Source organism: Coregonus lavaretus (assembly GCF_964263955.1).
Source record: "Coregonus lavaretus genome assembly, chromosome: 1".
NCBI classification, from domain to species: domain Eukaryota; kingdom Metazoa; phylum Chordata; class Actinopteri; order Salmoniformes; family Salmonidae; genus Coregonus; species Coregonus lavaretus.
The window spans coordinates 22,496,108-22,640,286 of record NC_139988.1 but is presented as its reverse complement, the minus strand read 5'-3'; the positions used below and the strand labels follow the sequence as shown (position 1 = coordinate 22,640,286).

General features: G+C 43.2%; 2 protein-coding genes across 4 annotated transcripts in view; both read right to left on the bottom strand.

The window, feature by feature from the left end:
- The window catches only part of LOC311149894 (hormone-sensitive lipase-like), a 10,230-nt gene extending 7,170 nt beyond the window's left edge, over nt 1-3,060 (bottom strand). Inside the window, exons 1-5 of one of the 2 annotated variants that reach the window (XM_084187128.1) lie at nt 2,974-3,043; nt 1,085-1,163; nt 723-812; nt 339-588; nt 1-135 (exon numbers count right to left, since the gene is read on the bottom strand). The exon at nt 1-135 is cut by the window's left edge and continues 150 nt beyond it. In XM_084187128.1, the coding sequence (XP_084043254.1) occupies nt 1-135; nt 339-578 (375 nt within the window). In that variant the 5' untranslated portion in view covers nt 579-588; nt 723-812; nt 1,085-1,163; nt 2,974-3,043. Of the gene's footprint in view, nt 136-338; nt 589-722; nt 813-1,084; nt 1,164-2,973 lie in introns of both variants that reach the window. The other variant, XM_084187127.1, reaches the window with a different exon arrangement.
- A 31,344-nt stretch (nt 3,061-34,404) lies between these two features.
- On the bottom strand, nt 34,405-128,608 carry LOC311130156 (cholesterol transporter ABCA5-like). Of its 2 annotated transcripts, XM_084162844.1 has the most exons (37): nt 128,508-128,608; nt 118,003-118,184; nt 110,300-110,489; nt 109,800-109,973; nt 109,375-109,472; nt 103,675-103,904; nt 103,111-103,252; nt 86,957-87,145; nt 86,335-86,482; nt 85,995-86,172; nt 85,221-85,279; nt 84,692-84,978; nt 84,253-84,372; nt 82,986-83,124; nt 82,722-82,812; nt 82,400-82,539; nt 82,063-82,182; nt 75,115-75,316; nt 74,475-74,641; nt 73,937-74,064; nt 73,270-73,407; nt 72,924-73,037; nt 72,464-72,634; nt 72,241-72,354; nt 71,516-71,722; nt 71,221-71,312; nt 61,712-61,835; nt 61,366-61,483; nt 55,334-55,425; nt 52,367-52,542; nt 44,829-44,904; nt 43,393-43,487; nt 40,253-40,372; nt 39,660-39,812; nt 39,510-39,589; nt 39,318-39,373; nt 34,405-39,186 (listed from the first exon to the last, which is right to left on the bottom strand). In XM_084162844.1, exons 1-37 carry the CDS (start codon nt 128,518-128,520, stop codon nt 39,046-39,048), a joined length of 5,064 nt encoding a protein of 1,687 aa, XP_084018970.1. In that variant the 5' UTR covers nt 128,521-128,608; the 3' UTR covers nt 34,405-39,045. The 2 variants fall into 2 exon arrangements, with proteins under 2 accessions (XP_084018970.1, XP_084018971.1); XM_084162845.1 differs by lacking the exons at nt 34,405-39,186; nt 39,318-39,373; nt 39,510-39,589; nt 39,660-39,812; nt 55,334-55,425 and having other exon boundaries at nt 40,285-40,372.
- Nucleotides 128,609-144,179: the final 15,571 nt, after the last annotated feature.

The following is a 144,179-nucleotide window of genomic DNA, read 5'->3' as shown; positions in this document are numbered from 1 at the left end:
CCGTAGCTGACACAGGACACTGCCATAGGCTTCCATCTCTGAGGCGTTGTGGTCGGCCCTGAAGAAGGCCCCGTGGCAGTTAGAGGCAATGTAGCGTCCCTTGTGGATGATGTGCAGAAGGCAAGACTGCAAAACCTGAGAGATGAGATTATACTCCGAAATATGAATACAAAGTTGTAAAATATACATTTGTTTTTTTGTTTTCACACCACCTTAATAAATCAAAGGAGCTCCATCACTCCCTCCTATTTTCCCTCTGTGGCTAGCTAGCTCAGTCTTTTGACTGTGTGATTGTCAAGAGAATGAGAAGCAATAACAGAGTGATAATTCTACCCTACCTTGACCAGTGTGCGATACCCATTCCCAGGGGTATCGGAGTCAAAGTCATAGTGGTGGTAGACTGCAGTGATGCCAGAAACCACCGGTTCCAGGGCACGACCATGGTCCTGAATCTTTCTCATGCATGTCACCAAGCGCCTGGACGCGTCACCATATGGCAAGTCGGGAGGCCCAGACAGAGCAGTAATGTTTTCCTCACACACCGCCTCCAAGGATGTGAACACAGCTATCCAGTCCATACCTGAGACACTAGAGAACAAAAATACATAAATATAAACCAAACCTAGACCAAAAACATGATTTTTATTTCTGAATAACCATACTATATCTTAGCTTTGAAAGATTAAATAAGGAGATCAAATTCTTTTTTATATCTGACTAACCTCTTTAATGACAGGTTTGGTTGTGTGTGCCAAAGGTCAAAGATTAAAAGATGCAACTAGCCCAGGACTCTTCTAACAAACTGACTTGATCTAACATGGCAAAAAAAACATAGCTTGTTGACAGCATTTATCAAAATGTACACTAATATTGTCCTAAATCCTAAATGTATAGGCCTAGTCAAGGCAGACGTAGGCTACTCAGAATCAACAAATCAAACCAACCTAGCTCCGGTAGACATGACTTATAAGTTATGTAGGCTATATGCTTGCTACAGTTTGTACGCCAGATATGTGATAACCATGTTTCCATTACAGGTTAACGTTAGTTTATACAACACGTTGCCATTGATTTTTCAACTAACCTGCCCTTGGCGATACCGTCTTCGTTCTCGATTCGGGGAAAGGTATCTTATAAATGTCCGTGTCCAGTTGCAGAGGGTTCTACAAAAAACAAAGAAAATTCAGAAAAATATTAAATCCATGTTTTGTACCTCACGAGGAGGTTCCTAGCCATTTTAGGGTGTGTTCGTAAATTCAATCTGGAATGCCGGATTGCGCTCAGAGTACGTCAATTCAGAGCGTTGTCAGATTGTCCGTTCGTAAATTCAGAGCATTTCGCTCTCCGGGCGTTCAGCGCGCACACTGGACGCTCTGGCTGAGGAGTACGGTAAATGTCAAGCACACAAGCTAAGTGGCTAACGTTGGCTAGCTACTTCCAGACACAAACGAGATAACACCTCACTGACAATTTTACTCGCCCTAGCAGAGCTGGTTAGCTGTTTTCATGTTATCCAGAGCGTTGGTGACTGTAACTGTGCTGCTGCCAACAATTTAATTACGCTTTTTTGCCGACGTTTACCGATACCGGCCATATTCAACGGGTGTTGAGCGTTCGTAAATTCATCAGTTATTCTGTGCTCTGGCACACTCAAACGAGAATGCCGGAGTGAATTTACGAACTGCCCCAAATCTAGCATTTTCCAGCATCTTTGCAGGAACTAGTCGTTTCTATGCGACGCGGCCACGTGTAGACGTAGTTGACAGCGCGTCACACAGTGCGACCAAAACAAAGATCTACACACATGCAAAAGGTATGTCACTCGATAAAAAAATGGATTTCATATAAAAAGTGTCACACAAGCATGATGATATTGTGCTGAGGGAGAGGGGCGTTCATGCAGGAACCCCGGAATTGCGGGCTGCAGTTGAACACTGTTGCATCTAACAGGGGTCTGGAGAACGGAAAAGCCATCATCGGTCCGTCCTTGACCCGCTCAAACAACCCAATTCCCGGAGTACTGATCCTAGCCCAAGTTCATAGGATTTCACCCCGATCATGAAAATGTGTGCATGCCCGGCATATTCCTAAACTCCATCGGTATCGGGAAACTGGGCCCTGTTCAATGTCCATTACGGCATTCTTAAACTCCTTTCGTCCCCTCCACAACAAGTCACCTTTCATCTAATTACTCAAGACACCCCAGCTCTCAAAACGACAACACCCATCTGAATCTAAACAGCTGATTGATTACGTCACCACAAATCGACAAATAAACAACTCTACTCTAAACTGACCAAATCCACTCCTCCCAAAATATCAACTTTAACTGGAACACTGGTAGCCGCGATATCACCTTTCCCGACGGTAACCACATGTAAATCCATATAGTAAAAAAAAAAAGAGTACTTAAAAACACGACATAGAACTTAGTATAACCTACCCAAACGCGCTTCAGCCCTGCCCAGTTTAAACAAAAAAGGGAATCAGCAGGTACTTGACTGAGGAACTTCACTTGAAAGTCCCCCAAAAATTAATTACCCCCAGGACACTTCAACTGATGACTATCCAAGAGAATTAAAAACAAGGAGCAATCGGTTGCGGCGTATATCTGATCGACTTATTTACGGGACAAACAAACTTCATCAGAGGCTCTGATTAAGGCGATTCATGCCGAAACGTAAGCCTATATTGTTTGATTGTCCCGTCAAGAAAACTGTCAGATTTACGCAAAAACAGTGTTCTTTTTTATTTGTTTCTCCCGGATAGTCACCAGTTGTAGTGTCCTGGTGTAAGTAATGTTTTTTCTACGACATTGACCGCCCAAGACTGGCAGAAATTGTGAAGGACGAACGAAAACTAACAAGCGACTTCGACACTTGAAATAAACGTGCGACCTATGTTTACGAGAAAAGTTAGTGTACAGTATTATCAAATATGGAAAGCCTTTTCCTTTACAGCCTACAAACTTACCAACACGCATCCTCTATTCTTTAGTTGACAGTTTCTGTTTCGCCCACCGATTGGGGTGCGTTCAGTTCGCTTACATTGTATTTATTTGGCGTCAAAAGTTTATTCTTCTTCTATGTTATAATGGCGGCAGCAAACACGTTTAAGGTACATGCCTGCCGCCACCTACTGTGCTGGAGTGTGCTATCGATCATGGTTTGCCAAATTCTGTACTACAAAAAACAAACAAAAATCCATACTAACTTCTAACAAACCCTCCCGTCCCCAAAACACATCGAACCAATTCAATCTTTTCCTCTATAATGTTGAGACAATCCATCCTTAGGATTACTCAGCATTTCAAAAATCATGTGGACAGTAACATCAAATCAAATCTTATTTGCCACATGTGCCAAATACAACAGGTGTGTAGACATTACAGTGTAATGCTTACTTACAAGCCCTTAACCAACAATTAATTTTTTATTTTATTTTTTAAAGTGTTAAGTAAAAAAAATAAAAGCAAATAACTAAAGAGCAGCAGTAAAATAAAATAACAGTAGGGAGGCTATATACAGGGGTGTACCGGTGCAGAGTCAATGTGCGGGGGCACCGGCTAGTCGAGGTAATTGAGGTAATATGTACAGTGAGGGAAAAAAGTATTTGATCCCCTGTTGATTTTGTACGTTTCCCACTGACAAAGAAATGATCAGTCTATAATTTTAATGGTAGGTTTATTTGAACAGTGAGAGACAGAATAACAACAAAAAAATCCAGAAAAACGCATGTCAAAAATGTTTTAAATTGATTTGCATTTTAATGAGGGAAATAAGTATTTGACCCCTCTGCAAAACATGACTTAGTACTTGGTGGCAAAACCCTTGTTGGCAATCACAGAGGTCAGACGTTTCTTGTAGTTGGCCACCAGGTTTGCACACATCTCAGGAGGGATTTTGTCCCACTCCTCTTTGCAGATCTTCTCCAAGTCATTAAGGTTTTGAGGCTGACGTTTGGCAACTCAAACCTTCAGCTCCCTCCACAGATTTTCAATGGGATTAAGGTCTGGAGACTGGCTAGGCCACTCCAGGACCTTAATGTGCTTCTTCTTGAGCCACTCCTTTGTTGCCTTGGCCGTGTGTTTTGGGTCATTGTCATGCTGGAATACCCATCCACGACCCATTTTCAATGCCCTGGCTGAGGGAAGGAGGTTCTCACCCAAGATTTGACAGTACATGGCCCCGTCCATCGTCCCTTTGATGCGGTGAAGTTGTCATGTCCCCTTAGCAGAAAAACACCCCCAAAGCATAATGTTTCCACCTCCATGTTTGACGGTGGGGATGGTGTTCTTGGGGTCATAGGCAGCATTCCTCCTCCTCCAAACACAGTGAGTTGAGTTGATGCCAAAGAGCTCGATTTTGGTCTCCTCTGACCACAACACTTTTACCCAGTTCTCCTCTGAATCATTCAGATGTTAATTGGCAAACTTCAGACGGCCCTGTGTATGTGCTTTCTTGAGCAGGGGGACCTTGCGGGCGCTGCAGGATTTCAGTCCTTCACGGCGTAGTGTGTTACCAATTGTTTTCTTGGTGACTATGGTCCCAGCTGCCTTGAGATCATTGACAAGTTCCTCCCATGTAGTTCTGGGCTGATTCCTCACCGTTCTCATGATCATTGCAACTCCACGAGGTGAGATCTTTTATGGAGCCCCAGGCCGAGGGAGATTGACAGTTATTTTGTGTTTCTTCCATTTGCGAATAATCGCACCAACTGTTGTCACCTTCTCACCAAGCTGCTTGGCGATGGTCTTGTAGCCCATTCCTGCCTTGTGTAGGTCTACAATCTTGTCCCTGACATCCTTGGAGAGCTCTTTGGTCTTGGCGGAGAGTTTGGCATCTGATTGATTGATTGCTTCTGTGAACAGGTGTCTTTTATACAGGTAACAAACTGAGATCAGGAGCACTCCCTTTAAGAGTGTGCTCCTATTCTCAGCTCATTACCTGTATAAAAGACACCTGGGAGCCAGAAATCTTTCTGATTGAGAGGGGGTCAAATACTTATTTCCCTCATTAAAATGCAAATCAATTTATAACATTTTTGACATAAGTTTTTCTGGATTTTTTTTTTGTTATTCTGTCTCTCACTGTTCAAATAAACCTACCATTAAAATTATAGACTGATAATTTCTTTGTCAGTGGGCAAACATACAAAATCAGCAGGGGATCAAATACTTTTTTCCCTCACTGTAGATGTGGGTAGAGTTAAAGTGACTATGCATAAATAATAGACAGAGTAGCAGCAGCGTAAAAGAGTGCAAATAGTCCGGGTAGCAATGATTAGCTGTTCAGGAGTCTTATGGCTTGGGGGTGGAAGCTGTTGAGAAGCCTTTTGGACCTAGACTTGGCGCTCCAGTACCGCTTGCCGTGCGGTAGCAGAGAGAACAGTCTATGACTAGGGTGGCTGGAGTCTTTGACAATTTTGAGGGCCTTTCTCTGACACCGCCTGGTATAGAGGTCCTGCATGGCAGGAAGCTTGGCCCCAGTGATGTACTGGGCCGTACGCACTACCCTCTGTAGTGCCTTGCGGTCGGAGGCAGAGCAGTTGCCATACCAGGCGGTGATGCAACCAGTCAGGATGCTCTCGATGGTGCAGCTGTATAACTTTTTGAGGATCTGAGGACCCATGCCAAATCTTTTCAGTCTCCTGAGGGGGAATAGGCCTTGTCATGCCCTCTTCACAACTGTCTTGGTGTGTTTGGACCATGATAGTTTGTTGATGATGTGGACACCAAGGAACTTGAAGCTCTCAACCTGTTCCACTACAGCCCTGTCGATGAGAATGGGGGCGTGCTCAGTCCTCTTTTTTTTCCCTGAAGTCCACAATCATCTCCTTTGTCTTGATCACGTTGAGGGAGAGGTTGTTATGCTGGCACCACACGGCCAGGTCTCGGACCTCCTCCCTATAGGCTGTCTCATCGTTGTCGGTGATCAGGCCTACCACTGTTGTGTCGTCGGCAAACTTAATGATGGTGTTGGAGTCGTGCCTGGCCATGCAGTTATGGGTGAACAGGGAGTACAGGAGGGGACTGAGCACACAACCCTGAGGGGCCCCCGTGGTGAGGATCAGCGTGGCAGATGTGTTGTTACCTACCCTTACCACCTGGGGGCGGCCCGTCAGGAAGTCCAGGATCCAGTTGCAGAGGGAGGTGTTTAGTCCCAGGATCCTTAGCTTAGTGATGAGCTTTGAGGGCACTATAGTGTTGAACGCTGAGCTGTAGTCAATGAACAGCATTCTCACGTAGGTGTTCCTCTTGTCCAGGTGGGAAAGGGCAGTGTGGATTGCAATAGAGATTGCATCATCTGTGGATTTGTTGGGGCGGTATGCAAATTGGAGTGGGTCTAGGGTTTCTGGGATAAGGGTGTTGATGTGAGCCATGACCAGCATTTCAAAGCACTTCATGGCTACAGACGTGAGTGCTACGGGTCGGTAGTCATTTAGGCAGGTTATCTTAGTGTCCTTGGGCACAGGGACTATGGTGGTCTGCTTGAAACATGTTGGTAGTACAGACTCAGTCAGGGACATGTTGAAAATGTCAGTGAAGACACTTGCCAGTTGGTCAGCACATGCTCGGAGTACACGTCCTGGTAATCCGTCTGGCCCTGCGGCCTTGTGAATGTTGACCTGCTTAAAAGTCTTACTCACATCAGCTACGGAGAGCGTGATCACATAGTCATCCGGAACAGCTGGTGCTCTCATGCATGCTTCAGTGTTGCTTGCCTCGAAGCGAGCATAGAAGTGATTTAGCTCGTCTGGTAGGCTTGTGTCACTGGGCAGCTCGCGGCTGTGCTTCCTTTTGTAATCTGTAATAGTTTTCAAGCCCTGCCACATCCGACGAGTGTCAGAGCCGGTGTAGTACGATTCAATCTTAGTCCGGTATTGACTCTTTGCCTGTTTGATGGTTAGTCGGAGGGCATAGCGGGATTTCTTATAAGCGTCCGGGTTAGAGTCCCGCTCCTTGAATGCGGCAGCTCTACCCTTTAGCTCAGTGCGGATGTTGCCTGTAATCCATGGCTTCTGGTTGGGGTATGTCCGTACGGTCACTGTGGGGACGACGTCATCGATGCACTTATTGATGAAGCCAGTGACTGATGTGGTGTACTCCTCAATGCTATCTGAAGAATCCCGGAACATATTCCAGTCTGTGCTAGCAAAACAGTCCTTTAGCTTAGCATCTGCAACATCTGACCACTTTTTTATTAACCGAGTAACTAGTGCTTTCTGCTTTAGTTTTTGCTTATAAGCAGGAATCAGGAGGATAGGGTTATGGTCAGATTTGCCAAATGGAGGGCGAGGGAGAGCTTTGTATGCGTGTCTGTGTGTGGAGTATTTAAAAAACAAAACAATTAATGAATAAACAAAAAAATATATATAATATATATATATATATATATATATATATATAACCAATGAAAATTAAGAATATACAAAAAATATACAGTGGGGAAAAAAAGTATTTAGTCAGCCACCAATTGTGCAAGTTCTCCCACTTAAAAAGATGAGAGAGGCCTGTAATTTTCATCATAGGTACACGTCAACTATGACAGACAAAATGAGAAAAAAAAATCCAGAAAATCACATTGTAGGATTTTTAATGAATTTATTTGCAAATTATGGTGGAAAATAAGTATTTGGTCAATAACAAAAGTTTCTCAATACTTTGTTATATACCCTTTGTTGGCAATGACACAGGTCAAACGTTTTCTGTAAGTCTTCACAAGGTTTTCACACACTGTTGCTGGTATTTTGGCCCATTCCTCCATGCAGATCTCCTCTAGAGCAGTGATGTTTTGGGGCTGTCGCTGGGCAACACAGACTTTCAACTCCCTCCAAAGATTTTCTATGGGGTTGAGATCAGGAGACTGGCTAGGCCACTCCAGGACCTTGAAATGCTTCTTACGAAGCCACTCCTTCATTGCCCGGGCGGTGTGTTTGGGATCATTGTCATGCTGAAAGACCCAGCCACGTTTCATCTTCAATGCCCTTGTTGATGGAAGGAGGTTTTCACTCAAAATCTCACGATACATGGCCCCATTCATTCGTTCCTTTACACGGATCAGTCGTCCTGGTCCCTTTGCAGAAAAACAGCCCCAAAGCATGATGTTTCCACCCCCATACTTCACAGTAGGTATGGTGTTCTTTGGATGCAACTCAGCATTCTTTGTCCTCCAAACACGACGAGTTGAGTTTTTACCAAAAAGTTCTATTTTGGTTTCATCTGACCATATGACATTCTCCCAATCCTCTTCTGGATCATCCAAATGCACTCTAGCAAACTTCAGACAGGCCTGGACATTTACTGGCTTAAGCAGGCGGACACGTCTGGCACTGCAGGATTTGAGTCCCTGGCGGCGTAGTGTGTTACTGATGGTAGGCTTTGTTACTTTGGTCCCAGCTCTCTGCAGGTAATTCACTAGGTCCCCCCGTGTGGTTCTGGGATTTTTGCTCACCGTTCTTGTGATCATTTTGACCTTACAGGGTGAGATCTTGCGTGGAGCCCCAGATCGAGGGAGATTATCAGTGGTCTTGTATGTCTTCCATTTCCTAATAATTGCTCCCACAGTTGATTTCTTCAAACCAAGCTGCTTACCTATTGCAGATTCAGTCTTCCCAGCCTGGTGCAGGTCTACAATTTTGTTTCTGGTGTCCTTTGTCAGCTCTTTGGTCTTGGCCATAGTGGAGTTTGGAGTGTGACTGTTTGAGGTTGTGGACAGGTGTCTTTTATACTGATAACAAGTTCAAACAGATGCCATTAATACAGGTAACTAGTGGAGGACAGAGGAGCCTCTTAAAGAAGAAGTTACAGGTCTGTGAGAGCCAGAAATCTTGCTTCTTTGTAGGTGACCAAATACTTATTTTCCACCATAATTTGCAAATAAATTCATAAAAAATCCTACAATGTGATTTTCTGGATTTTTTTTTCTCAATTTGTCTTTCATAGTTGACGTGTACCAATGATGAAAATTACAGGCCTCTCTCATCTTTTTAAGTGGGAGAACTTGCACAAATAGTGGCTGACTAAATACTTTTTTGCCCCACTGTATATATAATAATAAAAAAATAAAAAAAATAAAATTATATATATATATATATATATATATATATATATATAAACTAAAAAACAACTGTAAAGTAGTTGTCCCACTGGCTATCATAAGGTGAATGCACCAATTTGTAAGTCGCTCTGGATAAGAGCGTCTGCTAAATGACGTAAATGTAAAATGTAAATGAGTAAAGGTGGTCTAGAGTTTTTTTCCTCTGGTTGCACATTTAACATGCTGGTAGAAATGAGGTAGAACGGATTTAAGTTTCCCTGCATTAAAGTCCCCGGCCACTAGTAGCGCTGCCTCTGGATGAGCGTTTTCCTGTTTACTTATGGCCTTATACAGCTCATTGAGTGCAATCTTAATACCAGCATCAGTTTGTGGTGGTAGATAGACAGCCACGAAAAATATACATGAAAAGTATCTTGGTAAATAGTGTGGTCTACAGCTTATCATGAGATACTCTACCTCAGGCGAGTAAAACCTAGAGACTTCCTTAATATTAGATTTTGTGCACCAACTGTTGTTTACAAATATACACAGACCGCCACCCCTTGTCTTACCGGAGTCAGCTGTTCTATCCTGCCGATGTAGCGTATATCCCGTCAGCTGTATGTTGTCCATGTTGTCGTTCAGCCACGACTCGGTGAAAGATATTACAGTTTTGAATGTCCCGTTGGTAGGATAACCTTAATCTTAGGTCGTCCAATTTGTTCTCAAATGATTGAACATTGGCTAATAGGATTGATGGAAGAGGCTGTTTACTCGCTCACCGTCGGATCCTTACAAGGCAAACCGACCTACGTCCACGATATCTCTGTCTCTTTCTCATGCGAATGACAGGGATTTGGGCCTTGTCGGGTGTCTGTAGGATATCCTTCGCGTCCGGCTCGTTGAAGAAACAATCTTTGTCCATGTTACATGTTTCCTGAGTTGTGTGTTTGTGGGTTCTGGGCATTACAGGTGTGCTGAGTTGCGGCTGACGATGGTGGGCGTGGCTTCGGTCCGGAGTCCTGGCAGCTGTAGCTGATTGACAAGAGTATAAACTGTTTGCCGTGTGAGCTCGAGGGGGGGAGAGGACACTTGTTGTTTGGCTGTTTGGTTATTGGTTGTTTTAATTTATCTTTGTTTGTGTTCCAGCCTGTCCTCCTGATGTACTCCACCCTACATAGGTCCGGGAGAAGGGAAAAGGTAGATCTGCCCATGGGTGTACATTCACACGTAGATAACCCATTGTTTTACACACTAGGTTAGCTGGGCGGGTGTCACCCCTGTATTTTTGGTAAACAGGTAGGAAAGTGGATTAGGGTTTAGAGTGTGATAGGAAGGATTAGGTGTGTAGAAGAGAAGGGACCTTTTGTTTATTTTCATTACTTGGACCCCGTTCCCAAATATTCCCTTCTCTTACCTTCCCTGGTTTGTTTGATTGATTTTTTTGTTTTCTTACTGTTTCTTTATGGGTGTTGTATATTTTGTTTAAGTACCTTACTAAACGTCCCCAGAAGGCTAACATTGAGATCTGGTTGTTGTGTCTGGTTATTTTAGTTAATTACACCCCACATTTCTTTCCCATCCATCTAGTTTACCTTGTGTGCGTAGGCACAGGCATTTACGTTTCCTCCTCAGACGAACTACACCCGAGGGGAGAACATAACAGTCCAATAAGAGGTGAGTAATCGCTGTCCTGATATCCAGAAGCTCTTTTTGGTCGTAAGAGACGGTGGCAGAACCATTATGTACAGAATCAATTACAAATAATGCAAAAAACACACATAATAGTACAATTGGTTAGAGGGCTGTAAAACGGCAGCCATCTTCTCCGGCGCCACCCCTAATAACTCTGTTGCCATATCCACAATAATCTTCAACCTGTCATTTCTGCTTTTCACAATCTGAGTCATGTTGATAACCTTTCCAATGAAAGCTATGAAGTCAATTTTATTTACTGTCAAAGTGTCCTTTGACCAGACCCGGCGCCAGGATAAAGTGACTAAGGGGGCGACAGTATAAAGTGAGGGAACAGTTGAAATCGGCAAGGGGGCACCATTTTTTTGGGGTTCTTGCGTTGGAATTATATTGAATTCTGCTTTTATCATGCTATATCACAATAAACAATGTTCAAATGCCGAGACTGAGATCATTGAGTGCTTTTGAAGTGACAGTCAGGTTGGCACGAAATATGTAGCCCATCTCTGCTGCACTGTATCAGCACAATGGACAGCGCCCTACACATTAAAGCAAGGCCGTTTTGGTAATGAATATAGGCTACAAGATATAGTAGATAGGTGAATTATCTTATTACAAACAGTCTATTTGAATTCAGCCTAACACACAGCTGTCTTGCCAAAATAATGCAAACTAAAAGCTGGAAGTAGTTTGGCTTAGAATACCGAATGCGAACGAATGAATGCGAACAGAACAAAACAGCGGTACCAAGTAGTAGGCCTAGTAAACAAAATATAAGGCATAACACAATCTATATGTAGGCTAGTTATATTAACAGTAATCAGACACAGTAAACAAAAGGCTAATGGAGATCCAAATAACCAAAACATAGCCTAAAGCCTACTACAGGGCGATGCAGCCATGCACAGCTGTCTTGCCAAATAAATATTCCTATGGCAAATTGTGATATGGCACAATAAACTTCTGTGAATCAAAATCGACCCATGTAATCAATTAAGCAATGCCAACCTACCTTAAACACGTTTCCAATATGTACAGCTCCATTTACAACCACGAAAACCAATAGGCTACCAAGAAAACCAAAATAGAATGCATCTATTTCTATGATGAAATTTACCGATATGTACTGTAGCTATACCCAGGGGTGTCATTTGGGTTCTTGCATTGGAATTATATTGAATTCTGCTTATATCAAGCTATACCACAATAAACATAAAAGTTCAAATTATTTTGACCAAAAAGTAACAGGTTGGCGTGAACAGTTGCAGCTTTCAGAACAGTTGCAGCCTCCTTGATGCTCTGTGGAACTTCCTGAGTAATCGATCATTCCAATCTCCTCAAAATCATCTTGTAAGAACCCCCTCAAATGCCAGTTGGATTAGTTTAGCTTTTCTCGGGTGTAGCATGCTTCTTCTGTGCTGACTGAACATGTTTGTCAAAGTGGAAAATGAGTTCTCGCATGTAGCTTCCTCAGTGACAATCTCACTCATGAGCCCTATGATTTCATTTTGAATATTGTGTGACGTGTATGTGGCATTCTGGGTTATGGTGCTAAACACCTTGGCAAGTTCCTTGTCTTTTTGGAGAGTATATTCCATCATAGACAGAAAAAGTCCACTACCCACCTTCCCCCTTGACTCTATCGCGTCCAATGTCCCCCTCAGTGGTTGCTGGTTTGTAACAAGTAACTCAATAATGTCCACAATCGCTGACACATACATGCGATTTCTTGCCAGCTGCCCATCATTGAAAAGTGTTTCGACATGGAGCATTTGCAGTAACCGAGTATTCCAGACACTCTCTTCCTATGAACCAATTGCTATTAAATGAATGTTTTTGGACAGGAAACCTGGGACTAGGGTAGGATTCTAGAGGCTGGCTCCTCTGTTCCAAGATCGTAAGGAACAGCCAAAGGTGGAGGGGGCTGTGCAGCCATTATCCTGGTGGCACTTGTGGAAGAGAGGGAAGGCTCTGCATGCGGAGCTAGCTGGAGCACAGCAGCATCATTGCTGCTGGGCTTGGTGACAGCCTCGGTGGTTTGATGCTGCTGCTGCTCAATGCTCTCCTTCGTCTTTATTTGGGTACTTTGGCGAGGCCAATTTCTGATATCCATCATGGCAGTGGTAGATTAGCTGGTTTGAGCTAGCTAAATAGGCTAAGGCTAATGACACTAACACTTTTTACAGCTAGCTAAGAAGCTAACTGTAGTAGTGTGGGGCGTGAGGCAGAGTTGAGTGAAGCAGCTCTAATGGTAAAATTGACCCCGCCAAAAATAAAATATTACAACCCAAAATCAAATATTACAGGCAGAGGTGTATGAAGTTATTCACTTAGCCTACCACAGATGAGAATAGTTTTTTACCGCTTTTTATGGAAGACCAAAGGAGTCATACCTAACAGCCCCAGTGGCTTTCCAAAGCCCCCCCTTCACATACTGTGGCACGCTCTGTCCATTGTTGTCACGACTTCCTCCGAAGCTGCCTCCTCTCCTTGTTCGGGCAGGCTTCGGCGTTCATCGTCACCGGCCTTCTAGCCACTGCCGCTCCTCATCACTATTCCATTTGTTTTGTCTTGTTTATTACACACACCTGGTTCATATCCCCTCATCAGTACATGTATAAGTGTTCCCTCTGCCCCCTTGTCTTTGTGTGTGATTGTTTATTGTGAGGTTAGAGAAGCTCGGTGGAGCTCCTAGTATTTTGTATTGCCGGGTTCTGTCCCCATGTGCCTTGTTGTTTTTATGCATTACTGCGTAACTGTGTTCCGGAATAAATCCTGTTATTCTGTGATTTACCCTCCTGCGCCTGACTCCTTCGAAATCACTCATCACAGAATCACACACCAAGACATGTAGTCAGCAGGAGAGGAGCACATGCCTGGAGTCGTGGCGCGGGTCCGGGAGCATTCGACGATGCTAGCCAGCTTGGGAGAAGCGATGGATCTTTCGGAACCAGCTGAGCGACCGGATCCAGCCACCCACACCCCAGCACCCAGAGGGATTAATATATCCCGACCAAGGGATTTTGATGGGACAGCTGCCCTCTGCCAGGGATTCCTCCTGCAACTGGATCTATACTTCTCAAACATTAGCCCGGCTCCATCAAAGCGGGAGAAGGTGTCCGCCCTCGTCTCCTGCCTCTTGGGGAAAGCCCTGGAGTGGGCCAACGCGGTCTGGAGTGAAGGAGGAGCCACGTTGGACACCTACGGGGAGTTCGCTCACCTCTTTCGGGCCATCTTCGATCACCCGCCCGAAGGTAGAGAGGCGGGTGAGCGGCTGGTCCACCTGAGGCAGGGGACGAGGACCGCGCAGGACTTTACCCTGGAGTTTCGTACTCTAGAGGCTGGGTCCGGTTGGAATGAGCGGGCCCTCATCGACCACTTCTTGTGCCACCTACGAGAGGACGTCTGAAGGGAGCTAGCCTGCTGGGACACCACGTTGTCCTTCAATCAACTGGTGGACATGGCCATCCAGTTGGACAACCTGCTGGCTTTTAGAGTACGTCCTGGAAGGGGCCTGCCCCCCACCCGGATCACGAGATGATGGAGCTGGGTGGAACGGTGATCTGAGAGAGCGGAGGACGACAGCACCAGTGTCACTCTTGTGGCACGAGAGGACATTCTACTGCACGCTGTCGTCAGTATTCTTTTCGGTCTGGAGGCGGCAGGCAGGGCACTCTCGCGTCACCCCAGGTATCGAACACCCACACTCGTTCAGAGCCCTCTGCTGCGGACTGTACCCTACACATCCACTTTCCTTGTTTTACACGGTAGTTCCCCAGTGTAAGGCGCTGGTCGATTCAGGCGCGGCTGGGAACTTTATGGACAGGTCGTTAGCACATAGTCTAGGTATTACATTGGTTACCCTATCCATTCTACTCCCCATCAGAGCACTTGACAGTTGACCATTAGGGTCCGGGTTCGTTAGGGAAGTTACAGCACTAGTTACTATGGTTAGGCACGAGACCCATAAAGAGCAAGTCACCTTTTTTATTATTGAGTCTCCTGATTTCCCTGTTGTGTTAGGTCTTCCCTGGTTAGCACTACACAACCCCACCTTTTCATGGCCGCAGAGGGTTCTCACGGGGTGGTCGCGAGAGTGTCAGGGTACGTTTCCATTGGTGCAACCACGGTGGAAAGTCCAGACACTACCTCCACCGTGCACATTCCCCCTGAATACCTCGATGTGGCGCACATGTTTTCCAAAACGCAGGCGACCAAATAACCACCTCATCGGGCGGGGGATTGCGCAATAAACCTCCGGGTAGACGCTATGCCTTCCAGGAGTCATGCGTATCCCCTGTCGCAAGCTGAAATGGAGGCGATGGAGACATACGTCTCCGAGTCCCTGCGCCAGGGGTTCATACGTCCCTCCACTTCGCCGTTCTCCTCGAGTTAATTTTTTGTGAAGAAGAAAGACTGAGGTCTGCGCCCTTGCATTGATTACCGAGCACTTAACAAGGGGACAATACGTTATAGTTATCCTCTACCCCTCATTCCATCTGTGATCGAGTCAATGCATGGGGCGCGCTTCACAAAATTAGATCTCCGGAGTGCGTACAACCTGGTGCGTGTTCGAGAGGGGGACGAGTGGAAGACAGCATTCAGCACAACTACGGGGCATTTCGAATACCTGGTGATGCCGTACGGTTTGATGAATGATCCATCCGTCTTCCAGTCCTTTGTGAACGAGGTGTTTCGGGACATGCTTGGTCGCAGTGTAGTGGTCTACATCGATGACATTCTGGTGTATTCCGCAACGCGCTCCGAGCATGTGTCCCTGGTTCGCAAAGTGCTGCGCCGACTGTTGGAGAATGACATTCATGCCAAGGCAGAAAAGTGTCTGTTTTTCCAACAGTCCGTCTCCTTCCTCAGATACCGCATTACCACCTCAGGTGTGGAGATGGAGGGAGATCGCATTTCAGCCGTGCGTAATTGGCTGACTCCAACCATGGTTAAGGAGGTGCAGCGCTTTATTGGCATTGCCAACTACTATCGGAGGTTTATCCCGGGCTTTGGCAAGGTCGCAGCTCCCATCACCTCTCTGTTGAAGGGTGGGCCGTCCCGGCTCCGCTGGTCTGCTGAGGCTGACAGGGCCTTCAGTAACCTGAGGTACTGGCCCATCCCGATCCATCACCACCGTTCGTAGTGGAGGTGGATGCGTCCGAGGTAGGGATAGGCGCTGTCCTATCTCAACGCTCGGGCACGCCACCCAAGCTCCGCCCCTACGACGTTAGTGATCGGGAGCTGTTGGCTGTAGTCCGAGCCCTGACCGTGTGGAGGCACTGGCTCGAGGGGGCGAAACACCCTTTCCTCGTCTGGACAGACCCCTGTAACCTGGAGTACATCCGGGCAGCGAGAAGGCTGAACCCTCGCCAGGCCAGGTGGGCCCTATTCTTCACCCGGTTTGATTTTACACTATCTTACATCCCGGGTACGAAGAACATGAAGGCAGACGCATTGTCACGGCTGTACGACACAGAGGAGAGGCCCATAGACACCCCCATACTCCCGGACTCCTGCATTGTGGTGCCGGTAGTTGTGGGCGATGGACGCGGGCGTTACGCACAGAGCCATCTCCACCTCAGCGCCCAGCTTGGCTGCAGTACGTGCAGTCTCTTGTCCATGACCGTCTGATCTATTGGGCACTACGGGGTGCCAGAGGACATAGTGTCTGACTGGGGTACCCAGTTTACATCCAGGGTCTGGAAGGCGTTCATGGAACGTCTGGGGGTCTCGGTCAGCCTGACCTCTGGGTTTCACCCCGAGAGTAATGGGCAGGTGGAACGGGTGAATCAGGATGTGGGTAGGTTCCTGCGCTCCTACTGCCAGGACAGGCCGGGGGAGTGGTCTGTGTTCTTGCCATGGGCAGAATATGCCCAGAACTCTCTCCGCCACTCCTCCACTAACCTATCGCCCTTTCAATGTGTTTTAGGGTATCAGCTGGTTCTGGCACCGTGGCATCAGAGCCAGACCGAAGCTCCTGAGGTGGATGACTGGTTTCGGCACGCGGAGGAGATGTGGAACGCTGCTCACGTCCACCTTCAGCGTGCCGTGCATCGCCAGAAAGCCAATGCTTACTGCCACCGCAGTGAGGCCCAGGTCTTGGTACCGGGTGATCGGGTCTGGCTCTCGACCTGGAATCTGCCCCTCCGCCTGCCCTGCCGGAAGCTAGGCGTGGTTTGTGGGGCCGTTCAAGTTCTGAGGAGGATAAACAAGGTTACATGTAAGTTATTACTACCTCCAGATTACCGTATTACCCCCTTGTTCCATGTGTCTCTCCTCAGGCCGGTGGTGGCTGGTCCGCTCCAGGAGTCTGAGGTGCGGGAGGTTCCTCCGCCCCCTCTGGACATCGAGGGGGCCCCGGCATACTCCGTCCGGTCCATCCTGGATTCAAGGCATCGGGTGGGGGGCCTTCAGTACCTCGTGGAGTGGGAGGGGTACGGTCTGGAGGAGCGGTGCTGGGTTCCGGTGAGGGATATTCTCGATCCCTCCCTATTGCGGGATTTCCACCGTCGCCATCCGGCTCGCCCTGCTCCGCGTCCTCCTGGCCGTCCCCGAGGCCAGTGTTGGCGAGCTGCTGGAGCTGCGCGTCAAGGGGGGGGTATTATCACGACTTCCTCCGAAGCTGCCTCCTCTCCTTGTTCGGGCAGGTGTCGGCGTTCGTCGTCATCGACCTTCTAGCCACTGCCGCTCCTCATCTCATCTCATCATTCCATTAGTTTTGTCTTGTTTATTATACACACCTGGTTCATATCTCCTCATCAGTACCTGTATAAGTGTTCCCTCTGCCCATTTGTCTTTGTGTGTGATTGTTTATTGTGAGGTTAGAGAAGCTCGATGGAGTTCCTAGTATTTTGTATCACCAGGTTATTTCCCTGTGTTGCCTGTTTTGCGCACTGGAGTGTTTTGACGCATTACTGCGTAACTGTGTTCCGGAATAAATCCTGTTATTCTGTGATTTACCCTCCTGCGCCTGACTCCTTCGAAATCACTCATCACAATTGTGCTAACACAGCGCAACAGAGATACAGATTTTGCGCCAACCTGTCACTCAAAAATGTTGTACTTTTTTGCTATTTTTATATAGGAACATACAACTAAAACTAAGGGGGCACAAGTTTCAAGTTAGGGGGCAAAGCAAATAGTTTGAGGGCCTTCCTCTGACACCGCCTGGTATAGAGGTCCTGGATGGCAGGAAGCTTGGCCCCAGTGATGTACTGGGCCGTACGCACTACCCTCTGTAGTGCCTTGCGGTCGGAGGCCGAGCAGTTGCCATACCAGGCGGTGATGCAACCAGTCAGGATGCTCTCGATGGTGCAGCTGTATAATTTTTGGAAGATCTGAGGACCCATGCCAAATCTTTTCAGTCTCCTGAGGGGGAATAGGCTTTGTCGTGCCCTCTTCATGACTGTCTTGGTGTGTTTGGACCATGATAGTTCGTTGGTGATGTGGACACCAAGGAACTTGAAGCTCTCAACCTGTTCCACTACAGCCACGTCGATGAGAATGCCTTACAAGGCACCCTGACCTACGTCCACGATATCTCCGTCTCTTTCTCATGCGAATGACGGGGATTTGGGCCTTGTCGGGTGTCTGTTGGATATCCTTCGCGTCCGACTTGTTGAAGAAAAAATATTCGGCCAATACGAGGTGAGTAATCGCTGTCCTGATATCCAGAAGCTCTTTTTGGTTATAAGAGACAATGGCACAACATTATGTACAGAATAAATTACATAACGCGGAAAAACACACATAATAGTACAATTGGTTAGAGGGCTGTAAAACGGCAGCCATCTTCTCTGGCGCCATTGAAAGGACAAAACCATGTCAGGACTAGTAGAAGTATCATTATCCTAGCAGAAGGGGCCTCATTTATAAATCGTGCATAAGTACAAAATAGACCCCAAAACATGAATGCACCAGTTTTCACGCAAAAGTGGGCATTTATAAAAACTTTGAAAATGTGCTCACATTCCTGCAAACTTTAGACCATGTGTACGCACACTTTCTAGTGGTTGAAGTATTGCATTGCAAGCAGGCAAGTATATTAGTATTTTGTGCAAATGGGGGATATGATGGACAAGCTTATTCATAACAATAAACAGATTAATAACTAGATGCAATCTTTATTTTTTCTGCCCCTTATTTTACTAGGTACGTTGACTGAGAACACATTCTCATTTACAGCAACGACCTGGGGAATAGTTACAGGGGAGAGGTGGGGGGATTAATGGGCCAATTGGAAGCTGGGGATGATTAGGTGGCTATGATAGTATGAGGGCCAGATTGGGAATTTCACCAGGACACCGGGGTTAACACCCCTACTCTTACGATAAGTGCCATGGGATCTTTTAGTGACCACAGAGAGTCAGGACACCTGTTTAACATCCCGTCCGAAAGACGGCACTCTATACAGGGCAATGTCCCCAATCACTGCCCTGGGGCATTAGAATCTTTTTTTTTTGACCAGAGGAAAGAGTGCCTGCTAATGGCCCTCAAACACCACTTCCAGCAGCATCTGGTCTCCCATCCAGGGATGACCTGGACCGACCCTGCTTAGCTTCATTGGCAAGTCAGCAGTGGGATAGGTGGTATGCTGCTGGCAGGGTGGTATGCTGTTGGCATTTGCCATTAGTGATAAGAGAACATCTACAGTGAGGGAAAAAAGTATTTGATCCCCTGCTGATTTTGTACGTTTGCCCACTGACAAAGAAATGATCAGTCTATAATTTTAATGGTAGGTTTATTTGAACAGTGAGAGACAGAATAACAACAACCAAATCCAGAAAAACACGTCCATTTTTTTTTATTGATTTGCATTTTAATGAGGGAAATAAGTATTTGAACCCTCTGCAGCGACTGGGTATGTCGAGTTTTTGCACCTAATGGTGCTACGATGTTCCGAGATGTAGATCCTTTAAACACTCCCAAACAGGGAAACAGATCCCAATCAAAGGTGTTATTACGTGCTCCACTAAGGCAGTTATTTATCTTATAACTTGTCCTTGTGGTAAACATTATGTGTGTAAAACAAAGCGCCAATTAAAAGTACGAATCTCGGAACATCGTAGCACCATTAGGTGCAAAAACTCGACATACCCAGTCTCTGCCCACCTTTTGGAAGCGAACCACTCGATTTCGTCCCTACGTTATATCGGCATCGAACATGTCACCCTCCCTAGGAGAGGGGGTGACCTCGACAACTTATTGTTAAAATGAGAGGCTGCCTGGATCTTTAATTTAAAGACCCTTGCTCCCTTCGGTCTCAACATAGACTTTGATTTGAAGCCATTCTTGTGATTATTGTGATTTTGCTATTCATTGTAAATGTTTGTGGGCCTATGTAGCCAAGTTGTATCTATGATCGTATGCTATCCATGTTTTCTGTTTATCTGTGAATTAACCAATGCTATTAGGCCACACCCGGCCATGATTACAGACACCTGCGTGTGTCCTTTGACACTATATAAACTAGTGACCCGCAGTGTTTGTCATTATACCCTGATGAAGACAGCTTGTCGGTCGAAACGTTGGTTATTAGGTTATTAAATTATTGCATCTGAGCTACTTGAGTGTGTGGCTTTCCTTTTCTTTTTCAAATTCAATTGATTGACAGGATTTGGAAAGGCACACACCTGTCTATATAAGGTCCCACAGTTGACAGTGCATGTCAGAGCAAAAACCAAGCCATGAGGTGGAAGGAATTGTCCGTAGAGCTCCGTGACAGGATTGTGTCGAGGCACAGATCTGGGGAAGGGTACCAAAACATGTCTGCAGCATTGAAGGTCCCCAAGAACACAGTGGCCTCCATCATTCTTAAATGGAAAAAGTTTGGAACCACCAAGACTCTTCCTAGAGCTGGCCGCCCGGCCAAACTGAGCAATCGGGGGAGAAGGGCCTTGGTCAGGGAGGTGACCAAGAACCCGATGGTCACTCTGACAGAGCTCCAGTTCCTCTGTGGAGATGGGAGAACCTTCCAGAAGGACAACCATCTCTGCAGCACTCCACCATACAGGCCTTTATGGTAGAGTGGCCAGACGGAAGCCACTCCTCAGTAAAAGGCACATGACAGCCCGCTTGGAGTTTGCCAAAAGGCACCTAAAGGACTCTCAGACCATGAGAAACAAGATTGTCTGGTCTGATGAAACCAACTCTTTGGCCTGAACGCCAAGCATCACGTCTGGATAAAACCTGGAACCATCCCTACGGTGAAGCATGGTGGTGGCAGCATCATGCTGTGGGGATGTTTTTCAGCGGCAGGGACTGGGAGACTAGTCAGGATTGAGGGAAAGATGAACGGAGCAAAGTACAGAGAGATCCTTGATGAAATCCTGCTCCAGAGCGCTCAGGACCTCAGACTGGGGCGAAGGTTCACCTTCCAACAGGACAACGCACACAGCCAAGTCAACACAGTGGCTTCGGGACAAGTCTCTAAATGTCCTTGATTGGCCCAGCCAGAGCCTGGACTTGAACCCGATCTAACATCTCTGGAGAGACCTGAAAATAGCTGTGCAGCGACGCTCCCCATCCAACCTGACAGAGCTTGAGAGGATCTGCAGAGAAGAATGGGAGAAACTCCCCAAATACAGGTGTGCCAAGCTTGTAGCGTCATACCCAAGAAGACTCAAGGCTGTAATCGCTGCCAAAGGTGCTTCAACAAGGTACTGAGTAAAGTGTCTGAATACTTATGTAAATGTGTTATTTCAGTTTTTTATTTTTAATAAATGTGCAATAATTAATTAAAACCTGTTTTAGCTTTGTCATTATGGGGTATTGTGTGTAGATTGGTGAGGAAAAAAACAATTAATCCATTTAAAAATAAGGCTGTAACGTAAAAAAGTCAAGGGGTCTGAATACTTTCCGAATGCACTGTAGATAAGCTATTTCAAGTATTTTGCTCTATGCTGTCCGATCCGGAGCACAGTTTATTAACAGTGGAACAGATGGTTGTAGGTTACCGTATTTTCCGCACTATAAGGCGCACTTAAAAGCCTTTAATTTTCTCAAAAAACGACAGTGCGCCTTATAATCCGGAGCGCCTTATATATGGATCAATTGGTTAATTGGTTGATCCATACTGGTTGTACACGGCGCTCTGTCAAAATGTTTCAGTATGAAAAACCAATAAAAACTATTTAATAATAATGAAATGTTTCAGTACGACTGGTAAACTACAAAGCCGCACCCCTTGCAGCATTACGGCTACCGTAGTCAGTACACACCGGTACTGTGCTTACTCACAGTCCCACACCACTTGTGTGTGTATAAAGACCCCAAAATGGCACCTTTCAAGAGACACGCTTACGACGCAGAGTTCAAGCTCAAGGCTGTCGGTCATGCAGTAGAATATGGGAATAGAGCAGCAGCGAGAGAATTCAACATTAATGAATCAATGGTACGGAAGTGGAGGAAGCAAGAAGATGACCTGCGCCAAGTAAAGAAGACTAAACAGAGTTTCCGAGGGAACAAAGCGAGATGGCCACAGTTAGAGGACAAACTCGAACAGTGGGTTGTTGAACAGAGAGCAGCAAGTAGAAGCGTCTCTACAGTCACTATTCGAATGAAGGCAACAGCGCTAGCACGGGACATGACAATCGATGAATTTCGAGGCGGTCCTTCTTGGTGCTTTCGTTTTATGAAAAGACGTAATCTCTCCATCCGCACACGAACTACCGTCTCGCAGCAACTGCCAAAAGATTACCAAGAAAAGCTGGTCACTTTCCACGCATACTGCAAAAAGAAGATCACTGAAAAGAAGATCCGGCCAGAGCACATCACCAACATGGACGAGGTTCCACTCACCTTTGATATTCCAGTGAACCGCACTGTGGAAAAAACGAGGACCAGTACAGTGTCTGTACGCACCACAGGGAATGAGAAGTCATCCTTCACTGTAGTTCTCGCCTGCCAGGCTAATGGCCAGAAACTTCCACTAATGATTATTTTCAAGAGGAAGACCTTGCCAAAAGAAAACTTTCCAGCCGGCGTCGTCATCAAAGCTAGCCCGAAGGGATGGATGGATGAGGAAAAGATGAGTGAGTGGCTGAGAGAAATTGACGTCAAGAGACCGGGTGGCTTTTTCCACACTGCTCCGTCCCTATTGATCTACGACTCAATGCGCGCCCATATCACCGATGCTGTCAAAAAACAAGTGACGCAAACTAATTCGGAGCTTGCCGTCATTCCGGGTGGATTAACTAAAGAACTCCAGCCGCTAGATATTGGTGTCAACAGGGCGTTCAAAGCTAGACTGCGAGCTGCGTGGGAGCAGTGGATGACAGAAGGCGAACACACGTTCACCAAGACGGGGAGACAGCGCCGGGCGACTTACGCCACGATCTGCCAATGGATCGTGGATGCCTGGGCTGATATATCGGTCTCAACTGTGGTCAAAGCTTTCACGAAGGCAGGAATAATCTCTGAACTGCCAGGCAACAGCAGTGACACTGACTCGGATAATGACGAGAGGGAGCCGGGCAGGTTGGATGCCGTAGTCGCCCAACTGTTCAATTCGGACACTGAAGAAGAAGAATTCGAGGGGTTCGTGGACGGGGAATGAACTGAAAAAGTGAGCTTTACGTGTTATATGTAACTGAACAATGTTGAGTTATGCACTAACGTTTGATTTAGTGGTATCAGACTGTTTCTTTTACTACGTGTTTACTGAATCAGGGAAAGGTTCCCCTCCACGTTTGGGAGAAGAGTGAGCAAGGCTGGGAGATATTGTTAATATGCACATTAACGTTTGAACAATGTTACCATGGGAGTGAACGGAGTTGTCAGAACGCTTAATACAGTTTGACTTTATCTGACTGTTTTGTTGACATTCCTTTTAGCACAGCTCCATCTAGTGGATGCATAACGCAACCCCAGTCAAACGTTTGACTACAGTATCTTCTATTCTATGCGCTTTATAATCCGGTGCGCCCTATATATGAAAACAGTTCTAAAATAGGCCATTCATTGAAGGTGCGCCTTATAATCCGGTGCGCCTTATAGTGTGGAAAATACGGTACTTCTGTAGCTTATGTCTGAATACTGAATTCAAATTTCTTGAATAGACAATATTGAATTTATACACATAATAGCCTACATTTTTTCATAACCTTTGCAGCATAAATGTTTCATATTTTCTGGCCATGATGGGTTCATATTCCCGAAGTAGACATAGCCAACAACATATTACCATGCACATCTTTCATTTATTTGGGCCTATTAGATACGCTGTTATTTCAAGTATTTTGCTCTATGCATCAGAAAGGAAGCGTGGTTTTTAACATATAGTATAATTTAACAGGTGAACAGACAGTTGATCTGTTGCATTGAAGTGTGTATGGCTACCACTGTTTGTAGACAATGTTTCAGAATTCAGGCAGTGCAGCAGAGGTTCGAGGAAAAGTAAATGCAAAACATTAGATGCTATTAAATTCAAACGGTCTGTTTACAGGTACACAGCAATTTGTAATTGTTGTCTTTCATAAACTTTTTGTCTGTCAGATAGCCTAGGCCTACAGAAAATGTCATTGCAAAAGTTTAACATTCTGCCCTCACTTACAAAGACATTTGATCAAGTTCGCTATTGCTATTTCCTTTAGAAAACTTTCTCGGTCTAATTCGAATACTTCCAGTTTACAGTAAGGGCGTTATTGTCACCATAAAATGTGAAGGCAGAGTTTTAATGTTCGTAAACGCGTGCACAGTTTCAGGACGAGTCTGATTTACAACGGGAAACATGCGTATGTATGGCATGCGCAAAGTTTAGAAATCTCAATATTTTTGTACATGCACAGTCTTTTCAGAAATGGCGCACGTAGAGAAATGGCGCACGCAGATATTTAGTTTGACGGTTATAAATGAGGCCCCAGGATACTATGCTGGCAGCCCGATCGCGGATTTAATGATTTTCTTCAAAATAAGAGTCCCCTACAAAGACATGCTAAACTTTGGGAATATCGAGAAAATAAATTGACATAAATGTATTTTTTTACATTGTATTATTTATACTAGCATTTTTTTTTGTAAGTTTACACCAATATTGGTATTTTGAAAGCTACTGTGTAGGCTATATGTATTGAAATACACTTTTAACCCCTTTATATATATTGATATACAGTATATTACCAATATACAGTATATACATTGATCCCTCATACTGTTAAGTGACGTCGTTATCTGCTCTCAAAGGGGACAACAGAGTTGAATAAAGAACAGAAATTACCCAATTTACTAGGGAGGTGGTGAGCCAGAAAGAAGCCATATGATTACCGCCCCACATAATTTTCCTTCCTCATGATGCCACACCTTTTCCCCCTCAAATATTTGGCATGGGTCCCCAGATCCTCAAAAAGTTCTACAACTGCACCATCGAGAGCATCCTGACCGGTTGCATCACCGCCTGGTATGGCAACTGCTCGGCATCTGACCGTAAGGCGCTACAGAGGGTAGTGCGTATGGCTCAGTACATCACTGGGGCCAAGCTTCCTGCCACCCAGGACCTACAGTTGAAGTCGGAAGTTTACATACACTTGGAGTTGGAGTCATTAAAACTTGTTTTTCAACCACTCCACAAATTTCTTGTTAACAAATTATAGTTTTGGCAAGTCGGTTAGGACATCTACTTTGTGCATGACACAGTAAAACGAGTCCTATATCGACATAACCTGAAAGGCTGCTCAGCAAGGAAGAAGCCACTGCTCCAAAACTGCCATAAAAAAGCAAGACTACGGTTTGCAACTGCACATGGGGACAAAGATCTATTGTTTGTACAGATGAACGTGGTACCTTCAGGTGTTTGGAAATTGCTCCCAAGGATGAACCAGACTTGTGGAGGTCTTGGTTGATTTCTTTTGATTTTCCCATGATGTCAAGCAAAGAGGCACTGAGTTTGAAGGTAGGCCTTGAAATACATCCCCAGGTACACCTCCAATTGACTCAAATTATGTCAATTAGCCTATCAGAAGCTTCTAAAGTCATGACATCATTTTCTGGAATTTTCCAAGCTGTTTAAAGGCACAGTCAACTTAGTGTATGTAAACTTCAAGTTTCAACTTCAAGTAAGTTAAATAATCTGTCTGTAAACAAATGTTGGGAAAATTACTTGTGTCATGCACAAAGTAGATGTCCTAACCGACTTGCCAAAACTATAGTTTGTTAACAAAACATTTGTGGAGTGGTTGAAAAACGAGTTTTAATGACTCCAACCTAAGTGTATGTAAACTTCCGACTTCAACTGTACATTTATTATTTTCTTTAAGAAAGGGAAACTATTATACACTTTTTTTATGAGTGACTTTGTGTACTCCTTTTGGAGCAAGTACTTATCTTTTATTTATTTAATAAGACCTATGTATTTACAAAGCAAGATGAAATATGTTATTATTCTGATGGAAAAAAATATTCTTTATTCTCTCTGGTAAATTCTTTATACACAAAAATAAAAACTTTATATATGAGCCTAAATCCAATATATATTATTTTTTGAATATTTTATAAAATCTCTAGAATGAGTAAATGACAGGAAAAACGATATATTCTTACAACATTATAATAGGTTTATACAATTGTAACCGCTTCTTGGAGAAACCTTTGTTCGTGTATTGTAGTGATTTTTCTTTCTCAGTTTATTTGTATACGGGACTATCCAAATAAAGTGTGACCATTTCATTTTATGTCTCATATATTGTAAAGCAGGATTGGGTAGGTTACTTTCTAAATGTAATCCATTACAGTTACCTGTCCATTGTAATCAGTAACCTCACTTTCTGATTACCCAAACTCAGGAACGTAATCTGATTACTTTCAGTAACTTTTTGATTACTTTCCTCTTAAGAGGTATTAGAAGAAGACAAAACGAGATTTTCCAAAGGCTGGAGCGTTGCCTGCTCACTCCAGTTGTGCTCACTTCACGTTTCTTCATATAGAAACTGATCAAACACACAGGTGGTAAATCAAGGTGACTTACAAAGATGAGGACCAAGAGCAAGAGAGGGAGTGCGGTGATGTAGTGTCCACAACTAAATAATAATTGTGGAATCTGAAAATACACATATCCCGAAAGCATGATGGTGTACTTACTACGTGCACATGCTAACAGAAAGGAACAAGGTGGGTAGCTAACTAAGTGTGTCATTGTAGCAAAATATTTTTTGTTCTATTATCTATACAATAGGCCATAATTGATTTTGGCCCAATAGGCCTGGCATATTCCAACTTCCGTTTTGATTGGGTTATTTTGCCTAAAAACCTTTAGGCCTACCTATATACAGTATCAGTCAAAAGTTTGGACACTCCTACTCATTCAAGGGTTTTTGTTTATTTTCACTATTTTCTACATTGTAGTATAAAAGTGAAGACATCAAAACTATGAAATAACACATATGGAATCATGTAGTAACGAAAAAAGTGTTAAACAAATCAAAATATATTTTATATTCTTCAAAGTAGCCACCCTTTGCGTTGATGACAGCTTTGCACACTCTTGGCATTCTCTCAACCAGCTTCACCTGGAATGCTTTTCCAACAGTCTTGAAGGAGTTCCCACATATGCTTAGCACTTGTTGGCTGCTTTTCCTTCACTCTGCGGTCTGACTCATCCCAAACCATCTCAATTGGGTTGAGGTCGGGTGATTGTGGAGGCCAGGTCATTTCATGCAGCACTCCATCACTCTCCTTCTTGGTCAAATAGCCTTTACACAGCCTGGAGATGTGTTATGGGTCATTGTCCTCTTGAAAAACAAATGATAGTCCCACTAAGCGCAAATCAGATGGGATGGCGTATCGCTGCAGAATGCTGGTTAAGTGTGCCTTGTATTCTAAATAAATCACAGACAGAGTCACCAGCAAAGCACCCCCACACCATCACACGTCCTCTTCCATGCTTCACGGTGGGAACCACAAATGCAGAGATCCTCCGTTCACCTATGCTGCGACTCACTAAGATACTGCAGTTCGAACCAAAAATCTCACATTTGGACTCATCAGACCAAAGGACAAATTTCAACCGATCTAATGTCCATTGCTCGTGTTTCTTGGCCCAAGTAAGTCTCTTCTTCTTATTGGTGTCCTTTAGTAGTGGTTTCTTTGCAGGAATTTGACCAAGGCCTGATTCACGCAGTCTCCTCTGAACAATGATGTTGAGATGTGTCTGTTACTTGAACTCTGTGAAGCATTTATTTGGGCTGCAATCTGAGGTGCAGTTAACGCTAATTAACTTATCATCTGCAGCAGAGGTAACTCTGGATCTTCCTTTCCTGTGGCGGTCCTCATGAGAGCCAGTTTCAGCATAGTGCTTGATGGTTTTTGCGACTGCACTTGAAGAAGCTTTCAAAGTTCTTGAAATTTTCAAGATTGACTGACCTTTATGTCTTAAAGTAATGATGGACTGTCATTTCTCTTTGATTATTTGAGCTGTTCTTGCCATAATATGGATTTGGTCTTTTACCAAATAGGGCTATTCTCTGTATACCACCCCTACCTTGTCACAACACAACTGATTGGCTCAAACGCATTAAGAAGGAAAGAAATTACACAAATTAACTTTTAACAAGGCACACCTGTTAATTGAAATGCATTCCAGGTGACTACCTCATGAAGCTGGTTGAGAGAATGCCAAGAGTGTGCAAAGCTGTCATCAAGGCAAAGGGTGGCTACTTTGAAGAATTTCCAAAAATAAAATATATTTTGATTTGTTTAACACTTTTTTGGTTACTACATGATTCCATATGTGTTATTTCAGAGTTTTGATGTCTTCAATATTCTACAATGTAGAAAATAGTAAAAAATTAAGAAAATCCCTGGAATGAGTAGGTGTGTCCAAACTTTTGACTGGTACTGTATATACACTACCGTTCAAAAGTTTGGGGTCACTTAGAAATGTCCTTGTTTTCGAAAGAAAATATTTTTTTTGTCCATTAAAATAACATAAAAATGATCAGAAATACAGTGTAGACATTGTTAATGTTGTAAATGGCTATTGTAGCTGGAAACGGCTGATTTTTAATGGAATATCTACATAGGCGTACAGAGGCCCATTATCAGCAACCATCAGTCCTGTGTTCCAATGGCACGTTGTGTTTGCTAATCCAAGTTTATCATTTTAAAAGGCTAATTGATCATTAGAAAACCCTTTTGCAATTATGTTAGCACAGCTGAAAACTGTTGTGCTGATTAAAGAAGCAATACAACTGGCCTTTTTGAGACAAGTTGAGTATCTGGATCATCAGCAATTGTGGGTTCGATTACAGGCTCAAAATGGCCAGAAACAAATAACTTTCTTCTGAAACTAGTCAGTCTATTCTTGTTCTGAGAAATGAAGGCTATTCCATGTGAGAAATTGCCAAGAAATGGAAGATCTCGTACAATGCTGTGTACTACTCCCTTCACAGAACAGCGCAAACTGGCTCTAACCAGAATAGAAAGAGGAGTGGGAGGCCCCGGTGCACAACTGAGCAAGAGGACAAATACATTAGTGTCTAGTTTGAGAAACAGACGCCTCACAGGTCCTCAACTGGCAGCTTCATTAAATAGTACCCGCAAAACACCAGTCTCAACGTCAACAGTGAAGAGGCGACTCCGGGATTCTGACCTTCTAGGCAGAGTTGCAAAGAAAAAGCCATATCTGAGACTGGCCAATAAAAAGAAAATAATAAGATAGGCAAAAGAACACAGACACTGGACAGAGGAAGATTGGAAACAAGTGTTATGGACAGACGAATCGAAGTTTGAGGTGTTCGGATCACAAAGAAGAACATTTGTGAGACGCAGACCAAATGAAAAGATGCTGGAGGAGTGCTTGATGCCATCTGTCAAGCATGGTGGAGGCAATGTGATGGTCTGGGGGGTGCTTTGGTGGTGGTAAAGTGGGAGATTTGTACAGGGTAAAAGGGATCTTGAAGAAGGAAGGCTATCAATCCATTTTGCAACGCCATGCTATACCCTGTGGACGGCGCTTGATTGGAGCCAATTTCCTCCTACAACAGGACAATGACCCAAAGCACAGCTCCAAACTATGCAATAACTATTTAGGGAAGAAGCAGTCAGCTGGTATTCTGTCTATAATGGAGTGGCCAGCACTGTCACCGGATCTCAACCCTATTGAGCTGTTGTGGGAGCAGCTTGACCGTATGGTACGTAAGAAGTGCCCATCAAGTCAATCCAGCTTGTGGGAGGTGCTTCAGGAAGCATGGGGTGAAATCTCTTCAGATTACCTCAACAAATTGACAACAAGAATGTCAAAGGTCTGCAAGGCTGTAATTGCTGCAAATGGAGGATTCTTTGATGAAAGCAAAGTTTGAAGGGCACAATTATTATTTCAATTAAAAATCATTATTTCTAACCTTGTCAATGACTACATTTCCTATGCATTTTGCTATATTTCCTATTCAAAGTTATTTTGTGTATGTTTTCATGGAAAACAAGGACATTTCTAAGTGACCCCAAACTTTTGAATGGTAGTGTATAGTTGAAGTCAGAAGTTTACATACAGTGGGGAAAAAAAGTATTCAGTCAGCCACCAATTGTGCAAGTTCTCCCACTTAAAAAGATGAGAGAGGCCTGTAATTTTCATCATAGGTACACGTCAACTATGACAGACAAAATGAGAGAAAAAAATCCAGAAAATCACATTGTAGGATTTATAATTAATTTATTTGCAAATTATGGTGGAAAATAAGTATTTGGTCAATAACAAAAGTTTCTCAATACTTTGTTATATACCCTTTGTTGGCAATGACACAGGTCAAACGTTTTCTGTAAGTCTTCACAAGGTTTTCACACACTGTTGCTGGTATTTTGGCCCATTCCTCCATGCAGGTCTCCTCTAGAGCAGTGATGTTTTGGGGCTGTCGCTGGGCAACACGGACTTTCAACTCCCTCCAAAGATTTTCTATGGGGTTGAGATCTGGAGACTGGCTAGGCCACTCCAGGACCTTGAAATGCTTCTTACGAAGCCACTCCTTCGTTGCCCGGGCGGTGTGTTTGGGATCATTGTCATGCTGAAAGACCCAGCCACGTTTCATCTTCAATGCCCTTGCTGATGGAAGGAGGTTTTCACTCAAAATCTCACGATACATGGCCCCATTCATTCTTTCCTTTACACGGATCAGTCGTCCTGGTCCCTTTGCAGAAAAACAGCCCCAAAGCATGATGTTTCCACCCCCATGCTTCACAGTAGGTATGGTGTTCTTTGGATGCAACTCAGCATTCTTTGTCCTCTAAACACGACGAGTTGAGTTTTTACCAAAAAGTTCTATTTTGGTTTCATCTGACCATATGACATTCTCCCAATCCTCTTCTGGATCATCCAAATGCACTCTAGCAAACTTCAGACGGGCCTGGACGTGTACTGGCTTAAGCAGGGGGACACGTCTGGCACTGCAGTATTTGAGTCCCTGGCGGCGTAGTGTGTTACTGATAGTAGGCTTTGTTACTTTGGTCCCAGCTCTCTGCAGGTCATTCACTAGGTCCCCCCGTATGGTTCTGGGATTTTTGCTCACCGTTCTTGTGATCATTTTGACCCCACGGGGTGAGATCTTGCGTGGAGCCCCAGATCGAGGGAGATTATCAGTGGTCTTGTATGTCTTCCATTTCCTAATAATTGCTCCCACAGTTGATTTCTTCAAACCAAGCTGCTTACCTATTGCAGATTCAGTCTTCCCAGCCTGGTGCAGGTCTACAATTTTGTTTCTGGCGTCCTTTGACAGCTCTTTGGTCTTGGCCATAGTGGAGTTTGGAGTGTGACTGTTTGAGGTTGTGGACAGGTGTCTTTTATACTGATAACAAGTTCAAACAGGTGCCATTAATACAGGTAACGAGTGGAGGACAGAGGAGCCTCTTAAAGAAGAAGTTACAGGTCTGTGAGAGCCAGAAATATTGCTTGTTTGTAGGTGACCAAATACTTATTTTCCACCATAATTTGCAAATAAATTCATAAAAAATCCTACAATGTGATTTTCTGGAATTTTTTTCCTCATTTTGTCTGTCATAGTTGACGTGTACCTATGATGAAAATTACAGGCCTCTCTCATCTTTTTAAGTGGGAGAACTTGCACAATTGGTGGCTGACTAAATACTTTTTTCCCCCACTGTACACCTTAGCCAAATACATTTAAACTCAGTTTTTCACAATTCCTGACATTTAATCCTAGTAAAAATTCCCTGTTTTAGGTCAATTATTTATTTTATTTTTTATTTCACCTTTATTTAACCAGGTAAGCCAGTTGAGAACAAGTTCTCATTTACAACTGTGACCTGGCCAAGATAAAGCAAAGCAGTGCTTAGGATCACTACTTCATTTTAAGAATGTGAAATGTCAGAATAATAGGAGAGAGAATGATTTATTTGAGCTTGTATTTCTTTCATCACATTCCCAGTGGGTCAGAAGTTTACATACACCCAATTAGTATTTGGTAGCATTGCCTTAAGTTGGATGAATTCTGGCCCATTCCTCCTGACAGAGCAGGTGTAACTGAGTCAGGTTTGTAGGCCTCCTTGCTCGCACACGCTTTTTCAGTTCTGCCCACACATTTTCTATAGGATTGAGGTCAGGTCTTTGTGATGGCCACTCCAATACCTTGACTTTGTTGTCCTTAAGCCATTTTGCCACAACTTTGGAAGTATCCTTGGGGTTATTGTCCATTTGGAAGAGCCATTTGCGACCAAGCTTTAACTTCCTGAGATGTTGCTTCAATATATCCACATAATTTTCCTTCCTCATGATGCCATCTATTTTGTGAAGTGCACCAGTCCCTCCTGCAGCAAAGCACCCCCACAGCATGATGCTGCCACCCCCGTGCTTCACGGTTGGGATGGTGATCTTCGGCTTGCAAGCAACCCCTTTTATCCTCCAAACATAACAATGGTCATTATGGCAAAACAGTTCTATTTTTGTTTCATCAGACCAGAGAACATTTCTCCAAAAAGTACGATCTTTGTCCCCTTGTGCAGTTGCAAACCGTAGTCTGGCTTTTTTATGGCGGTTTTGGAGCAGTGGCTTCTTCCTTGCTGAGCGGCCTTTCAGGTTATGTCGATATGGGACTTGTTTTTATGTGGATATAGATACTTTTGTACCTGTTTCCTCCAGCATCGTCACAAGGTCCTTTGCTGTTGTTCTGGGATTGATTTGCACTTTTCGCACCAAAGTACGTTTATCTCTAGGAGACAGAACGCATCTCCTTCCTGAGCGGTATGACGGCTGCATGGTCCCATGGTGTTTATACATGCGTACTATTGTTTGTACATATGAACGTGGTACCTTCAGTTGTTTGGAAATTGCTCCCAAGGATGAACCAGACTTGTGGAGGTCTACAATTGATTTTGATTTTCCCATGATGTCAAGCAAAGAGGCACTGAGTTTGAAGGTAGGCCTTGAAATACATCCACAGGTACACCTCCAATTGACTCAAATTATGTCAATTAGCCTATCAGAAGCTTCTAAAGCCATGATATCATTTTCTGGAATTTTCCAAGCTGTTTAAAGGCACAGTCAACTTAGTGTATGTAAACTTCTGACCCACTGGAATTGTGATACAGTGAATTATAAGTGAAATAATCTGTCTGTAAAGAATTGTTGGAAAAATGATTTGTGTCATGCACAAAGTAGATGTCCTAACCGACTTGCCAAAACTATAGTTTGTTAACAAGAAATGTGTGAAGTGGTTGAAAAATGAGTTTTAATGACACCAACCTAAGTGTATGTAAACTTCCGACTTCAAATGTATATATAAAAAAACTCTGCATCTCTGCCCAGCCTGGCAAGAGTGGCCCTACGGGTGTTTAGCATCCCCAGTGGCTCAGCAAGAAAGGAGAGGATATTCTCTGCTGCTGACCGGCTCTCCAGGCACCACCGCATGAGCCTGAAGCCACAGACTCTGGCCAAACTAGTGTTTCTAAAAATGAATTCAAAGGCACTGAGCCTAATAAGGCATTTTTAATTTAAATGTGTATTTAATTATAATTAAGTCACAGCCTTTATGCGCAATTTATAGACTATAATGATTTAATACAAGTAAATGTTGTTTAAATGCTGAGCGTTTTATGTCCCTACCAGCCTAGTGTTGCACTCGTTAATGCTTCACAATGTATTCCTTTGTAGGCTGTAGGCTCCCTGTCTTGCTCCTGACCTATTTAGAGTGTTTAAATGCCGTTTAATACGACATGTAGCCTAATGGAAATGATGAGCGCTTCTTACCTTAACCTTTTCATGTTTATGAAAACACTTTTCGTTCAAATCATGTGGTTTGGTTTCAATACTTCAAAACCAAATGGTAGGTCTAGGTAGTCACAAAAATAGATTGGTGTTGGTTAAATTGTGAGCGGCAGTTTTATTATCTGCAAGCAAAACAAACCGCAAATGCATCCAATAAGTTTGTAGAGTCACAAGCTTGATGTAGTCATTGTGTGCAAGGAATATGGGACCAAATACTTAACGTTTGACTACTTTGATACACTAAGTGAATTTGTCCAAATACTTATGACTTCTTCAAATGTGGGGACTAGATACATTAAGTTATTTAATGTCTAAATGGTAAAACAGATATGTATGAAACTACCCTCAAATAAAATGCTGGAGTATAGAGCCAAATAATTTTTTTTAGCTTTGCTGTGCAAATACATATGGAAGGGAATAAAAAGAAAATGGGAATGGGCACCAAAAAAGAGAAAAAGGAAAGCAATCTAATGGTATTAATATTTTACTGCAAGTGACACTCAAGTCCACAGAATAAAGGATACATTGATATTTCAGTTAACCATGATAGCCTTTATAATAGAACGCTTGTGACAACACAAATCTAAATATTGCACTTGGGAAAAACGTCTTAAAGTAACTGCCAAGTGAAAATCTCACTTAAAAGTTTATATTCTGTTAACTAGTATCCAACTAATGTTGACTCGTCCTATACTCGTATGTGGCAGAAGCAAACATTTGAGAAAAACACACTTCAAAAACCCCACCCCTAGAGGAGGCTGAGCTGGCCTATCAGCGGTCTACTTGCAATAATATTTTGACCGGTATATGCCCACACCATTCTGTTGTTGGTGTTAGCCCACACCATTCCAAAAAGCTGCTTTTAACGTAATTAATCCCCCCCAAATTGGAAGGAAAACTATTTCACTCATATTGTAAGTAATTATAGGTCATACTTCATAGAAATCTGGAACCACTGGGCAGTTACTTTAAAATAGATAAGAATTCTGTGAATGTAGTCCATCTCACCCCATACACAACTCATACAGAATGAAACAGAAGACATTATATTTTCGCTCTGTTATAGTGGCGACAATAGTCACCACTATAGTAGGCATTGATCAAGTGCACAAGGCTACGTGTGCAAAAATAATGTTCACCGAGTTAAAAAGAAAAACGCTCTCCCACTCACACGATAGTGTTAGAGTATGTCAACACAACAAAGCAATATCTTTAAGCATACACAGTCAGTGGGGTATTCTAGAAAGAAGGATTATCAGACAACAAACGCAGCCTGTGAGAGGTTGTAATAATAATAATATGCCATTTAGCAGACGCTTTTATCCAAAGCGACTTACAGTCATGTGTGCATACATTTTTATGTATGGGTGGTCCCGGGGATCGAACCCACTACCCTGGCGTTACAAGTGCCATAATCTACCAATTGAGCTACAGAGGACCACCAGGTTGTACTGTATCATCATAGAAATACCAGGAATCACAGAACCATACACTGATTTTTCACCAACAATGCTCAGTAGCAAATACCCTTCTTGAGAGTGAGACAGTAAAGTAGAAAACATGCGTTACAAATTTAAAATAAAACCGATTTTAATTAATTTCAGAGGGCAAGTTAACAGAAACCCAACAGACCTGTCCTATACCAACATACATTTTCAGAACACTTTCTTTAAAAAATATATGAATAGAAAACATAAAACATATTCCATCAAATTAAGGTCAATGGTGGCAAAACAGGCCTCTGAGATGCTACTGTGTCCTATTTCTTGGGCTTCAACCTCTTCATTAGTATTTTCATCAGTTTATATGACAACACAATAAGCATAATGATCAACTAAACCACACATGACATGGTAGAGACAAAGGAAGCTATGAACAACCACTTCAAGTAACTTGCTCCAACACCTCAATAACCCAAACACCACATTACAAAACAAATATTCACACAGCTCCCCATTAAAATAAACAATGTTATAATAAACAAACTCCCTTAAAAAGGAGATGACGACTATAAAGCTTCTGCATCCCAGGTTGGAGAGATGAGACGTGAGAAAATATCTAGTTCACAGAGAGGGAGGGAGGTGGATTTATGTTAGAAGGCAAAAAGGGACAAGAGGCATTTTGCTCAATGATTATCACTGCCCAAAATAGGCGCTACACTCATAGAAATATAATCGCTAGAAGGGACAAAGCCCCTCAGACCTTGGTCTTTTGACCATCTGGAACAGTATATTTCTATGGCCACACCACCCGTAAACAATAAGTGAAGGCCTCCTGTTCTCTGTGAATGTTTCTTAATTCAGACTCATGGCCAACAGACTGATATTAAGTCTCAGTATCAGAGAGGCTGGCAAGACATCAACACATCTGACTCACTGTCATATTCTCTACTATGACACGTCTTCTACGGCAGGATGATATTCTCTACTACGACACGTCTTCTACGGCAGGATGATATTCTCTACTACGACACGTCTTCTACGGCAGGATGATATTCTCTACTATGACATGTCTTCTACGGCAGGATGATATTCTCTACTATGACACATGTTCTACGGCAGGATGATATTCTCTACTATGACACATGTTCTACGGCAGGATGATATTCTCTACTATGACATGTCTTCTACGGCAGGATGATATTCTCTACTATGACAAGTCTTCTACTGAACAATGAGGAACACACACTTCTGTAGAAAATACAAGCACTCGTGATTTATGCTACAGGTAAATATATCAAATTAGACATAGTATTATGCCTAGTTTCACACTGTACAATATATTTATCTTTAGTGAGACACAGACAGTTAGGTACTGTAGACACTTTTTAGGGCATCCCGAAATTGTGTTTGCATCTTTATAAGTATGTGATGCAACTTCATCAAGCAAGAGGCCAGAGGGATCATGCGTTTCAAGCAATCAAGAATCTACCATGCCGAGCATACGCCTGCATCACAAAAAGTCAAACCATCTGAAAACTATAGTTCAAGTCCATGGACTCTCAATTTGGAAACCAATACATCTTCTCTCAGTCTCACCATCCTCACATACTAATAATTCTCTTTTAAACTCCCTTCTGTTCATCTCTCATCCGCTCTTTCAAAGCTCAACTGAATGTCACGAGAAAAAGTTACAATTTTTACAGTTGTTTAAGTATTGCACCAACACTTAGTGTGCTTCCTTGGAGAGGGTTATATTAGTACTGTAGCAGTACCCAAACATGAGTCGCACACACACACACACACAAAATACAATACAAATAATAAAATATATCTGTGGTTAAAAGTGGCACCAGAGTGACACAGAGTGAAAACTGAGCTCCTTACAGTCCAACAGAACATAAAAAACTCATAATCACCTAGATAAAATAAGAAGCCTCTTTTTGGAGACATGATTTCATACATTCAAAATTCAACATTGTCACAAAATACCCATTTGAGCACACCTGGCCAAGATAAAAGAACAAAAAGCTATCATAATAATAAAATAAAAACAAGACATACTCTTCCAAACCATATTCTTCCAATTGATTGATTCTCTAGGTTGGTGACTTGGTTCCCATACCAAATGTTTGATGAAGCCAGAGTGCTACATATACTGATGTGCATTTAAGATACTACATTGCCAAGCTATCCTTCCTATTCAGACACTAAAGTATTGTAGGAGTGGAAGGCCACTGGGTCCACCCTAAACCCTCCATACTAAACCCTACACTTGTGCCTTTTATGCATCATTACAATACAAGACTGACCATCTTCCCCTTATTTATCCATACTTCTTCCTCTCAGACAAGCATGTTAAGTCATTCAAAAGGAGGCCTCTTTCTCCTTGTCTATGAGAACTGGGGAGAGCTGTGGTTATAGTATACAATGGGCCTGAACAACACTGAAATGCATGCTGGTGTATAGAGGAGACACAGTACTCACAGTGCCCCACAGAAACACAGAGGCTGTGTCAGAAATGGTACCCTACTTTTGACCAGAGCAAGTAGTGAATATTGTGCCATTTCAGATGCAGCCAGAGAGTAACAGCAGCAAACCCTTAGTGCAGAAGAGGCAGAGCCAGAGTGAGGTGTGATTTTCTTCACACCCACCAGAGGGCGATGCATGGGAGGAGAGGGACTGGAGCTCCAGTTCTGCTGGGTTTCCTCTTTTGCAACGAAAAAAGGCCACTCCATCTGCCAGTAACTCTGTCTGTACTGGAGATCTGTCAGTTGATCTGTACTGGAGATCTGTCAGTTGATCTGTCAGTAGTTTATCTGTACTCACACGTACAGAACAAGCAACCTACACAACTACGACACAAATATAGTCCACATCATGCTACAGACGCTAAAAGCACCTTAGTGTCAACGTGTTAGGTTAGGAGTGTGTGAGTGAATAGGGATGTGCTGCTTTGGTTCTAGTGGATCTAGAGCCAGAACTGGACTGGTGTTGTTATAAAACACACATATAGTTTCACAAACACAGTGGAAGACACGAGCAAACACACTTACTGCACTGATTCCCCATGGATAATCTTGTTCACTAGACATTTCCAATTTGCCTAGGTACGAGGTTAGCCCAGGTAGGGAAATGGATGGAAAATAAAAGGAATCAATAAATACTCCATATATACCAACTCCCTGTGAATTCAGATTTAAAAAAAACTAAAACCTATTGAAAAACCGGAGTAGGTCGTATCAGTGCGTCATCAGAGGAGGGAGATTCTGGTTGGGTGGAGCGGAGCGGAGCAGGCCCCTTGGTTAGTCAGTGCAAAGGTCAGAAAACACACAGTAGTTCGGACAACTCACACACCTCAGCCCCAGAGAGACCTCCCATCCCACACAGACACACACAGTTCCGGTGTGAGTGTATGGTTGCTAGCCCTCCAGGGCCATGTCCATAGGGGCGTCCGTCCGTACTGTGACGCCCATCTTGTCCTATTAGTTTGGGCTGGTGGTGGGTGGTGGTGTGAGCCGGTGAGGTGAGGGGTGAGTGCACTGCCAGGGCTGGCATAGCCTGTGCCATAGTAATCTCGATCCCAGCCTCTTTAGCCTGGGGACGAGGTTAGTGCCATGTAGGCAGGGAGAATGGGAGCCAGCCACAGACAGCCTCCCCATAGTGGAGCTCACAGCTGGTGCACGATGCTGTCTGGGTGGTTGACAGGCACAGGGCCATCCTGGCGGAGCCGCTGCCACTGGAACGTGGTGCTGAGGGAACCCACCTCCTCCTCCTCGTTCTCCTGCTCCTTAGCAAACTCCATGAAGACCTGAGAGAGGGGGTGAGAGTGAGAGAGAGACTAGTTCAGACAAATGGTCAGGAAGTGGATGGGGTTTGCATTGCAGTTGATGTAACATCATCACATGATATTCAAGGTAAGGTTCACAAATGAGTACTTACCTGCTCTAAGGTAGATTGTGAAAAGTTGTACTCTTCAAAGTTGAAGGCTTGCTTAGCTGGAGGCAAGGGAGAGTAGAGGACATTAGAACAAAATGCATTTTGACTAAATTGTAACTGATCAATGAAACATGAGGCAGATGTTCAGAGAGTGATCACACACACACACACACACACACACACACACACTCTCACCACTCTCTAGCTGAGAGAAGGACTTGGCCAGTGACTTGACATCCTCCATGGGGATCTTGTAAACCATCAGCGTGGCAAAGCTGCAAGACAGAGGCAGCGGGATTTAGCATTTCATTACACACACACACACACACCTCTGCTCTGACTCACCTCTCCTGTCTTGCAGCGTGAGGAAAGATTCGTCGGATCTCCTTGTGGAGCAGTGCCACCTGCTGGAGCCCCGTCAGCTCCTCTCTCAGCTTCACTTCCAGGCTGTAGCCACGCCCATACTTCCCCTTCAGGTGCTGGATAGACCCAATACACCTTAGAGACAGAGATATATCCTCATCATCACCATAATCACAACTAGATAGACCCAATACACCTGAGAGAGATATAACACATCCTCATTATCATCGCCATCATCCTCATCACAACCACCACAAATCAACTCCCCAATAGACCACCTGATCTCAACACCAAACAAAACATCTAAACACTAAAAAATACCTCAATACAGTATGACAAAAAGACAAAGTACTTGTAACAAAGTTATTACAACGAAATAACTTATAACCTAGTTACTGCGACATAGATTATTAGCTATAGCAATGTAATGGCAACATATTACACCTTTTCCCCAATGCCAGAGCTCATTGAGTTGGATAGAGGGCACACCACAAACGGCATTGTGGCAAGTGCACCCTCTATCCAACTCTATGTTCCACCCATCTTCACCTCTACTCTGATACCCCAACACTCACCTGAGCTGCCCTGACACCATGATGGCCACGCGGTCACACACAGCCTCAGCCTCCTCCATGTAGTGAGTGGTCAGAATGGCCCCACGCTGGCGGTTCTTAAACGCTGCCCGGATAGCCCTCCTGGAGACAGGATGAAACAGAGCGACAGGACCACCACAGCCGTAGCTCTTTACTGGCTACTTTACAGAGTATAACAATTACATCTAAAACTAAAAGACAAACTGAAAACCTTTGAAGCTGAAGTTGACATATACTACATAACCAAAAGTATGTGGACACCTGCTCATCAAACATCTCATTCCAAACTCATGGGCATTAATATGGAGCTCGTCCCCCCTTTACTGCTATAACAGCCTCCACTCTTCTGGGAAGGCTTTCCACTAGATGTTGGAACATTGCTGCAGGGACTTGCTTCCATTCAGCCACAAGAGCATTAGTAATGTTGGGCGATTAGGCCTGGCTCGCAGTCAGTGTTCCAATTCATCCCAAAGTTGTTCTATGGGGTTGAGGTCAGGTTCTACCACACCGATCTCGACAAACCATTTCTGTATGGACCTCGCTTTGTGCACGGGGGCACTGTCATGCTGAAACAGGAAAGGGCCTTCCCCAAACTGTTGCCACAAAGTTGGAAGCACAGAATCATCTAGAATGTCATTGTATACTGTAGTGTTAAGATTTCCCTTCACTGGAACTAAGGGACCTAGCCCGAACCATGAAAAACAGCCCCAGACCATTATTCCTCCACCAAACTTTACAGTTGGCAATATGCATTCGGGCAGGTAGTGTCCTCCTGGCATCCGCCAAACCCAGATTTGTCCGTTGGACTGCCAGATGGTGAAGCGTGATTCATCACTCCAGTGAACGCGTTTTCACTGCTCCAGAGACCAATGGCAGCGAGCTTTACACCCCTCCAGCCGACACTTCGCATGGTGATCTTAGGCTTGTGTGCGGCTGCTCGGCCATGGAAACCCATTTCATGAAGCTCCCGACGAACAGTTATTGTGCTGATGTTGCTTCCAGAGGCAGTTTGGAACTTGGTAGTGAGTGTTGCAACCGAGGACAGACTATTTTAATCCGCTACACGCTTCAGCACATCGGCAGTCCCGTTCTGTGAGCTTGTGTGGCCTACCACTTTGCAGCTGAGCCGTTGTTTGCTCCTAGACGTTTCCACTTCACAATAACAGCACTTACAGTTGACCGGGGCTCTAGCAAGGCAGATATTTGACAAACTGACTTGTTAGAAAGGTGGCATCCTATGACGGTGCCACGTTGAAAGTCACAGCTCTTCAGTAAGGCCGTTCTACTGCCAATGTTTGTCTATGGAGATTGCATGGCTGTATGCTCGATTTTATATACCTGTCAGTAACGGTTGTGGCTGAAATAGCTGAATCCACTAATTTGAAGGTGTGTCCACATGCATTTGGAAAGTATTCAGACCCATTTACCTTTTCCACATTTTGTTACGTTACAGCCTTATTCTGAAATGGATGAAATTATTTTCCCCCCCTCATCAATCTACACACAATACCCCATAATGACAAAGCAAAAACAGGTTTTTAGAAATCTTTGCAATTGTATTAAAAATATCACATTTACATAAGTATTCAGACCCTTTACTCAGTACTTTGTTGAAGCACCTTTGGCAGCGATTACAGCCTCGAGTCTTCTTGGGTATGATGCTTCAAGCTTGGCACACCTGTATTTGGGGAGTTTATCCCATTCTTCTCTGCAGATCCTCTTAAGCGCTGTCAGGTTGGATGGGGAGCGTCACTGCACAGCTATTTCCAGGTCTCTCCAGAGATGTTCGATTGGGTTCAAGGCTGGGCCACTCAAGGACATTCACAGACTTCTCCCGAAGACACTCCTGCATTGTCTTGGCTGTTTGCTTAGGGTCGTTGTCCTGTTGGAAGGTGAACTGTCTAAGATCCTGAGTGCTCTGGAGCAGGTTTTCATCAAGGATCTCTCTGTACTTTGCTCCGTTCATCTTTCCCATCGATCCTGACTAGTCTCCCAGTCCCCACAGCATGATGCTGGCACCACCATGCTTCACCGTAGAGATGGTGCCATGTTTCCTCCAGACGTGACGCTTGGCATTCAGGTCAAAGAGTTCAATCTTTGTTTCATCAGACCAGATAATTTTGTTTCTCATGGTCTGAGTCCTTCAGGTGCCTTTTGGCAAACTCCAAGCGGGCTGTCATGTGCATTTTACTGAGGAGTGGCTTCTGTCTGGCCACTCTACCATAAAGGCCTGATTGGTGGAGTGCTGCAGAGATGGTTGTCCTTCTAGAAGGTTTTCCCATCTCCATAGAGGAACTCTGGAGCTCTGTCAGAGTGACCATCGGGTTCTTGGTCACCTCCATGACCAAGTCCCTTCTCCCCCGATTGCTCAGTTTGGCCGGGCGGCCAGCTCTAGGAAGAGTCTTGGTGGTTCCAAACGTCTTCCATTTAAGAATGATGGAGGCCACTTTGTTCTTGGGGACCTTCAATGCTGCAGAAATCTTTGGGTACCCTTCCCCAGATCTGTGCCTTGACACAATCCTGTCTCGGCGCTCTACGGACAATTCCTTCGACCTTATGGCTTGGTTTTTGCTCTGACATGCACTGTCAACTGTGGAACCTTATATAGACAGGTGTGTCTTTCCAAATCATGTCCAATCAATTGAATTATTCCACAGGTGGACTCCAATCAAGTTGTAGAAACATCTCAAGGATGATCAATGGAAACAGGATGCACCTGAGCTTAATTTCGAGTCTCATAGCAAAATGGTTTGAATACTTATGTAAATAAGGTATTTCCGTTTTTTATTTGTTATACATTTGCAAATATTTCTACAAACCTCTTTTCGCTTTGTCATTATGGGGTATTGTGTGTAGATTGATGAGGAAAAATATTAATTTAATCAATTTTAGAATAAGGCTGTAACATAACAAAATGTGGAAAAAGTGAACGGTCAGAATACTTTCCGAATGCATTGTATAGTGTACATATAAAAATTACATGACACACGATACATTCTGGTTTCTATTGACTGTGTGCTTTTGCTGTAATTTCTCAGCCTTGTACCGCACAACCATTTCTTGTCAACAACATTGTTTTGGTCTGATTGTGCCTATCCCAGAGAGAGGAGCATGGATCTCACCACATGCGTTGTTTGGACTTGGGGTCCATCCCTGTAGAAGGCTCATCCAGCAGAACTATCTGAGGGTTCCCCAACATGCTGAGAGCAAAGCACAACTGAAACACACAAACAGGAAACACAAACAAATACAGTCAACAAAGTGTGGCACAGGTATTATTAGGCTACAAATGAAACAGGCAAGTAAGAATTAGTGAGGGCAAAAGGATTTGAATGTTTGGGCTAGGCTGAAACACACAAATCAAATGTATGTATAAAGCTCTTTATATATCAGCAGATGTCACAAAGTGCTTATACAGAAACCCAGCCTAAAACCCCAAACCATAAGACTCCTGAACAGCTAATCATGGCTACCCGGACTATTTGCACTGCCCCCCCACCCCATCCTTTTTACGCTGCTGCTACTCTGTTAAGTATTTATGCATAGTCACTTTAACTCTACCCACATGTACATATTACCTCAACTAGCCGGTGCCCCCGCACATTGACTATGCAACGGTACCCCCCTGTATATATAGCCTCCCTACTGTCACTTTATTCTATTGTATATATAGCCTCCCTACTGTCACTTTATTTTTTACTTCTGCTCTTTTTTTCTCAACACTTTTTTGTTGTTGTTTTATTCTTACTTTTTTGTTTAAAATAAATGCACTGTTGGTTAAGGGCTGTAAGTAAGCATTTCACTGTAATGTCTGCACCTGTTGTATTCGGCGCATGTGACCAATAAAATTTGATTTGATTTGATTTGATTTGAAACAGCAAGCAATGCAGATGTAGAAGCAAGGTGGCTAGGAAAAATTCCCTAGAAAGACAGGAAGAAACCTAGAGAGGAACCAGGCTCTGAGGGGTGTCCAGTCCTATTCTGTCTTTCCCGGGTTGAGATTATAAGATTACATGGCCATTACGGCCAGATCGTTCTTCAAGATGTTCTAACGTTCATAAATGACCAGCAGGGTCAAATAATAATCACAGTGGTTGTAGGGGGTGCAACAGGTCAGCACCTCAGGAGTAAATGTCAGTTGGCTTTTCATAGCCGGGCATTCAGAGGTCGAGACAGCAGTCAACATACTGTGACATAGATGTACAAATGAAACAAGTGAGCAAAGTAAGGGGTTATGATTTGGTGAATGTTGATGGGCTAAGCTTGGTGGTTATTTTACACACTGATTCCCAGCTAACATTGTAGGGTTGTTTGAGCTGGAGGGAGGAAATACTCACCTTATTTACTCTCTCTATTACCAAACATCACATGAAATGATGGATGGCACTGCTAGGCCGCAACTGAGTCTATGGAGCAACCCCATTTCAGCTCTCCAAATGTCTCCCTGACAGGCAGTTTAGAACTAAAAGTCTCCCTTTGCACACTGTTATGTAAAGGTGTGTAGAGAGTAGACAGAGTGTAAAGTGGAAGTGGTGCTCTCTCTCTCTCTCACTCTCACCTTCCTCTTGATCCCAGCTGATAGGTTCTTTGCCTGCTTGTGGAGGTGGTCCTTCAGCTCCAGAGCATTCACCACACTGATAGGAACACAGAGAGAGAGATACACAGAGTTCACACAAAGTCCATTCCACAGGAGACTACAGCAAAAAGGTACATAACAGAAAAATCAAGAGGGCCAAGTCTAAAAGTTAGGTTAGATAAGATAATATACAAACGTTAGATACATTATTCATTTTTTAGGATTAAAATTAACTCCAGATAAACAATCACCCTGCATCAATGCTTAGTTGTCGACAGCACATCGCTGAATACAACAGGCACTACCTGTTCCTACCACAAGACAGTTGTCATAAGGGTATTTGTATTTATTAGGGATCCCCATTAGCTGCTGCCAAGGCAGCAGCTACTCTTCCTGGGGACCAAACACATTAAAGCACTTACATTACATATACGAAAAAAGATAAAACAGTACATAATAACATTATTACACCACTACATATCTACAGTTTTACATTTTTGTCATTTAGCAGACGCTCTTATCCAGAGTGACTTACAGTTAGTGAGTGCATACATTATTTTATTTTTCATACTGGCCCCCCGTGGGAATCGAACCCACAACCCTGGCGTTGCAAACGCCATGCTCTACCAACTAAGCTACATCCCTGCCGGCCATTCCCTCCCCTACCCTGGACGACGCTGGGCCAATTGTGAGCCGCCCCATGGGTCTCCCGGTCGCGGCCGGCTACGACAGAGCCTGGATTCGAACCAGGATCTCTAGTGGTACAGCTAGCACTGCGATGCAGTGCCTTAGACCACTGCGCCACTCAGGAGTATCTACAATACAAAATGTACAATGCAAAATGTATAATACCGCCACACAACAATATTGCAATGTACGTGTGTGTAGAGTGCGTGTGCTAGCGCTTGTGTGCATATGCGTGTGTCTGTACCGCTTGTGTGTGTCTCTTCACAGTCCCCGCTGTTCCATAAGGTGTATTTTTACCTGTTTTTTAAAATCTGATTCTACTGCTTGCATCAGTTACCCGATGTGGAATAGAGTTCCATGTAGTCATGGCTCTATGTAGTACTGTGCGCCTCTCATAGTCTGTTCTGGACTTGGGGATTGTGAAGAGACCTCTGGTGGCATGTCTTGTGGGGTATGCATGGGTGTCCGAGCTGTGTGCTAGTAGTTTAAACGGACACCTCGGTACATTCAGCTTGTCAACACTTCTTACAAAAACAAGTAGCGATGAAGTCAATCTCTCTTCCACTTTGAGCCATGAGAGATTGACATGCATATCATTAATGTTAGCTCTGCGTGTACTTTTAAGGGCCAGCTGTGCTGCCCTGTTCTGAGCCAATTGTAATTTTCCTAAGTCCCTCTTTGTGGCACAGTGGGAGAGAGGGTTAACATCTATTTTCTGAGTATATAACCAGCTTCTCAGGCGCCAAGACAGTAGTCATAAGGGTACAGTGGGAGAGAGGGTTAACATCTCTTTTCTGAGTTTACTGTATATAACCAGCTTCTCAGGCTCCATTTCAGTGTGCTTCATTCTATAGCTAGAGGACTCCTGATATCTCCAGGAGTGATAAGTACAGTGGGGAGAACAAGTATTTGATACACTGCCGATTTTGTAGGTTTTCCTACTTACAAAGCATGTATAGGTCTGTAATGTCCAGAAAATCACATTGTATGGTTTTTAAGTAATGAATTTGCATTTTATTGCATGACATAAGTATTTGATACATCAGAAAAGCAGAACTTAATATTTGGTACAGAAACCTTTGTTTGCAATTACAGAGATCATACGTTTCCTGTAGGTCTTGACCAGGTTTGCACACACTGCAGCAGGGATTTTGGCCCACTCATCCATACAGACCTTCTCCAGATCCTTCAGGTTTCGGGGATGTCGCTGGGCAATACGGACTTTCAGCTCCCTCCAAAGATTTTCTATTGGGTTCAGGTCTGGAGACTGGCTAGGCCACTCCAAGACCTTGAGATGCTTCTTACGGAGCCACTCCTTAGTTGCCCTGGCTGTGTGTTTTCGGGTCGTTGTCATGCTGGAAGACCCAGCCACGACCCATCTTCAATGCTCTTACTGAGGGAAGGAGGTTGTTGGCCAAGATCTCACGATACATGGCCCCATCCATCCTCCCCTCAATACGGTGCAGTCGTCCTGTCCCCTTTGCAGAAAAGCATCCCCAAAGAATGATGTTTCCACCTCCATGCTTCATGGTTGTGATGGTGTTCTTGGGGTTGTACTCATCCTTCTTCTTCCTCCAAACACGGCGAGTGGAGTTTAGACCAAAAAGCTCTATTTTTGTCTCATCAGACCACATGACCTTCTCCCATTCCTCCTCTGGATCATCCAGATGATTGACCGTCATCTTGAACTTCTTCCATTTTCTAATAATTGCGCCAACAGTTGTTGCCTTCTCACCAAGCTGCTTGCCTATTGTCCTGTAGCCCATCCCAGCCTTGTGCAGGTCTACAATTTTATCCCTGATGTCCTTACACAGCTCTCTGGTCTTGGCCATTGTGGAGAGGTTGGAGTCTGTTTGATTGAGTGTGTGGACAGGTGTCTTTTATACAGGTAATGAGTTCAAACAGGTGCAGTTAATACAGGTAATGAGTGGAGAACAGGAGGGCTTCTTAAAGAAAAACTAACAGGTCTGTGAGACCCGGAATTCTTACTGGTTGGTAGGTGATCAAATACTTATGTCATGCAATAAAATGCAAATTAATTACAAAAAAAATCATACAATGTGATTTTCTGGATTTTTGTTTCACAGTTGAAGTGTACCTATGATAAACATTACAGACCTCTACATGCTTTGTAAGTAGGAAAACCTGCAAAATCGGCAGTGTATCAAATACTTGTTCTCCCCACTGTATATAATTTTTTTTGTCTTTATCTGTTGTGGTCTAGTACTGTCTTTTTGCTAGCTAGGGCCATCTACTTTAAGTGCTGACTGTCTTCACAGTGGCCTACCTGCTGTGTGAACTGCTGACTGCTCATAATTTGCAGATAGTTGTTGACACATCAACCAGGATCAAGGTACAGGGCAATTTGTGACTTGTTTTCGTAATCAGTGGCTGTATTGGAGGGGGAGTGGTTTCACCACTCCTGGGCAATCAGCAATTAGTACAGGGAGGTGTGCTCTCCACCTTCGCTAGGCAATTAGCAATTAGTGTTAGTTCTTCAGTCTCTCCTGGTTTCTCAGCAGCAGCTGTAAGCGGCGGTCGTGTCAGTTTGTCTCAAAACTAAGACCATCGCCGAAACAAAGACGGTTCTGTGGAGTTGTTGGAGGAAGGAAGGAGAGGAGGGCTCCACACCACTCTCTCACTTGTGTATATCTTACCTAGTTATTTACAGATTCTGATTTTGCTCTTTTGTAGCTTTGTCAACTCTGTGTATTTTCTATACCTGTTCGCACCTCTCCCTGTAGTCTTTACAGACGTTCCCCACCCCTTGGCTGCAACCCTTCTAATTTAGTGTACCCTGCGTGCACAACCCATGTGGAATTCCGGGTCTCTGGCAGCGTTTGGAACTGCCGCTCTGCGGTCAAGAACGCCTAGTTCATCTCAGCCTATGCTGCCCTTCAGTACGTCGACTTTTTGGCCCTGACGGAGACATGGATCACCCCAGAGAACACTGCTACTCCAGCTGCTCTTTCGTCATCTATGTTTTCTCTCATAGTCCAAGAGCATCTGGTCTTCGCGGTGGTGGCACAGGTGGAGATATTCTCTTTTCTCCCTCTCTCACCTGTCCATCTCCTCATATGAATTCCACGCTGTCATTTGTCCACTCAAGCTTCACATTATTGTCATCTATCGCCCACCAGGTGCCCTTGGAGAGTTCCTCAATGAGATTGACACCTTGATAAGCTAATTTCCTGAAGATGGCTCACCGCTCTTCGTACTGGTGACTTCAACCTCCTGACGTCTGCCTTGGATTCATTTCTTTCCAACTCTCTCTTTCCCCTCCTTGCCTTTTGACCTCACCCAATCCCCTCCAACTCACAAGGCAGGCAATACGCTTGACCTCATCTTTACTAGAGGCTGCTCGCCTACTAATCTCACTGAAACCCCCCTCCAGGTGTAAGGGAAAAAATTATGTATTTACCTTTGTTGACTATAGCTGTATGAATATTGATAGTTAACAACTATGTGCTTGGCAATAGTAAGAGACCTTTTACCATTGGTGGAGGATCTCTTACTATTGATGGGTTCGGATTTCTAAACTTTAAATATTGTTAATCATCAGTTATACTAGAGACATGAGGAGTGCCATAGTCTGGTTTATACAACAGAGGTTAATGGTCATCTGTAGGAGGAATGTATATGGTGGGGTCAATGAAGGTTGGATAGGAGCCAGGGGGCTTTGGAATGTACTGAGTAGAGGAGAGGCAATCACATGATTGCCGTCGCTGATACGGGTGGAGAGCTTTGGATTAGAGAGGAATGGGGTTGAGGTCACATCACTTAACTTCCTGCCTAGCAATGAAGATGTAATGTTTATAGGGAAGGAGGAGTTCACCTAAATTGGAGTATAAATATCTGTGTTGGTTGGAACCTGTTTTTTGTCTTATACAGCTGTGGGACCCAATGGGTGAATCAACTTGGTTGAGCTTTACTAATCGTCTGAGTTTTACTCTGGTTATTTAGAACCTAACACTATTAATGCTGCACTTCTGCAAAAGGATGCTTCCCCTTAGCTGGTCTGGGCTTATAGTCAAGGACATGGTGTGACTCAGGATAGAGAGAGCTTTAACAGAACAGTACTGTTATTGTTTCAAGTCATCTTTGCTTATGAGAACTAAATGGGGGGGTAAACAACACTCGATACACATAACCACAAGATGAACACAAGGTAGCTTATGATGCCCTGATCTACCGGGGAGGGGTGAAACCAGCCATGACTAAGCATTTTCTAGGTCTACTATTTAAGACCTCTACATTTTTTTGTATTAAGCTCTCTGTCCTACACTCGAGTGTGGGGTCGACAAGCTTCATTTTTGCAATTCTTATTAAATAAAGATGATTGTTTGAAGAAATGACAGTCTCTCCTTCCTGGTTAGAATTTCTACGACACAGGTCTCTGGTCACTACTTTGTTTCCATTTCTGTCTCCCTTTACTCCAACCCTAACCACTCAGCCCATACCCAGATGGTCATGCGCCGTCGTAGTCTTCGCTCTCTCGCTCTCCTCTTCTATCCAATCATCTCTCCCTTTTGCTAAATCCTTTTCCCTCCTGTCTCCTGACTCTGCCTCTTCGACCCTACTCACCTCCCTTTTCGCATCCTATGACTCGTACTGTCCCCTTTCCCCCCGGCCGGCCGGCTTGGCCCTCCCCTTCTGCTCCGTGGCTGAGTGACTCATTGCGAGCTTACAGAACAGGGCTGCGGGCAGCTGAGCAAAAAATTTAGGAAAACTAAACTTCCGGAGAACCTATCATCCTTTCACTCCCTCGTTACCTTCTCTTCCTCTGTATCCGCTGCTAAAGCCACTTTCTACCACTACATTTCAAGCTTCTGCCTCTAACCCTAGGAAACTATTTTCCACCTTCTCCTCCCTCCTTAATCCTCCACCCCCTCCTCCTCCTCCCTCTCTGCGGACGACTTTGTCAACCACTTTAGAAAAAAAGGTTGACGACATCCGCTACTCATTCACTCAGCCTATTGAGTCCACTGGTCTCACTCACAGAGAACTACAATACTGCTACTCTGTTAATTATTTATGCATAGTCACTTTAACTCTACCCACATGTACATATTACCTCAACTACCTCAACTAGCTGGTGCCCCCGCACATTGACTCTGCAACGGTACCCCCCTGTATATATAGCCTCCCTACTGTCACTTTATTTTACTTCTGCTCTTTTTTTTTTCTCAACACTTTTTTTGTTGTTGTTTTATTTTTACTTTTTTTGTTTAAAATAAATGCACTGTTGGTTAAGGGCTGTAAGTAAACATTTCACTGTAATGTCTGCACCTGTTGTATTCGGCGCATGTGACCAATACAATTTGATTTGATTTGATTTGAATACGCCTTGACCTCTTTCTCCCCTCTCTCTCCAGATGACATCCTGCGACTAGTGAGGTCTGGCCACTCGACAACCTGCCTGCTCGACCCCATCCCCTCCTCCAGAACATCTCTGGAGACTTTCTCCCATTCCTCACTTCCCCCATAAACTCATCCCTGACCACTGGCTGCGTCCCCTCTGACTTCAAAATGGCCCGAGTTGCTCCCCTCCTAAAGAAACCAACACTCGACTCATCTGACGTCAAACTATAGACCTGTATCCCTTCTTTATTTTCTTTCCAAAACACTTCAGCGTGATGTCTATGATCAACTTTCTCATTATCTCTCTCAGAACCATCTTCTTGACCCTAACCAGTCAGGCTTCAAGACTGGTCACTCAACCAAGACTGCTCTTCTCTGTGTCACTGAGACTCTCCACACTGCCAAAGCTGACTCTCGCTCCTCTGTTCTCATCCTCCTAGAGCTATCCGCTGCCTTCGACAACATGAACCATCAGATCCTCCTCTCAACCCTCTCAGGGCTGGGCATCTCAGGCTCTGCACACTCTTGGATTGCATCCTACCTGAAAGGCCGCTCCTACCAGGTGACGTGGAGAGGATTTGTGTCCACGTGCACCACATGGACACAGATCTACTGGTGTCCCCCAGGGCTCGGTTCTAGGCCCTCTTCTCTCTATACACCAAGTCACTCGGCTCCATCATATCCTCACATGGTCTCTCCTATTATTGCTATGTGGATGACACTCAACTACTTTTCTCTTTCCCCCTTCTGACACCCAGGTGGTGACACGCATCTCTGCGTGCCTGGCAGATATCTCAACTTGGATGTCGGCCCACCACCTTAAGCTAAACTCGACAAGACGGAACTGCTCTTCCTCCCGGGGAAGGCCTGCCCGCTCAAAGACCTCTCCATCACGGTTGACAACTCCAGTGTCGCCCTCCCAGAGTGCAAAGAACCTTGGCATGACACTGGACAACACCCTGTCGTTCTCTGCAAACATCAAAGCAGTGACCCGCTCCTGCAGGTTCATGCTCTACAACATCCGTAGAGTATGACCCTACCTGACACAGGAAGCGGTGCAGGTCCTAATCCAGGCAGCTGTTGGCTGGGCTCCCTGCTTGTGCCATCAAACCCCTGCAACTTATCCAGAACGCTGCTGCCTGCCTGGTTTTCAATCTTCCCAAGTTCTCTCATGTCACCCCACTCCTCCGCACGCTCTGCTGGCTTCCAGTCGAAGTTCGCATCCACTACAAGACCATGGTGCTTACCTACGGAACAGCAAGAGGAACTGCCCCTCCCTACCTACACCACCTTCTAGCTCTGACTCTACTGATAGCTATGTTAGATAAAACATTGTACTTTCTATGCCTGTGATATGTGGTTGTCCCACCTAGCAATCTTAAGATGAATGCACTAACTGTAAGTCGCTCTGGATAAGAGCGTCTGCTAGATGACTTAAATGTTAACTGTTTTATGATAGAGGAGATAGTTACCGTGTGATGATGCCAGGGACGTCCTGTCCGCGGAGGCCCTTGATGGCAGCGTAGATCTCCAGGTGTTCCTCCAGGGTGATTCGGGGCCACAGAGGGCTGACCTGGGGACAGTAGCCTATATGCTCCAGGGGGTTGTCTACTGGACGGAACTCTGTACTGTAGTCCCCCATCAGGACCTGAGGAGGCAAGAGCAACAGACTGTCAAATGTAATCATATAGGATCAGATTGGACCTGAAATGCAGCTGGTTTTTGTCTCAATATTAAACAATCTCTGGGCAATAATTAAGTACCTTACTGTGACTGTTTATTTTTTTACCATTTTGATTGAAAACAAATAGCTTCTTAGCAAAGATACATTTCTCAAGAAATAATTTTGTTAATACTGTCTGGGAGTGGTCTGAGTGTGGAGGGGACAACTGAAAACTAGCTGTTTTATTGGCAGAGAGGATTGGAACTCTTTCTTATTGGTCTATTAACTAATTTATTGCCTGGTGATGTCAACAGGCAGGCTAAAACTTCATCCCACCAAAACAGGTTGAAATTTCAGGTGGTATTTTCAAACAGCTCATACACTAAAAGGGCATACATTTTTCACAATTTCACAGTATTATTCCAACCTCAGTGTGGAAACATACAGTGCATTCAGAATTTATTCAGACCCCTTGACCTTATTTACATAAGTATTCAGACCCTTTGCTATGAGACTCGAAATTGAGCACAGGTGCATCCTGTTTCCATTGATCATCCTTGAGATGTTTCTACAACTTGATTGGAGTCCACCTGTGGTAAATTCACTTGATTGGACATGATTTAGAAAGGCACTATATAAGGTCCCACAGTTGACAGTGCATGTCAGCGCAAAAACCAAGCCATGAGGTTGAAGGAATTGTCCGTAGAGCCCCGAGACAGGATTGTGTCAAGGCACAGATCTGGGGAAGGGTACCAAAAAATGTCTGCTACATTGAAGGCCCCCAAGAACACAGTGGCCTCCATCATTCTTCAATGGAAGAAGTTTGGAACCACCAAGACTCTTGCTAGAGCTGGCCGCCCAGCCAAACTGAGCAATCGGGGGAGAAGGGCCAAGGTCAGGGAGGTGACCAAGGACCCAATGGTCACTCTGACAGAGCTCCAGAGTTCCTCTGTGGAGATGGGAGAACCTTCCAGAAAGACAACCATCTCTGCAGCACTCCACCAATCAGGCCTTTATGGTAGAGTGGCCAGACGGAAGCCACTTCTCAGTAAAAGGCACTGAAGGACTCAGACCATGAGAAACAAGATTCTCTGGTCTGATGAAACCAAGATTGAACTCTTTGGCCTGAATGCTAAGCGTCACGTCTGGAGGAAACCTGGCACCATCCCTATGGTGAAGCATGGTGGTGGCAGCATCATGCTGTGGGGATGTTTTTCAGCGGCAGGGACTGGGAGACTAGTTAGGATTGAGGGAAAGATGAACAGCGCAAAGTACAGTGAGATCCTTGATAAACCTGCTCCAGAGCGCTCAGGACCTCAGACCGGGACGAAGGTTCACCTTCCAACAGGACAACGACCCTAAGCACACAGCCAAGACAACGCAGGAGTGGCTTCGGGACAAGTCTCTGAATGTCCTTGAGTGGCCCAGCCAGAGCCCGGACTTGAACCTGATCGAACATCTTTGGAGAGACCTGAAAATAGCTGTGCAGCGACACTCCCCATCCAACCTGACAGAGCTTGAGTGGATCTGCAGAGAAGAATGGGAGAAACTCCCCCAATACAGGTGTGCTAAGCTTGTAGCGTCATACCCAAGAAGACTCAAGGCTGTAATCGGTGCCAAAGGTGCTTCAACAAAGTACTGAGTAAAGCGTCTAAATACTTATGTAAATATAATATCAGTTTTTTTTAATACATTTGCAAAGATTTATTAAAACCTACTTTTACTTTGTCATTATGGGATATTGTGTGTAGATTGAGGGAAAAAAAACAATTTAATCAATTTGAGAATAAGGATGTAACGTAACAAAATTTGGAAAAAGTCAAGGGGTCTACAGGACAATCACGTTTTTGACTGCACAGGGCCTTTAAGGCTGAGATTATGACTAGCTGTGGACTAAAGCCGGGTGTACACTACACGACTTTCAAAATCCTAACATTGCTAACCCTCTCACATTAAATGAACATCTTTCCTGTAGTTGCTTTTGCCTTGCCAACGTAGTGGTGTGCACACTAAACGATGTGGCACAGACAGGGGTCACACACTTGGTCTTGAGGATTGTCAATTACCATGCTGTCTCACGAAAATAATGATGGGATTCCATTTAACATAGCTACAACGAGCTGTGGCTCAAAGCAGCCTTAAATGTTTTCAGTCAGACATTCACGCTTGCCATACAGAGTTGAAATATCTAGCCAACATTTTGAACTGAATAACATTGCTTGTGAACTTCAGAGCTGTAACAATTTGACACTTTGGCTTTGATTAAAGGCAAGTACAAACGCATACTAGTAGTAGTCATCGCTCCTTCTTGAGAGTCTACACATTATGGTTGAAGCAAAACAACGTAATAATCTCATTGGCTTCTTCTCTGACGAGCTCTCATTGGCTATTGCTCATCACCGTTCTCAAAACTTGTCGTTGCACATCTCACACAATACGCACATTGCAGATTTTGTGCTAATAATACATTTGAAAATATCGTGACATCTGGGACTGCTCAAAGACGAGATCGGTAGCCCTCAGATTAAGTCTCTGACCCACTCACATTATACGAGCGTCTGTGACGGCCTCGCACCCTGAGTAGGCAATGACATAGGGATTTTTTTCTCCGATATCAAAAACTTGTCTGGGACAGCTAAATCCGGGCCAAAATTGTATAGTGTACACCTGGCTTAAAAGGCATTTTCAATTTAAATGACATTTTAGTCCAGGAAACTGGCCCTACAAATTCCATATAGGGTCCAGTCAAGAGGCAGAGAGGGTAAATGGTGTGTACCTGTCCAGCGGTTGGGTCTGTGTCTCCAGACAACATATGCATGATGGTGCTTTTCCCTGCTCCGTTGGGCCCCAACAGTCCAAGCACCTCACCTGAACACACACACAGTTGCTATACTGGTTTTCTGTTATGAGAACATTGACATTGTTGAAAAACCCAAGCCTCACAGTGCAGACCTCAGGGATTTCTCTGCCATTAGTATCCTTGGACGGGCCACCTAAGTGTTTTTTTCGGGTCGCCTAAGTACAAACTGTGTATAATATAATATAATATATATATATATATATATATATATATATATAATATAATATATATATATATATATACATATACACATATATATATACATATACACACATATATATACATATACACACACATATATATATATATATATATATATATAGATATATATATATATATACATATACACATACATACATACATATATATTATATATATATATACACACATACATCTATACATACATATATATACATATACATATATATATATACATACATATATATACATATATATAATATATATATACAGTTTAAGTCTGAGGTTTACATACACCTTAGCCAAATACATTTAAACTCAGTTTTTCACAATTCCTGACATTTCATCCTAGTATAAATTCCCTGTCTTAGGTCAGTTACGATCACCACTTTATTTTAACAATGTGAAATGTCAGAATAATAGTAGAGAGAATTATTTATTTAAGCTTTTATTTATGTCATTACATTCCCAGTGGGTCAGAAGGCGAGCAGCCTCTAGTAAACACTCAATTAGTATTTGGTAGCATTGTCTATAAATTGTTTAATTTGGGTCAAATGTTTCGGGTAGCCTTCCACAAGCTTCCCAGAAAAAGTTGGGTAAATTTGTCCCATTCCTCCTGACAGAGCTGGTGTAACTGAGTCAGGTTTGTAGGCCTTCTTGCTCGCACATGCTTTTTCAGTTCTGCCCACAAATGTTCTATAGGATTGAGGTCAGGTCTTTGTGATGGCCACTCCAATACCTTGACTTTGTTGTCCTTAAGCCATTTTGCCACAACTTTGGAAGTATGCTTGGGGTCATTGTCCATTTGGAAGACCCATTTGCGACCAAACTTCCTGACTGATGTCTTGAGATGTTGCTTCAATGTATCCACATAATTTTCCTTCCTCATGATGCCATCTATTTTGTGAAGTGCACCAGTCACTCCTGCAGCAAAGCACCCCCACAGCATGATGCTGCCACCCCCGTGCTTCACGGTTGGGATGGTATTCTTTGGCTTGCAAGCCACCCCCTTTTTCCTCCAAACATAACGATGGTCATTATGGCCAAACAGTTCTATTTTTGATTCATCAAACCAGACGACATTTCTCCAAAAAGTACGATCTTAGTCCCCATGTGCAGTTACAAACCGTAGTCTGGCTTTTTTATGGTGGTTTTGGAGCAGTGGCTTCTTCCTTGCTGAGCGGCCTTTCAGGTTATGTCGATATAGGACTCGTTTTACTGTGGATATAGATACTTTTGTACCTGTTTCCTCCAGCATCTTCACAAGGTCCTTTGCTGTTGTTCTGGGATTGATTTGCACTTTTCGCACCAAAGTACATTCATCTCTAGGAGACAGAATGCGTCTCCTTCCTGAGCAGTATGACGGCTGCGTGGTCCTATGGTGTTTATACTTGCGTACTATTGTTTGTACAGATGAACCTGGTACCTTCAGGCGCTTGGAAATTGCTCCCAAGGATGAACCAAACTTGTGGAGGTCTACAATTATTTTTCTGAGGTCTTGGCTGATTTCTTTTGATTTTCCCATGATGTCAAGCAAAGAGGCACTGAGTTTGAAGGCAGGCCTTGAAATACATCCACAGGTACACCTCCAATTGACTCAAATGATGTCAATGAGTCTATCAGAAACTTCTAAAGCCATGACATCATTTTCTGGAATTTTCCAAGCTGTTTAAAGGCACAGTCAACTAGGTGTATGTAAACTTCTGACCCACTGGAATTGTGATATGGTGAATTATAAGTGAAATAATCTGTCTGTAAACAATTGTTGGAAGAATTACTTGTGTCATCCACAAAGTAGATGTCCTAACCGACTTGCCAAAACGATAGTTTGTTAAAAAGACATTTGTGGAGTGGTTGAAGAAATGAGTTTTAATGACTCCAACCTAAGTGTATAAAAACTTCTGACTTCAACTGTATATACACTACCATTCAAAAGTTTGGGGTCACTTAGAAATGTCCTTGTTTTTCCATGAAAACATACACGAAATGAGTTTGAATTGGAAATATAGCAAAATGCATAGGAAATGTAGTCATTGACAAGGTTAGAAATAATGATTTCTAATTGAAATAATAATTGTGTCCTTCAAACTTTCCTTTCGTCAAAGAATCCTCCATTTGCAGCAATTACAGCCTTGCAGACCTTTGGCATTCTAGTTGTCAATTTGTTGAGGTAATCTGAAGAGATTTCACCCCATGCTTCCTGAAGCACCTCCCACAAGTTGGATTGGCTTGATGGGCACTTCTTACGTACCATACGGTCAAGCTGCTCCCACAACAGTTCAATAGGGTTGAGATCCGGTGACTGTGTTGGCCACTCCATTATAGACAGAATACCAGCTGACTGCTTCTTCCCTAAATAGTTATTGCATAGTTTGGAGCTGTGCTTTGGGTCATTGTCCTGTTGTAGGAGGAAATTGGCTCCAATCAAGCGCCGTCCACAAGGTATGGCATGGCGTTGCAAAATGGAGTGATAGCCTTCCATCTTCAAGATCCCTTTTACCCTGTACAAATCTCCCACTTTACCACCACCAAAGCACCCCCATACCATCACATTGCCTCCACCATGCTTGACAGATGGCATCAAGCACACCTCCAGCATCTTTTCATTTGGTCTGCTTCTCACAAATGTTATTCTTTGTGATCCGAATACCTCAAACTTCGATTCGTGTCCATAACACTTGTTTCCAATCTTCCTCTGTCCAGTGTCTGTGTTATTTTGCCCATCTTAATCTTTTCTTTTTATTGGCCAGTCTGAGGTATGGCTTTTTCTTTGCAACTCTGCCTAGAAGGTCAGCATCCCGGAGTCGCCTCTTCACTGTTGACGTTGAGACTGGTGTTTTGTGGGTACTATTTAATGAAGCTGCCAGTTGAGGACCTGTGAGGCGTCTGTTTCTCAAACTAGACAATAATGTATTTGTCCTCTTGCTCAGTTGTGCACTGGGGCCTCCCACTCCTCTTTCTATTCTGGTTAGAGCAAGTTTGCGCTGCTCTGTGAAGGGAGTAGTACACAGCGTTTTACGAGATCTTCAGTTTCTTGGCAATTTCTCACATGGAATAGCCTTCATTTCTCAGAACAAGAATAGACTGACTAGTTTCAGAAGAAAGTTATTTGTTTCTGGCCACGTTGAGCAAGTAATCGAACCCACAATTGCTGATGCTCCAGATACTCAACTAGTCTCAAGAAGGCCAGTTTTATTGCTTCTTTAATCAGCACAACAGTTTTCAGCTGTGCTAACATACAGTGGGGAAAAAAGTATTTAGTCAGCCACCAATTGTGCAAGTTCTCCCACTTAAAAAGATGAGAGAGGACTGTAATTTTCATCATAGCTACACGTCAACTATGACAGACAAATTGAGCAAATAAAATCCAGAAAATCACATTGTAGGATTTTTATTGAAATTATTTGCAAATTATGGTGGAAAGTAAGTATTTGGTCACCTACAAACAAGCAAGATTTCTGGCTCTCACAGACCTGTAACTTCTTCTTTAAGAGGCTCCTCTGTCCTCCACTCGTTACCTGTATTAATGGCACCTGTTTGAACTTGTTATCAGTATAAAAGACACCTGTCCACAACCTCAAACAGTCACACTCCAAACTCCACTATGGCCAAGACCAAAGAGCTGTCAAAGGACACCAGAAACAAAATTGTAGACCTGCACCAGGCTGGGAAGACTGAATCTGCAATAGGTAAGCAGCTTGGTTTGAAGAAATCAACTGTGGGAGCAATTATTAGGAAATGGAAGACATACAAGACCACTGATAATCTCCCTCGATCTGGGGCTCCACGCAAGATCTCACCCCGTGGGGTCAAAATGATCACAAGAACGGTGAGCAAAAATCCCAGAACCACACGGGGGGACCTAGTGAATGACCTGCAGAGAGCTGGGACCAAAGTAACAAAGCCTACCATCAGTAACACACTACGCCGCCAGGGACTCAAATCCTGCAGTGCCAGACGTGTCCCCCTGCTTAAGCCAGTACATGTCCAGGCCCGTCTGAAGTTTGCTAGAGTGCATTTGGATGATCCAGAAGAGGATTGGGAGAATGTCATATGGTCAGATGAAACCAAAATATAACTTTTTGGTAAAAACTCAACTCGTCGTGTTTGGAGGACAAAGAATGCTGAGTTGCATCCAAAGAACACCATACCTACTGTGAAGCATGGGGGTGGAAACATCATGCTTTGGGGCTGTTTTTCTGCAAAGGGACCAGGACGACTGATCCGTGTAAAGGAAAGAATGAATGGGGCCATGTATCGTGAGATTGTGAGTGAAAACCTCCTTCCATCAGCAAGGGCATTGAAGATGAAACGTGGCTGGGTCTTTCAGCATGACATTGATCCCAAACACACCGCCTGGGCAACGAAGGAGTGGCTTCGTAAGAAGCATTTCAAGGTCCTGGAGTGGCCTAGCCAGCCTCCAGATCTCAACCCCATAGAAAATCTTTCGAGGGAGTTGAAAGTCCGTGTTGCTCAGCGACAGCCCCAAAACATCACTGCTCTAGAGGAGATCTGCATGGAGGAATGGGCCAAAATACCAGCAACAGTGTGTGAAAACCTTGTGAAGACTTACAGAAAACGTTTGACCTGTGTCATTGCCAACAAAGGGTATATAACAAAGTATTGAGAAACTTTTGTTATTGACCAAATACTTATTTTCCACCATAATTTGCAAATAAATTCATTAAAAATCCTACAATGTGATTTTCTGGATTTATTTTTCTCATTTTGTCTGTCATAGTTGACGTGTACTTATGATGAAAATTACAGGCCTCTCTCATCTTTTTAAGTGGGAGAACTTGCACAATTGGTGGCTGACTAAATACTTTTTTCCCCCACTGTATTCCATTACAAATCAGCCTTTTCCAGCTACAATAGCCATTTACAACATTAACAATGTCTACACTTTATTTCTGATCAATTTAATGTTATTTTAATGGACAAAAAAATTGCTTTTCTTTCGAAAACAAGGACATTTCTAAGTGACCCCAAACATTTGAACGGTAGTGTATATAATATTTGTTCATACATTTTCGGATGGAAAAACGCTTTCAGTGTAAACTTAAACGACTACAACCAGATATAAAGTATGTAGAAAAGATAATGGACCTAAATATTTTTTTGGGGTATAATCTTTGAACTAAAAACCACCAAAATAAAAGCTAGACAGTCAGGGAGAATTGAAAATTCAAAAAACAATTAATTTAGCAGTATATATTTTGTTATTTTGTTTGGGCAAAAGAACACAGCATTAGCCATGGCAAAATGCATAGAATTGCAGGAAATCTACTTTAAAACTATCCCCCAAAAATAACAGCTGCATGGAAAATGTGTAGAATAGCAGGAAATTGGTTTAATAATTTCTATAATTTCTCTACACCGCCAAGATTGGGGCCTCAAGTTTTATTTATTTAACTGCACTGACAGGCCAACTGCGCCCCTGGCACGCCCCCTACCACCCCCACCACCTAAGCCCCATTTAAATTCAGTGGAGGACGGCTTATAATAATGGCTGGAATGGAGTACATGGAAACCACGCGTTTGATACCATTCCATTTATTCCGTTCCCTCCATTACTATGAGCCGTCCTCCCTTCAGCAGCCTCCACTGCCGTGGACATATGTCATACACTCTCAAAATCATTGCATTCATAACTCAATGTGCTCAATGTTAAGCAATGGAATCGTTTAGTGTTTGACTGATCAAATGTACAGCTTACAGTTGGACTGGGAGTAGTAAGCTCAGCTGACCTTTGCGTACGCAGAAGGAGATGTTCTTGGTGGCTACCATCCTCTTCTTCTTGAGAGAGATGCCTTCCCGTTGACATTTATACTGCTTCCTCAAGTTACTCACCACCACTACTGGTTTCTGGGGGGGTGCACACAAGATAGATTATTAGATGACCTGATGACAGTTAATAGATATTCTGAGGAAACCGTCAAAACATGGCAAATCCCCTTTCAAAGATGGGACCCGTCTTCCACAGAGATCAAGGTGTGAATACAAAAAGCACTTAACACACACACCTCGTGATCATCACACACACACACCTCGTGATGGCCACACACACCTCGTGATGGCCACACACACACACACCTCCTCACAGCACTGGCAGGTGAGGGCCTCCTTCACCCGAGCCTTTTCCATCTGAACATCCTCATCCTCGTTGATCCCCTCCTCTGGGTTACGCTCCACTTTAGCCTTAGTCTTGGAAGAGATCCTTCAGGGGAAAGACAATGGTAATATTAAGTTTCATAGTCTCATGTTACCATACTTCCAAGTCTCATTCAACACAAGGAAGCCTGGAATAGAGGCTAGGTGGCGTATTATGATGACTTAAAGGTCCAATGCAGCCGTTGTTATCTCAAAATCAAATCATCAAGTACCATACTGTGATTGTTTTAAATTGAAATGGTCAGAAAGAAACAACAATAGCTTATTTTTAGTTTTTTTGGACAAAGTTTTAACTTCCTTTGTCATTTTTTTGTTGGGGGGTTACAGGTACAATATTCATGTACATTTACACACTTTTAGTTTATACTCATGTACCGTAAGCTGCCACTCCCAAAAAAATTATGAATGATCATATTGACCACACAGGATTTCGTAATAATAAAATTGGTATGTAAAGAAAAGACAAACAAAAAGAGGGGGCCTACAGAATGCCACAGATATCTCAAGTTTTGAGGGAGCGTGCGATTGGCATGCTGACTGCAAGACTGTCCACCAGAGCTGTTGCCAGCTAATTTAGTGTTAATTTCTTTAGCGTAAGCCCCCTCCAACGTCATTTTAGAGAATTCGGCAGTACGTCCAACACCGCAGACCACGTGTAAGCACGCCAGCCCAGGACCTCCACATCCGGCTTCTTCACCTGCGGGATCGTCTGAGACCAGCCACCCGGACAGCTGATGAAACTGTGGGTTTGCACAATCAAATAATTTCTGCACAAACTGTCAGAAACCATCTCAGGGTAGCTCATCTGCGTCAAGAGTATGTGAGCGGAGCAGAGCTGGAGCAAAGCGTGCCCAATTTGACTGGAGCGTGGAGCGAGATTCCCAAAGTCTGGAGCTCCACATTTCGCTCCAGTAGCGCTCACTTCACGAGCTCAGGGCATACCCGCCCCAGCATACATTTGTAGTCTACTTATGTGCTGCTATAACCCCTTGCTTTAGCTACTGTCATGGAGTTCGCTAAATATTTTCATAAAGAAACTGATAAAACACACAGGTGCTAAATCAAGGTGACTTACAAAGATGAGGACCAAGAGGGAGTGCCATGATGTAGTGTCCACAACTAAAGAATAATTGTGGAATCTGAAAAGACACGTATCCCAAAAGCATGCTACATGCACATGCTAAACGAAAGGAACGAGGTGGGTAGATAACGAAGTGTGTCATTGTAGCAAAGTATTTATAAACTAAAATCCAATCTCTTAAACGTTTAGATCATTTTCATTCTATTATCTATACAATCGTCCATAATTGATTTTGGCCCAATAGGCCTGGCGTATTCCCACGTTCAAGGAGCTTTCCGTTTTGATTGGGTTATTTTGCCTAAAAACCTTTAGGCCTACCTACAGAAAAATAAAACAACAACTCTGCATCTCTGCCCAGCCTGGCAAGAGTGGCCTAAAGGGTATTTAGCATCCCCAGTGGCTCTGCAAGTGTGGAGAGGATATTCTGCGCTGCTGACCGGCTCTCCAGGCACCATCGCATGAGCCTGAAGCCACAAACTGGTTTCTAAGAATGAATTCAAAGGTACGAATAAGTCATTTTTAATTTAATGTGTATTTATTCTAAGTAAGTCACAGCCTATATGTTTAATTTATAGACTATAATGATTTAATACAACGAAATGTTGTTTAAATGCTGAGGGTTATATGTCCCTACCAGCCTATTGTGTTGCACTCGCAAATGCTTCAAATGCTTAGTTTGCTTCAAATTGGTAGGTCCAGGTAGTCACAAAAATAGATGAGTGTTGGTTAAATTGTGATTTTAATAAATGGAGCGAATTTAGAGAGGCAGTTTTCTTTCCTGTGAGCGCGGAGCAGTAGGAAAGGACATGGAGCGAGATTTCCAACCGCCCAACTCTGCTCACAAGCTCTGATCTGCGTGCTCGTTGTCCTCACCAGGGTGTTGACCTGACTGCAGTTCGGCGTCATAACCGACTTCAGTGGGCAAATGCTCACCTTCGATGCCACTGGCACGCTGGAGAAGATTGCTCTTCACGGATGAATACCGATTTGAACTGTACCGGGCAGATGGCAGACGCCATGGCATCATGAGGGCGAGCGGTTTTCTAATATCAACGCACGCCCCTACCTTTTTTTTAACGGTATCTGTGACCAACAGATGCATATTTGTATTCCCAGTGATGTGAAATCCATAGATTAGGGCCTAAGTAATTTATTTCAATTGATTGATTTCCTTATATCAACTGTTGCATGTTGCGTTTATATTTTTGTTCAGTATATACATATATATATATATATATATACAGTGAGGGAAAAAAGTATTTGATCCCCTGCTGATTTTGTACGTTTGCCCACTGACAAAGAAATGATCAGTCTATAATTTTAATGGTAGGTTTATTTGAACAGTGAGAGACAGAATAACAACAAAATAATCCAGAAAAACACATGTAAAAAATGTTATACATTGATTTGCATTTTAATGAGGGAAATAAGTATTTGACCCCCTCTCAATCAGAAAGATTTCTGGCTCCCAGGTGTCTTTTATACAGGTAACGAGCTGAGATTAGGAGCACACTCTTAAAGGGAGTGCTCCTAATTTCAGTTTGTTACCTGTATAAAAGACACCTGTCCACAGAAGCAATGAATCAATCAGATTCCAAACTCTCCACCCTGGCCAAGACCAAAGAGCTCTCCAAGGATGTCAGGGACACGATTGTAGACCCACACAAGGCTGGAATGGGCTACAAGACCATCGCCAAGCAGCTTGGTGAGAAGGTGACAACAGTTGGTGCGATTATTTGCAAATGGAAGAAACACAAAATAACTGTCAATCTCCCTCGGCCTGGGGCTCCATGCAAGATCTCACCTCGTGGAGTTGCAATGATCATGAGAAAGGTGAGGAATCAGCCCAGAACTACACGGGAGGATCTTGTGCATGATCTCAAGGCAGCTGGGACCATAGTCACCAAGAAAACAATTGGTAACACACTACGCCGTGAAAGACTGAAATCCTGCAGCGCCCGCAAGGTCCCCCTGCTTAAGAAAGCATATATACATGCCCGTCTGAAGTTTGCCAATGAACATCTGAATGATTCAAAGGAGAACTGGGTGAAAGTGTTGTGGTCAGATGAGACCAAAATGGAGCTCTTTGGCATCAACTCAACTCGCCGTGTTTGGAGGAGGAGGAATGCTGCCTATGACCCCAAGAACACCATCCCCACCGTCAAACATGGAGGTGGAAACATTATGCTTTGGGGGTGTTTTTCTGCTAAGGGGACAGGACAACTTCACAGCATCAAAGGAACAATGGACGGGGCCATGTACCATCAAATCTTGGGTGAGAACCTCCTTCCCTCAGCCAGGGCATTGAAAATGGGTCGTGGATGGGTATTCCAGCATGACAATGACCCAAAACACACGGCCAAGGCAACAAAGGAGTGGCCCAAGAAGAAGCACATTAAGGTCCTGGAGTGGCCTAGCCAGTCTCCAGACCTTAATCCCATAAGAAATCTGTGGAGGGAGCTGATTGTTCGAGTTGCCAAACGTCAGCCTCGAAACCTTAATGACTTGGAGAAGATCTGCAAAGAGGAGTGGGACAAAATCCCTCCTGAGATGTGTGCAAACCTGGTGGCCAACTACAAGAAACGTCTGACCTCTGTGATTGCCAACAAGGGTTTTGCCACCAAGTACTAAGTCATGTTTTGCAGAGGGGTCAAATACTTATTTCCCTCATTAAAATGCAAATCAATTTATAACATTTTTGACATGCGTTTTTCTGGATTTTTTTGTTGTTATTCTGTCTCTCACTGTTCAAATAAACCTACCATTAAAATTATAGACTGATCATTTCTTTGTCAGTGGGCAAACGTACAAAATCAGCAGGGGATCAAATACTTTTTTCCCTCACTGTATATTTGTTTTTTTTGTTTATATGTATATATTGGGCTTTATAGATTGTTTATATGTACAGTGTCTTCAGAAAGTATTCAAATCCCTTGACTTTTTCCAAATCTTATTGTGTTACAGCCTGAATTTAAAATGGATTAAATTGAGATTTTTGTCACTGGCCTACACACAATAACCCATAATGTCAAAGTGGAATGTTTTTCTAAAGTTTTACAAATTAATTCAAAATGAAAAGCTGAAATGTCTTCAGTCAATAAGTACTCAACCCCTTTGTTACGGCAAGCCTAAATAAGTTCAGGTGTAAACATTTGCTTAACAAGTCACATAATAAATTGCATAGACACTCTATGTGCACTAGAAAATACTAGACGAACACCTGGTTCAGTCTGCTTTCCACCAGACACTGCGAGATTAATTCACCTTTCAGCAGGGCAATAACCTAAATCACAAGGCCAAATCTACACTGGAGTTTCTTACCATGAAGACAGTAAATGTTCCTGAGTGGCCGAGTTACAGTTTTGACTTAAATCTACTTGAAGATCTATGGCAAGACCTGAAAATGGTTGTGTAGCAATGATCAACAACCAATTTGACAGAGCTTGAAGAATTTTGAAAAGAATAATTGGCAAATGTCGCACAATCCAGGTGTGGAAAGCTCTTAGAGACTTACCCAGGAAGACTCACAGCTGTAACTGCTGCCAAAGGTGATTCTACAAAGTATTGACCCAGGGGTGTGAATACTTATATAAATTACATAATTCTGTATTTCATTTTCAATAAATTAGCAAACATTTCTGAAAACATGTTTTCACTTTGTCATTATGGGGTATTGTGTGTAGATGGGTGATAAAACAATAATTGTAATCCATTTTGATTTCAGGCTGCAACACAACAAAATGTGGAATAAGTCAAGGGGTATGAATACTTTCTGAAGGCACTGTATGAGTTGGGCTTTAGCTGAGATTATTCTTTACAGAGTCAAGTATATTTGTCCAGGCCTCAATCGTTCCTTGACTAGCACCATTCAGTCTCACTGTCGATAATTCTTATGCTATAACTTCTAAAAGTAACTGTATCCACTGGCGAATTGGGAGAGAGTGGGGTGATTGCCAACATATTTTTTGTAGCTGCCTGCCAGTAGTAATCATCTCTGATTGATTGACCCATCAGAGTCTAAGCCCTGTCTAAGTCGGGGGAGGGGGGTTCTACTAAGCTACAGTTGAAGTCGGAAGTTTACATACACCTTAGCCAAATACATTTAAATTCAGTTTTTCACAATTCCTGACATTTAATCCTAGTAAAAAATCACTGTCTTAGGTCAGTTAGGATCACCACTTTATTTAAAGAATGTGAAATGTCAGAATAATAGTAGAGAGAATGATTTATTTCAGCTTTTATTTATTTCATCACATTCCCAGTGGGTCAGAAGTTTACATACACTCAATTAGTATTTGGTAGCATTGCTTTTAAATTGTTTAACTTGGGTCAAACGTTTCGGGTAGCCTTCCACAAGCTTCCCACAATATGTTGGGTGAATTCTGGCCCATTCCTCCTGACAGAGCTGGTGTAACTGAGTCAGGTTTGTAGGCCGCCTTGCTCGCACACGCCTTTTCAGTTCTGCCCACAAATGTTCTATAGGATTGAGATAAGGGCTTTGTGATGGCCACTCCAATACCTTGACTTTGTTGTCCTTAAGCCATTTTGCCACAACTTTGGAAGTATGCCTGGGGTCATTGTCCATTTGGAAGACCCATTTGCGACCAAGCTTTAACTTCCTGACTGATGTTTTGAGAAGTTGCTTCAATATATCCACATAATTTTCCTTCCTCATGATGCCATCTATTTTGTGAAGTGCACCAGTCTCTCCTGCAGCAAAGCACCCCCACAGCATGATGCTGCCACCCCGTGCTTCACAGTTGGGATGGTGTTCTTCGGCTTGCAAGCCCCTCCTTTTTCCTCCAAACATAACGATGGTCATTATGGCCAAACAGTTCTATTTTTGTTTCATCAGACCAGAGGACATTTCTCAAAAAAGTACGATCTTTGTCCCCATGTGCAGTTGCAAACTGTAGTCTGGCTTTTTTATGGCGGTTTTGGAGCAGTGGCTTCTTCCTTGCTGAGCGGCCTTTCAGGTTATGTCGATATAGGACTCGTTTTACTGTGGATATAGATACTTTTGTACCTGTTTCCTCCAGCATCTTCACAAGGTCCTTTGCTGTTGTTCTGGGATTGATTTGCACTTTTCGCACCAAAGTACGTTCATCTCTAGGAGACAGAACGCGTTTCCTTCTTGAGCGGTATGACGGCTGCATGGTCCCATGGTGTTTATACATGCGTACTATTGTTTGTACAGATGAACGTGGTACCTTCAGGCATTTGGTAATTGCTCCCAAGGATGAACAAGACTTGTGGAGGTCAACAATCTTTTTTCTGAGGTCTTGGCTGATTTCTTTTGATTTTCCCATGATGTCAAGCAAAGTGGCACTGAGTTTGAAGGTAGGCCTTGAAATACATCCACAGGTACACCTCCAATTGACTAAAATGATGTAAATTAGATGCCTATCAGAAGCTTTTAAAGCCATGACATCATTTTCTGGAATTTTCCAAGCTGTTTAAAGGCACAGTTAACTTAGTGTATGTAAACGTCTTACCCACTGGAATTGTGATACAGTGAATTATAAGTGAAATAATCTGTCTGTAAACAATTGTTGGAAAAATTACTTGTGTCATACACAAAGTACATGTCCTAACCGACTTGCCAAAACTATAGTTTGTTAACAAGAAATTTGTGGAGTGGTTGAAAAACAGTTTTAATGACTCCAACCTAAGTGTATGTAAACTTCCGACTTCAACTGTATATGCAATTGTTTTAAGGTCACACCAAGGATCATTTAGCTATTTGATTTTGAATTTTAAGACCCCTTGAAGTATTAAAAAAAAATATAGAAAAACATTATTTGATTAAAAACTATTTTTGGCCTTACTGCTATTAGCCCATACAAATGCATTGAATAACAGATTCTCTACATGGAACAACAGATAGTCCCCAAAAAATATTAAAAGGAAGTTTGTTCTGAAGTGTCTCTCCTATATCTGAGAGATATATGAAAGATCAGGAAACATTTATTATTATAATGTATTTAACCCCTTATTTTTTGGCATTAAACAGTCTCCATATATACTTCCATTCATTTTTTCAACCTGTACCAGGGGACCTTCAGACGAGTCTTGTAAGGCCTGTGGGGGTCCTAGTGTACTCCAACACAGTGTCGGTGTTGGTCAAAGGTCCATTTGATACTCGTGGTGGCAGAGGAGCTTTCGACATTGTGTCTGAGAGACAGTTATTATGTATTTGTCTCTCTCTCTGTAATTCAAATGATCTCTCCCTTGCACTCTCCCTTTCTTTCTCTCTTCCTCTTTCTTCTCCCCCCTCTCCCTCTGTCTGGTATTGTTCCTGGTCTTCCTAGCTGCTGTGCTGGTGTTGTCTTTGGCTACGGGGAACATCCAGATCCACGCTCCAGAACGCCAGTTTGTCCCTATCTACCTGCTGAGACCGAACCAGGCCCCCTGGAAATACACCACCAGTCTACTGGTCCAGAACTCATCAGGTACGTAAGCCAATCAGTCAGGAAATACACCACCAGTCTACTGGTCCAGTTACATTGTTTTTCAATTTTGCGCCAAATAGAAACTGTGTGAGCAATAATAGGACCAAAGCGTAGTTGACATTGTTTAAGGGATAAATCAGTGAAGACCACCTCTTCCAGGGCAATAGGAGACACCATATTACGCTGTTTAAGGGATATATCAGTGAAGGCCACCTCTTCCAGGGCAATAGGAGACACCATATTACGTTGTTTAAGGGATAAATCAGTGAAGACCACCTCTTCCAGGGCAATAGGAGACACCATATTACGTTGTTTAAGGGATATATCAGTGAAGACCACCTCTTCCAGGGCAATAGGAGACACCATGTTACATTGTTTAAGGGATATATCAGTGAAGACCACCTCTTCCAGGGGGAATGCTTGCAAGCCGAAGAACACCATCGCAACTGTGAAGCACCGTAGCATCATGCTGTGGGGGTGCTTTGCTGCAGGAGGGACAGGTGCACTTTACAAAATAGATGGCATCATGAGGAAGGAAAATTATGTGGATATATTGAAGCAACATCTCATGACATCAGTCAGGAAGTTAAAGCTTGGTCGCAAATGGGTCTTCCAAATGGACAATGACCCCAAGCATACTTCCAAAGTTGTGGCAAAATGGCTTAAGGACAACAATGTCAAGGTATTGGAGTGGCCATCACAAAGCCCTGACCTCAATCCTATAGAACATTTGTGGGCAGAACTGAAAAAGCGTGTGCGAGCAAGAAGGCTTACAAACCTGACTCAGTTACATCAGCTCTGTCAGGAGGAATGGGCCAAAATTCACCCAATTTATTGTGGGAAGCTTGTGGAAGGCTACCCGAAACGTTTGACCCAAGTTAAACAATTTAAAGGCAATGCTACCAAATACTAATTGGGTGTATGTAAACTTCTGACCAACTGGGAATGTGATGAAATAAATAAAAGCTGAAATAAATCATTCTCTCTATTATTCTGACATTTCACATTCTTAAAATAAAGTGGTGATCCTAACTGACCTAAGACAGGGATTTCTTACTAGGATTAAATGTCAGGAATTGTGAAAAACTGAGTTTAAATGTATTTGGCTAAGGTGTATGTAAACTTCCGACTTCAACTGTAGATAAAGTAAGATATCATCGGCGTATAATGAGATGACGTGATCCGTAGAATTGAGAGATATTGGTGTAATTTCTTTCAATTGTCGAACTGAGGGCCAGGGGCTCCATATACAATAAAAATAGCAGAGGAGGGATCGGATCACCTTGCCTGCTACTTCTAGTTATTCTGAACAGAACAGAGCAGGTATTGCCTGTTATTACTATGGCTGAGGGATTGGCATATAGAATTTTTATCATATTTTCCAAAACTGACCAAAGATAGGACGATTCTAATCTATCAAAAGCTTTAAGAGATAGAACTGCCCAAGGAACTGCCCAAGGAGCTTTGGTTTCTGAGGATACTGTATGTAATAAGATACTGTGTGTAATAGATGACGGAGGTTATCTGAGGATGTACCAATTTGGGTAAGTAAGTTTCGAGAGGGGATGACAGAATTTTAGAAAATAGTTTAATATCTGTTTTTATCAAAGATAGGGGGTGATAGTGAGAGCACTGGGTGGTGTCCTTTTCTTTTTTTAATAAAAGCAAAATTAGTGCTGTATTTATATCCCTTCCAAATTAACCTTTGTGAACGGCTGTGTTAATCATTTCAGCCAGTTTGTACAAATGGTTCTCTATTCTACTGTATGTGAGTCCTTTTTTTGACTGCACTGGGCCTTTAACTATGACTTTAGTTGTGTGATATTTTTTATCAACATTCTCTCCCTATTCATTGACCCTCTGAGTAGCCCTGCCCCCCCTCTTCTCTCCTCCCTTACCTGCAGAACTGGTCATTCTTCATGGTCTTCCCTCCGTAGCGGATCTCCAACCAGCGCAGCATGAACAGCAGCAGGATGCACTGCAGATAGGGCTGGAGAGAAACAATGTGTGTGATGTGCTGTATGTCTGTCTACGAAAATATTGATATGCTAGCATGCTGTATGAAACAGAAATTATTTCCTAACGGATACAAAGTAATCAACAACAACAACCCCAATCCATATTACACCCCAACATCTCTGTACTCTGACTCCTATTCCTACTATAATGTCCAGGGCATTTCCTGCTACTTACAGATAGGACGGCAATGAGCAGGTTCTTCCAGAGGAAGTCCTCTTCATAGAGGGAGGGCAGAAAGGTGGCCTTGGTGATAGAGTTAAGGCAGCCCATTAAGGGGTAGAGAGGGTTGAAGAAACATAGTGTATTGTGGAGGATCCTTGTCAGCCCGGGGTTGTCGTTCACAAATGACAGCTGGACGATGGAGGCAGACACCACACACACCTAGTATGCAACAGACCGACACACACACATACACACACACACACACACACACACACACACACACACACACACACACACACACACACACACACACACACACACACACACACACACACACACACACACACACACACACACACACACACACACACACACACACACACACACACACACACACACACACACACAAAAGAACCGTAAAAAGTAATATAGCTGCTCCCACATTGACACAAATCATGAATCTACTTTCCCTTATGTTTTTTTTCACTATAGAGGAAACTTCATAATAAAGACTACTCACTGGGTTTTAATAACATTGTAAGAATGTTGTGTGAATGTTGTAATAATGTTGTGTGAACGTTGTAAGACTTGTGTGAATATTGTGATAATGTGTGAACATTGTAAAAACGTAAGAATGTTGCGTGAACGTTGTGTGAACATTGTAAGAACATTGTAATAATGTTGTGTGAATGTTGTATAAATGTTGTGTGACAGGGAGGGAAGGTTGTTGTTCTCACCATCATGGAGACCACAGAGAAGAAGTCTCTGTTACTCTGGACGCGTGTGAACATGAAAGACACCACATAGGCGAACAGGATCATAGCTGGACCAAAACCTATCAGACACAGGATCTATAGAAAAGGGGATGGAGAGAGAGAGTCAGTCTGAGGGAGTGTATGTGTGTATTGTTTCTGTGTCTATGTGACTGATCATGGAAGTGTGCGTGTCTAACTGACTGACCACTGCGGTGACGTTGCTGGAGGTGAGCAGGTTGGCAGTATGGAAGGAGAAGAGGATGCTGGTCATGGTGGTCAGTATGAGGTAGTAGAAGGGGATGTCCACCGCAGCCTGACCACACCAGTACGCAGACGGGACCAGGCCAGAGATACGCAGCGTTGAACGGCACTTTATCTAGGACGAAGAAGAGAAAGGAAAAATCTATAAAATCAAACAGTCAATCAATTAATATGGAAAGCATATTCAATTAATGCTTTTGAATGTACAGTAGATCACAAAAGGAGTGCCTGTTTTGTTGTATTGTAGGCTTTCAGTTTCACCGCTATTTTTGTTCAATCAATCACCAATGAGGTCATTTCTGAATCGGGAAAAAACTGAAAGCTCCAGACATTCCTGCATTCGAGCAGTGCCAGACAGTATTCATGGAGTCTGCTATTCCGTGAATCTACTGCTTAGTGCTAACCTCTCTGTCTCGGGTGTGGTCCATGGCGAAGTAGGCAGGCATGCCCGCAGCTAGCATTCCCAGTATGATAGCCTCGATGTAGACCAGAGCATAGGACGTGGCGTCGGGAATTTGCTGAGGAGAAGAACAGAGGGAATGTCAAATTCTTGTAGCATGATGCTCACTCTTTCAGACACCGTTTGTTAATTCGATAGAAAGATTCGATAGATACAGGGATAAAGATACTTTATTGCTTGTGTATGTCTGTAACAAGTTTTAGATAGAATTTTACTTCATTTTTCAAGACTATTGCAACTGAACCATCACGGTGTTATTTCCATAATTCATCTCATTGGACTTGACTTACATAGTCGAAGGGCTTGGTCCAGGTGTTGATGTGTTGTGTGCCGTTGAGGCCTCGTAGGATGGCGTTACTGAGGACGTTGACTGTCATGGGCAAAGAGTGGACGGTAGTACTGTTGAACGCTACACTGTATCTAAAACCCTGCATACCAGAGAAAGGAAAAAGTGTCTGTTGTCAATGGTTGTCTGTACGTGTGAGTGTGTGTGGGTGTACTTGCGCAAAGCTATGCTTAACAGAAACCCTATAACCAGACAGAAGAAGAGTCAATCAAGGACTGGGCATTTAAAGTGGCATCAATGGCCTCTCTATGACTGTGTTTACACAGTCAGCCTTCTGATCTTATGCCCCAATTATTGGCAAAAGAGCTGATTTGATTGGGGGGGGGAATCAGAATTGTGCTGCCTGTGTAAAAACATCCTATGTGGCCCTGCACCATAGGAAGACAGCCAGGGTAAACGAGAACCACTCTACTGAAGCACACTACTATCAATTAGGGCACTTGTTGCATAACTAGCCTCAGCCTAAGAGCACTCCATATAGCACTCAATTTAGAACCATTCTCATCATGCATATAACCAGAGGGTAAACCTCTGCTCCGCCCACAGAGAGAGAGAGAGAGAGAGAGAGAATGTCGCCCTTCTCCTGTATAAGAGGGGTTATTATTTTTCACCTTGTTGGATCCGGTGACGTTGATGGCTGCGCTGTGAGGAGCACAGGACATGTAGTCTGTGTTCTTCATCATCTCTACCTTGATGTCCTGAGATTCCAGGTTATGGATGAAGTCGGAGATATCTGAGCCTGCACAGAGAAACAGACCACAGAAGGTCACAGAAGTAGTTCTGTGTGTTTCTAACGAGTGTTTCTACTCTTGTATTCAGCCATTCATATTCTGTGAACAAATGCTGCTAGGAACTCTACTGCTTGGGAAGAGATAGATAGAGAACATACAGTATTTCAGAGCTGTAGTGATGGGAGGAGAACACAGTATTCAAGAGTATCAGTTCACAGTATAGAAGAGAGTATGGACTAACCTGATGAGTTCTGGACCAGTAGACTGGTGGTGTATTTCCTGACTGATTGGCTGACGTACCTGATGAGTTCTGGACCAGTAGACTGGTTGTGTATTTCCTGACTGATTGGCTGACGTACCTGATGAGTTCTGGACCAGTAGACTGGTGGTGTATTTCCTGACTGATTGGCTGACGTACCTGATGAGTTCTGGACCAGTAGACTGGTGGTGTATTTCCGGGGGGCCTGGTTCGGTCTCAGCAGGTAGATAGGGACAAACTGGCGTTCTGGAGCGTGGATCTGGATGTTCCCCGTAGCCAGAGACAACACTAGCACAGCAGCTAGGAAGACCAGGAACAATGCCAGACTGAGAGGGGGAGGGGGAGAGAGCGAGAGAGCGAGAGAGCGAGAGAGCGAGAGAGCGAGAGAGCGAGAGCGAGAGCGAGAGCGAGAGCGAGAGCGAGAGCGAGAGCGAGAGCGAGAGCGAGAGCGAGAGCGAGAGAGAGAGAGAGAGAGAAATACATAGAGTAACTGTCTCTCAGACACTATGTGGAAAGCTCCTCTGCCACCACAAGTATCAAATGAACCTTTGGCCCACACCGACACTGTGTTGGAGTTCACACCCAGACAAGAACAGTTCCCTGTCCTTCTCATCCCAGACTAACCCGTGTGTAGCCAAAGGCCTTCCTCTCTCTCTACATGTTGAGCATATGGGGAGAGAACTGCTTAACTCCCTATTACCTTGCCTATAGCCTTAGTACAACAACACAGTGTATAAGGTCAATAACGTCATTATAGGTTAGGTAATAGAGAGGTAAGCAGTTCCCTCCCCAGACTCACGTGTAGACAAAGGCCTTTCTCTCTCTCTGCATGTTGAGCATGTGTAGCCAGGCCACGGTGCTGAACTGCTGCCTCCAAAGAGCATGGCCCTGGACCGCCTCTGGCTTGCTGTCAGAGAAGGTCAGTAGTCTTTGGTCAGTGTCGTCCAGAGAGGATGCATCACCATCATCCTCAACCTGCTCCTGGTTGAACACACTGTAGTCTGGAGACGGGAGGGGTGAGAGAGAGATGAATATGTTATTAGGCTACTCAACAGGGTCGTACTTTTACGGCACACTGTAGAAAAAGTTTTTGAACAGAAAATGAAAAATACAATTTCTAATTGGACAAGTTCTGGTAGTCATCTCCCTGTTTCAGTCAGTTTTCTTCCGTTCTGTGCCTAATGAATACGACCCAGGTATCATAGTTGTAAGTAGATTGTATCTACTTAATGTAAATATACTTCAGAGATGACATGCTGCTCTAACCCATGTAGACAAAAAGGCTTAGTACCACCCTTACGGAAAAACCACATGAATTTCACGTGATCACATGTGAAGTTAATGTGATAACATGTGACAACATGTGAAGCAAACGTGACAACATGTGAGAACATGATCTCGTGAAATAAATGTGACAACATTGGGATGCAAAATGTAAACATGTGAGAACATGAAATTACGAGACAACATTTGAGCACATGTGAAAGCTGAGATGTCCAATTTAGAATACTACTTTAAAAGGAATAGTTCCAATTCATCCCAATGGTGTTTGATGGGGTTGAGGACAGGGCTCTGTGCAGGACAGTCAAGTTCTTCCACACCGATCTCGACAAACCATTTCTGTATGGACCTCGGGGGCATTGTCATGCTGAAACATGCATCCCAAAACGGTTGCCACTTGCTGATTGGCAGCATACTGTAGCAGCAGCAGCCTATCAGAAGATTGTAGGAGTGGCTTATTCGAAGTGTGGCTTTCAGCTAGCTCTTTTTGGTCTCTCATGAGAGGGAATGTCATCCGAGTTAATGTGCTCTGTTGTATTCTGTTCATAAACATTAAGCTTTTTCTCCAGCCTTGTCAAAGGCTGACATAAGTGCATGTGATACCAAAGAGCCATATGATATTTCATTCATAGCTAGTCACCATCTTATTATAATACTCACTTACATATCAGCTACAGTAAGTTGTGAATTTTACAATAACCCACTTGCAACTAGTTGATAGTAAGTTATTGAAAACTAAACATGAACTTCCTGTGAACCAGCTGCCATTAAGCTTTTGGAAGAAGTACATTAACCTCTTAACAGTGCAGCTCTTGAATGTCACAAGTTCTTATAAAGATTGCAGAACTGACAGTGTCAAAAGAGGTGCTCAACCTTCATCAACATAACAATAAAACCACTTATACTGGTACAACATTTCCAATGAAGGATGGCACAAATACAACATATTTTAGACCATGCCCCCAAAAATGATAATGCCCCCCGCCAGCACATTGCCCCGACCTACATTTCAAAGTGCAGTAATGATTGTACCTAATCCTGCGTTCGTAATCAAGTGGGAAGTGGGAATTACTAGTGGGAAATGCATCTATCATCCCGGAGTTCTGACTTCTCCCACATGCTGACCTCTGACATCACCTACTAAGGAAATTACCTCAATAACAGCTTTTTCGGCAATTAAATGTAACAAAACATTATTTATAAAAAGCAATCTATTAATATGTTTTTTTTTTACTCTATAATTTCTTTACAAGCATAATAGCTGTACTTTTAGTTTATGGTTGACACAGCTTGTTGGCCATTAGCCAATTGGCGTTTCTCAACAAGTTCAAAGCACATGAATGCATCCAACTGGTATTTACGACTTCACAACTGGTAAATTCCCACCTCCCACATGGTTATGAACGCAGCATTATATTTAATATATTGGGTAGAAAAATGTCCCGATATACTAGATTATCTGCACATGTACCCTAAAAAGGTACCGACCAGTACCATGTGAGTTCCTATGTGTACCTCTGAAGGTTCCTTATGTGTACCTTTGACCTTTTAGTACACCAAGGAACAACACTGTATATTTGAGAGTGTGTGGATATACACTCGCCGGCCAGTTGATTAGGTACACCCATCTAGTACCGGGTCGGACCCCCTTTGCGTCCAGAACAACAAGGTGTCGGAAACGTTCCAAGGAGATTTTGGTCTATGATGACGCGATGGCATCACGCAGTTGCTGCAGATTGGATGGTGGTACATTCATAATGCGAACAGCCCATTCCATCTCATTCCAAAGATGCTCTATTGGTTCCAGGTCTGGGGACTGCGCAGGCCATTCAAGTAAACTGAACTCACTGTCATGTTCCAGGTGATGTTTTTCCACTCCTCAGTTGTCCAGTGTTGGTGATCACATGCCCACTGGAGCCACTTCTTCTTGTTTTAGCTGATCCTCTACTGCAATAGCCCATCCGTAACAAGGATCGACGAGTTGTGCTTTCCGAGATTTGCCGTTATTTGTCTGTTTGTGGCCCGCCTGTTAGATTGCACGATTCTTGCCATTCTCCTTCGACCTCTTTCATCAACGAGCTGTTTTCACCCACAGGACTGCTGCTGACTGGATGTTTTTAGGTTTGTCGCACCATTCTCGGTAAACCCTAGCAGGGCCTAAAATTAACACCAGCCACCTGCCAAATGCGGGTAGATTTTGGCACTGGCGTGTAAGATGTTTATTTCACCAGCCACGTTGGTGGGTGGTCAGGGCTCCACAGTGCAAGCATTTCACTTGCATTTTTCAGTAAAAATAGTAAAGTATGATCACATTTATAGTAAAATAAATGCTGCAGTAGCTGTTTTCAAAGTATTTCTGCCGTATTCTTTCATAGCTGGTAAAATAATCGCACAAAGTCAAAGAACTACGAATCCTAAATGGCCTATTCCACCTCACGCTGCAACACTGCCTGGCTGGGGGCTGTGCGCACGTAAAGAGTGGAGTGAAAGATTCATTTTTAGAAGCGCTGCACACAGGCATAAAAGTTGGTCTAATTTACTTAAAATTAAAGTCTACTGAAGTGAGACTTTGTCCTTGTGGTTCTTGGCTATTTATATTGTTTTGTTCACATGCTAGATTGTTTTTCTATGTTAGAGTTTCAACTGCTAGGGAAGAGAAGAGAATGCTTCTACTAGTCAGACTCAATCTCACAGGCACAAACATGACTCGAGTCGCGCTACCACGGTAACCTCCCGCCATCTTGAAGAACGGTCTTGCATTAATGGCCATGTACTCTTATAATCTCCACTCGGCACAGCCAGAAGAGGACTGGCCACCCCTCGGAGCCTGGTTCCTCTCTAGGTTTCTTCATAGGTTCCTGCATTTCTAGGGAGTTTTTCCTAGCAACCGTGCTTCTACATCTGCATTGCTTGCTGTTTGGGGTTTTAGGATGTTTTTTTTTATAAGCACTTTGTGACATCTGCTGATGTAAAAAGGGCTTTATAAATACATTTGATTTGATTTAAAGGGGCAGGTGAATTTCTGTGTCTCATCTGTGATATTTTGGTTAAAAGACTTAATTAAACAATATACCACATTACTTCTTACTAGTAATACATTTATTGTTTTAGAAACATTACAAAGCATGCTCATCCGTTTTTGTGTGTTTTGTTGGTATAATTTGAATGCCCCAAAAATATTTTGGGTGGTAAACAATCTGAGTGGCTGGTAGATTTTTAAATCTCCCTGCCACAGTGGCTGGTGCACCAAAAAGAAAATGTTATGCCCTGAACCCTAGACACTTTCGTACGTGAAAAGCCAGGAGGGTGGCCGTTTCTGAGATACTGGATCAGGCACGCCTGGCACCGACAATCATACCATGCTCAGTCGCTTAGGTCACTCATTTCGCCCATTCTAACGTTCAATCGAACAGTAACTGAATGCCTCGATGCCTGCTTTATATAACAAGCCAGGGCCACGTGATTCACTGTCTGTAGGAGTGATACATTTTCGTGAACGGGGTGGTGTACCTCATAAACTGTATGCTCTTGGTAACGAGGTGTTTTTGCCCACAGGACTGCTGCTGACTGGATGTTTTTTGTATGTCGCATCTTGTGGCACTCCAGACCAAAAGGTTGCAAGTTTAAATCCCGAGAGCATTTATGCACACTTCGGGCTAGATTCTATCAGATCTGCACCAGCTATGCGGGTGTCGGTAATCACGTGTTTGGCCACAGACCTGGTGGTGAAGCAGGAAATTCAGGTTGCTGGCATCCAAGAGGTTGTGAGTTCAAATCCTCGGTGTGGTTGCGTCCCAAGTGTGCTAACCAATGTTGAGGTCAATTCCATTCAAGTTCCAGTCAATTCAGAAAGTGAACCAAATACCAATTCCAAATTTTCCAGTATTGAAAATAACTGTAATTGGAATTTCTGTATAGCTGATTACAGTTTGTTGTTTCACATTATAAACTGGGTGGTTCGAGCCCTGAATGCTGGTTGGCTGACAGCCGTGGTATATCAGACCATATACCACAGGTATGAAAAAACATGTATTTTTTCTGCTCTAGTTACATTGGTAACCAGTTTATAATAGCAATAAGGCACCTCAGGGGTTTGTGATATATGGCCAATATACCACAGCTAAGGGCTGTGTCCAGGCACTCTGTGTTGCGTCGTGCGTAACAACTGTCCTTAGCCGTTGTATATTGGTCAAATACCACACACCCTCGTGCCTTACTGCTTAAAATGTATGCACGCATGACTGTAAGTCGCTTTGGATAAAAGCGTCTGCTAAATGGATTATTATTATTATTATTATTAAGTATATTTACTGCAGAAATACAGTTCAGCTGTAGAAATACATTAAAAGTTGTTTGCACTATTTTCTGTCGATTAAGGCAGCCCTCCGCACTGTGGGTTAAATGCAGAAGACACATTTCAGTTGAATGCATTCCGTTGAACAACTGACTAGGTATCCCCCTTTCCCTTCCTTTCACTGCAACTCAGTAGCTGGTAACTTATTATAAAATGACAGGATTAAAAAAAAAAAAAGTTTGTGCCATAAGCACATCTAAACAAGTATCCTATTAGTTTAAATGCAATTGCAAGTGAAGCGTACCAAGTTAATTTGCAGGACGGATCAAAAAGTACCCAAGAGCATTGTGATTCACAGTAAATATAGCAAAACACTATTACTGTAGAAATGTACAGTAAAATGACAAATATCGACCTCAAAATTAACAGCAATGGCTAACAGTGTAGTTTCATGTTATCACATATTGAAGCACATGATTTCATATGTGGAAAGTCACATGATTTCACAAGACATGAAAACATCTGTTTTTGGAATACTTCACATTTGACATTTCACGTGAAATCATGTCAAAACGTGTTTTTGGAACACTTCACGTGATTTATTTTTTACTTCACATGATCACGTTTTCACATGTGGAATTGCATTTGTTATCGCTGTTCAGCTAAAGTATGACCCAACCTGGAATTTGAATGCACAACCTCTGGATTTGAGGTACACTGACCTTTCTGCTGCGCCACAAAGTCTGTAGCATTCCCATACACATTCATTACCTATAATACATCTCCGCACTTAGAAAAAGACTGCCATCTGCACTGCTATTTTAGTTATCAGTTATTCATTTACATTTACATTTACGTCATTTAGAAGGATTACTTTATCCTATCCCAGGTATTCCTTAAAGAGGTGGGGTTTCAAATGTCTCCGGAAGGTGGTGAGTGACTCCGCTGTCCTGGCGTCGTGAGGGAGCTTGTTCCACCATTGGGGTGCCAGAGCAGCGAACAGTTTTGACTGTTATTCTGACTATTCTCTCATCATTGATTTCATTTACTTATTTCATCAATTTGAGGGTTTTCTGTATAGTTGTATAATGTTGGTGTGGCATATTATTCTGTTTTAATGGTACTCTTGAATCACTATGATATATATAATAGTTTTTCTTGAGTGTATGCAATCACGTCAAATATCACATGAAGTGTTCCAAAAACACATGGTTTCACATGTGAAAATCCAGATCATCACATGTGAAGTGTTCCAAAAACACATGGTTTCACTTGTGCATTCATGTGATTTCCCACATCTGAAATCATGTGGTTTTTCCACAAGGGCAGGGCTCTAAAGTGCGACGAAGGAGTTTTATTTTGGGAGCACTGTGCGACTATGAAAAAAATCTTCCAGATAATAGTTGTTGTAATGATAAGGCTTCACTGTACCGTTGTTTCCGAGTACCCTAGAGAAAAAAGCGAAAACGGCTTGCTTCTAGCCCAACCAGGTCAAAAGATCGGACTCATATTACCGGCGCAACATTTTTATCTTCCTATAGCGGATCGCCAGGACCGCATTTTACATTCATAAACCATGTCGTGGGTCGTTCTAAAACTACACACGCGTCGTTAATAATTTGTTTACACTTTGTTAAATCATGTTACCTCATTGGCTAGCTAGCTAACAACCTGGTAACTTTACCAGTATATCCAAACATTTGGGGGCACAGAAAGAAAGGAAAAGGGATAGCTTCTCCAGGAGATCAATGATCATAGCAATGAATGAATGAAAGATCTCTTGCATGTCGTCATCACAAACCTGACATTTTTAAAGAGACATTGTACAATTTACAATAGGAAAATAGTGCTTTTACACAATGTAAAAACCTAATATTCCACAAATTACTTTGTAATTTAAATGACAGGTATTCAGATAAACATTTTAGCTTTTAACATAAACTAATGTCTTTACAGTGTTACATATTAGTTTCTAAGGCACAACATGTGCTTCAAAAGTAGCTAGAATAAATATAGGCCGTATCTCAATAAATACAAATCGTATTTTCTGGTGCGCCTACATTTCATGTGGTGCTCCTAACTTTTTTAAGTTGAGAGACCAGTGCTATCAATGAAAAATGTGAATTTGGAGCCCTGCTTCGTACAGAACGAGGGAAAGGAAGGAAGGCTTACCAGCCTGGTCCACCTCAGCCTCAGCCTCCAGACGCAGAAACACGTCCTCCAGCGTTGTCATGGACACCCCGTAGTTGATGATGCCCAGGTCTGGCCTGCAGTCTAGTTCTGAGAACAATCCTGAGAAAGGGAGTGAAGTCAAGGTACAGTAAGTACAGAACCACAGATCTAAAACTCTACCTGATATTGATGAACCATAGCAATATCATTCCTAGAAGGTGAATAGCCCCTCGGACCATAGCAATTTGACTTCCCCCTCATGGGTACACTCAATAGGAATTATATTCCTATGATATTAGCTATCAACTGAGTCTTAGTACAGAGATTCGTTTCTGACCTGAAAAGGTGTCCATGCTTTCGAAAGGGAGGGTGAACGTCAGCTCAGCCTCTTGTTGCCGTGACAACTGCGCCTTGGGGACGTGGTGCTTGACCAATGAGGTGACACTATCCACCTCGCACCGTTCACCAATAGACATTCTATAGGAAGAAAACATCTTATTTAGCTGTGGTATGTATGCATTCATCTTACTGTCATCAAACAACATAATTTACAACGAAACAATGTGCTGGATGGCTTAAATGGGTCAAAATGCTTTAGGACGAGATACGTTTTATAGTGCATTTTAAGTGAAATTTGGAGAGCTGTCTGCCGAACTTACCTGAGGTGGTATCCTACTCCACACTTGGTCTTGAGGTATAGGGAAGAACCAACACACTTGAGTTGGCCCTGAGAGATCACAGCTTTGCGGTCTAGAAGAAGGGAACGGGAAAATACAGAAAGAGAGAGAAAGAAATCGAAAGAGATATCGAGAAAGAGATAAATCAAAATGGAGTGTGAAAGATGTAAGTGTATTGAGGGTTAAAGAGAACCCTGCTACAGATGAACACATTGTTAGACATAGAGAGGGAAGAGATGGGTGTACCAGCCAGTATGTCTGCCTCGTCCATGTAATGTGTGCTGAGCACTGTGACTCTGCCTGCTCTGCGACTCTTCAGCAGAGACCACACCTGGTGTCTGGAACAGGGGTCCATACCAGCCGTAGGCTCATCCAGGAGCAGGATCTAAACATATATACACACACACACAAAATCTAATCAAATGTTATTAGTCACATGTGTGGACACAGGTGTGGACTAACAGTGCAATACTTACTTACGGGACTTTCCCAACAATGCAGAGAGAAAAAAAATAGAGAAATAATAGAAAAGTAAAACACGTAATAATAAAAGTAACAATAGATACACAATTAGTAACAATAACTTGGCTATAGACAAGGGGTACCAGTACTGAGTCGATGTGCAGGGGTACGAGGTAATTGAGGCAGATATGTACATATAACTAGGAATAAAGTTACAGATAATAAACAGTAGCAGCAGCGTATGTGATGATGCAAAAAAGGTGAATGCAGATAGTCCGGTTAGCTGTTTGGGAGGGGTTGAGTGGAGCTGAAGAGTGGGATTGAAAACAACAAGATAACTAATGTAAAATATGCTGGGTCCGTAAAATGTATATGGGTTCGGCACTTTTGTGAAATGGCACAGTTAAAAATATATGACAAAGTAGAAATCAAGCTGGATGGGCTTCGGAGATGGATGGGAGGGGTTGATGGTAGCTGAAGGATGGGATTAAAAACAAACAAAAGATAACTGCTGTAAGGTGCATTTTGTCCGTAAAATGTATATAGTATGTATAAGCTGGAAATAGAAGCCTAAGTGTTGTTGTCCATTAGTTTACTCCAATTAGGAGAGGGGTGGGTAAGGGTTAGGGGAAAATAATAAAGGAAAATATATTTAAAAAATATATGCATGTGTATGTATGTATATATTTACAAAAATATATGGGGGATTGGAAATGATGCAGACAATGACATTGATGGAATCTATAATCTATCTGCACTATTAAAGCTGATCTATCCCCCCAAAAATATAATAAAAAATTAAAACTATTTAGCAGTCTTATAGCTTGGGGGTAAAAGCTGTTCAGGGTCCTGTTGGATCCAGACTTGGTGCAATGGTACCACTTGCCGTGCGGTAGCAGACAGACAGACATGTAGACAGACAGGCAGACACACGAGACAGACAGAGAGAGAGAGACATTTGGGTCTGGGAAACCAGTCCTATAAAGTCTGAAATGAACCCCAGAAGAAGGCCATTTGTCTTGTGAAGGTGGATGACCCAGGATCCAGCTACCTTGGGGTCTCCCAGAATGGCTATGCCCACAGACAGTTTCCTCTTCTGGCCTCCACTCAGGTTCTTAGCCTGGGCGTCCATGATCTTCTCCAGATCTAGATCCTTCAGCACCTTGGAGACCTAATGGACAGATCAAACACACAGGTGGAAGGAGGGAGAGAAAAGGATGTAATCACAAACAACACTGACTCAATATTATCCATCTTGTGAGTTGAAGCTGAATTCAGAAATACAGAAGCAACAAAGGCCCGCCAGTTAACAACCAGCCATGCTAGAGTGACCGAGTGATCATATATGATGCATTTTACATTTAACTAATTTAGCAGACGCTCTTATCCAGAGTGACTTGAAACAGCTTACAGCAGCACAACATCACAAGTAAAACCTTCTTGAAAATAGCCGCTATCAATATCTGTACTGGTAATACAAATCCCGTCACCTCATTGTCAATGTCAGAGGGGAGAATCCCTTTAATGGCAGCGAATATCCTCAGGTGCTCTTCTACAGTCAGCACGTCAAAGATGATGTTGAACTGAGGGCAGATGCCAACCAGCTGCTTCATCTCTGCCCCCTCAGCGATCTCTGCCACCGGGGAGCCGTAGATGGAGGCGTGGCCGTCGGTCGGAGGGCAGATCCCACACAGGATGTTCATCAGAGTGGACTTCCCCGCTCCGCTGTGGCCCAGGAGGGCCGTGATCTGACCCTCGTAGATGTCAAAGGTCAAGCCTGGATAGAAGGGGAGGGTTGACATAAAGACATTAGGTTCTACGAAGAGCCTCATATGGAGCCAGCTTCTCGGACACAGATTAAGCCTAATCATGGATGAGGATTAACAGAGAAAGACAACATCAGGATCTGTTAAGGAAGTTCAGAACTCTGGCAATTTCCAATTTGTCTGTTAGATATGACAACTAGAAAAGAGGCTCCACACAAGGCTGACGAGAAATACGTAGAGGAATAAGCCTTACCCCTCAGAGCTTCCACGATGCTGTCCTTCTCTTTGTACACCTTGCGGATGTTGTTAATGCTGCCAGGGTGGGGAGATACAGAGACGAGGGTAAACAACAACAACAGGTTTCAATCTGGCACTCAGTCTTTCTGGGTCAAAGCTAATGGAAGTGTCCAGGCTGCCAGCAGACCAAGCCAGTGGGTTCCTATCAGGTGCTCATCTATATCGATTCAGCTCAGCTGAGGTTCTCTTTTCCCCTGGTAACTCTAAAAGCCTGTATTTCTGTCCTGGAAAGTCAATAATGGGGCCAGGTTTCTCCATAATGTAAGAGGATATATCGGCCCGATCCGGACCTGTCGGGCTGAGGCGGCCACAGAGTCTATTTTCAAACCCACTTGTTACAGAGAGACAAGCGTTCTCTTCCAGCCAGGGACAGGAGCATTATGATAAGAAAGAAAGATAATCTGCACCAAAACATTTCATATCAGGCACCATCAGAACTGACGTGAAGGGAATGTTGCTTTTATCTAACAGGGACAGTCAGGCACTGATTCACACTATAGGGCCGGCCCGAACCTTACTGTGTTCCCTTCACATTGTCCTTTCCAGCATGGTTCAAGCAACTATAGAGGTAAAGTAAGTAGCCTTGTCCGAGCGTGAGGCAGCTTCATGTACAACTACACCCATTGGACAGGACGCTTCAAGCAACTATGGTGGATGCGTAACCAGGCCAGCTCAGTACAGCTTGGCTTAGATCAGTAGTGTGGAAAGGGTATAAAGGGGAGGCTCTTACCGGATGGCTTCTTTCCCCCTGAACTCCGGAGAGACGGGCTCCACAGACTCATCCACTCCTGGGGCCCCGTTCACCTCCGTCTCGCACACAGAGCTCACCTCGACGTAGCGCTTACTGCGCTTGGACCAATAGGACGGCTTTAGGAAGTAGACCAGGGAGCGCCGCATGCCAAACTCACCTGGACGAAGGATACAGAAATATGGAAGGTCATTTGTGGTAAATAGACAGGTCTCTCTTGAAAAAAATAAATCTCAATCAAGACCAAGCTGTATGAGTAAAGGTTAAATGAAATCAATACTTCCTTCATGTGTTGAGAAGAGAGGAGAAGTCAAAACAGTACCTGGTAGGACCTGGTCCAGGTAGACAGCCAGCAGCAGGTAGAGTATACAGTCCAGGACCAGCATGAGAAGGGGGGCGTAGAGGGGATGGGGGCCGTTGGCCAGGGTAGAGAACACAGCTCCGTCCCCCTGGGCCTCCAGGTACACCACCTCGACACAAAGAGAATAGAACAGAATAGCTGTATTACATGGGGGTGGTCTCTGTAAACATTGCACACTTTGTCCTGGACAACATTGACAATAAAATGTTGGGCAATTCCACGGTAACAGGCTGATGCTGTGAGTCCGGTTTTTCCACTTTAAAATGTATGTCAAACAAAAACCAATGATTACAAATTAAACAAACCATACACTTTATACACAAGGATTACTTGTAACAATTTCCACAGAAAATTGTACAAAAACACATTTACTTTAAGAACAGATTTGCAGATGCAAAGTTTGGTAACAGAATGACGGTTTGTGCTGTTTGTTCTATGATTCTGTTACCAAACTTTGCACCGTTTCGCAACAGAAAATGTGCGCTTCTATTGGCCAAGTCCAGTTAGTCGCTCCCTGTTTCGGTCCCTTTTCTCCAGTTTGGTGCTGAATGAACACGACACGGGTGTTGACTGTGTTGGTTACCTGGGCGATGCCGATGGAGAATGCGCTGGGGGACAGCAGACAGAGAACCCAGACCAGCGGCTGGGGAAAGTCCTTCATCAGGACAGTGAACAGGGACAGGCAGCCGAACACCACAGTCAGCATTGAGCCCACCGTACTGGCAAACTTAGGCTTCTTAAACAGAGGGGTCAGCATGAAGGAGAAGAAGATCTGGGGAAGGATAAAAGAGAAGAGTTTAAAAGGGTAGTTCACTTTGAGGTCTGAAATCGGATGGAAACGATAACATTCTAGGTAAGTAAAAAATAACCTACACTTAAAAAAAGTGAACTATCCCTTTATTATGGCCTGTCACAGCCAAAGAAAGTCAACCCAATGCAGCGTCATATCTATTGGTAGAGGGGAGTTAAAGGTTAACAACATCCTATGGTAACTGAAATTAGGAAGTCAATCTCAAGTCTAATCCGTGACACACATGGCACATTAAATAGAAATCTTGGCCTTAAAACTTCTCACTTTTTCTTTGGACATCTTTCCTCTGCCACGCACATAAAAGCGTCTGCTAAATCTAAATATATATACAGTGCCTTCAGAAAGTATTCTTACCCCTCAAGTTATTCTGTTGTGTTACAGCCTGAATTGAAAATACATTTTATTTTTTTATTCTCTCACCCATCTACACACAATACCCCATGATGACAAAGTGACATGTTTTTTTTTTTTATGTTTGCAAATTTATTGAAAATGAAATACAGAAATATTCATTTACATAAGTATTCACACCCCTGAGTCAATACATGTTAGAATCACCTTTGGCAGCGAGTACAGCTGTGAATCTTTCTGGGTAAGTCTCTAAGAGCTTTCCTCACCTGGATTTCACAATATTTGCACATTATAGTTTTTTTAATTCTTCAAGCTCTGTGAAGTTGATTGTTGATCATTGCTAGACAGTATTTTCATGTCTTGCCATAGATTTTCAAGATGATTTAAGTCAAAACTGTAACTAGGACACTCAGGAACATTCAATGTCGTATTGATAAGCAACTTTTAGGTGTTATAGGTGATTTTCCTGCTGAAAAGTGAATGTCTCCCAGTGTCTGTTTGAAAGCAGACTGAACCAGGTTTTCCTCTAGGATTTTGCCTGTGCTTAGCTCTATTCCATTTATTTTTATCCTTACAAAAACTCCCTAGTCCTTGCCGATGACAAGCATACCCATAACATGATGCAGCCACCACCATGCTTGAAAATATGAAGAGTGGTACTCAGTGATGTGTTGGATTTGCCCCAAACATAACGCTTTGTATTCAGGACATAAAGTTAATTTCTTTGCAATTTCTTTTGAAAGTTTTACTTTAGTGCCTTATAGGATGCATGTTTTTGAATATTTTAATTATGTACAGGCTTCCTTCTTTTCACTCTGTCATTTGTTAGTATTGTGGAGTAACTACAACGTTGTTGATCCATCCTCAGTTTTCTCCTATCACTCCGGCAACTGAGTTAACAATGACGCCTGTATCTTTGTAGTGATTGGGTGTATTGACACAACATCCAAAGTGTAATTAATAACTTCACCATGATCAAAGGGATATTCAATGTCTGCTTAGTTTTTTTTTAACCCATCTACCAATAGGTGTCCTTCTTTACGAGGCATTGGAAAACATTCCTTGTATTTGTGGTTGAATATGTGTTTGAAATTCACTGCTCGACTGAGGGACCTTACAGATAATTGTATGTGTGGGGTACAGAGATTATTTTTCATCAATCTACACACAACACCCCATAACGACAAAGCGAAAACAGGTCTTTAGAAAAAATATTAAATAAATAAATAAATGATTTATATAAGTATTCAGACCCTTTGCTATGAGACTCGAAATTGAGCACAGGTGCATCCTGTTTCCATTGATCATCCTTGAGATGTCTCTACAACTTGATTGGAGTCCACCTGTGGTACATTTAATTGTTTGGACATGACTTGGAAAGGCACACACCTGTCTATATAAGGTCCCACAATTGACATTGCATGTCAGAGCAAAAACCAAGCCATGAGGTTGAAGGAATTGTCCATAGAGCTCCGAGACAGGATTGTGTCGAGGCACAGATCTGGGGAAGGGTACCAAAAAATGTCTGCAGCATTGAAGGGCCCCAAGAACACAGTGGCCTCCATTATTCTTAAATGGAAGAAGTTTGGAACAACCAAGACTCTTTCTAGAGCTGGCCGCCTGGCCAAACTGAGCATTAGGGGGAGAAGGGCCTCGGTCAGGGAGGTGACCAAGAACCCGATGGTCACTCTGACAGAGCTCCTCTGTGGAGATGGGAGAACCTTCGAAAAGGACAACCATCTCTGCAGCACTCAACCAATTAGGCCTTTATGGTAGAGTGGCCAGACGGAAGCCACTCCTCAGTAAAAGGCACATGACAGCCCACTTGGAGTTTGCCAAAAGGCACCTTAAGGACTCTCAGACCATGAGAAACAAGATTCTCTGGTCTGATGAAACCAAGATTGAACTCTTTGGCCTGAATACCAAGCGTCACATCTGGAGGAAACCTGGCACCATCCCTACGGTGAAGCATGGTGGTGGCAGCATCATGCTGTGGGGATGTTTTTCAGCGGCAGGGACTGGGAGACTAGTCAGTATCGAGGGAAAGATGAATGGAGCAAAGTACAGAGAAATCCTTGATGAAAACCTGCTCCAGAGCGCTCAGGACAACAGACTGGGGCGAAGTTTCACCTTCCAGCAGGACAACAACCCTAAGCACACAGCCAAGACAACGCAGGAGTACCTTCGGAACAAGACTCCGAATGTCCTTGAGTGGCCCAGCCAGAGCCTGGACTTGAACCCGATCAAACATCTCTGTGGAAACCTGAAAATAGTTGTGCAGCGACGTTCCCCATCCAACCTGACAGAGTTTGAGAGGATCTGCAAAGAAGAATGGGAGAAAATCCCCAAATACAGGTGTGCCAAGCTTGTAGTGTCTTACCCAAGAAGACTCAAGGCTGTAATCGCTGCAACGGTGCTTCAACAAAATACTGAGTAAAGGGTTTGAATACGTATGTAAATGTTATATTTCAGTTTTTTCTTATTATTCTAAATTTGCAAAAAAATCTAAAAACCTGATTTTGCTTTGTCATTATGTGGTATTGTGTGTAAATTGATGAGGGAAAAAAACTATTTAATCAATTTTAGAATAAGGCTGTAACATAGTCTGTTTGATTGAGTGTGTGGACAGGTGTCTTTTATACAGGTAACGAGTTCAAACAGGTGCAGTTAATACAGGTAATGAGTGGAGAACAGGAGGGCTTCTTAAAGAAAAACTAACAGGTCTGTGAGAGCCGGACTTCTTACTGGTTGGTAGGTGATCAAATACTTATGTCATGCAATAAAATGCAAATTAATTACTTAAAAATCATACAAATGTGATTTTCTGGATTTTTGTTTTAGATTCCGTTTCTCACAGTTGAAGTGTACCTATGATAAAAATTACAGACCTCTACATGCTTTGTAAGTAGGAAAACCTGCAAAATCGGCAGTGTATCAAATACTTGTTCTCCCCACTGTATGTATGTATGTATGTATGTATGTGTATATATATATATATATATATATATATATATATATATATATATATATATATATATATATATATATATATATATATATATATATCTATATATGTGTGAGTGTATGTGTGTCAGTTTATCTCAGTTGGTAGAGCATGGCGCTTGCAACGCCAGGGTTGTGGGTTCGATTCCCACGGGGGGCCAGTATGAAAAATGTATGCACTCAGTAAAGGTAAGTCGCTCTGGATAAGAGCGTCTGCTAAATGACTCAAAATTTAAAAATTTAAAATATACAGTACCAGTCGAAAGTTTGGACACACCTACTCATTCAAGTGTTTTTCTTTATTTTTCATATTTTCTACATTGTAGAATAATAGTGAAGACATCAAAACTATGAAATAACACATATAGAATCATGTAGTAACCAAAAAAGTGTTAAACAAATCCAAATATATTTTATATTTGAGATTCTTCAAATAGCCACCCTTTGCCTTGATGACAGCTTTGCACACTCTTGGCATTCTCTCAACCAGCTTCATGAGGTAGTCACCTGGAATGCAATTCAATTAACAGGTGTGCCTTCTTAAAAGTTCATTTGTGGAATTTCTTTCCTTCTTAATGCGTTTGAGCCAATCAGTTGTGTTGTGACAAGGTAGGGGGGTATAGAGAAGATAGCCCTATTTGGTAAAAGACCAAGTCCATATTATGGCAAGAACAGCTCAAATAAACAAAGAGAAACGATGGTCCATCATTACTTTAAGACATAAAGGTCAGTCAATACGGAACATTTCAAGAACTTTGAAAGTTTCTTCACGTGCAGTCGCAAAGACCATCAAGCGCTATGATGAAACTGGCTCTCATGAGGACCGCCATAGGAATGGAAGACCCAGAGTTACCTCTGCTGAAGAGGATAAGTTCATTAGAGTTACCAGCCTCAGAAATTGCAGTCCAAATAAATGCTTCACAGAGTTCAAGTCACAGACACATCTCAACATCAACTGTTCAAAGGGGACTGTGTGAATCAGGCCTTCATGGTCGAATAGGTGCAAAGACACCACTACTAAAGGACATCAATATGATGAAGAGACCTGCTTGTGCCAAGAAACATGAGCAATGGACATTAGACCGGTGGAAAGTTGTCCTTTGGTCTGGAATCCAAATTGGAGATTTTGGGTTCCAACCACCGTGTCTTTGTGAGACGGGGTGTGGGTGAACGGATGATCTCGGCATGTGTATTTCCCACCAAAAGCATGGAGAAGGAGGTTTGTGACACTGTCTGTGATTTATTTAGAATTCAAGGCACACTTAACCAGCATGGCTACCACAGCATTCTACAGCAATACGCCATCCCATCTGGTTTGCGCTTAGTGGGACTATCATTTGTTTTTCAACAGGACAATGACCAAAAACACACCTCCAGGCTGTGTAAGGGCTATTTGACCAAGAAGGAGAGTGATGGAGTGCTGCATCAGATGACCTGGCCTCCACAATCCCCCGACCTCAACCCAATTGAGATGGTTTGGAATGAGTAGGTTTGTCCAAACTTTTGACTGGTAGTATACAGTGGGGAAAAAAAGTTTTTAGTCAGCCACCAATTGTGCAAGTTCTCCCACTTAAAAAGATGAGAGAGGCCTGTAATTTTCATCATAGTTGACGTGTACCTATGAAAGACAAATTGAGGAAAAATAATCCAGAAAATCACATTGTAGGATTTTTAATGAATTTATTTGCAAATTATGGTGGAATATAAGTTTTTGGTCATCTACAAACAAGCAAGATTTCTGGCTCTCACAGACATGTAACTTCTTCTTTAAGAGGCTCCTCTGTCCTCCACTCGTTACCTGTATTAATGGCACCTGTTTGAACTTGTTATCAGTATAAAAAAAAACCTGTCCACAACCTCAAACAGTCACACTCCAAACTCCACTATGGCCAAGACCAAAGAGCTGTCAAAGGACACCAGAAACAAAATTGTAGACCTGCACCAGGCTGGGAAGACTGAATCTGCAATAGGTAAGCAGCTTGGTTTGAAGAAATCAACTGTGGGAGCAATTATTAGGAAATGGAAGACATACAAGACCACTGATAATCTCCCTCGATCTGGGGCTCCACGCAAGATCTCACCCCGTGGGGTCAAAATGATCACAAGAACGGTGAGCAAAAATCCCAGAACCACACGGGGGGACCTAGTGAATGACCTGCAGAGAGCTGGGACCAAAGTAACAAAGCCTACCATCAGTAACACACTACGCCGCCAGGGACTCAAATCCTGCAGTGCCAGACGTGTCCCCCTGCTTAAGCCAGTACATGTCCAGGCCCGTCTGAAGTTTGCTAGAGTGCATTTGGATGATCCAGAAGAGGATTGGGAGAATGTCATATGGTCAGATGAAACCAAAGTATAACATTTTGGTAAAAACTCAACTCGTCATGTTTGGAGGACAAAGAATGCTGAGTTGCATCCAAAGAACACCATACCTACTGTGAAGCATGGGGGTGGAAACATCATGCTTTGGGGCTGTTTTTCTGCAAAGGGACCAGGACGACTGATCCGTGTAAAGGAAAGAATGAATGGGGCCATGTATCGTGAGATTTTGAGTGAAAACCTCCTTCCATCAGCAAGGGCATTGAAGATGAAACGTGGCTGGGTCTTTCAGCATGACAATGATCCCAAACACACCGCCCGGGCAACGAAGGAGTGGCCTCGTAAGAAGCATTTCAAGGTCCTGGAGTGGCCTAGCCAGCCTCCAGATCTCAACCCCATAGAAAATCTTTGGAGGGAGTTGAAAGTCCGTGTTGCCCAGCGACAGCCCCAAAACATCACTGCTCTAGAGGAGATCTGCATGGAGGAATGGGCCAAAATACCAGCAAAAGTGTGTGAAAACCTTGTGAAGACTTACAGAAAACGTTTGACCTGTGTCATTGCCAACAAAGGGTATATAACAAAGTATTGAGAAACTTTTGTTATTGACCAAATACTTATTTTCCACCATAATTTGCAAATAAATTAATAAAAAATCCTACAATGTGATTTTCTGGATTTATTTCCCTAATTTTGTCTGTCATATTTGACGTGTACCTATGATGAAAATTACAGGCCTCATCTTTTTAAGTGGGAGAACTTGCACAATTGGTGGCTGACTAAATACTTTTTTCCCCCCACTGTGTGTGTATATGTATATATATATATATATATATATATATATATATATATATATATATATATATATATATATATATATATATATATATATATATATATATATATATATATATATATATATATAGTGAGGGAAAAAAATATTTGATCCCCTGCTGATTTTGTACGTTTACCCACTGACAAAGAAATGATCAGTCTATAATTTTTATGGTAGGTTTATTTGAACAGTGAGTGACAGAATAACTACAAAAACAATCCAGAAAAACGCATGTCAAAAATGTTAGAAATTGATTTGCATTTTAATGAGGGAAATAAGTATTTGACCCCCTCTCAATCAGAAAGATTTCTGGCTCCCAGGTGTCTTTTATACAGGTAACGAGCTGAGATTAGGAGCACACTCTTAAAGGGAGTGCTCCTGATCTCAGTTTGTTACCTGTATAAAAAAACACCTGTCCACAGAAGCAATCAATCAATCAGATTCCAAACTCTCCACCATGGCCAAGACCAAAGAGCTCTCCAAGGATGTCAGGTACAAGATTGTAGACCTACACAAGGCTGGAATGGGCTACAAGACCATCGCCAAGCAGCTTGACAACAGTTGGTGCGATTATTTGCAAATGGAAGAAACACAAAAGAACTGTCAATCTTCCTCGGCCTGGGGCTCCATGCAAGATCTCACCTTGTTGCAATGAGTTGCAATGATCATGAGAACGGTGAGGAATCAGCCCAAAAGTACACGGGAGGATCTTGTCAATGATCTCAAGGCAGCTGGGACCATAGTCACCAAGAAAACAATTGGTAACACACTACGCCGTGAAGGACTGAAATCATGCAGCGCCCGCAAGGTCCCCCTGCTCAAGAAAGCACATATACATGCCCGTCTGAAGTTTGCCAATGAACATCTGAATGATTCAGAGGAGAACTGGGTGAAAGTGTTGTGGTCAGATGAGACATATATCGAGCTCTTTGGCATCAACTCAACTCGCCCTGTTTGGAGGAGGAGGAATGCTGCCTATGACCCCAAGAACACCATCCCCACCGTCAAACATGGAGGTGGGAACATTATGCTTTGGGGGTGTTTTTCTGCTAAGGGGACAGGACAACTTCACCACATCAAAGGGATGATGGACGGGGCCATGTACCGTCAAATCTTGGGTGAGATCCTCCTTCCCTCAGCCAGGGCATTGAAAATGGGTCATGGATGGGTATTCCAGCATGACAATGACCCAAAACACACAGCCAAGGCAACAAAGGAGTGGCTCAAGAATAATCACATTAAGGTCCTGGAGTGGCCTAGTCAGTCTCCAGACCTTAATCCCATTGAAAATCTGTGGAGGGAGCTGAAGGTTCGAGTTGCCAAACGTCAGCCTCGAAACCTTAATGACTTGGAGAAGATCTGCAAAGAGAAGTGGGACAAAATCCCTCCTGAGATGTGTGCAAACCTGGTGGCCAACTACAAGAAACGTCTGACCTCTGTGATTGCCAACAAGGGTTTTGCCACCAAGTACTAAATCATGTTTTGCAGAGGGGTCAAATACTTATTTCCCTCATTAAAATGCAAATCAATTCATAAAAAATTTGACATGCGTTTTTCTGGATTTTTTTGTTGTTATTCTGTCTTTCACTGTTCAAATAAACCTACCATTAAAACTATAGACTGATCATGTCTTTGTCAGTGGGTAAACGTACAAAATCAGCAGGGGATCAAATACTTTTTTCCCTCACTGTATATATATACAGTGGGGAGAACAAGTATTTGATACACTGCCGATTTTGCAGGTTTTCCTACTTACAAAGCATGTAGAGGTCTGTAATTTTTATCATAGGTACACTTCAACTGTGAGAGACAGAATCTAAAACAAAAATCCAGAAAATCACATTGTATGATTTTTAAGTAATTCATTTGCATTTTATTGCATGACATAAGTATTTGATCACCTACCAACCAGTAAGAATTCCGGCTCTCACAGACCTGTTAGTTTTTCTTTAAGAAGCCCTCCTGTTCTCCACTCATTACCTGTATTAACTGCACCTGTTTGAACTCGTTACCTGTATAAAAGACACCTGTCCACACACTCAATCAAACAGACTCCAACCTCTCCACAATGGCCAAGACCAGAGAGCTGTGTAAGGACATCAGGGATACAATTGTAGACCTGCACAAGGCTGGGATGGGTTACAGGACAATAGGCAAGCAGCTTGGTGAGAAGGCAACAACTGTTGGTGCAATTATTAGAAAATGGAACAAGTTCAAGATGACGGTCAATCACCCTCGGGATGGGCCTCCATGCAAGATCTCACCTCGTGGGGCATCAATGATCACGAGGAAGGTGAGGGATCAGCCCAGAACTACACGGCAGGACCTGGTCAATGACCTGAAGAGAGCTGGGACCACAGTCTCAAAGAAAACCATTAGTAACACACTACGCCGTCATGGATTAAAATCCTGCAGCGCATGCAAGGTCCCCCTGCTCAAGCCAGCGCATGTCCAGGCCCGTCTGAAGTTTGCCAATGACCATCTGGATGATCCAGAGGAGGAATGGGAGAAGGTCATGTGGTCTGATGAGACAAAAATAGAGCTTTTTGGTCTAAACTCCACTCGCCGTGTTTGGAGGAAGAAGAAGGATGAGTACAACCCCAAGAACACCATCCCAACCGTGAAGCATGGAGGTGGAAACGTAATTCTTTGGGGATGCTTTTCTGCAAAGGGGACAGGACGACTGCACCGTATTGAGGGGAGGATGGATGGGGCCATGTATCGCGAGATCTTGGCCAACAACCTCCTTCCCTCAGTAAGAGCATTGAAGATGGGTCATGGCTGGGTCTTCCAGCATGACAATGACCAGAAACACACAGCCAGGGCAACTAAGGAGTGGCTCCGTAAGAAGCATCTCAAGGTCCTGGAGTGGCCTAGCAAGTCTCCAGACCTGAACCCAATAGAACATCTTTGGAGGGAGATGAAAGTCCGTATTGCCCAGCGACAGCCCCGAAACCTGAAGGATCTGGAGGTTTGTATGGAGGAGTGGGCCAATATCCCTGCTGCAGTGTGTGCAAACCTGGTCAAGACCTACAGGAAACGTATGATCTCTGTAATCGCAAACAAAGGTTTCTGTACCAAATATTAAGTTCTGCTTTTCTGATGTATCAAATACTTATGTCATGCAATAAAATGCAAATGAATTACTTAAAAATCATACAATGTGATTTTCTGGATTTTTGTTTTAGATTCCGTCTCTCACAGTTGAAGTGTACCTATGATAAAAAATACAGACCTCTACCTGCTTTGTAAGTAGGAAAACCTGCAAAATCGGCAGTGTATCAAATACTTGTTCTCCCCACTGTATGTATATATATATATATATATATATATATATATATATACACACACACACACACACATACATATATACATATATATATATATATATACACACACACATATACATATACATATATATATACATACATACACTGCTCAAAAAAATAAAGGGAACACTTAAACAACACAATGTAACGCCAAGTCAATCACACTTCTGTGAAATCAAACTGTACACTTAGGAAGCAACACTGATTGACAATACATTTCACATGCTGTTGTGCAAATGGAATAGACAACAGGTGGAAATTATAGGCAATTAGCAAGACACCCCCAATAAAGGACTGGTTTTGCAGGTGGTGACCACAGACCACTTATCAGTTCCTATGCTTCCTGGCTGATGTTTTGGTCACTTTTGAATGCTGGCGGTGCTTTCACTCTAGTGGTAGCATGAGACAGAGTCTACAACCCACACAAGTGGCTCAGGTAGTGCAGCTCATCCACGATGGCACATCAATGCGAGCTGTGGCAAGAAGGTTTGCTGTGTCTGTCAGCGTAGTGTCCAGAGCATGGAGGCGCTACCAGGAGACAGGCCAGTACATCAGGAGACGTGGAGGAGGGCAACAACCCAGCAGCAGGACCGCTACCTCCGCCTTTGTGCAAGGAGGAGCAGGAGGAGCACTGCCAGAGCCCTGCAAAAATGACCTCCAGCAGGCCACAAATGTGCATGTGTCTGCTCAAACGGTCAGAAACAGACTCCATGAGGGTGGTATGAGGGCCCGACGTCCACAGGTGGGGGTTGTGCTTACAGCCCAACACCGTGCAGGACGTTTGGCATTTGCCAGAGAACACCAAGATTGGCAAATTCGCCACTGGTGCCCTGTGCTCTTCACAGATGAAAGCAGGTTCACACTGAGCATGTGACAGACGTGACAGAGTCTGGAGACGCCGTGGAGAACGTTCTGCTGCCTGCAACATCCTCCAGCATGACCGGTTTGGCGGTGGGTCAGTCATGGTGTGGGGTGGCATTTCTTTGGGGGGCCGCACAGCCCTCCATGTGCTCGCCAGAGGTAGCCTGACTGCCATTAGGTACCGAGATGAGATCCTCAGACCCCTTGTGAGACCATATGCCGGTGCGGTTGGCCCTGGGTTCCTCCTAATGCAAGACAATGCTAGACCTCATGTGGCTGGAGTGTGTCAGCAGTTCCTGCAAGAGGAAGGCATTGATGCTATGGACTGGCCCGTCCGTTCCCCAGACCTGAATCCAATTGAGCACATCTGGGACATCATGTCTCGCTCCATCCACCAACGCCACGTTGCACCACAGACTGTCAAGGAGTTGGCGGATGCTTTAGTCCAGGTCTAGGAGGAGATCCCTCAGGAGACCATCCGCCACCTCATCAGGAGCATGCCCAGGCGTTGTAGGGAGGTCATACAGGCACGTGGAGGCCACACACACTCCTGAGCCTCATTTTGACTTGTTTTAAGGACATTACATAAAAGTTGGATCAGCCTGTAGTGTGTTTTGTTTGTTTTTGTTTTTAGTCATTTAGCAGACGCTCTTATCCAGAGCGACTTACAGTTAGTGAGTGCATACATTCTTTTTTTCATACTGGCCCCCCGTGGGAATCGAACCCACAACCCTGGCGTTGCAAACGCCATGCTCTACCAACAGAGCTACATCCCTGCCGGCCATTCCCTCCCCTACCCTGGACGACGCTGGGCCAATTGTGCGCCGCCCCATGGGTGAAGTGGTTTTCCACTTTAATTTTGAGGGTGACTCCAAATCCAGACCTCCATGGGTTGATAAATTTGATTTCCATTGATAATTTTTGTGTGATTTTGTTGTCAGCACATTCAACTATGTAAAGAAAAAAAGTATTTAATAAGATTATTTCATTCATTCAGATCTAGGATGTGTTGTTTTAGTGTTCCCTTAATTTTTTTGAGCAGTGTATATATATATATATATATATACAGTGGGGAAAAAAAGTATTTAGTCAGCCACCAATTGTGCAAATTCTCCCACTTAAAAAGATGAGAGAAGCCTGTAATTTTCATCATAGGTACACGTCAACTATGACAGACAAATTGAGGAAAAAAAATCCAGAAAATCACATTGTAGGATTTTTAATGAATTTATTTGCAAATTATGGTGGAAAATAAGTATTTGGTCACCTACAAACAAGCAAGATTTCTGGCTCTCACAGACCTGTAACTTCTTCTTTAAGAGGCTCCTCTGTCCTCCACTCGTTACCTGTATTAATGGCACCTGTTTGAACTTGTTATCAGTATAAAAGACACCTGTCCACAACCTCAAACAGTCACACTCCAAACTCCACTATGGCCAAGACCAAAGAGCTGTCAAAGGACACCAGAAACAAAATTGTAGACCTGCACCAGGCTGGGAAGACTGAATCTGCAATAGGTAAGCAGCTTGGTTTGAAGAAATCAACTGTGAGAGCAATTATTAGGAAATGGAAGACATACAAGACCACTGATAATCTCCCTCGATCTGGGGCTCCACGCAAGATCTCACCCCGTGGGGTCAAAATGATCACAAGAACGGTGAGCAAAAATCCCAGAACCACACGGGGGGACCTAGTGAATGACCTGCAGAGAGCTGGGACCAAAGTAACAAAGCCTACCATCAGTAACACACTACGCCGCCAGGGACTCAAATCCTGCAGTGCTAGACGTGTCCCCCTGCTTAAGCCAGTACATGTCCAGGCCCGTCTGAAGTTTGCTAGAGTGCATTTGGATGATCCAGAAGAGGATTGGGAGAATGTCATATGGTCAGATGAAACCAAAATATAACTTCTTGGTAAAAACTCAACTCGTCGTGTTTGGAGGACAAAGAATGCTGAGTTGAATCCAAAGAACACCATACCTACTGTGAAGCATGGGGGTGGAAACATCATGCTTTGGGGCTGTTTTTCTGCAAAGGGACCAGGACGACTGATCCGTGTAAAGGAAAGAATGAATGGGGCCATGTATCGTGAGATTTTGAGTGAAAACCTCCTTCCATCAGCAAGGGCATTGAAGATGAAACGTGGCTGGGTCTTTCAGCATGACAATGATCCCAAACACACCGCCCGGGCAACGAAGGAGTGGCTTCGTAAGAAGCATTTCAAGGTCCTGGAGTGGCCTAGCCAGTCTCCAGATCTCAACCCCATAGAAAATCTTTGGAGGGAGTTGAAAGTCCGTGTTGCCCAGCGACAGCCCCAAAACATCACTGCTCTAGAGGAGATCTGCATGGAGGAATGGGCCAAAATACCAGCAACAGTGTGTGAAAACCTTGTGAAGACTTACAGAAAACGTTTGACCTGTGTCATTGCCAACAAAGGGTATATAACAAAGTATTGAGAAACTTTTGTTATTGACCAAATACTTATTTTCACCATAATTTGCAAATAAATTCATTAAAAATCCTACAATGTGATTTTCTGGATTTTTTTTCTCATTTTGTCTGTCATAGTTGACGTGTACCTATGATGAAAATTACAGGCCTCTCTCATCTTTTTAAGTGGCAGAACTTGCACAATTGGTGGCTGACTGAATACTTTTTTTCCCCACTGTATATAAAAAAAAATATATAAAAAAAAAATATATATATATATATATATATATATATATATATATATATATATATATATATATATATATATATATATATATATATATATATATATATATATATACACACATATATATACACACACACACACACATATATATACACACTGAACAAATATATAAACACAATATGTAAAGTGTTGGTCCCATGTGTCATGTTTTCACCTATGGGAGATTCTGGAGCAGCGCCTGAGACAGCATTTTCCACCACCATCAACAAAACACCAAATGATGGAATTTCTTGTGGAAGAATGGTGTCGCATCCAACAAATAGAGTTCCAGACACTTGTAGAATCTATGCCTAATCTATGACGCTCGTCGGATGTGGCAGGGCTTGAAAACTATTACAGACTACAAAGGGAAGCACAGCCGCGAGCTGCCCAGTGACACAAGCCTACCAGACAAGCTAAACCACTTCTATGCTCGCTTCGAGGCAAGCAACACTGAAGCATGCATGAGAGCACCAGCTGTTCCGGACGACTATGTGATCACGCTCTCCGTAGCCGATGTGAGTAAGACTTTTAAGCAGGTCAACATTCACAAGGCCGCAGGGCCAGACGGATTACCAGGACGTGTACTCCGAGCATGTGCTGACCAACTGGCAAGTGTCTTCACTGACATTTTCAACATGTCCCTGACTGAGTCTGTAATACCAACATGTTTCAAGCAGACCACCATAGTCCCCGTGCCCAAGAACTCTAAGATAACCTGCCTAAATGACTACCGACCCGTGGCACTGACGTCTGTAGCCATGAAGTGCTTTGAAAGACTGGTCATGGCTCACATCAACAGCATAATCCCAGAAACCCTAGACCCACTCCAATTTGCATACCGCCCCAACAGATCCACAGATGATGCAATCTCTATCGCACTCCACACTGCCCTTTCCCACCTGGACAAGAGGAACACCTACGTGAGAATGCTATTCATTGACTACAGCTCAGCATTCAACACCATAGTGCCCTCAAAGCTCATCACTAAGCTAAGGATCCTGGGACTAAACACCTCCCTCTGCAACTGGATCCTGGACTTCCTGACGGGCCGCCCCCAGGTGGTAAGGGTAGGTAACAACACATCTGCCACACTGATCCTCAACACGGGGGCCCCTCAGGGGTGCGTGCTCAGTCCCCTCCTGTACTCTCTGTTCACCCATGACTGCATGGCCAGGCACGACTCCAACACCATCATTAAGTTTGCCGACGACACAACAGTGGTAGGCCTGATCACCGACAACGATGAGACAGCCTATAGGGAGGAGGTCAGAGATCTGGCCGTGTGGTGCCAGGACAACAACCTCTCCCTCAACGTGACCAAGACAAAGGAGATGATTGTGGACTACAGGAAAAAAAAGAGGACTGAGCACGCCCCCATTCTCATCGACGGGGCTGTAGTGGAACAGGTTGAGAGCTTCAAGTTCCTTGGTGTCCACATCACCAACGAACTATCATGGTCCAAACACACCAAGACAGTCGTGAAGAGGGCACGACAAAGCCTATTCCCCCTCAGGAGACTAAAAAGATTTGGCATGGGTCCTCAGATCCTCAAAAAATTCTACAGCTGCACCATCGAGAGCATCCTGACTGGTTGCATCACCGCCTGGTATGGCAACTGCTTGGCCTCTGACCGCAAGGCACTACAGAGGGTAGTGCGTACGGCCCAGTACATCACTGGGGCAAAGCTCCCTGCCATCCAGGACCTCTATACCAGGCGGTGTCAGAGGAAGGCCCTCAAAATTGTCAAAGACTCCAGTCACCCTAGTCATAGACTGTTCTCTCTGCTACCGCACGGCAAGCGGTACCGGAGTGCCAAGTCTAGGTCCAAAAGACTTCTCAACAGCTTCTACCCCCAAGCCATAAGACTCCTGAACAGCTAATCATGGCTACCCGGACTATTTGCACTGCCCCCCCACCCCATCCCTTTTACGCTGCTGCTACTCTGTTAAGTATTTATGCATAGTCACTTTAACTCTACCCACATGCACATATTACCTCAACTAGCCGGTGCCCCCGCACATTGACTATGCAACGGTACCCCCCTGTATATATAGCCTCCCTACTGTCACTTTATTCTATTGTATATATAGCCTCCCTACTGTCACTTTATTTTTTACTTCTGCTCTTTTTTTCTCAACACTTTTTTGTTGTTGTTTTATTCTTACTTTTTTGTTTAAAATAAATGCACTGTTGGTTAAGGGCTGTAAGTAAGCATTTCACTGTAATGTCTGCACCTGTTGTATTCGGCGCATGTGACCAATAAAATTTGATTTGATTTGATTTGATTTGCCAAGGTGCATTGAAGCTGTTCTGGCTCATTGTGGCCCAACGCCCTATTAAGACACTTTATGTTGGTGTTTCCTTTATTTTTGGAGTTACCTGTATATATATTATTATATTATCTTTTAGAACAGTCTGAACATCACCTCTAGTCTTCTCTGTTTCAGGGGTTTCATCGAACACACAGTAAATGGCATGTCATGAACCAACCAGGGCTCATTAGAGGTACTCACAGAGGAGATGCCGTAGAGGAAGATGAGGAGGAAGATGATGATGAAGTCACTGTTGGGGAAGAGGGCTGTGTAGGTAGCGATGATGGACATGAGGATGGACATGGTGGTGACCAGAGCTGCATACAGCAGGCCCCACGATAGCCTGTTGAAACATCAACACACACACATCTTCATAGAGAAAGAAAAGCAGACGTCATAACAACATAAATGACATAAAAATCCTCCCCTAAGACACTTATGTGGGATGATGTAAAAACCTTAATAACATGGGCAAATCAACATTTCTTTAATTTTATTTCTTTAACACCCTAGCATTGCACATGGTACGCCAGCCTCCATCATTGAGTCAGTTAACTATTGGAGGTTCTATATGGCAATACAAAGCAGATAAACATTTACATTTGTGTCATTTAGTATAAATGTAAACAGCAGTTACTTTAACAAACATAAATCATCCTACTGACCAGAAGGCAGACTCGTACAGGCCCATCATGGTCATGGTGTCTTTGAGCCTGTGCCACACACACACACACACACGCACGCACAATCTCTGTTTCTCCTCACCAGAAGGCAGAGTCGTAGAGACCCATCATGGTCATGGTGTCTTTGAGCCTGTGTTCCTTCTCTGCTGCCACGTTGACGATGAGGAAGGTGATGAAGGGTGTGAAGGCCAGCACCAGGTAGATGGAGATGAGGGCGTGGGGGAACTTCTGGACCTCAACTGACCCTGGCTGGCCCATCATCACCACACGCAGGTGGTCCATCTCACTCCACACCGACCGCTTGGTCTGCATCTGAACACAGGACACAGGCAGGGATCAAGCTTTAATATACACTGAACAAAAATATAAACACAACATGTAAAGTGTTGGTCCCATGTTTCATGAGCTGAAATAAAAAATCTCAGAAATTCCATACACACAAAAAGCTTATTTCTCTCAAATGTTGTGTACAAATTTGTTTACATCCCTGTTAGTGAGCATTTTTCCTTTGCTAAGTTAAACAAGCCACCTGACAGGTGTGGCATATCAAGAAGTTGATTAAACAGCATGATCATTATACAGGTGCACCTTGTGCTGAGGACATTAAAAGGCCACTAACGTGCAGTTTTGTCACACAACACAATGCCACAGATGTCTCAAGTATTGTGGGAATGTGCACTGGGCATGCTGCCTGCAGGAATGTCCATCAGAGCGGAGTCATTAAAACTATTTTTTCAACCACTACACACATTTCTTGTTAACAAACTATCGTTTTGGCAAGTCGGTTAGGACGTCTACTTTGTGCATGTCCAACAATTGTTTACAGACAGATTATTTCACTTATAATTCACTGTATCACAATTCCAGTGGGTCAGAAGTTTACATACACTAAGTTCACTGTGCCTTTAAACAGCTTGGAAACTCATTTTGTGTATGTTTTCATGGAAAAACAAGGACATTTCTAAGTGACCCCAAACTTTTGAATGGTAGTGTATATACAGTTGAAGTCAGAAGTTTTTATACACTTAGGTTGGAGTCATTAAAACTCATTTCTTCAACCACTCCACAAATTTCTTTTTAACAAACTATCGTTTTGGCAAGTCGGTTAGGACATCTACTTTGTGCATGACACAAGTAATTCTTCCAACAATTGTTTACAGACAGATTATTTCACTTATAATTCACCATATCACAATTCCAGTGGGTCAGAAGTTTACATACACCTAGTTGACTGTGCCTTTAAACAGCTTGGAAAATTCCAGAAAAGGATGTCATGGCTTTAGAAGCTTCTGATAGGCTAATTGACATCATTAGAGTCAATTGGAGGTGCACCTGTGGATGTATTTCAAGGCCTACTTTCAAACTCAGTGCCTCTGCTTGACATCATGGGAAAATTAAAAGAAATCAGCCTCCACAAGTCTGGTTAATCCTTGGTAGCAATTTCCAAACACCTGAAGTTACCACGTTCATCTGTACAAACAATAGTACGCAAGAAGTATAAACACCATGGGACCACGCAGCCGTCATACAGCTCAGGAAGGAGACGCGTTCTGTCTCCTAGAGATGAACGTACTTTGGTGAGAAAAGTGCAAATCAATCCCAGAACAACAGCAAAGGACCTTGTGAAGATGCTTGGGGAAACATGTACAAAAGTACCTATATCCACAGTAAAACGAGTCCCATATCGACATAACCTGAAAGGCTGCTCAGCAAGGAAGAAGCCACTGCTCCAAAACTGCCATAAAAAAGCCAGACTACGGTTTGCAACTGCACATGGGGACAAAGATCGTACTTTTTGGAGAAATGTCCTCTGGTCTGATGAAACTAAAATAGAACTGTTTGGTCATAATGACCATCGTTATGTTTGGAGGAAAAAGGGGAAGGCTTGCTAGCCGAAGAACACCATCCCAACCGTGAAGCACGGGGGTGGCAGCATCATGCTGTGGGGGTGCTTTGCTGCAGGAGGGACTAGTGCACTTCACAAAATAGATGGTATCATGAGGAAGGAAAATTATGTGGATATATTGAAGCAACATCTCAAGCCATCAGTCAGGAAGTTAAAGCTTGGTCGCAAATGGGTCTTCCAAATGAACAACCCCAAGCATACTTCCAAAGTTGTGGCAAAATTGCTTAAGGACAACAAAGTCAAGGTATTGGAGTGGCCATCACAAAGCCCTGACCTCAATCCTATAGAACATTTGTGGGCAGAACTGAAAAAGTGTGTGCGAGCAAGCGGCCTACAAACCTGACTCAGTTACACAAGCTCTGTCAGGAGGAATGGGCCAGAATTCACCCAACATATTGTGGGAAGCTTGTGGAAGGCTACCCGAAACGTTTGACCCAAGTTAAACAATTTAAAGGCAATGCTACCAAATAATAATTGAGTGTATGTAAACTTCTGACCCACTGGGAATGTGATGAAATAAATAAAAGCTGAAATAAATCATTCTCTCTACTATTATTCTGACATTTCACATTCTTAAAATAAAGTGGTGATCCTAACTGACCTAATACAGGGAATTTTTACTAGTTTTAAAATGTCAGGAATTGTGAAAAACTGAGTTTAAATGTATTTGGATAAGGTGTATGTGAACTTCCGACTTCAACTGTATATACACATATACAGTGGGGAGAACAAGTATTTGATACAAAGCTGATTTTGCAGGTTTTCCTACTTACAAAGCATGTAGAGGTCTGTAATTTTTATCATAGGTACACCTAAACTGTGAGAGACGGAATCTAAAACAAAAATCCAGAAAATCACATTGTATGATTTTTAAGTAATTAATTTGCATTTTATTGCATGACATAAGTATTTGATCACCTACCAACCAGTAAGAATTCCGGCTCTCACAGACCTGTTAGTTTTTCTTTAAGAAGCCCTCCTGTTCTCAAATCATTACCTGTATTAACTGCACCTGTTTGAACTCGTTACCTGTATAAAAGACACCTGTCCACACACTCAATCAAACAGACTCCAACCTCTCCACAATGGCCAAGACCAGAGAGCTGTGTAAGGGGATCAGGGATACAATTGTAGACCTGCACAAGGCTGGGATGGGCTACAGGACAATAGGCAAGCAGCTTGGTGAGAAGGCAACAACTGTTGGCGCAATTATTAGAAAATGGAAGAAGTTCAAGATGACGGTCAATCACCCTCGGACTGGGGCTCCATGCAAGATCTCACCTCGTGGGGCATCAATGATCATGGAGGAAGGTGAGGGATCAGCCCAGAACTACACGGCAGGACCTGGTCAATGACCTGAAGAGAGCTGGGACCACAGTCTCAAAGAAAACCATTAGTAACACACTACGCCGTCATGGATTAAAATCCTGCAGCGCACGCAAGGTCCCCCTGCTCAAGCCAGCGCATGTCCAGGCCCGTCGGAAGTTTGCCAATGACCATCTGGATGATCCAGAGGAGGAATGGGAGAAGGTCATGTGGTCTGATGAGACAAAAATAGAGCTTTTTGGTCTAAACTCCACTCGCCGTGTTTGGAGGAAGAAGAAGGATGAGTACAACCCCAAGAACACCATCCCAACCGTGAAGCATGGAGGTGGAAACATCATTCTTTGAGGATGCTTTTCTGCAAAGGGGACAGGACGACTGCACCGTATTGAGGGGAGGATGGATGGGGCCATGTATCGCGAGATCTTGGCCAACAACCTCCTTCCCTCAGTAAGAGCATTGAAGATGGGTCGTGGCTGGGTCTTCCAGCATGACAACGACCCGAAACACACAGCCAGGGCAACTAAGGAGTGGCTCCGTAAGAAGCATCTCAAGGTCCTGGAGTGGCCTAGCCAGTCTCCAGACCTGAACCCAATAGAAAATATTTGGAGGGAGCTGAAAGTCCGTATTGCACAGCGACAGCCCCGAAACCTGAAGGATCTGGAGAAGGTCTGTATGGAGGAGTGGGCCAAAACCCCTGCTGCAGTGTGTGCAAACCTGGTCAAGACCTACAGGAAACGTATGATCTCTGTAATTGCAAACAAAGGTTTCTGTACCAAATATTAAGTTCTGCTTGTCTGATGTATCAAATAGTTATGTCATGCAATAAAATGCAAATTAATTACTTAAAAATCATACAAATGTGATTTTCTGGATTTTTGTTTTAGATTCTGTCTCTCACAGTTGAAGTGTACCTATGATAAAAATTACAGACCTCTACATGCTTTGTAAGTAGGAAAACCTGCAAAATCGGCAGTGTATCAAATACTTGTTCTCCCCACTGTAATACAGTGAGGGAAAAAAGTATTTGATCCCCTGCTGATTTTGTACGTTTGCCCACTGACAAAGACATGATCAGTCTATCATTTTAATGGTAGGTTTATTTGAACAGTGAGAGACAGAATAACAACAAAAAAATCCTGAAAAACGCATTTTCAATGCCCTGGCTGAGGGAAGGAGGTTCTCACCCAATATTTGATGGTACATGGCCCCGTCCATCGTCCCTCTGATGCGGTGAAGTTGTCCTGTCCCCTTAGCAGAAAAACACACCCAAAGCATAATGTTTCCACCTCCATGTTTGACGGTGGGGATGGTGTTCTTGGGGTCATAGGCAGCATTCCTCCTCCTCCAAACACGGCGAGTTGAGTTGATGCCAAAGAGCTCGATTTTGGTCTCATCTGACTACAACACTTTCACCCAGTTCTCCTCTGAATCATTCAGATGTTCATTGGCAAACTTCAGACGGGCCTGTATATGTGCTTTCTTGAGCAAGGGGACCTTGCGGGCGCTGCAGGATTTCAGTCCTTCACGGCGTAGTGTGTTACCAATTGTTTTCTTGGTGACTATGGTCCCAGCTGCCTTGAGATCATTGACAAGATCCTCCCGTGTAGTTCTGGGCTGATTCCTCACCGTTCTCATGATCATTGCAACTCCACGAGGTGAGATCTTGCATGGAGCCCCAGGCCGAGGGAGATTGACAGTTCTTTTGTATTTCTTCCATTTGCGAATAATCGCACCAACTGTTGTCACCTTCTCACCAAGCTGCTTGGCGATGGTCTTGTAGCCCATTCCAGCCTTGTGTAGGTCTACAATCTTGTCCCTGACATCCTTGGAGAGCTCTTTGGTCTTGGCCATGGTGGAGAGTTTGGAATCTGATTGATTGATTGCTTCTGTGGACAGGTGTCTTTTATACAGGTAACAAGCTGAGATTAGGAGCACTCCCTTTAAGAGTGTGCTCCTAATCTCAGCTCGTTACCTGTATAAAAGACACATGGGAGCCAGAAATCTTTCTGATTGAGAGGGGATCAAATACTTATTTCCCTCATTAAAATGCAAATCAATTCATAAAATGTTTGACATGCGTTGTTTCTGGATTTTGTTGTTGTTATTCTGTCTCTCACTGTTCAAATAAACCTACCATAAAAATTATAGACTGATCATTTCTTTGTCAGTGGGCAAACGTACAAAATCAGCAGGGGATCAAATACTTTTTTCCCTCAATGTGTGTATATATATATATATATATATATATATATATATATATATATATCCCAATGTGTCCTGGTCAAAAGTAGCGCACTACATAGGGAATAGGGAGTCAATTTGTAGAGCATGGCGCTTGCAACGCCAGGGTTGTGGGTTCGATTCCCACGGGGGCCAGTAAGAAAAATGTATGCACTCAAGTCGCTCTGGATAAGAGCGTCTGCTAAATGACTAAATTTTTTTTACAAAAATTGTGGAACTCGGCCACAAGTTCAATCATCCAAATCAGGAGGTCAAGTAAGGTTGAAGTTAAACCTCCTGAAGAGATCTCTGCAACCTTTGACCTCTCACCTGAATGATGGCAGCGTCGATGAGAGTCTGGAGACGGATGAAGCCAGAGTACCAGTAGTTAGCTGCTCTGCAGTTCACTGAGCTGGCAAAACAGTTGGCTGAGGGAGGGAGAAAAAACACAGAGACACAGACAGACAGACAGACAGACATACTCCGTTATTTCCTTCATAACTCACATCTATACACTGACTAGTGACCAATCCTTTGAATTATCTAGGCGTTTATAATCATCTTGCAGTATGCAAATACATCTCCAAAGCGGAAGGCTTTCTATTGTATTGGGGATGTTCTGCTTGTACACAGAGCGTATGCTAATACTCTGTCTCTCACACTAATGGACATTAGGAAGGAATAGGCTCAACTCTTGCTTGCAATTAAAAAATATATACTTTTTTATCTATAGCAAAATAAAAATAATCTCTCACCAATAGACTCAGTGTAGTCGCTGGGCAGGGGCAGCTGGTTGTAAGGGAAGCGCAACTTGTAAGAGGTGGGTGTGCTGCCCATGAAGACCACCCCAACGTAGCCTGAGGGCTCATAAAGACTGGCATTCTCCAGATCCTCTTCACTAGAGAACATCTCCAGACGATCCTGCAAGTCTACAGTACAATCAGGAAATCACAAGAAATTAAGCAATTAATACACTGTCTGCGTCCCAAATGGCACCGTACTACTGTTATAGGGCACAACTTTTGACAAGGGCCCATAGAAATTCCCTCCAGGCTCCAGTCAATGCTTAGCCTACACCAAGGCAATGCTTTTAGGCTAAATCCATGACGGGACGGGTGCATTCCATGCCTTGGTTTTGTTAACCTGGTCACCGTCTCCAAATGCTAACATTTTAGCATTTGTGCGACAAATCCAACACAAGTCAATATCACCTATATTAGCATTTTTCGCACTTCATGTCCATCCTCCTACTTACGCATTTCCTGGGCCACCTCCTCCATGATGTGATTGGTGGCATTGTTAATGGGGGTGTATCCCAGGCCCTTTAGTAAGTGGTAGTCCTCCCTCTCCAGCTCCATGGTACTGATGCCTCCATAGTAGACATGGGGGTTCAGGGTGCTGATCAGAATCAGCAGGCACAGCAGCAGCAGCGGCAGGATCAACTCCTAGAGGAGAAAAGGCACCAATCAATCAATCAATCAAATCAACTCCTGGAGGGAAAGGGCATCAATCAACCACTCACCCCCTCAATTAATCAATCAAATGTATTTATAAAGGGCATCAATCAATTAATCAATAATTAAATCAAACAAAGGTATTTATAAAGCCCTTTTATATCAGCACTTGTCACAAAGTGCTTGACAGTAACCCGGCCTAGATGGAAGGACACAAGACTGAGGTTAAATTAACACGTGGATGGATATCAGCATGTCATTCTAATAAACAGCACAGTGGCACTACCGTAAACATCCTAATAACATCCCCATCCTACTACCGTAAACATCCTAATAACATCCCCATCCTACTACCGTAAACATCCTAATAACATCCCCACCCCAAACCGGACTACTCCTCCACCATAACCACATAACCACTCGATGGCCGTGTTTGAGCGGATCAAATCTGTGACGCATTGTGATCTGACTGATCTACAAATAATAATGAATGAGTAGTTATTTATGATGCAAAGTGATTTGTCAGTCAGTCGGCAGTCACGTACACTGTCGGCTACAATGTCGAACAAGCCCACTGTATGCAGCTTGTCCAAGGTCTCAAACTCTCACTACCATCAAGGTTGGCGACAAACAAACAGTGCTATTAAACAACCCTGATCTCTCTTGACAGGCTGACCTTGGGGAGCAGTGAAATTAATTGAAACACTTCATTGGAGTGTTTGGCATGTTAAGCCCTCAGCTGGAGGCTGGCGTATCTTTCAAATTGCCACAGATAAAAATATGTGTTAGCTGCTCCTATGACATACCTAGTCCTATGCGTATTAGGTAAGTAAGTAGCCTTGCACGAGTCTGTCTTTTGTTTCTGTAGTGTGAGGCAGCTTGATGTTCTATACAAGTACACCCACTGAACAGGATGCTAGTCTATCGCAGGGCCTATGCCTATTACGTCCATATAAACACTCTGTGGGCTGGTTTCCCGGAGTAAAAAACACACATTATGAAGGGGGTAATAAAACCTCAAACGTTAAGTCCCCTATTTAGGAAACCTTGAGCGGTTGCCGGTAATAGGCTACACGAGGAGTCGGCAACCTTTCTCACCGATTTGCGTGCCAGTTAAGGTTTTCATATGCACATTTTGTGAAACAGTTTAATTTAAATGTATAATAACATCTACATATCTTAAAATCATTGTTGTGTGGTTAATCAAAATTCTATCCAAATCTAAATGAAAATTATACAAACCTAAAAAGTAACTTCTATTGCCATTGCCAACTATGTAAAAATAGCCTACATAAAGCCAACAAATAAAAAGATTGCAGCCTGCATGTAGAAAATATCCTGATAAAAATAAATATTCTATAAATCACATTGGCTACACATGGCCTGTTTGCAACGAACTTGAAAAATTGTATCAACTATTAACTTGGGTCTGGCCCGAAGCTTGCACTAGTGAACTTGCAACATCGTATAAAATATTCTGGGCCCTCAGAGTTTCCCACGCCAACGGAGCAGAGTACCAGCACCTCAGATTTTATACTGCTTGAGCTCCTGTTCCTCTTATAGAATATTCGCTCAAAAGTATTGTGGAGCTCCTGCACCTTAATATAAACAGTACCAGCACCCAAAATGAGTACCGGAACCTATTTCAGTCCAAGTCAAGCACTGATAAGAAGTAATCAGGTAGGCCTATTTTATGATGTTGCTACTGGATCAGACCATTACATTTTCCCTTTCACGCTGAGAGGTTATCGAAAGGCAGAGAGATGGAAAGACTTTTCAAATACATTGAGGAACTATTGTAATTCTCAATGGACGTAAAAACTGACTTTGTTTGCTTGCTGTTTGAGGTTAAGAAAACATTACTTTGCGAAGCTCCACAGGTCATTATTGGTGGTGTGTTAAGCCAATCAGAAATACTATCAGATCCCCAAATGGGCACAGTTATATGTCTACATTTGCGCGCAGGCCAGGTAGCCTATAGGCCTACTTCTATGCGTGCGCGTCCTTATTCAACATTGCCAGGAGCGCTCCAAACACAAGACAATGACTAAATTGACAAAACTCGTAAATGGAATGAAATAAACCAAAACTTATTTCTCACAAGTGTAGCATAGGTTGTGCACTCAGCAAACAATGATAACAGGAAAACTGGAATAATAATATTGAATGCATTAACAGAAATTACCGTAACCAAAGTAATAATTCCAGTCGACTAATTGCGGTCAGCCCTACACTACGATGATCATATTTTTTGAAGAAGGTGAAATCTTATAATAAGTAGTTTATAATTTGATTTTTACTATATTTACAATAGGGGTGTGAACGTTTAAACGCTAAAACGTTTAAATGATATTGGGATCCTTAACATTAAGAAGAATCTAACGGAAATTCTATGTCTTTTTCCCCCACAAAATTTAAATCACAGTGCAACTGGCTCGCCTGCTCTTTCTCTTCGCTAATGATGCAAGTGGGTGTTCAGTCTTCAGTCTGTTAGAATATCCTAGCCCAGGGTTCTTCAATTCCGGTCCTGGAGGGCCGAAACAATTCAGTTTTTTTATTTCTACCTGGTAGTTAATTGCACTCACATGGTGTCCCAGGTCTGAATTAGCCCCTGATTAGAAGGAGAGGATGAAAAACAGAGGTGTTTCGGCCCTCCAGGACCGGAATTGAAGAACCCTGTCCTAGCCTATTCATTGATGATAGGCCCTGCTTTACTTAAGCTGCGAGACATCGCAAGCCAAGAAATTGCGAAATTCAGCATTCCATTGGGAGATACAGCTTTTGATTGCCAATAGATAAGCCTAGCCAAGGCACTTTCAAGGGTATATGACTGTGGTAGATAGGCTATAACTTCATTGCCCTGCTCTAGCAGTCTAACATACATAATATTATTCTGCATTGTGAATTGCTGTGGAAATTTATGATTTTTTTAAAAAGTTATAACGGAAAGCCGATAAAAATTGCAGTTTAAACGTTAAGCAGAATTGTCCATTTGTCACCTCCCTAACTTAGAGCATTTCAGTCATTTCAAGCCCTATTGCCCCACTTCTCTTGAATAGGGGAAAATAATTTCACTGAACAAAAATCTAAACGCAACATGCAACAATTTCAAAGATTTTACTGAGTTACAGTTCATATGAGGAAATCAGTCAATTGAAATAAATTCATTAGGCCCTAATCTATGGGTTCCACATGACTGGTCAGAGGCGCAGCCATAGGTGGGCTTGGGACGGCATAGGCCCACCCACTGGGGAGCCAGGCCCAGCCAATCAGAATGAGTTTTTCCTCACAAAAGGGCTTTATTACAGACAGAAATACTCCTCAGTTTCATAAGCTGTCCGGGTGGTTGATCTCAGACAATCCCGCAGGTGAAGAAGCTCGATGTGGAGGTCCTGGGCTGGCGTGGTTACACATGGTCTGCGGTTGTGAGGCCGGTTGGACCTACTGCCAAATTCTCTAAAACGACGTTGGAGGCGGCTTACGGTACAGAAATGAACATTACATTCTCTGGCAACAGCTCTGGTGGACATTCCTGCAGTCAGCATGCCAACTGCACACTCCCTCAAAGAATGGCCTTTTATTGTCCCCAGCACAAGGTGCACCTGTGTAATGATCATGCTGTTTAATCAGCTTCTTGTTATGCCACACCTGTCAGGTGGAATGATTATCTTGGCAAAGGAGAAATGCTCACAAACCGGGATGTAAACAAAGTTGTGCCCAAAATCTGAGAGAAATAAGCTTTTGTGCGTATGGAAAATGTCTGGGATCATTTATTTCAGCTCATGAAACATGGGAACAGCACATGTTGCATTTATATTTTTGTTCAGTGTAGATGATTTTCCAGATTTTCCTAATATTTGTACTATGTACCTGAGCTTGTGTCCTGAAAAGTGAGTACACCTCCGCAATTTATAACTATTTTTACCAGAAATGTGAGCTCCATACCTTTCTAAAACTATGCAACATTACCAGGTATTTTTTATTTGCCTGGCTACCCAAACTCCTTGCTCCGGACAAAATGCTACACCCACGGACGTTTCTTCTACCAATGAGTCTGGATCTGAGTACCTCCCCAATGATTTCTAGAACTGAAAAACATTCTAACAGTTCTGATCGGTCCTAGAAACCGATGGGTTGGGCCAGAGCCAGAACACATCTTGGTAAAGTGGACGTTTGAAAATTCGTAATTGGCTTTGATATTCTGATTGGTTAGAGTTGATCACTGATGACTTCGTTCTGTACAACACCCCTCATTTTCACCACAAACGACTTAAATGATGGCAGTCTCAGACTGAAGTACTGTATGTAGCGAACGATAGAGCAGCGGAAAAATTTAGTTTGAGTCGTCAGGCAAATTGTTTATGGCCATCTCATTAAAAAGTATTACTTTGGGTATGTCTATTTGGGCGGAAATCTATATTTTGCCGTGACATTCAAGTTCAGTTGTTCATAAACTGTTAATTACTTCCTTATCGTTAGTTTATAAATCTGTAATGAACAGTTATAACCCCCCAAAAAAGCACACGTTTGATAAACACAGCTTTGCCAAAGGATAATCATTAACGCTGAACTGGCATTGGTGCTTTTCTCCAAGACAAGCTTAGCACAGAGGCATGGAGCGTTACATAACATGCTTAATTTATTTGGTTGCGTTTTAATAACCTTTGAAAGGACTACAGCCAGCCCAAGATGGATGATGATAGTCAGCGAGCGGTTGGTGTGGCTCGCAGGATTAAAAAGCATAGTCTACCACTTCATTTTAATAGCACAGGTGCAGTAGGAGCTGTATGCTAAGTGTCAGCCTGCTTTCCGATATAGTGCACTACTTTTGACCAGGACTAATGGGGTTCTGGTCACAAGTAGTGTACTACAAAGGGACAAGAGTACCATGTGGAATGCAACCCTAGTTATTCAACACTTGCTGCCTTCCCTTATACAGCTACTTAATTTCCAGGAAGCCCCTCTCAAACACTGGCTACCCCGGGAGGAAAATGTGAAACAGGGAGACACATTAATAATGCATTACAGCAACTTAGCAACTCCAAATTAAAAAAGCATGGCCCTACAAAGAAGAAAAACCCACAAAAAATAGAAAAATGTTTCTTATTTATTTCAATTCCAAGTTGTGGAGACCTGCTGAGTTGCGAAGGAGAAGGCAAACATATTTTTACTGGTCACAACAAGTTTACAGAAGCTTGTGGGCGGGTGGGCACAATAAAATGCTAGAGTCAAAATGCTCTGGAGCGAGGTAAAACAAGAGAAAGGAAGGTACATGTGACTGACCATAACAGTGCACTCCTAGCCTGCAGTACTATTACCTAACTACCCCTTATAGTCCTAATGGGAACAGCCTAGAATGTGGTGTGTTGTGTGATTAATATCATAGAATATAAAAATAATTTTGTATTAGCTCTCTCCTGGCAGCAGGAAATTATGATGAGTTACATAGTTAGCTATATAGCTACAGTTGAAGTCGGAAGTTTACATACACCTTAGCCAAATACATTTAAACTCAGTTTTTCACAATTCCTGACATTTAATCCTAGTAAAAATTCCCTATCTTTGGTCAGTTAGGATCACCACTTTATTTTAAGAATGTGAAATGTCAGAATAATAGTAGAGAGAATTATTTATTTCAGCTTTTATTTATTTCATCACATTTTACATTTTTTAAATTTTTAGTCATTTAGCAGACGCTCTTATCCAGAGCGACTTACAGTTAAGTGAGTGCATACATTATTTTTTTCCATACTGGCCCCCCGTGGGAAACCCACAACCCTGGCGTTGCAAACGCCATGCTCTACCAACTGAGCTACATCCCTGCCGGCCATTCCCTCCCCTACACTGGATGACGCTGGGCCAATTGTGCGCCGTTCCCAGTGGGTCAGAAGTTTACATACACTCAATTAGTATTTGGTAGCATTGCCTTTAAATTGTTTAACTTGGGTCAAACGTTTCGGGTAGCCTTCCACAAGCTTCCCACAATAAGTTGGGTGAATTTTGGCCAATTCCTCCTGACAGAACTGGTGTAACTGAGTCAGGTTTGTAGGCCGCCTTGCTCGCACATGCTTTTTCAGTTCTGCCCACAAATATTATATCGGATTGAGGTCAGGGCTTTATGATGCCCACTCCAATACCTTGACTTTGTTGTCCTTAAGCCATTTTGCCACAACTTTGGAAGTATGCTTGGGGTCATTGTCCATTTGGAAGACCCATTTGCGACCAAGCTTTAACTTCCTGACTGATGTCTTGAGATGTTGCTTCAATATATCCACATAATTTTCCTTCCTCATGATGCCATCTATTTTGTGAAGTGCACCAGTCCCTCCTGCAGCAAAGCACCCCCACAGCATGATGCTGCCACCCCCGTGCTTCACGGTTGGGATGGTGTTCTTCGGCTTGCAAGCCTTCCCCTTTTTCCTCCAAACATAACGATGGTCATTATGGCCAAACAGTTCTATTTTTGTTTCATCAGACCAGAGGACATTTCTCCAAAAAGTACGATCTTTGTCCCCATGTGCAGTTGCAAACCGTAGTCTGGCTTTTTTATGGCGGTTTTGGAGCAGTGGCTTCTTCCTTGCTGAGCGGCCTTTCAGGTTATGTCGACATAGGACTCGTTTTACTGTGGATATAGATACTTTTGTTTCCTCCAGCATCTTCACAAGGTCCTTTGCTGTTGTTCTGGGATTGATTTGCACTTTTCGCACCAACGTACGTTCATCTCTAGGAGACAGAACGCGTCTCCTTCCTGAGCGGTATGACGGCTGCGTGGTCCCATGGTGTTTATACTTGCGCACTATTGTTTGTACAGATGAACGTGGTACCTTCAGGCGTTTGGAAATTGCTCCCAAGGATTAACCAGACTTGTGGAGGTTTACTATTTTTTTTTCAGAGGTCTTGGCTGATTTATTTGGATTTTCCCATGATGTCAAGTAAAGAGGCACTGAGTTTGAAGGTAGGCCTTGAAATACATCCACAGGTACACCTCCAATTGAGTCAAATTATGTCAATTAGCCTATCAGAAGCTTCTAAAGGTATGACATCATTTTCTGGAATTTTCCAAGCTGTTTAAAGGCACAGTCAACTTAGTGTATGTAAATTTCTGACCCACTGGAATTGTGATACAGTGAAGTAATCTGTTTAAACAATTGTTGGAAATATGACTTGTGTCGTGCACAAAGTAGATGTCCTAACCGACTTGCCAAAACTATAGTTTGTTAACAAGAAATGTGTGGAGTGGTTGAAAAACGAGTTTTAATGACTCCAACCTAAGTGTATGCAAACTTCCGACTTCAACTGTAGCTACTTTTCTCAGATGCAAAACATAAAGGGTCGGTTTCCCGGACACAGATTAAGGCTAGTCCTGGACTAAAATAAAACTCAATGGGGAATCACAATTGAAAGTGCTTCTTAGTCCTGGACTAGGTTTAATCTGTGTCCGGGAAACAGGCCCAAAGTGATTCAAATCAGGCAAACAAAGCACAAGGTGCAACAAGTAACCCACCTGCAGACTCTGTTGTTTAGTCCTCCATTTGATGAGTAGATTCTTGTAAAGCAGGCTTTTCGTTTGATGCCAGACTCCGGCATCTCTTCTGATTATGTTGGGCTGCATACTAACGTTACTACCAGCATGCTTCAACTGTCTGGGGCATGAATGAGGACGTTCTCCACAGCTGGGCGCAATAGCTGCAAAACAAGAGACAAAGCATCCTTGTTGTGAGGAACTTTTTTAGATGGCTCACTAACTACTAGATTGATAAAGTGTTGGCATTCATTTTATGATGGTAGGGATCTCAAGGGAAGTAGCTAGCTAGCTGGCTGGCTAGCAAAATTATTAACGCATGGGTCGATCATTTTAGCTAGCTAGGCTAATTGGGCGATTCCACGGCTGCGGAAAATATTTTTGTTATCTCAGAGTGTTCTGGCAATTCTCATATAGGAACTTCATTGGGAGGAAGGATGTTTAACATGCTTTTTACATTTGTTTCACAATTATTATTTTTTTATCATGATGAAATTAGCCATTTTAGGCCTTATTTAGACCTATACATACCTATGATCTGTGAACCATACATGATACATACTCCTTATAGTGTTCTCAAATATGGAGTATGTCTAGATTCTGAAATACAAATGTTCATGTTCATTTAATCAACATTAAGAATATTAATATTAATATTAATATACTCCTTTTTGATTTTGCTTATTTTTAGACATATTGTTTGCAACAATAGCTATACTCTTCAAACACGACTAATTTCCAGAGTGGGTTCTCTGGTACTTTTAATGATATGACCCATTTTATAAATAGGAATTGACATTATAGGTCATTAACCAATCACAGCCATTCTTAAGGATTGCACATTCAGCAAGTCACCAGAGGGAGTTCCCATTTAATCAATTTTCCCATTCACTGTGTTGGTGGTGCTCATAAAATGTATCATACTTTCAGAATGAGTAGAGAGCCCACTCTGGAAGACTTATTTCACCTTTATTTAACCCAATGAGTCCCACCGTCACACCGGCGTGACTTCTAACCCCTTTTTAAACACTGTGTGTGTTTGAGCTATTGACTTCTTGTACCATTGGATTTGTCTATTTCTTCTGCATCCGTTGGTACCAACCATTAGTCTGAGTGATTAACAGGGGCTGAGCTAGAGTGGTCTTTGTGAGACAAGTGCGGATCCCGAAGGGACCAGATCTTTTTTATATAAATGTCTGTAGAGTCAGAATGGTTATAGCTACAAACTATTAAAAGCTTGATGAAAATCTGACTCATGAACATGCACGTGTAACATGTCTTACTCTATGACGCTCACAAGCTACATAAGAGTCATTAGAAGGTAAGGGGTTCTTCTACATAGAAGTTCATTGAAAATCCCAGGACATAGTGTCTATAATAAACTCACATACTGTAGTTTCTGTTACAAACTCCAAACAGTTGTCACTGACTAGTTGGTTATTAATTTCCTGCAGTGCAAACAATTTCTGTACTTACAGCATTCATATAAATTCATTATCCGGTTTTTGCTTTGGCAGACATTTTTTTATTTTGACATTTGTCAATAAAACTCATGAATGCAACTGTTTATGTCAAATTGTTTTGTGTTCTACTTGTAGCACTGGTTGCCCTGAAAAGAAAATTATAAAACACTTAATAGTGAGTGTAAATATAAGAGCTAAGCAGGGTGTCATGCTGAGAGCATGGTCTCTTTCACAGATGATAATAGATTTGATGTACTTGTGGAGGATATTGTTCCAAATAACATGTTTTAAAATGAACATAATCAAAAAGGGTAGTTTTGAGATATTAATATTTGTAATGTTGAATAAATTATTATGCATTTTTTTCTTTCAGAATCAAGACATTCCATATTTGTGACTCGTTTCAGGGAACTAGGCTTATGTCGCACGTCACTACTTCACAGGAGAGGCATTTGAACGTTAACTTTTTAAAAAAAATCAAAATGCATTTTTTTGGCAGAATTTTGGCTTTCATGTGCATTACTAACAAACGTGTATGCCATCTGTAAATACAAATACAATTCTTAAATTACGAGCCCAGTTGGTTTAGCCACGGAAAAAGACATGAACCTTCCCACGACCCATGATTGGCTGAGATAATGGATGGGCTGGACATGCCGGGAGATGAGTTTGGATTGGTCTGTCATGTAGCATATTCTGTCTATAAAAGTGAACTGCTCAGTATGTGTTGATAGTCCTTTCTACCGTGCCGGTTTTGAAAGATATAATGTTAGCCATTGAGAACTACAAAAGTTTTGCTACTTTTCTCAACAACATTGATGCCCTGAAATTAGCAGGTGCTATCGACAGATTTTACATTTACATTTTAGTCATTTAGCAGACGCTCTTATCCAGAGCGACTTACAGGAGCAATTAGGGTTAAGTGCCTTGCTTAAGGGCACATCGACAGATTTTTCACCTAGTCGGCTCGGGGATTAGAACCAGCGACCTTTCGGTTACTGGCACAACGCTCTTACCCACTAAGCTACCTGCCGCCCCATCAGTTGGAAAACGTGATGGGCTACTTTCTGCACACGCCACGGTCAGTGTGAACTGGAGAGACTTGACACAACGCTTGCCAAACAATATGTAGTTACAAACAAAACAGATTTAAATGGTTCCAGTCTGCCGTGAAGCATTCGTCCATATACAGTGAGGGAAAAAAGTATTTGATCCCCTGCTGATTTTGTACGTTTGCCCACTGACAAAGAAATGATCAGTCTATAATTTTAAATGGTAGATTTATTTGAACAGTGAGAGACAGAATAACAACAAAAAAATCCAGAAAGACGCATGTCAAAAATGTTATAAATTGATTTGCATTTTAATGAGGGAAATAAGTATTTGACCCCCTCTCAATCAGAAAGATTTCTGGCTCCCAGGTGACTTTTAATACAGGTAACAAGCTGAGATTAGGAGCACACTCTTAAAGGGAGTGCTCCTAATCTCAGTTTGTTACCTGTATAAAAGCCACCTGTCCACAAAAGCAATCAATCAGATTCCAAACTCTCCAGCATGGCCAAGACCAAAGAGCTCTCCAAGGATGTCAGGGAAAAGATGGTAGACCTACACAAGGCTGGAATGGGCTACAAGACCATCGCCAAGCAGCTTGGTGAGAAGGTGACAACAGTTGGTGCGATTATTCGCAAATGGAAGAAACACAAAAAAACTGTCAATCTCCCTCGGCCTGGGGCTCCATGCAAGATCTCACCTCGTGGAGTTGTAATGATCATGAGAACGGTGAGGAATCAGCCCAGAACTACACGGGAGGATCTTGTCAATGATCTCAAGGCAGCTGGGACCATAGTCACCAAGAAAACAATTGGTAACACACTACGCCGTGAAGGACTGAAATCCTGCAGCGCCCGCAAGGTCCCCCTGCTCAAGAAAGCACATATACAGGCCCGTCTGAAGTTTGCCAATGAACATCTGAATGATTCAGAGGAGAACTGGGTGAAAGTGTTGTGGTCAGATGAGACCAAAATTGAGCTCTTTGGCATCAACTCAACTCGCCGTGTTTGGAGGAGGAGGAATGCTGCCTATGACCCCAAGAACACCATCCCCACCGTCAAACATAGAGGTGTAAACATTATGCTTTGGGGGTGTTTTTCTGCTAAGGGGACAGGACAACTTCACCACATCAAAGGGACGATGGACGGGGCCATGTACCATCAAATCTTGGGTGAGAAACATCCTTCCCTCAGCCAGGGTATTGAAAATGGGTCGTGGATGGGTATTCCAGCATGACAATGACCCAAAACACACGGCCAAGGCAACAAAGGAGTGGCTCAAGAAGAGGCACATTAAGGTTGTGGAGTGGCCTAGCCAGTCTCCAGACCTTAATCCCATAGAAAATCTGTGGAGGGAGCTGAAGGTTTGAGTTGCCAAACGTCAGGCTCAAAACCTTAATGACTAGGAGAAGATCTGCAAAGAGGATTGGGACAAAATCCCTCCTGAGGTGTGTGCAAACCTGGTGGCCAACTACAAGAAACGTATGACCTCTGTGATTGATAACAAGGATTTTGCCACCAAGTACTAAGTCATGTTTTGCAGAGGGGTCAAATACTTATTTCCCTCATTAAAATGCAAATCAATTTATAACATTTTTGACATGTGTTTTTCTGGATTTTTTTTGTTGTTATTCTGTCTCTCCCTGTTCAAATAAACCTACCATTAAAAATTATAGACTGATCATGTCTTTTTCAGTGGGCAAACATACAAAATCAGCAGGGGATCAAATACTTTTTTCCCTCACTGTATACAGGTAAGAGTCTAGCTACATTTTCAGATATTATACATTTCTAATTTTGTCAGAAAGTAATTTCATTGCAAGTTAAAGCGAACTGTTCGCTAGTTAGTGAACGTTAGCTTGCTGCCTCACTAGCTAACGTTACATGTATGATCTGTGTAGTAATATTATTCGAATCAGAAATCCATTTGCATTGCTAGTTATAGCCTAATGTTAGCTAGCTATCATTGAACCTAGTTGTTAGCTTTAGCTACCTGCAGATTAATACTACAGCTATGACAATGTTTGTATTAATAGTAGTATGAGTTGGGATTATGCTGGTTCATTGTTTAGCTAGCTAGCTAGCTAGATGTCTAAACAAAAGACTGCACTTCGTCAGATGATTACATGACCCCTCAAGTTAGCCAGGTGTGTCTATGGGTGATTACGGCCATCTATTGTATTTCATGAACATGTGTACATGTCTAGACAATAGTGACCCATCCACTTAGCTAGATGTGGCTGGGGGTTGGTTATAGCATTTCCTTCACATGACCCATCAATTTAGACAAGTGTGTCGGGTAAGCGTCATCTAATAATTATAAAATATTTTTATCTAGACACTTTGTTTTTGATATTGCTACTATCCCTGAACCGTTTACACCTTCTGTATCCGGTGCTTGTGACAAACTTAGATTTTATTTGATATAGTGTGTGTTTACCAGAGACGGTAATGTGAAGAATAATAATAATTGCCTACCATTCAGCTGTTTTCTAACCTCATTGTCTGAACCGTTAACGTTAGGTAGTAAGTGGCTACTGTGCTTGAAATTTACCTAGCTTGTTGCTACCTGGATAGCTACTAGTAAACAATAGCTGGAACGACCGAGCGAACAGACACGAACTGGCTGAGTCAATTCAGTGGCTAGCTTTGCACTTGGCTAGCTAACAGTAGCTGCTAGGGGTAAGTCATAACCTACATTTGTGTTTTGTTTTTACATATTGGTAGCCAGAGTCGTTCAAGGAAAAATCGGGACATGGGTGACTAGTTAACGTTAGCTTGGCTCTCTCTGTGTGTCCGTGCCGTGAAAGGAGGGGTTTCTTCTTTGTCTGAAAGCAATGGCTAGCTAGTATGCTAACTATTCTAGCTAACTAACTGGCTGAATAAGTTGACGACGGACTCGCTCAAGCTGTCGGGACTAACCCACAACGTTAGACACGGACACGAACGATCTGCTTGGCGTGTTGACACACTGGTGGTTTGTTGTGGCCGAGAATTGGTGCTAAACCGTGTTGTTGGAGTCCGGCATGCTAGCTGGCTGTGGCGTCTTATGACTAGGTGCCCTGGACGATTTTCACGGAAGAATACTGTACCTAGTTAGCTAGCTGAATAAACTAAGTTAGTCTATTCCTAGAAAACATTGAACCGCTGTAGTTTACAACAATTATAGATTCTGAGGTGGAAGTTGGGAGAGTTATATTTGGGTGTTGTGGTGAGGGAGGCCCCACTCTCTCCTTTCCCAGATGTTTAGTTCATTTCATTCCGATCTCCTTTGCATTATTGTAGCCATTTTCTGCAGCCTGTCAACTATGCCTCTGTCTATCCCTGTTCTCTCCTCTCCGCACAGGCTATACAAACGCCTCACACCGCGTGGCTGCTGCCTCTCTAACCTGGTGGTCCTTGCACGCACCACACACGTGGAGTTCCAGGTCTCAGGCAGCCTCTGGAACTGCCGTTCTGCTGCCAACAAGGCAGAGTTCATTTCAGCCTATGCTACCCTCCAGTCCCTCAACTTCTTGGCGCTGACGGAAACATGGATTACCACTGAAAACACTGCTACTCCTACTGCTCTCTCCTCGTCTGACCATGTGTTCTCGCATACCCCGAGAGCATCTGGTCAGCCAGAGGCCATCCACAGAGATGGGTCAGCGGGGTGGTGGCACAGGAATCCTCATCTCTCCCAAGTGGACATTCTCTATTTTTCCCCTGACCCATCTGTCGATCTCCTCATTTCAATTCCATGCTGTCACAGTCACTAGCCCATTTAAGCTTAATATCCTTGTCATTTATCGCCCTCCAGGTTCCCTTGGAGAGTTCATCAATGAGCTTGACACCTTGATAAGTTCCTTTACTGAGGATGGCTCACCCCTCACAGTTCTGGGGGACTTCAACCTCCCTACGTCTACCTTTGACTCATTTCTCTCTGCCTCCTTCTTTCCACTCCTCTCCTCTTTTGACCTCACCCTCTCACCGTCCCCCCCTACTCACAAGGCAGGCAATACGCTTGACCTCATCTTTACTAGATGCTGTTCTTCTACTAATCTCACTGCAACTCCCCTCCATATCTCCGACCACTACTTTGTATCCTTTTCTCTCTCGCTCTCCTCCAACACTACTCACTCTGCCCCTACTCAGATGGTAATGCGCCGTCGCAACCTTCGCTCTCTCTCTCCCGCTACTCTCTCCTCTTCCATCCTATCATCTCTTCCCTCTGCTCAATCCTTCTCCCTCCAATCTCCTGTTTCTGCCTCCTCAACCCTCCTCTCCTCCCTTTCTGCATCCTTTGACTCTATATGTCCCCTATCCTCCCGGCCGGCTCTGTCCTCCCCTCCAGCTCCGTGGCTTGATGACTCATTGCGAGCTCACAGAACAGGGCTCTGTGCAGCCGAGCGGAAATGGAGGAAAACTAGACTCCCTGCGGACCTGGCATCTTTTCACTCCCTCCTCTCTACATTTTCTTCATCTGTTTCTGCTGCTAAGGCCACTTTCTACCACTCTAAATTCCAAGCATCTGCCTCTAACCCTAGGAAGCTCTTTGCCACCTTCTCCTCCCTGCTGAATCATCCTCCCCCTCCCCCCCCTCCTCCCTCTCTGTGGATGACTTCGTCAACCATTTTGAAAAGAAGGTTGACGACATCCGATCCTCGTTTGTTAAGTCAAATGACACTGCTGGTCCTGCTCACACTGCCCTACCCTATGCTTTGACTTCTTTCTCCCCTCTCTCTCCAGATAAAATCTTGCGACTTGTGACGGCCGGCCGCCCAACAACCTGCCCGCTTGACCCTATCCCCTCCTCTCTTCTCCAGACCATCTCTTGTGACCTTCTCCCTTACCTCACCTCGCTGATCAACTCATCCTTGACCGCTGGCTATGTCCCTTCCATCTTCAAGAGAGCGAGAGTTGCACCCCTTCTCAAAAAATCAACACTCGATCCTTCTGATGTCAACAACTACAGACCAGTATCCCTTCTTTCTTTTCTCTCCAAAACTATTGAGCGTGCCGTCTTTAGCCAACTCTCTTGCTATCTCTCTCAGAATGACCTTCTTGATCCAAACCAGTCAGGTTTCAAGACTGGTCATTCAACTGAGACTGCTCTTCTCTGTGTCACGGAGGCTCTCCGCACTGCTAAAGCTAACTCTCTCTCCTCTGCTCTTGTCCTTCTAGACCTGTCTGCTGCCTTTGATACTGTGAACCATCAGATCCTCCTCTCCACCCTCTCCGAGCTGGGCATCTCCGGCGCGGCTCACTCTTGGATTGCGTCCTACCTGACCGGTCGCTCCTACCAAGTGGCGTGGCGAGAAGCTGTCACCGCACCACGTGCTCTCACCACTGGTGTCCCCCAGGGCTCAGTTCTAGGCCCTCTCCTATTCTCGCTATACACCAAGTCACTTGGCTCTGTCATATCCTCACATGGCCTCTCCTATCATTGCTACGCAGACGACACACAACTAATCTTCTCCTTTCCCCCTTCTGATAACCAGGTGGCGAATCGCATCTCTGTATGTCTGGCAGACATATCAGTATGGATGACGGATCACCACCTCAAGCTGAACCTTGGCAAGACGGAGCTGCTCTTCCTCCCGGGGAAGGACTGCCCGTTCCATGATCTCGCCATCACGGTTGACAACTCCGTTGTGTCCTCCTCCCAGAGTGCGAAGAGCCTTGGCGTGACCCTGGACAACACCCTGTCGTTCTCCGCTAACATCAAGGCGGTGACCCGATCCTGTAGGTTCATGCTCTACAACATTCGGAGAGTACGACCCTGCCTTACACAGGAAGCGGCACAGGTCCTAATCCATGCACTTGTCATCTCCCGTCTGGATTACTGCAACTCGCTGTTGGCTGGGCTCCCTGCCTGTGCCATTAAACCCCTACAACTCATCCAGAATGCCGCAGCCCGTCTGGTGTTCAACCTTCCCAAGTTCTCTCACGTCACCCCGCTCCTCCGCACACTCCACTGGCTTCCAGTTGAAGCTCGCATCTGCTACAAGACCATGGTGCTTGCCTACAGAGCTGTGAGGGGAACGGCACCTCCGTACCTTCAGGCTCTGATCAGTCCCTACACCCAAACGAGGGCATTGCGTTAATCCACCTCTGACCTGCTGGCTCCCCTACCTCTGCGGAAGCACAGTTCCCGCTCAGCCCAGTCAAAACTGTTCGCTGCTCTGGCACCCCAATGGTGGAACAAGCTCCCTCACGACGCCAGGACAGCGGAGTCACTCACCACCTTCCGGAGACATTTGAAACCCCACCTCTTTAAGGAATACCTGGGATAGGATAAAGTAATCGTTCTACCCCCCCCAAAAAAAAAACATTGTAAAGTGGTTATCCCACTGGCTATAAGGTGAATGCACCAATTTGTAAGTCGCTCTGGATAAGAGCGTCTGCTAAATGACGTAAATGTAAATGTAAATGAAGAACAACATGACCTGCACCAAAGTCAGATTAGGATATAGGCCAAGGAGTAGATAAAGTGTATTTTTACCTGGGATTTTTCCTTTTTGTTGGCTACTACTTTTAGTCTTTATTTTTATTTAACCTTTATTTAAACAGGGAGTCACATTGAAATTAAAAATCTATTTTTACAAGAGAGCCCTGTATACACTACAATAAAAACAGAATAATAAAACATACACGTGTGTAAAACAATATAATTCAGCACACAATAAACCAAAATAAACATATTTAATAAAAGCAATCATATTAAACTACATAGAGGTCCTCAATCAATAATTTTAACTGCCTGAGCACATCTATTCTGCAGTGAACTCTGTAGATTGAAATCCTTGGTTGTTTACTAAACTACTCACTCTGTTTAGCACATGGCCTCACATGTGAATCCTTAAAGAGATGGATGGGACTAAGGCTTAAGAGGGTGTGAATGATGCTGAATGGGTGGTCAAAGAATAGCTCTCCAGTAGCTGTCCCAAAACATTCAAGGGCCATTTTCTCAAAAGTGGGCTTACAAGTTTATCAACTTTCAAAGCATAATTACTTTCCCAATTGTTCCTCAACTGCAGTGTATGATATACAATTTTCTAGCTCTGAGTCTCTACTTTTATGCATGCAAAAACACAATTTCAAATGCACTACATAAGACCAAATCGAGGCAGTCGGTCACATTTTAGAGCACACCATAAGGAGTACCTATAATGTCTGTATCATGTAACGGTACGGTATTTTAGTCATTTTAGCAGATGCTCTTATCCAGAGCGATTTACAGTTAGTGAGTGCATAAATTTTTCATACTGGCCCCCCGTGGGAATCGAACCCACAACCCTGGCGTTGCAAGCGCCATGCTCTACCAACTGAGCTACACGGGGGCCAGTATCACGTAACGTTATGGTTCACAGATTATAGGGTCTTAGAGGAGGCATATAGGTATAAAAGGGCCACTTTAATCATGATTTTCTCAAAAATGGTTTGTGATACAAATGTAAAAAGCATTTTAAACAATAAAGTTTCTATGTGAGAATTGCCAGAACAATTTGAGACACCAAACATATTTTCCGCTCCCGCTGGTGTGGAATCGCTTTATTATTCTACAACGTTCGTATAACACCGGGTTCAATTATTTAGATAACAAGCCACATAAGGAAAAACGCCAGCCGAGCTGTGGCCGGGGATCAATAAATAACCTTGTTGTACACATTAGCTAGCTAGCTAACGTTACCGACTAACTAGTTGATGTTAGAAAGCTAACGTTAGCTAGCAATGTTAGACGAGTGGAAAGCCTGGCGTGGGAGTGTTAGGTATACGAAATACGGCTAAATCTTATGTAGTGGGTAGATATAAATATAACGTTATCAATTTTTTAAAACTGCTGGTCGGTTTTTATGTAGCTAGCTACGATACATTAGCTAGATGGCTGAGCGAACAATGGTAGGACTCTGGAGATGGCTAGCAAGAAAGGAAAGAATGCTAACACACAAATAGCTCTGCAATTAAACAAAATATAAAAGTTTTAGCTACTCACGTATGAAATACATTAAGACATGTCTTTTTGTCTAATTTGTTCCTTTGTGGCCCTTGTGGTCCAGTTTTAGGTGCGTTTTATGTAAACAAACCAAATCCACTGTTTCTGGTCGTCACTAGTTACCACAGTCACAAAGTCATACACCCCGCCTATTTCTACAATGTATCTTCTTTAAATGTGATTTTAAACCTAAACCTAACCGTAACCACACTGCTAAGCTTATGCATAACCCTAACCTTAAATTAAGACCAAAAAGCTATTTATTTTTTAATGAATATTTACAATATAGTCAATTGGACTTTGTGGCTACGGTAACTAGTGGAAACAGTTTTTTCTGTCGTACTTCCGTCTCTGCCATAGAATGCGGACCAAAGTGTGTGACGTTGACCAATCAAGTGTCACTGAAGCTATAACGTGCTCTGGGGCGTTGGTAAATTCAGAGCGTTGTCAGATTGTCCGTTCGTAAATGTATGGCATAACTGTATCAACTTTTATACTTTCATAGTTCTGACTAGAACATTAACGCGGTATTAGCCAGACTAAATACAAGCAACACCGTTTACTTTATCAGCTTGAGAAGGATTACTTTGCCAAAGATAATTTTGTTTTCATGAATTTTTACCATATAGCCCTTTTGACTTTGTGACTGTCGTAACTAGTGGAAACCCACTTTCAGCAAGTGAAGAGAGTACACACCATAGAGTTAGATAGAGGACTCTAAATGGATAAAACTAGTTTTGGCATGGACATTGCCATTGAGAGCTTCCACCATTTTAAAGTAGTCAACTGGGTGGGACTTTCTATGGGTAAAGTAGGGAAGCAGGTAGCCTAGTGGTTAAGAGCGTTGGGCCGGTAACCGAAAGATTCGAATCCCGAGCCGGCAAGGTGGAAAAATCTGCCGTTCTGCCCTTGAGCAAGGCCGATGACGTCGATTAAGACGGCCCCCCACACGTCTCTGATTCAGAGGGGTTGGGTTGAATACAGAAAACACATTTCAGTTGAATGCATTCAGTTGTGCAACTGATTAGGTATCCCTAAAGGAAGGATCACATCATTCCATCAGGAGGGAGCAGACAATGAATTATACTTGTGAGCTAACATTAGGTGGCAGCATGTACCCTTTTAGTTTGTTTGCCAACTCTAAGGAGTAGTAGAATAAGTACATGGACAACTTCAAAATGGAGATTGCCTCAATGGCGCTGCCTGTGCACTCAGAGACGCTATAATGGGACATACTGTTTATAAAGATGATATCTCTATCTATCTCTGTGGTACAAGCTGGCCTGGCTGAAGTGACTCACAGCACAGGGAGAGAGTTATGTCGCATTCAAGCAAAATCGGAAACTCGGAACCTCCGAGGTAAAATGAACGTAAGTTATTTGCATAGGTTGATTCTGGTACTTTCAAGTGGGAAACTCGGGTATCATGTTTCTTGCCTCGTTCACGCCATGTCGGAAAATTGGGACCTCCGAGTTAAAATGAACAGCGTAGAGCTTAGAGCGTAGAGCTTCCTATTGGTTGATTCTGATACTTCCCAAGTGGGAAACTCGGGTATCATCTTTCTTCAACAAGCAAGCAAGTCGGAAATTTCTGAGTGTCTGACATGACGTGAGCAAGGCATCTATGAGTTTCCAAGTTGGACATTTCAGAGTTTCCTAGTTCTGACTAGAACATGAACACGGCATTAGCCAGACTAAATACAAGCAACACCGTTTACTTTATCAGCTTGAGAAGGATTACTTTGCCAGAGAGGAATGCACAACTTCAATCCAGTACGCAATCATGGAGCAAATTATGGAAGTGTACTATAACTCAGTAGCTTTAATAGTCAGAACCTTGTAGATGACCTAAGTGTATGTAAACTTCCGACTTCAACTGTAAGTGTGCATGTGTGTGTACATGCAGAGCTGGCTGACGTGTGAGAGGATGAGAAAGAAGGGGTAATGAGTAGCTATGTGTGTGTGTGTGTGTGTTTGTGTGTATATGTGCATTCTACCTGAATGGTCGGCGGGATTCAGAGAGGGTGTAGGCCAGCGGTGATGTGGGGTCCAATTCTTCAAAGAATTGCAGTTCTGGGCATTTTGACTAAAGCCTTCTCTCAACAGCAGCTCTTGACTATTATAATCCTTCACAGCTGAGTACAGCAGACTCACCACACCCTCTCCACGGTCACACACACACACACACGCACGCACACACAAACAAACACACACACCCTACACCCACTCCAATTTGCATACCGCCCCAACAGATCCATAGATGACGCAATCTCGATTGCTCTCGACACTGCCCTCACCCACCTAGACAAGAGGAATACCTATGTGAGAATGCTGTTCATTGACTGCAGCTTAGCCTTCAACACCATTATCCCCTCCAAGCTTGTCACCAAGCTTAGGTTCTGAACACCTCCCCCTGCAACTGGATCCTGGACTTCCTGACGGGCCGACTCCAGGTGGTGAGGGTAGGCAACGTCACCTCCACCACGCTGACCCTTAACACGGGGGCCCCACAGGGATGTGTGCTTAGTGCCCTCCGGTACTACCGTTTCACCCACGACTGTGTGGCCACGCACGACTCTAACACCATTATCAAGTTTGCTGACGATACGACGGTGGTAGGCCTGATCACCGGCGACGATGAGTCAGCCTACAGGGAGGAGGTCAGTGACCTGGCAGTGTGGTGCCAGTGCAACAACTTCTCCCTCAATGTCAGCAAGACCAAGGAGGTGATCGCGGACTACAGGAAATGGGGGGTCGAGCACGCCCACATCGACGGGGTGGCAGTGGAGCAGGTAGACAGCTTCAAGTTCCTCAGTGTCCAAATCACTAAAGACTTAAAATGGTCCTAGCACACAAGCACAGTCGTGAACAAGGCGCAACAGTGCCTCTTCCCCCCCAGGAGGTTGAAAAAGTTTGGCATGGGCCCTCAAATCTTGAAAAGGTTCTACAGCTGTACAATTGAAAGCATACAGTGAGGGAAAAAATAATTTGATCCCCTGCTGATTTTGTACGTTTGCCCACTGACAAAGAAATGGTATTGGAACTGACTTTTTCAATATTACCTGTATATAGTATGCTTACTTACTTACTTACTTTATTGTGTATTTCATATTTCTTATTCTTATTTCTCATGTGCTTTTTTCTAGTAATACAATGTCATCGGTTATTGCATTTTTGGGTTTTGAATTTGCAAGAAAGGCATTTCGCTGTACTTGTGCATGTGACAATAAAACTTGAAACGTGAAACACACACACACATTTATATGCCTAATAATGTACATTTCACCACTGAATTGGGGTCATTTTATGATATATTTAATTGTGGAAAGAATGCCAACTTGTATTGTGTGTGTCGTGTTTGTCTGAGTGTGTATACATGCTGTGGCCGGATTCGGCAGCTGTGTGGATAAGAAGCTGTGGCCAGCCATTTTCCGAGGTCAGGATTGGGTCGGCACCGTGCTTCAGCAGGATCTCCACACAGCCCTCATGCCCCTCCTGTGATGCAGTTAGTGGTGGTGTTGCATCGCCTGGTCACATTTGCACCTATAACGTATATAATTTATGCAACATACACATTTAAACAGCTAACATACTGTTACAGCTTTTGGTTTTTCCATTTATGTTTTGAGGTTGGACTTTTATCACGTATAGCACGTTAGGTGCACCAATTGGTGTCACCTCGTCAGTGGCGATTTTAGCATGTAAATCTCGGTGGGGCAAACTCCCCCAATTTTTTTTTTATGCTTGCCAGCAAAGCCACTACACAACACAACACAACACATCAATTGCACTGTAACGGTGACAAATGGTGCACACAAACTGCCCCCCCGTGGGAAACGAACCCACAACCCTGGCGTTGCAAGCACCATGCTCTACCAACTGAGCTACAGGGGACTACAGCTAGGCTGAAACACCTGCATTTTGTGGCTGCCTTACTCAAGAATGCAAAAAATATACCATTTATTTTATGCGGCTTTATTAACTCAGAGATTGGAGCTGCCTTACTCAAGAAAGCAAAAAAGAGACCATGGCTTTATTAACTAAAGTTTTTATTTTTTTATTTTTACATTGCTTGCAAACTGATATGTGAAACGTATTAATGCCAGAATAACATGCAAAACAGGCAAAACATTTTTAATTATAATGTAGGTGAGGGAGTGCCATATTCTTTTAATGAAGTCATAATTTCTCAATCAAAGTTTGTCGCCTACTGACAGATTTAGCCTATTGAATATCATTGTAGAATAAGCCTACGCATAAAATGCATCATCCAATTGCAACGTCTGCCTGCTGTATGCCCACACATATTGTCTCAAGAACATTGTCTGTTTTTAATACCTTCAAACACCAAGTTAGGCATACCTCCTTTTAAAATAGGTATAACACATATGATATACACTGCTCAAAAAAATAAAGGGAACACTAAAAGAACACATCCTAGATCTGAATGAATGAAATCATCTTATTAAACACTTTTTTCTTTACATAGTTGAATGTGCTGACAACAAAATCACACAAAAATTATCAATGGAAATCAAATTTATCAACCCATGGAGGTCTGGATTTGGAGTCACCCTCAAAATTAAAGTGGAAAACCACACTACAGGCTGATCCAACTTTGATGTAATGTCCTTAAAACAAGTCAAAATGAGGCTCAGTAGTGTGTGTGGCCTCCACGTGCCTGTATGACCTCCTTACAATGCCTGGGCATGCTCCTGATGAGGTGGCGGATGGTCTCCTGAGGGATCTCCTCCCAGACCTGGACTAAAGCATCCGGCAACTCCTGGACAGTCTGTGGTGCAACGTGGCGTTGGTGGATGGAGCGAGACATGATGTCCCAGATGTGCTCAATTGGATTCAGGTCTGGGGAACGTCCAGTCCATAGCATCAATGCCTTCCTCTTGCAGGAACTGCTGACACACTCCAGCCACAAGAGGTCTAGCATTGTCTTGCATTAGGAGGAACCCAGGGCCAACCGCACCAGCATATGGTCTCACAACGGGTCTGAGGATCTCATCTCGGTACCTAATGGCAGTCAGGCTACCTCTGGCGAGCACATGGAGGGCTGTGCGGCCCCCCAAAGAAATGCCACCCCACACCATGACTGACCCACCACCAAACCGGTCATGCTGGAGGATGTTGCAGGCAGCAGAACGTTCTCCACGGCGTCTCCAGACTCTGTCACGTCTGTCACGTGCTCAGTGTGAACCTGATTTAATCTGTGAAGAGCACAGGGCGCCAGTGGCGAATTTGCCAATCTTGGTGTTCTCTGGCAAATGCCAAACGTCCTGCACGGTGTTGGGCTGTAAGCACAACCCCCACCTGTGGACGTCGGGCCCTCATACCACCCTCATGGAGTCTGTTTCTGACCGTCAGACACATGCACATTTGTGGCCTGCTGGAGGTCATTTTGCAGGGCTCTGGCAGTGCTCCTCCTGCTCCTCCTTGCACAAAGGCGGAGGTAGCAGTCCTGCTGCTGGGTTGTTGCCCTCCTACAGCCTCCTCCACGTCTCCTGATGTACTGGCCTGTCTCCTGGTAGCGCCTCCATGCTCTGGACACTACGCTGACAGACACAGCAAACCTTCTTGCCACAGCTCGCATTGATGTGCCATCCTGGATGAGCTGCACTACCTGAGCCACTTGTGTGGGTTGTAGACTCTGTCTCATGCTACCACTAGAGTGAAAGCACCGCCAGCATTCAAAAGTGACCGAAACATCAGCCAGGAAGCATAGGAACTGAGAAGTGGTCTGTGGTCACCACCTGCAAAACCAGTCCTTTATTGGGGGTGTCTTGCTAATTGACTATAATTTCCACCTGTTGTCTATTCCATTTGCACAACAGCATGTGAAATGTATTGTCAATCAGTGTTGCTTACTAAGTTGATTTCACAGAAGTGTGATTGACTTGGAGTTATATTGTGTTGTTTAAGTGTTCCCTTTATTTTTTTGAGCAGTGTATATATATATATGTTTAGCTAAACAGGTGGGGCCACTGCACCTCGTCAGCCAGTATGTGTTACACCTGTGCTTGCTTGTCCATCTCGTTAGTCGGAAGGTGTTTCACCTGTGCTGGCCCAGGTGATATTTAAGATGGGGAGGGTGAACACTGTAAGTTGGCTCTCCCTATTTGATTTCTAGAAAAATATTCCTTTATCTGATTTTCCCTGTTTATGTTTTGCTCAACGTTTTGTTTTGCTTCCTGTTTTTAAGTTTGGTGTGGGTTTTTCTTTTGTATGTCTCTCCTTGTGCAAATGCAGTGAACGCTCATGGTGGGTGTCTTTTATGTCTCAGTTGTTGTTGCTAGTCAACTTTCAGTGGACACCCCCGAGAGCGTCTTTCAGAACCCCTCCTAAACCCACACCTGTTTTGTTTTGATTGTAGTCAGTTACTCTTTGTTAGTTCATTTTTGTTTTCTTCCTGGGGAACGTAACACATACAAAAATATTTTTCTAAAATTACACACACATAGCTGTGTTCCTGCTTCAATGAGGATCTGGAGACACTGCTGATTATTGTAATAGACACCCCGATCACATACACCCACCAGGATGACTATGACCCTGTGACCCTGAGGAGAGAGCAGGAATAAGAGAGGGGAACTTTTTTTTGTGTGTGTGTCCATCTGTCTGTTTACCTTCAAAACAGCCTGATGAAGGTATGTCCACTTGTAGTCATTGTTTCTATTGTCTAATCTGGTGACCTCTGCCCCTTTCCGGATCAGCAACTCTACGATCTCTGTGTGTCCAGCATCTACACAGACAAGACCACCTAAGGACATTTGTTGTAAAACTAATAAGACCCAACACATGTTTAAGTGCTTCTTTTATGTTTGTGCACAAAATAGAAAACGCATGATTTTTTTGTTTGTATTATATTTTACCAGATCTAATGTGTTATATTCTCCTACATTAATTTCACATTTCCACAAACTTCAAAGTGTTTCCTTTCAAATGATACCAAGAAGATGCATATCATTGCTTCAGGTCATGAGCTACAGGCAGTTCGATTTGGGTATGTCATTTTAGGCTAAAATAGAAAAAAATGGTCAGATCCTTAAGAGGTTAAGTGCTTCTTTTATGTGTGTGCGTAGGTCTCTGTGTGTTACCTGCGAATACAGGGCAGAACATCTGGTTGAGGTCAGCCCCTTTTTCAAGGAAGAGTTGGACCAAGCCCAAGTGTCCGTACGACGCGGGTAGGAAGAGACAGAGATGGGCAGAGGGAAGAAAGGAGGGATCAGAGAGGTGCATGGGGATGAGACTGAGAACATTAGTGGAAGGAGTGTGAGTAGGAGGAGGATGAGGAGGAGGAGGAGGAGGAGAGGAGAGGAAAGGGTGCATCTCAAAGACTAACTTTAAGTTTAGCCATAACGTTATTTCTCTGTAGCTAGAAGGAGCTGATAAATAAAAGCATCTCTGTCACACAAGGGCTAATCTTGAGTCAGATTAAATAAGGGCTTGTTCTGGCTAAGGTAACAGGTAGCTAGCAACTGGATTCTGACAGGACATTGGGCTGATCTCTGTATGGACGTTGGGCTGTTCCAATGTCGCATCAAAGCTACTAGCTAGCTGTGTCATTCCTAGTATGTGGTGCCTTTTCTGTCCCCAGGAAACATCACTTCTTATTTAGTGTAAAATGTGAATTCCAAAAGGCTTTAATTATAAGGTCAGGTGTCCTTTACCGTAAAAACATTATAATATGGATTTTGAAAGAGAATGTTATGCATTTTAAACACTTTATTTCAGTGAATGTAGATGTTTTTGCCATGTCCCTGGGTCTTATTCATCAACTTCCACGATAAATATAAGATATAAAATAATACAATATTTACAATTCTTTCTTCATTATTTTATAGTCCTAGTTAAATTCTTTCCATGATTATTGTATTTATTATTATATTTATTTAAGATTTTCTGTGTCCCTGATATCACTTTCAACCCTGTTAGATTGTTGTAATTCTCAATTTAAGAAAACAACCCCTTCCTACAATGACACCACATTCAGGAAGTGTCATCATTTCAAAGCTAAATAAATATGTTGTTAGTCTGTATGTCCCGCTCACACACTTCCACCCTGTTAGGTTAAATGATAGAGAAAATTTACCACATTTCAAAATATTAAAATATATTTGATAGAGAAGTTAAAATCCTGTTAAAGTGTTCACCATTATGCTAGCTCAATCTTGCCGATCTCACAGAGCTATGGCTAATTTTAGACTATACATTTCCACCCTGTTAGGTTCCACCCTGTTAGGATTATGCACCTAACAGGTTGGAAAATGCACCTAAAATAAATGTAAGTGCCTTAGCTTGACCACTATGTTTTTCTGAAAGTCAAACATGTAATTTTTCTGATAGAATTATAAACAAATGTTTGCACGACCGCATTTTGATTAGAAAGAGGTGGGGGTTAGCTATCAAATTTAGTCTCTCACGCTTGTAAACGTTGTAAAATGTTATATGAATGAACTAATACCATTTTGGAACAGTTTACCACAGTTTACTAGAAGTCTCTCCACCATTTATCAGCTGTGTGTGACTTGCAACATCAACAAAACACGTTATTGTATGGAACACTTTTAAATGTGCCTTTAGAGGCCATGCAATTCAATGCTCATCTTTAAAACAAAAACAATTTAGGACAAAATAGTTCTGTAACATAGAGGCACAGAATACGTTAGAGGAAAAACTAAAAGAAATGGAGGAACTTATTCAAGAAAGATCAAGTGTAATATATTATCAAAATAAAGTGAACTGGGGCCTCCTGAGTGGCACAGCAGTCTAAGGCACTGTATCGCAGTGCTAGAGGCATCACTACAGACCCGGGTTTGATCCCGGGCTGTATCACAACCGGCCATGATCGGGAGTCCCATACGGCAACGCACAATTGGCCCAGCGTCATACGGGTTAGGGGAGGGTTTGGCCGGGGGTGCTTTTCTTGGCTTATCACGCCCTAGCGACTCCTTGTGGCAGGCTGGGCGCCTGCAGTTTGACCTCGGTCATCAGGTGAACAGTGTTTCCTCCGACACATTGGTGCCACTGGCTTCCGGGATAAGCGGGCGGGTGTTAAGAAGCGTGGTTTGGCGGGTCATGTTTCGGAGGATGCATGACTCGACCTTCGCCGTCCATTGGGGAGTTGCAGCGATGAGACAAGATAGAAATTGGGGAGAAAAAAGGGGGTGAAATACAAAAGAATAAAGGGAACTGGATGGAATATTGGGAAAAATGCACCAAATTCGTTTTTAATCTTCAACATAGAAATGCTACCAAAAATAATTTACAGAAACTTGTTACAAATGACAGAGTCATCCATGATTTACCAAATGCAATTTTGAAAGAGGAAGTAAAGTACTTTAAGCTTATGTTTTCATTTCAGTCTAGTCCATCTCCACTAACTGAAGTTAATTGTGAGGATTTTTTTCTTCTATTAATAGTGGAAATTGAACAGCTGTACAGAAAGACTCATGTGAAGAACTAATTACAGAGGAGGAATTTCTAGATAAATATTTTTTGATGTACTCAAAGGTCCATTATTAACATGTTTTAACCACTCCTATAAAACATGGTAGACTATCAGATACTCAGCAAGAAGGTCTGATTTCACTATTACTGAAACAGGACCCAGGTGGCAAATATAAAGATCCAGTCACCTAAAAAACTGGAGAACCCTTACACTTCAGTGTTGTGATGCCAAAATTCTAGCAAAATGTATAGCACTTAGAATTAAAAAGGTATTGTTGAATATTATTCATCCTAATCAGATAGGTTTTTTGCATGGGCGATACATTGGAGATAATATAAAACAAGTACTGGAAACAATAGAACCAGGCCTGGTATTCATAGCTGATTTTGAAAAGGCCTTTGATAAAGTACGACTAGAATTTATTTATAAATGCATGGACTATTTTTATTTAGGAGAATCTCTTATACAATGGGTTAAAGTTACAGTATGTATAGTAACCCCAGGTGTAAAAAAGTAAATAATGTCTACTTCTAAGAAAGTATAAAACTTTAAAGAGGAGTAAAACAAGGTTGTCCACTATCAGCATATGTGTTTATTATGGCCTTAGAAATGTTAGCTATTAAAATCAGATCCAACAGTAATATCAAGGGGCTAGAAATCCAGGGCTTAAAAACAAAGGAGTCATTGTACACTGACGACTCATGTTTTCTTTTAAATCCGCAATATGGATCCCTGCACAGCCTCATAGAGGATCTAGATAATTTCTCTAACCTCTCTGGATTACAACCAAACTATGATAAGTGTGCCATATTACTTATTGGATCGCTAAAAAATACAACTTTTACATTACCGTGTAGTTTACCAATAAAATGGTCTGACGGTGAAGTGGACATACTCGATATTCATATCCCTAAATAAATTATCTCAATACAATACATTTTAATAGAAGGTTAAAATACCATGGAAGATTTTGATACCATGGAAAGGACAACACCTGTCTGTTTGTGGAAAAATTCACTGATTAATTATTTTGTCATATCCCAGTTTACCTATTTACTGATGGCCCTGCCTACACTGGACGACTCTGTTCAAAAATAGCCTTTTTCCATTTATTTAGATTACAACCTCTCATTTTCGGTTATTTGAAAATTAAATAATCTCCAAAATATTAATATTTTTAAAACAAGCCATAGAAAGCTGGTTGCAATTTCAGCTTAATCCACCAGAAAATACCAGAAAAATACTACTTCAGTTGAATCCATCAGAAAAATAATAATTGATAAAAAAAAACATTATTTAGGGAATAAATGTTTAAAAATGGTATAATCTTTGTAAATAATATAATTTGTATTTATTAGGGATCCCCATTAGCTGCTGCAAAGGCTGCAGCTACTCTTCCTGGGGTCCAAACACATTAAGGCACTTACAACACACATAAAACTAAAGATAAAACAGTATATCATATAACATTATTACACCACTACACATCTACAATACAAAATGTATAAAACCACCATACAACAATATTACAGTGTATGTGTGTGTAGAGCGCATGTGCTAGCGTGTGTGTCCGTATGCACGTCTGTTCCTGTGTGTGTGTATCTCTTCCCAGTCCCTGCTGTTCCATAAGGTGTATTTTTATCAGTTTTTTAAATCTGATTCTATTGCTTGCATCAGTTACCTGATGTGGAATGGAGTTCCATGTAGTCATAGCTCTATGTAGTACTGTTCTTGACTTGGGGGTTGTGAAGAAACCTCTGGTGGCATGTCTTGTGGGGTATGCATGGGTGTCCGAGCTGTGTGCTAGTAGTTTAAACAGGCACCTTGGTGCATTCAGCATGTCAACACTTCTTACAAAAAACAAGTAGTGATGAAGTCAATCCCTCCTCCACTTTGAGCCATGAGAGATTTACATGCATATTATTAATGTTAGCTCTCCGTCTACATTTAAGGGACAGCTGTGCTGCCCTGTTCTGAGCCAATTGTAATTTTCCGAGGTCCCTCTTTGTGGCACCTGACCACACGACTGAACAGTAATCCATGTGCGACAAAACTAGGGCCTGTAGGACCTGCCTTGTTGATAGTGTTGTTAAGAAGGCAGAGAAGCTACTGTTGTATCAACATGTTTTGACCATGACAGTTTACAATCCAGGGTTACGCCAAGCAGTTTAGTCACCCCAACTTGCTCAATTTCCACATTATTCATTACAAGATTTAGTTGAGGTTTAGGGTTTAGTGAATGATTTGTCCCAAATACAATGCTTTTAGTTTTTTAAATATTTAGGACTAACTTATTCCTTGCCACCCACTCTGAAATTAACTGCAGCTCTTTGTTAAGTGCTCTGTCATAGCCGGCCGCGACCGGGAGACCCATGGGGCGGCGCACAATTGGCCCAGCGTCGTCCAGGGTAGGGGAGTGAATGGCCGGCAGGGATGTAGCTTGGTAGAGCATGGCATTTGCAAAGCCAGGGTTGTGGGTTCGATTCCCATGGGGGGGGGGGCCAGTATAAAAAATAAATAATGTATGCACTAACTGTAAGTCGCTCTGGATAAGAGCGTCTGCTAAAATGACTAAAATCTAAAAAATTTAAATGTAAGTGTTGCAGTGATTTCACTCACTGTAGTAGCTGACGTGTATAGTACTAAGTCATCCGCATACATAGACACACTGGCTTTACTCAAAGCCAGTGGCATGTCATTAGTAAAGCTTCAAAATAGTAAGGGGCCTAGACAGCTGCCCTGGGGAATTCCTGATTCTACTTGGATTATGTTGGAGAGGCTTCCATTCAAGGACACCCTCTATGTTCTGTTAGACAGGTCATTCTTTATCCACAATATAGCAGGGGCTGTAAAGCCATAGCACATACGACTATGATCGATGTCAAAAGTTGCACTAAAGTCTAACAAAACAGCTCCCACAATCTTTTTTGTCATGAATTTCTCTCAGCCAATCATCAGTCATTTGTGTAAGCACCGTGCTTGTTGAATGTCCTTCCCTACATGCCACCAGTTTCTTGGCAATATTTTGCATGGAATAGCCTTCATTTCTCAGAACAAGAATAAACTGACGAGTTTCAGAAGAAAGTAATTTGTTTCTGGCCATTTTGAGCCTGTAATTGAACCCACAATTGCTGATCCTCCAGATACTCAACTAGTCTCAAGAAGGCCAGTTTTATTGCTTCTTTAATCAGCACAACAGTTTTTAGCTGTGCTAACATAATTGCAAAAGGGTTTTCTAATGATCAATTAGCCTTTTAAAATGATAAACTTGGATTAGCAAACACAACGTGCCATTGGAACACAGGACTGATGGTTGCTGATAATGGGCCTCTGTACGCCTATGTAGATATTCCATTAAAAATCAGCCGTTTCCAGCTTCAATAGCCATTTACAACATTAACAATGTCTACACTGTATTTCTGATCAATTTTATATTATTTTAATGGACAAAAATTTGCTTTTCTTTCGAAAACAAGGACATTTCTAAGTGACCCCAAACTTTTGAATGGTAGTGTAGATATGAGGGATTGGAAATTATCCAAACAATTACATTGATAGAACTCACATTCTATCAGCAATATTAAAGCTGAATAAAAAATTATAAATAAAACATCACATTGAGAAGCTTCCGTACACACTCGGTTTGCGTCCTCTTATTGGTCTGTAAGTCTGAACTCTGCCAGAAGGTGGGTGATGTGAACGAAGGATTCTTCATTGGCGACGGGAAGAAAGTCCAGCCAGGAATCATGTATTGGTTAATTTTCATTCCGGTGTTAACCCTTCAATTGAATGCCAGAAGTTTGATGACTAATGGGCAAGAGTTCAAACAGTTTATTGAGGAGTTACCAGCCAAACCTGATGTGATATGTCACCAGGAGACATGGCTTAAACCTACTCTAGATTTTGTATTGCAAGGTTATGTTGCAGTCTGTGGAGATAGGGTGGCAGGGAGAGGAGGAGGGTGTGATACCTTTATAAAGCGGGGGATCCCATATAGGCATGTGGGAGAGGGAGTTGAACAGGAGTATCTAGTGGTAGAGGTGTGGTTGGGAGGGGGGAATATGGTAATAGTGAACTTTTACAATCAGTGTAAGAGACTAGAGTTCTTGGTCTTTGGGAATGTAGAAGGTCAACATAGGAGACGGGTAATGTGGTGTGGGGATTTTAATGCTCGTAGTATGCTCTGTGGAGGGTTACGGACTGAAGTAAATGGACAAGTGTTGGAGGAACTACTGGATGAGATATGGCTTGTGAGTCTTAATGACGGCCGGGGAACCAGGATTGACCCAGTAACTGGAAATTAATCTGCTCTGGATCTTACTTTGATCTCAAGTTCAATGTCAGGCAGATGTAGTTGGGAGGTTTTGGAGGAATCTACAGTGGGTAGTGATCACTATCCTGTCATGTGTACTGTAGGATTGAGGGAGAAAGAATCAGTAGGAAATGGATTGAGGAGGTGGATATTTGGGAAAGCGGAGTGGGGTCAGTTTCAGGAGTTGATCTCAATTCAGATAACAGTCAATGATGGAATAAGAGGAGCAATAGTAGGGGCCGCAAGGCAGGTGATTCCTATGGATACGGGGGGAGAAAGAGTAACGCAGTCCCCTGGTGGAGTGAAGAGTTTAGAGAAGCAGTGAAGAGTAGTAACAGGGCTTTCAGAATGTTGAAATGGTCCCATAATTACCTGCACCTTATTCAGTATAAACAAGCACAAGCAGTAGTAAGGAGGATCATTAGGACAGCTAAGAGGGAGTGTTGGCGCCGGTTCTGTGGAAACATAGGCAGGACCACTCCTGTGGGAGAGGTATGGGGGATGATTAAGAGGATGAGTGGGGTCACTTGTTGCAGTGAGAGATATGGAGAAGGCAGAGATGTTAGCCCAGGCATTTGTGAAGGTGCACAGCTCAAATAATCTGACAGAAGAGGGGCAGCGTGGGAGAGAGCAGGTCAGAGGAGAACATCTGGCGGTCCTGGATCAGAGAGAGATGGTGGGGGATACATTGAATGCACCTTTTACGTTGGCTGAGATGAAGAGCGCATTAGCTAAAGCTGGGGTAACATCTCCTGGGAAGGATGAGATGTGTTACATCATGATGGCTCATCTCAGTGACACTGCAATGGGGAAAGTATTGGGCCTTTACAATAAGGTGTGGCAGGAAGGGAAACTGCCTGGAAGTTGGAAGCAGGTGGTAGTGGTGCCAATATGGAAACCTGGGAAAGACCATACTAGTACTTCAAGCTATAGGTCGATAGCATTGACATCTCATGTATGTAAACTTATGGAAAGGATGATAACGGAAAGGCTGACATACTTTCTGGAGAGTAGAGGACTAAAGTCACCAGATCAAAGTGGGTTCAGGAAAGGCAGGGGAACGATGAAGGAGTAAGTCATACGGAAGGCACAGGCAAATAAGGAGGTGGTGGTAGTCGTTTTCTTTGATGTAGAGAAGGCTTATGATATGATGTGGAAGGAAGGCCTACTTATCAAGCTGGATAACATGGGGGTTGGAGGACATCTCAATAAAAATCATGGATGCGTTGAGTAATGAGGCGTCAGTTAGAATAACAAGAAGTGTCTTCTTTATTTCTTTATCTTTGGGTGTCCGTGCAGCAGAGAAAGTGTGCTTTGTGCCCTTTAAAAAGCTATCCGAATGGAATGTGTAGTGTGTGGATCTTCAAAGCAGGGCGCCTATCTCTGGGGTGGCGCTGGAAGTTAATGCAGATTATATAACTGAAGAACTAGATGGAGTGGTTGGTGCATGTTACTGCTAGCTAGCTACCTAGCTAGGTGTAGCTTTTAGCCATGACCTCCGCTAGACTATTGTTTACCACTTACTTAGCTAGTCAGAGGTAACAAAGATACTTATTAAAAGGTTTCCCCTTTCATCTTTGGCTATGAAAGTTAGTCTATTAGAGTATTAATTTGAGACGCACCCTCTCTGTCTCCTAATCCCCTCCCTCCTAGGCTGCTCCCAGATTGTTTGTGCTCTTGCCAACTCCATTGCTGTCATTGTCAAGCCAGACATGCCATGTTTGACATGACAATGCATGACAAGGAGTTGAAATGATAGCACAAACAGATTCACTGGCACTCAGGCTACCCTCTTTTTTACCTATATTCTCAATCCTCATGCACCTCCTCTGATCAATCAATTTCAAATGTCATCCCTCTTCCCCTTTCTTCTCTGAGGAGGATGTTCTGTTTTTTTTTAT

Excerpts from the sequence above, each read along its gene's own strand:
- LOC311130156 (XM_084162844.1), bottom strand. Across the intron at positions 40,373-43,392 it reads AAGTCCAAACAACGCATGTG|GAGGGCTATCCGGGCAGCGT; the intron begins GTGAGATCCATG and ends TCCTGTCTCCAG. Across the intron at positions 39,590-39,659 it reads CACGCTGCAAGACAGGAGAG|CTTTGCCACGCTGATGGTTT; the intron begins GTGAGTCAGAGC and ends TCTGTCTTGCAG.